Source organism: Harpia harpyja, chromosome 12, assembly GCF_026419915.1.
Source record: "Harpia harpyja isolate bHarHar1 chromosome 12, bHarHar1 primary haplotype, whole genome shotgun sequence".
NCBI lineage: Eukaryota > Metazoa > Chordata > Aves > Accipitriformes > Accipitridae > Harpia > Harpia harpyja.
Window position 1 is genome coordinate 22,697,427 of NC_068951.1, and position 144,179 is coordinate 22,841,605.

Here is a 144,179-nt window from a genome sequence, read left to right on the forward strand (position 1 = left end):
TTTGTGTAGCAGAATCAAGTTTAAACAGTTCTTAATCTGAATTTAACTTTGAAAATCGGCATTTGTATTTCAGTGGAGAAGAATAATTTTTGTGCCTGGAAGTGTCTCTTTTGAATTTCAATCAGCTGGTCTCGTAAAAGACATCATTTGTCCCTCTGGATTCCTTAATTATAGCAAGACCACAAAAACATATAGGTTCAGTAAGGAAACTCACTGAAGAAAAAAAGAGTATTTTTATATTTCTACAAGTATATTCCAAAACCAGAAAGCAACCTTTAAAGCCTTAATTAAAAAAAATAAAAGAAATTTTAAAAGGGCATGATCTAACGTGTCCTTCCTTTTTCCAAGTCAAGAAGTTCCCTGATCCAAAAGGCTGGTATTTCAAAATGATTAGGGGCATCTCCTTATGCCCAATGAGATGCACATTTAGAAGATAAATGTTTAGGGGATCTTTGTGGAAAGATAAAGTTTTTGGAAAAAAACCCACTCATTTCAGCTTTCAATGCAGAAGACACAACATCCTAGGAGAGCTTTCTATCACTGCTGTCCATTTATCACCCATTATTTCGCAACTAAAAATGTTTGCTCCCACTTCTGTAGGGGATGAGAACACCAAGTAGTCCAAGAAACCAGGCTCTCCAGATCTCTATTTTCCAGCCTAGATTCAGCAGGAAGCTGGAGGTCATGGATCTCAGAAAGAAGGAAGTTTCTGAATTACAACTACAGATTTATTTATTTTATTTTTATGTCAGAGTGATCATTGATAGTAAAGTTCTGTATAACATTCCTTAACGGGGGAGACTTAAAGATGTAAGGGGAACTAAAGTGTGGAGTTTTAAACCTCAACAATAAGCAGCTCTATTATTAAAATTCATATTTATTCCAATCTTCTGCAATGCTCTTGTGACAGGTCAAAGAACTTTGATCTAAAAAAAAATTCTTACTTGAAATACCGCTGATCCTTCTGGGAAGATAAAAAAAAGTTCACTGAAGGTTAAAGCACCCACAGTGGTTTTCCCAGAGTAAGGTCCCAGTAGAAGAGACAAGAGAAGTTGCATATAACAGGCAAACAAGATGCACCAGACGAAAGGTGTTAGCTGCAAACTGCAACCTAGCAATGATCTCATGTGTATTTGTGTCTATGTGCAGAATGAGGCCATCTAGGGGCACTGGACTTAACTGGACAGTTATTAAATTAAAAACAAATTAGGTCAGTTCAACAGAAAGCCACTAACATGACAAGTGTCTCAACATGCTTTTGAGTAGGCTCTTGGGGTCACAAACAGTTACGTTCAACTGTAAAGATACTTTCCCCAATGGTATATGGTGAGGAAAGGAATGAAATTACAAGGTAAAAAAATCAAATTAAACAAAAAGAAACACTTTCCTTCAGATGTGGCATGGCACACACTGCCACTAGAAAATATCAAACATTTTACGAGAAATTGTAGTTTCATGAAGCTTAGCTTGGGAAACACAGTCTAATTCCCAAATACCAGCAAGGTAAAAAATGCAGTAAGATTAAAAACAATGAATAAATTAATTTGATAGGGTTTTTTGTATCATGAAAACTTAGGGACAAATAAAAATTGGAAAAATTAGAAAGCCATGTTTCAGGGTTTACGCCAGTCTTTATTACAGACTAGGAGGCAGCTGGTGGATTAAATGGCATCTATCTACAAAAGAGATCTAACTCTTCTACCTAAAGGGTAACGTACTGGCTGTTACCAGAGTTCCTGTCACTAAACATGGTTATGGGCAACATTTGCTTCTTGCAGACAAAGCCACTTAGACTATGGTGCAAGTTTTCTGAAAGAGCCAAGTATGATGTCCATAGTTCAGTACTGTTACCCATGAGTTAGCCAAGACTAACGATGAGCCTGCTCCTACGTAACAATTGTTATGGGAAGAGATGTCCTTGTTCTGCTATGCCAGCCACAAATAAACCAACAAGTTTGTAGCTGTTTGGTACCAGTGATTATGCAACTGGAGATGTTATCTGCGTTACAGCAGCACTGCAGAAGTAATTAGAGTATTAGATATAAAACAAAAGTCCTGAAAAGGCATTAGAACCTACACAGACACTAGCTATTAAAGATGGAAGAAAAATGACTGCTGTTTTGGATGTACACAAGGAAATTATGGGGAAAAAAAAAAAATCACCAAATCATCAAGGTGATAGAGCTTCTGCCAGAATCTGGATTTCAACTTGGATCTTCTGGAGGCCAATTTAATACTCAGAACATCCTTTCCTTTTTTAGGGCGCTTTTTCCAATGGAGCAATTATGCAATTAGATGGTAGGGCCTGGGAAGCATTTTAATAGCAGCAGCACCTGATGCCAGGCTATGTTTACCCAGGTAGCTTAATTTGTGGGGAAGTTTGGTTTTGGTTTGTTCCATCTCTAGACAAGCCCTGATAGAATACTTAGCTCAGGAGTGTTGAAAATATTCTGATAAAGAAATTAAAATCCAATTATATATATATAAGAGTTTGGTTTGATTAAGAAGTAGAAAATTGTGAAGCATAGGTATGGGAGTGTTAAGTTTGAAATGTAGTCATAGGAACTTAGAAACTTTAGGAACTGTGTTATGTGTGACTATAGGAACCTTAGTATTGTTAAATTTGAAATAAGCAAACCATAGAAACCTCACCAGGAAGATACTGGTCTTTCTATGTTTTGTTTCAAAAACTAAGGAAACCGTCATGGACACGAGTTTGCTGCTTGGAAACCCCCTTACCCTTCCCATCTCGTAGAGTTAAGTGAAATTGACCAATGATTGTTTTAACATAAGAATATTAATAAGGTGGTATGATTAAAAGACCAATCATTGAAAAGGAATTAACATTTTGTTTGGAAATCTAGTGAATATGTATAACAGGTGTGTATTTAACTGTATAGTTAAACCAGACAGGTACACACGATAGGTGGAGCGATCCCCCGTGTGCCCAGCGCTGCAATAAAGGAGTGCCTGCTTCTTAACTTCTCATTGCTGTTAAGGAGTTTTATTCCGGATTTCGGCAACAGGAGGATCCATATCCTATTAATTCCCAAGAATGATATGCAGTTAACATTTATCTACAAATAAGGTAAAGCTCCAGGCTCTAAAATAATGCCACAGGCACCTTTACTGTGCTTGAGAAGTCACTTCTAAATGTGTATATTGAAATTCTGGCCCCATGCCTAGAGCTGTTCACATTTTGCTACACGAGAAGCAATGCACTTGCCAAACTGATTTTCTTAGGGAACAGAAAAAAGGCTGAAGGATTTTGCCATTAAAAACATGCGTTTCCCAGGTATGTGTTCAGCAGTTACTTGTGTCTCTATTAAGAAAGTGTAATATGAACATTTTGTTCATTAAAAGACTTCATTTTCAAGTGGAGCTTGCAATTTGAATACCCTTATTTAATAGCTTTTTCTTTTGAAAAAATAAATAAATATGAAGGAAACTGATCCAGGCACCACTGAACAGATGCTGACCTCAACCAAGTGCCTCTATAACGATGGCTTAAGACTGGTATTTGAAACTGTCAGTAGAACTTGCACATGAGGACTGTCAGAAACATCAGCTCATTTTTGTGTTTTGTTTGCTTTTCCTTACAAGTCTGAAGACACCTGCCTTTTATGCTGTAGCTTTCAAAAGCCAGAGAAACTATATTAAAATCCAAGAAGATAGCTGTCTCAACTGTAAGTAACCCCTAATATGTTGAAGTTATTAAAAACATGACCTCTACTCTTACATCTACCGTCGCCTGGAGAGATTAGAAGCTATATAACTTAAAATTTTTCATAGCTACACAAATGAAACTAGAAGTATCTGATCCTGACACCTATTTTCAACAGGATTTGCAAAGATGCCTCCAATCTGAAATGTAGACCCTTTTAATCTCAGCCATTTATTAATCACTTCAGATATGCTGACACTGCTGTCTCACTGCTGCTTGGCACAGTACACTACCCCATGCTGAGCTCTGTTCTGCCAATTACTAGGCTTCTATTTGGCTAGTATTTAAGCTAGTTTGGGTACCCCCATATGTTACTGCAGTCACAGCAATAATGACAGAGCAGCTGTGCTCTTTGCCTAGAAGTTAATTCATTAAGTTCCAATGGGACAATATGTGGAATAGGGTGCTACTTCATATGACTGCAGAGCCCAGAGTCCTTCAGGGGCTTTTGGAGCACATGCAGTCAGGGATAGAGCTTTAGGATGTTAAGGCTGTACAACAAGAATTCAGTGGGAAAAAAAGATGCTATTGCTTAAACTTTAAACATCAATGCTAAACACCTGGTGGTGGCAGAAGCATAAACAACTTTTCTTTTTTTCTTCTCCCCTAAATTTACTTGTATTCTATAGTGGGGCTAAAAAAAGAAAAGAAGGTAAACCCTTAGGAAAATGCTATTCTCTAGAGCTCTGGTCCTTTGTCCTCCACCCCCACCATAGTACATTCAAATTTGCTTCAATATACCTTCAGTAGGGTGTTCTGCTTTGTAGCAGATGCTTCAAAACATTTTTATTTTAGACCCTGCCTGCAGAACACCCCAAGTCCTTCTCTGAAGGAACAGCTGCAATCTCAAGGAAAAAAAAAAGGGGGGGGGGGCATTCAAGGCTGATGTGTGTATATTTCTCATGGCTCTACGTCTACAGAGAACATTTCCCAAGGAGGAAGGAGGTTTTTTGGTGTCTTTTTGAATCAAGCGAACAAAGCATTTCTACTTCATGATCACCAGACATCCTTTTGTGAGATAAACAGGAATGGATAAAGATCCTACGTTCCTTTAAGTATACAGAATAAAAACCACTGTGATATTTTAAAGGTTTATAAACTAAAAGGCTTTTGAAAAACATCATCGAGCCAAAAAGTCTAGCTTCCCCTTTGAGTATCACTCTCAGCCTCAACTAGACACATTTTTTCATTCAACTTTCTCGCAACGTTTACCTAACTACACTTGCCAGCATGTTTTGCCAAATTCAAAAAACTGCTGCAGAAACCATCTGCTTGACACTGCTTACATATAATAAAGTATCGCTCAATACAATGTATTGGAAATGTTTGGAGATCTTTACATGGGAACCAAAAGCAGCAGTGCTGACTCAGGCAGATCTCCCACTGATGTCAGTGGAAATTGTACCTGAATGAGTACTGCTGGATCCGATACAAAGCTTGCTGTGTAGTGATTGCCGCTGACTGACGTGAGAACATATTGTTAAACTATAACCATACCAACTGTAATGGAGATAAGGAAATTTTACAGCATTTCTGGCTTGCTGCTCTTTTAAAACTAACAGAATCACTCAAATGATTCGTACATATCTGCTTCTGTAACAGTTTTTTTCCCAGTTTCAAGTGAACACTGAGAAACTTACGAAGTTAGAACCTACCTCAACAGGAACAGTTTGAGTCAATCTGTTGAGATAAAAGCTTGAACACCAGAAAGACTACGTGTGAAGTCTAAAATAAGGCTTCACAATTTCTCTACAGATCGTATTACATCACCTCTGGATAAGAATGCAGACATTTCAATACATTTCCCTTGGTCCAATCTGAAGCAGAAATAAAGCCTTCATAGCACTGACTGTCAGCCTAGTAGTAGGGACATGTGTGTGACAGCTGCTATACCAAATGACAATGGCTTCTCAAATTTGACCCCAAACTTAGGTCTTAGAAAATTACAGCTTTAGTAAGTCTAAAAGCTAAGAGTGTCACTGAGGTTATAGCACTTGCGAATTGTGATGACAAAAGCAGCACCTCTGGGTGGATAAATCAAGGTCTCTCCCTCACAAGAGTTGCAGAAGGATGAAGAATGGCAGTACTGAGAAAATAATGAAGAGAAGCTATGATGCATGTATCCACAGGTCTTCACTGCAGTGTTAACAGTAGGATTCTGCACCTTCAGTACTTCCTAGGAAGGGGCCATATTAGAGATCCAAATCCCAAACAGTAGGTTAAATACTTCCTATTGCAACCCAGTAATTAGCATACACCCATCACCAAAGTTGCAATTTGGTTTCAGCTCCCAGCCATGCGCCCTTTTCATTTAAATACTACAATAAAGACTCATGTCTTGCTTTAAAGAGTTTTTATTAGCCTTAGTTTACCTGCCATGGGAACACTTCCAGATCATGTCTAGAAAAGCTATACTCCTTTTGCTCAGACACAGGGACACAAAAGCTGAAAACCATCACATCTATTGTCTATGTTTGTTTGATGAAAGCCAAAAGTGGCTGGAAATTAAAAATACAGATGCAAGAGAGATCCTACTGCAAATCTCGAAGTAGTACCCTTTGTAATAAGCAATCATCCTCTCTGTTAGATATGCCTGAGAGTGGGCTTCTGGGTAGGTATCGTGCTGCATTGATGCTTCGAGGATAGAGACTGAGAAGTTTAAACTGCATTGGTTGAGGAATGGTCATAACAGCGTTCGACCTCTGTTTTGGGCAAAAGCCAGTGCATCGCCACCTTATATATTATTGCTCAATTCACTCCTGAAGCAGACAGTAAACAATGCTTGCATGCCGATAAAGCAAGCTTTGAGAATCAACGTGAGGAACATACCACCCGGCCTGGAGTCCAGCAAGAGAGGAGACTTTTTTTGGTACATTTTGTGAGTAGGTACTCTGACTGCTTGCTTAGCTTCAATGCTTGACTCATTCTTAACAATACAGATGGGCACTCTGGTTTCCCTATAAGCCCTCATGGAAGATAATCTATTTGCAAAGGGATGGTTAGCAGAAACACTGAAGTATTGTTAATATTCTCCACGGCACATCCTCCTTACAAGGCTTCTGTGAACCAAGAAAACTGTGTGGTAAAGACTTACACCCCCCCAAAACAGGGCCCTAATCCCCCATGAAGGGGTGTATCTACCATCCACAGCATCACAACACACAATTAGGGAACAGTAAAAGAATAAAACTACCATTCCTGTAAAACTAGCACTCCTGGAAGACAGCTAAGTGTTGGAAAGAAAAAAATGTTTGAAAGTTAAAATAAGGACATTTGGTTTAGAGGAATCACCATAGAAGGGGCACCAACTGAAATTCCAATCCAACTGTAAAATAATTAGGTTAATTAACATACAGAGGCACCATCAATTTGTCTCACTATATCACTTCCCACTTTACCGTCACATTAAAAAGCTGTCAGCCTGGGTCAAGTGAAAGAACAGAGAAGATAACACTTAACAGTTGTGTCACTGCAGTTATTCAAAGGAACATGAAGTCTAGTTACCACAGTAAAACACTAATTTTAGGAAGTGCTTACCTAAAATGGACTTCAGTGGTGGAGAAATAAGGTCTACCAAGATTACTGTGCCATTCCTGAACAGCTGCTTACCTTGCTTATGAAAGATCACTTGACACAGCTGTATTTTTCCTTTTGAGTGAGTTATTACACTATATATCCTCCTTCCTATGTACCTACTGAGACAAAAGGTTTAAATGAAACAAAGAGGGAAAAGTAAGAAATACAGATCACAGCTGTAATTTCTTCCCTTCTGCAAGACTAAGGTAAGGAATATAGTATGTACCTCTTGCCTTAAGTGAAAGCAAGTCCAAAATTAAGTGGGTGCTGAAACAAGCATCAACTTACATAGTTAAGCCCAGAGATGCAAATACTTGTTACTTAATTTTTGACACTCCTGTGTTACCTTGCCCTTGTTGCTTCCACTCTTGCTCGTGTTGTTGTATCTTGTTTATCTCATGTTTCTCTTTTCTGACTGAAACTGTAATTCTGTTCCTTGAGGTGACTGAGAGAAGGGCAATCATCTGTGGTTCAGTAGTTTTGCCTGTATCATCAGTGCACAGTGGTCAAACTTCAACCTACCTCAAAAGCACAGAGTCTCCAAGTGCAACTTCGCACAAAACAGGTTTTGTTTAGAGGAATCTGGCCAGAACTGTGTTAAAAGCAAGAGTACAGCTATATTCAGAGTGGGATAAATCAGGAACAGGACATGACATTGCCTGCGATGTCTCTCGCACATGAGCCCAAAGCAGCAATTCCAAAGAAGTGCTGAACAGAAACATATGCAAAGCTGCAGGAAGAACTGAACTTCAACTCTGTATGTAGTGCTATGTTATTTACCATTTCATTAAAGGAGACATGAGTTTTATTTTGGACAGTAGACTTTATTAGAAATTTTCTCCTCATTCATCAGTAAATTCACATTAAAATATGCTGAAGGCAGCTCAGTCTAAACATTTGACATCCTGCCATAACAACAACTTCCAGTTTAAAAACTAGATAACTGATCAGGCAGATAACGTGAAACATGTAAGAAATGCAAATAGAAAGCAGCATCTTAAAAAATGGGATGAGCCTGAAAAATTAATACATTTCAGGTAGAGATGGGGAAAAAACCAAAATCGGTCACCCCAAAATGGGAAACAGTTAAATGACAACTCCACAGACTCTAAACAGATAAATAAACATTATAACCACACATACATTAAAAAGAGAACCAAGTACTTAGAGTTCATACCACATAAAAATTATAAATTTGTTCAAATAAAAAAGTGACAAGCTTTCTAAAATAGGAGTATCCTAAATTCTTGGGATAATGAATGCTTTGTTATAAACTGCAGAACTTTGGAGGGACTAGATTTGGTTTTGAAAACAATGGACTGCATCTTTCTGTTACCATGTCCAAAAATTATCTGACACACATACCAGTTTTCTTCCTCTCCTGTTTTTAAATCACATACTCCTCTTCTAGACAATAATCTGCTTTTTAAAGTGTTAGAACTTTTAGATATTATAGGCCTGATTATGTTGAGTGCTGAACACTCAAAGCTTTCAACAACTCTGGATACCAAAGGCAAGGTTTAAATATTTTTCGAAAGTTACTGTCAAGATTTTTCCTTTGCTAATTCACCTTTATCTATTGGGGTAAGGTTTAAGAGAAAGAAAGAAAAAAAAAAATCAAGTTATTGAAGAATGCTCTGTCCTGTATGACAGTGGATCTTGCAGGTCAGATCTTCTATTGGCATTTACCAGAGGCAACAAAGATAAACCAACATATGAGAGATGAGAATAATGGCCTTCGGGACTGTAAACACAACAGGCAACAGATAATAGACAAATCTCGATCAAATCAATGTTTTCACATTCTTTAGTAGTCCCCTGCAGTGATCTGCTTTCACTGGTTCAGAAAAAAATATATATTAAAAATTAAATAACACTTAAGTGTCCATCGCAAAGATTTACATTTTGCTGTAAACAATTTTCTGCCATTTGCATTGATGTAGTCCAATGTGAGGCCAGAGGGTTCTAGACGTCTTATTGGTACTGTAAATAATTTTTCAGAGACAGAGGCAAAGGTAGAATTTCTATGTCATGCAGGCGGTCTCTGCCAAGGGCAAAACGAATTGATCTTCGGCACAAGTCCATTAAAGGCAGGGGTTCCGCTGAAAAAAATAGAAGAAAGGAAATAAAGAGTTAATTTTTCAGCATCTCCATTTACAGGCAATGTTTTATTTATGAACATAGATTCTGTATTGTATTAAGCGGTCATAAAGATAGTAATGGTATTGTGAAAAACCTGACAACCATGAGGCAATTAAGATACTCAATAGAAGCAAAGACAGAATTCTATGCATTCCACCCCTAAGAAGTGACTGCAAAGTTTCAGACTGAGCTTCCTTATCTGTAAGGCTTAAAATACTAATCCAAAACCACTCTTCAGGCTTACCAAGTTGCAGCATAAGAAGTTATTACATTTCCAGATTTCTAACAAGACAAAGAGCTTCTACTCTGTTTATAACACAACATTTGTCATGTTGTGTTAACGTGAACTACACTAGTGACTTCTAACTTCTGACCTTTACATACCAGTTCCTTCTGCGTCTTAGGAACTGGAAATGGTACTTAAGGGTAACCAAAGTTTTCAGCAAACACTGCTTTTCCTGCAACACACATTTAGCCTTTCTTTCTAGGAAGTTCATTGGAAGCAAAAAACTAAACAAAACACCCTCAAAAATCTAGAGGAAATTTAACCTTTTCCACCATGAATGAATTAGGGGAAGAGGATTCAGCTGACTAGAAGGCAGGGTGTCTGTTCTCATAATGTATATACACAAACACTCCCAAAATATACAAACAACATTTGTAGATGCTGTTAGTTTAATTTAACAGAAATTAATTAAATATCTGTCAGAAATGCCTGGCTGATAGCACTTAAGATTGAAGACCCAAACACAGTGATCTGCAGCATCTCAAACCATCCCACACCTATATCCCATCCTGGCCTGCAAGACTCACACAGAATTGCAGGAACATCGTAGAATTTCCATCCAATAGTAACATGAATGACCTCTGTGATTGCAGAGTTTGCAATGGAAAGCTTTTTGCAGCAGGAACTGGAACAAAGCCGTAAAGTCTTTAACCAGTTACAGCTATCTTCAAGAATAACTTTAACCAGATGGATTTGGTTGCACATGTTGGTTTAAAAGGGTAAGAGCTTAAAAGACTACAGGAAACCCCTCCTCTTTACGTGATGAAACAGCAGTAGCCTTTAAAACCTTACTATACTTTCAAATGGAGAGGAAAAAAAAAAAGTGTCATGTGCCTGTATTATAGTGATAACCTTTTAAAAACTTGACAGATTACTTACAAGTGCTCAACACACTGTACAGCACTCAGTGGTTTTATCAAGAGTTTTTTTATGTGTCATGTAGATTTGCAGAGACTATGTTAATCTACCAAAACTTTAGCTGATATTTTAAAACCTACTTGAAAAAAATCATTACAAAGCCCAAAACATCCTATTTAAGGATTAGTTTTATATGCTATAATTGTCTGCTCTGGTGACACACCACTGACTTAATGGATTTTCCATCAGTTATCCCAGCATCACATTTGATTTGTATAGTCCACAGTTCACTATGGTGTTTCCCAAAAGTGACTAGGGAAAAAGCTTATAAAGCATTCTGTTGTACACTGAAAGACTAAAAAGCTTATTTAACTCTTTACAACCACTTCAGTGACTTGGATATGGAGTCTACTTCTCCTTAAAAATCCCCTTCATCTATAATTTTGCTATTAGAAGATTAAAAAAAACAGAGTCCTCACATTCCAGTAATAAAGTAACATTTTCTATACATTGATAGTCTTAGGTTTTATTTTTACATACCAGAATTATGAATGTTAAAATCTTAAGGGATGAAGCTGTAAAATTCATAAACTAAGATTAATAAGTAGGAACAAAAATAGCTTATAAGTTCCAGGACATGGAATACAACACATCTTGCAAGTCTTACACCATAAACAATTTTCTGAGTATCTTCCCAGAATCTCTCAGGTCCCATGAAGAATATGTAAAATAAAGACTGAGAGTGTTTAAAGTGATTATTTAAAGTCATTAACTGATGATGTGGTCTTTTTTTTTTTCCTAGATGAAGGAATATGTAAAATGTAGCCATCTGTGCAGCCAGGCACAAAGTTAATCCTAAACTTCAAAACACAACTTAAGAAAAGGTTAAAATATTTTTCAAGCTTGAAATGCTAAATGAATGTCTCCCGTCTCACTTCTACAAGGAATTTTCAAATGCTAAAGAAAATGCCCCCAAGTGTTTGCAACAGCTGCTAAATTACACATACTGAATGTGGTTTTGCAACTTGAAAATTTAACTATAGTCTTTTTATTCTCCTTTCTATCCAACAGCAGTTCAAACCTACAACAACATTAGAGAACAGGTTTGTCCTACATTACTAAATAACACTTACATTTTCTGGGGTGCTGGCTGTAAGAACTTCAGAAAAAATTGTAATAATAGCATTTGAAGTAAAACCTTTTTGCAGCTGTGAATAGTCCTAAATGATCAAAACCTAAATTCAGAAAAGAAACCACTTTAGGCTTCAAAATAGTTTATGGGATAAATGTAATACTCTTTAAAATTAAACACCAACAATTTTCAGACAGCCTAACTCAACAGAACTATTATTAAACTTTTGGTACCTTAATACAAGCACTCTCCCATTCATCACATCTCACGTTTTTACTACATGTTTTACAAAGGGGGATAATTTGGAAAAAAGTTTGGGTTTTAAGAAGCACAAGCTAGGTTCTGAAAACCGGGCGAGTTCCGGGGGATGCATTTGTATTAATGTGTGGAAGAGGCAGAAGAAAGCTTGTATCAAGATGGTGCAGACCTTTGATCCGGTGCTCTACAGCAGCTGGGAGTGCTTCTCAACTCTGGCATCTGGATGCATCCCTCAGCAGCACCCTGCCCCGAAGCCGAGAAGACAGACGCAGGCATGCACCCTCCTCCAGCGCACCCGCCCTGGGCTAGACAGGTGCCACCACCATGTGCCCCAGCAGGTCCCCTGCCTTGGGAACTGGCAGAACAAAGGCACACCAGAGTGCCGCTGCCCTGCAGTCTAGACATAAGCAAGTGGTAATTTCAGAGATGCTTTAACATTCACCAGGTGCCAGTACCTGGCATTCACACCAGGTGCCAAGCCCAGGCTCTGCCGTGCCCCCACTGCAGCTCCGATCATTCAGCAGCGGTGAGGCATTTCCTGCGCTGGAGCTTGGGGAGAGGGAATTGGGATGATGTTACTAGCACAGCACAGCATGCCGGCAAGGAAATGGACCGCTGCAAAGATGTTGCTCATCATCTGCTGTAACAGCTCAACCGACTCTTTCACACACATGTGAACACCGAAAGTGCTTCAGGTTTTCAGGGAAATTCAGTCAGAAATAAGTAACTTGGTCCTTTTGGAAAGGAAAAGTTCAACAACCCTGAGTATATATTGCTATGCATCCTGCCTAAAACACACACACTTGATATATCCAAAACACTCAACAGCACATTCAAATGTTCAAAACACTACTTCCAAAATGCTATTTTCATTTGAGATCAGACAAATAATGCCAAGAAGAGAATATTCTAATAATGCAGGAGATGGGAAGAAGAATATTCTGAAGCCACACGGTTAGCTGTAAGTTTGGCTGCTGAAAAAGTCTTTCTTTCACAACATTAAATATTTACCCTTGAAAAACTTTTAAATTCAGAGATACTAACTGATTGTCAGAACATTTTATCACTTAGTATACCTAATATGCATTATAAGTGGTGTACTTTTCAGAATAACCCACAACAGAATGGAACTGGAGAATTCAAGCCCCCCAGAAGAACATGAACCAGCCATTTTGCTGAAGTTTTGTGAAATCCAGTAATGTTTTTGCCATTAGAAAAAGGAGGAATGAATTACTGAGCTGGAATGCAAAATTGTAAAGAAAACATGATTCACAAGAATGGCTCTTTGTATTAAATTCCCACCCAGGCTAAGAAATTCAAAGCAAGACACTCCAGGGCAAGGGAGCAAGCTTTGCACAGGAAACCCAGTACTTCCTCTCAGGCTCCAGCAGAACTCGGAGAGAAAAAGTGCAGCTACAGTTTGTTGGGTGACACACGCACTGAGCCTCAGGCCAACTCCCATCACCTTCCTGAATGTGCTTTAAAGAATCATCTTCTCATTTAAAGTTTACCACTTCACCCAAAGGTAGCTCCTCATAACTGTCACAGTATAGAAAACTATTTTTCAAGAGAAAAAAAACACAGTCAAAAAATAATACTGCTTAATTTATGTGTCAGAGTTTAATTCCCATGTCTCCCAATTTTGTACCACTAGGTTACAAGAAGGGCCCTTAAAAAAAAAAAAGCTAAGAAACACTTCTGAGGAGTGGAAAAAAAGGTCTGTATCTGCAACAGGCCCACCACAGGTCACAGTACAGGGTACTCCGTCACAAACCTTCCTTTCCCTATGCTACAGTTACATGCACGCCAACACCTGAATACCTGGGAGCTGGGGGTAAGGCACAACAACAGCCACTCTTCTCACGCAGAGCTGCATTTCATCAAGTGGTGTACAAAATAGCTTAAATAGCTATTTAACATAATAGCTAATAGCTTAAAAATAGCTTAAATAGCTATTCAATAAATTAATCAAATTAATGAAATAAAAATAGCTATTTAGTAGCTATTTAGCTATTAATAACACAAAATAGTTGTGGTTATATATCCAGATATACTTGCTCTAATGGTGTCACTGATGGTTTAAGGACAAAGGCGAAGAAACATTTGTAACTAGAAACAACTATGTGCTTGTGAGCATTTCTCCAATAAATATGCATCTGCGATAGCAATTTGCACATCTGTCCTGGTTTCAGCTGGGATAGAGTTAACTGTCTTCCTAGTAGCTGGTACAGTGCTATGTTTTGAGTTCAGAGCGAAGAATGTTGATAACACTGATGTTTTCAGTTGTTGCTCAGTAGTGTTTAGACTAATGTCAAGGATTTTTCAGCTTCTCATGCCCAGCCAGTGAGAAAGCTGGAGGGGCACAAGAAGTTGGCACAGGACACAGCCAGGGCACCTGACCCAAACTGGCCAACGGTGTATTCCATACCATGTGACGTCCCATCCAGTACAGAAACGGGGAAGTGGGGGGGCAGGGATTCGCCGCTCGGGGGACTGGCTGGGTGTCGGTCGGCGGGTGGTGAGCAATTGCACTGCGTATCATTTGTACATTCCAATCCTTTCATTATTGCTGTTGTCATTTTATTAGTGTTATCATTATCATTATTAGTTTCTTCTTTTCTGTTCTATTAAACCGTTCTTATCTCAACCCACGGGTTTTGCTTCTTCTCCCGATTTTCTCCCCCATCCCACTGGGTGGGGGGGAGTGAGTGAGCGGCTGCGTGGTGTTTAGTTGCTGGCTGGGGTTAAACCACGACAGTCCTTTTTGGCGCCCAACGTGGGGCACGAAGGGTTGAGATAACGACAAACCTGACCAGAGCTTGTTAAAACAAATTTGTTATAAGCATTCATTATATCGGTCTAATAGTTGCTGGTCATTATGTTGATTTATGTGTTCTTAGAGTTGTTGCTCTGGTTTTTAAAGTTCTGTTATGTATCACCTCGCTTGCTGTATGTAGTCCCTCTTCTGCTGCTTATCATCCGTGGGAGGTGGATTAAGGTTTTCGCTTTGATGTATTGTATAACACTGGTTTATGGTATGATAAAGTCGTCGGCTGTGGGATTAATCCGGTACTTGCACCCAGCATTGTCACCTTTATACTGTGGAAGCCATCTGTGGGAAACTATTAATAATTATACCATTTACCTTTCCTCCTTGGAAAACCAGTCTATGGGTGGGATACCTTTCTTCCCCTCTCCTTTCTCCTTCAGTCCAGTTACAATGGTGTTTGAGAATTTTGAAAAATTTGAATACTCTTGGGATGTTGGGACCAGCACGGTCCTAGCCCTACTGCTAGGAATTAGCATGCTTCTGAATGTGGTTCAGCTCTCATTTAAGGTTAAACAACTATTTAAGAAAATCACCCAGAGATCTGCCCCAAGGCTGGATAATTATGAGTGGCAGGGTGTGTGGGGTAGTATGGGCAAGTACCTAGAAAAGTGGGCACCTCCAGTGTTTTGGAAATTCACCCCTGAACAAGTGCAGAATCCAGAAGAACTAGTAAAATATTTGGAAAAGGTATGCTGTCACCCCGGCAGCTCCAGAGAGATACAAATTACTGCAACGTGCTGGGGCCTGGCCCATGCCTATCGAGCCCTGTTCGACACCACTCAGTACCCTCAAGGGGAAGAGAAGGTCTCTGGACCTAACAACAAAACGATGAGCACTGTGGCTATCCAAACCTCAGCGACAGGCACTGCAGCCCCTCCAGCCTCGGCAATGAGCACGGCAGCTACCCAAACCTCGGCAACGGGCACTGAGGTCCCTCCAGCCCCAGCAACGAGCACAGCAGCTACCCAAACCTTGGCAACAGACACTGCGGTTATCCAAGACCCGGCGAGCGGTACTGCAACTGAACCAGTGGACCAACCTGCACCAGTATCAGTTGCCCCCGTACAGAAAAAGAAATATACAAAAAAATCAGTTCGCTTAGCGAAGGATGAAGGCGAACCAGGGTCATCACGGGAACAGGAGGAAGAGGCAGAACCAGAGGTAATAACCCGGTCCCTATCCTTGAGTGAGCTGCGGGATATGCGAAAAGATTTTGGCCGCCGTATAGGTGAGCATATTATCACCTGGCTCCTCCGATGCTGGGACAATGGGGCTAATAGCTTGGAATTAGAAGGTAGGGAAGCCAAGCAGCTGGGATCGCTTGCCAGGGAAGGTGGCATTGACAAGGCAATTGGAAAAGGGACACAAGCCATCAGCCTCTGGAGGCGACTCCTGTCAAGTGTGAAGGAAAGGTACCCCTTTAAGGAAGATGTTATATGTCAATCAAGCAAGTGGACAACCATGGAAAAAGGTATCCAATATCTGAGGGAATTAGCTGTGCTAGAGACAATTCATCATGATCCGGACAACCCACAATTACCCAAAGATCCAGACGAAGTCCAATGCACACGACCCATGTGGCGGAAGTTTGTACGGAGCGCACCATCGTCCTATGCCAACTCACTGGCAATAATGACCTGGAAAGACGAAGAGGCACCGACAGTGGATGAAGTGGCTCGCCAACTCCGTCAATACGAAGAGAATCTCTCCTCCTCCCTGCAAGCCTGCATTTCGGCTGTGGAGAAGCTGTCCGAGGATTTCCAGCAATTCAAAGAGGAGATGTCCTGTTGCCCACCTGTAAGGACCAATGTCTCAGCTATTAGGAGTGAGCGCTCCTCTGCCCAAGAGAAAGAATATAGAAGGTACACACCGCGAGGTGCCCTGTGGTTTTACTTATGTGATCATGGAGAGGACATGAGGAAATGGGATGGAAAACCTACCTCGGTCCTAAATGCACGGGTACGTGAGCTGCAAGGAAAAAACACCACAAAAGGGGATTCTACCAGGAAAAATGCCGCTCCGGTTTCCAAACAGAGTAGAAGGGCTGATCTTATTTCTGATCCTCTTGAAGGGACTTCTGAGCCAATTTTACGAGAAGTGAATACTGGATACTCTGACCAGAATTAGAGGGGCCCTGCCTCCAGCCAGGTGGAGGAAAGGGATAACCGGGTCTATTGGACTGTGTGGATTCGATGGCCTGGCACGTTAGACCCACAGGAGTATAAGGCTCTAGTAGACACCGGCGCACAGTGTACTTTAATGCCATCAAGTTATGAAGGGGCAGAACCCATTTCTATTTCTGGTGTGACAGGGGGATCCCAAGAGTTAACTGTATTGGAAGCTGAAGTAAGCCTAACTGGGAATGAATGGCAGAAACACCCCATTGTGACTGGTCCAGAGGCTCCGTGCATCCTTGGCATAGACTATCTCAGGAGAGGGTATTTTAAGGACCCAAAGGGGTATCGATGGGCTTTTGGTATAGCTGCCTTGGAGACGGAGGGCACGGAACAGCTGTCTACCCTGCCTGGTCTCTCTCAAGACCCTTCGATTGTGGGGTTGCTGAGGGTTGAAGAACAACAAGTACCAATTGCTACCACGACGGTGCACCGGCGGCAATATCGCACCAACCGAGACTCTCTGATTCCCATCCACAAGTTGATTCGCCAACTGGAGAGCCAAGGAGTGATCAGCAAAACTCGCTCACCTTTTAATAGTCCCATATGGCCCGTGCGAAAGTCTAATGGGGAGTGGAGACTAACAGTTGACTATCGCGGCCTGAATGAAGTTACGCCACCGCTGAGTGCTGCCGTTCCAGATATGCTAGAACTTCAATACGAACTAGAGTCAAAGGCAGCCAAGTGGTATGCTACAATTGACATTGCTAATGCGTTTTTCTCAATCCCTCTGGCAGCAGAGTGTCGTCCACAATTTGCCTTTACTTGGAGGGGTGTCCAGTACACTTGGAATCGACTGCCCCAGGGGTGGAAACACAGCCCCACCATTTGCCATGGACTAATCCAGACTGCACTGGAAAAAGGTGAAGCTCCGGAACACCTGCAATACATTGATGACATCATCGTATGGGGCAACACGGCAGAAGAAGTCTTTGAGAAAGGGAAGAAAATAATCCAAATCCTTCTGAAAGCCGGTTTTGCCATAAAAGAAGGTAAGGTCAAGGGACCTGCACGGGAGATCCAGTTTTTAGGAATAAAATGGCAAGATGGGCGTCGTCAGATCCCAATGGATGTGATTAACAAAATAGCAGCTATGTCTCCACCAACTAATAAAAAGGAAACACAGGCCTTCTTAGGTGTCGTGGGGTTTTGGAGAATGCATATTCCAAATTACAGTCTGATTGTAAGCCCTCTCTATCAAGTGACCCGAAAGAAGAATGATTTTCAATGGGGCCCTGAGCAACAACAAGCCTTTGAACAAATTAAACGGGAGATTGTTCACGCAGTAGCCCTTGGACCAGTCCGGACAGGACAAGATGTTAAAAATGTGCTCTATACTGCAGCTGGGGAGAATGGCCCTACCTGGAGCCTCTGGCAGAAAGCACCTGGGGAGACCCGAGGCCGACCCCTGGGGTTTTGGAGTCGGGGATACAGAGGATCCGAGGCTCGCTATACTCCAACTGAAAAGGAGATATTGGCAGCATATGAAGGAGTTCAAGCTGCCTCAGAAGTGGTTGGTACTGAAACACAGCTCCTCTTAGCACCCCGACTGCCAGTGCTGGGCTGGATGTTCAAAGGGAGGGTCTCCTCTACACATCACGCGACTGATGCCACGTGGAGTAAGTGGATTGCACTGATCACACAACGGGCTCGCATAGGAAACCCCAGTCGCCCAGGAATTTTGGAAGTGATCACGGACTGGCCAGAAGGCAAAGATTTTGGAATGTCGCCAGAGGAGGAGGTGGCACGTGCTGAAGAGGCCCCGCTGTATAATAAACTGCCAGAAAATGAGAGGCAATATGCCCTGTTCACTGACGGATCCTGTCGCATCGTGGGAAAGCATCGGAGGTGGAAAGCTGCCGTATGGAGTCCTACACGACAAGTTGCAGAAACTGCTGAAGGAGAAGGTGAATCGAGTCAGTTTGCAGAGGTGAAAGCCATCCAGCTAGCATTAGATATTGCTGAAAGAGAAAAGTGGCCAGTGCTCTATCTCTATACTGACTCATGGATGGTGGCAAATGCCCTGTGGGGCTGGCTACAGCAATGGAAGCAGAGCAACTGGCAGCGCAGAGGTAAACCCATCTGGGCTGCCGCACTGTGGCAAGATATTGCATCCCGGCTAGAGAATCTGGTTGTAAAAGTACGTCACGTAGATGCTCACATACCCAAGAGTCGGGCCACTGAAGAACATCAAAACAACCAACAGGTGGATCAGGCTGCCAAGATTGAAGTGGCTCAGGTGGACCTGGACTGGCAACATAAGGGTGAGCTATTTATGGCTCGGTGGGCCCATGATGCTTCAGGCCATCAGGGAAGAGATGCAACATATAGATGGGCTCGTGACCGAGGGGTGGACTTGACCATGGACACTATTGCACAGGTTATCCATGAATGTGAAACATGTGCTGCAATTAAGCAAGCCAAGCGGTTAAAGCCCCTGTGGTATGGAGGGCGATGGCTGAAATATAAATATGGAGAAGCCTGGCAGATTGACTATATCACACTCCCACAAACTCGCCAAGGCAAGCGCTATGTGCTCACGATGGTGGAAGCAACCACTGGATGGCTGGAAACATATTCTGTGCCCCATGCCACCGCCCGGAACACTATCCTGGGCCTAGAAAAGCAAGTCTTGTGGCGACATGGCACCCCAGAACGAATTGAGTCAGACAACGGGACTCATTTCCGAAACAACCTCATAGACACCTGGGCCAAAGAGCATGGCATTGAGTGGGTGTATCATATCCCCTATCATGCACCAGCCTCTGGGAAAATTGAGCGATACAATGGACTGTTAAAGACTACATTGAGAGCAATGGGGGGTGGAACTTTCAAACATTGGGATACACATTTAGCAAAAGCCACCTGGTTAGTCAACACCAGAGGATCTGCCAATCGGGGTGGCCCTGCCCAGTCGGAATTTTTACATACTGTAGAAGGGGATAAAGTCCCTGTAGTGCACATAAAAAATATGTTAGGGAAGACAGTCTGGGTTACTCCTGCCTCAGGCAAAGGTAAACCCATTCGTGGGATTGCTTTTGCTCAAGGGCCTGGGTGCACTTGGTGGGTGATGCGAAAAGATGGGGAAGTCCGATGTGTGCCTCAAGGGGATTTAATTTTAGGTGAGAACAGCCAGAATTAAACTGTATATTAGTTGCTATATAACCCTGCTACTGTATATTATCCTTACTATAATTATGTGCTATATCCATAGTACTATAGTAAGAATCACTTAGATCAAGCAAGAAAAGAACTGTGATAAAACTGAGCAAAGCGCAGTAGTGATGGAACCAGAACTGACTCCAGCATGCAACAATCCAACGGTGCACACCATCCTCCTGCTGCGCCAAATGTCACCTGCTTGTCACACTGCACTGAAGCCCAATTCTGCTCTACCGACTGAGAGGACTTTGCACCATCCCTCCTGCCCAGAAAGACTGGTATGACAGATGGAGCCCAGAGTCGGAAACTAAATGAACTCAATGAACATTTTATGAACATGACCCATGAACTAAAGGAATGATATCTCTCTGTGTGTATACATATATATATATATCATTGCTCATATGTCTTAAAGGGATGGAAAAGTGATGATTGATCAGGATGTAACTAAAGGTATGGGAACTGTGCATGACGTCAATGGTATAGAATAAGGGGTGGATACTGTCCTGGTTTCAGCTGGGATAGAGTTAACTGTCTTCCTAGTAGCTGGTACAGTGCTATGTTTTGAGTTCAGAGCGAAGAATGTTGATAACACTGATGTTTTCAGTTGTTGCTCAGTAGTGTTTAGACTAATGTCAAGGATTTTTCAGCTTCTCATGCCCAGCCAGTGAGAAAGCTGGAGGGGCACAAGAAGTTGGCACAGGACACAGCCAGGGCACCTGACCCAAACTGGCCAACGGTGTATTCCATACCATGTGACGTCCCATCCAGTACAGAAACGGGGAAGTGGGGGGCAGGGATTCGCCGCTCGGGGGACTGGCTGGGTGTCGGTCGGCGGGTGGTGAGCAATTGCACTGCGTATCATTTGTACATTCCAATCCTTTCATTATTGCTGTTGTCATTTTATTAGTGTTATCATTATCATTATTAGTTTCTTCTTTTCTGTTCTATTAAACCGTTCTTATCTCAACCCACGGGTTTTGCTTCTTCTCCCGATTTTCTCCCCCATCCCACTGGGTGGGGGGGAGTGAGTGAGCGGCTGCGTGGTGTTTAGTTGCTGGCTGGGGTTAAACCACGACAACATCATTACCAGCTGAAAAGTTCGTTTAGTTTTGGCAACCTGTAGTAATTTAACAATCTGGCACTCCAACAAGACTGCCTCATCTTTGTAAACAGCCTTTTATAGTTGAGATACTAAAGTCATTTAGCATCCAATAACACTAAATGGTATTAACTGCAATGTTACATAAGGCTTATACAAAAGAGCAGCTTTTAGCACACATTTGCCAGATGACAATAGTTATTTTTTTAAAGAAATTTCTAAAGCTGTAACAGCACATAATGTTCATGGCTTCCATTAATCTATGAAGAACATATTTTTATCTCATTTTATAAAATCAGAGTTGTCTGGGGAAAAAAAACCCAACACAATCAAAGCAAAATTAAAGTTGGTTGAAAAACAAAGGAAGTTTTCATGAGAATAATTGTCACCAAAAATTAAGACTTTTTAAAAAATTATTTTATAGGTCTAAGACACCAGATTATCTTATATTTTGATATTTTTTGCCTTTTACTTATTAAAAAGCACTTACATTCAGTGATTCATGTTACTGTTTTCAACTGCTGTAAGGCAGCTTTAAAGTCAGACTTAAAAGAAAAAGAAAAAATAGTGTTACGAGAAAGAGATGCACTCACACATCATTAAATAAGTGGATGACCTCTCCCCAGTCCTAACTTTTGCTGTGCTGACAACAGTGCCACGAGGGAAGAGCCAGCTCATTAATGAGGCAATGGTGGCATAACCATTCTCACCCCAGAATGCCCATCATCTGGCAGGGGGACAAGGTGAAGCAGCACCACCTGAAGAATGGGAAGAAAGTAACCTCTTGCAAAAATAACACACACCTGGTGCACAGACAGGAGTCTTGGAAACTAGGAAAATGCAGGATGCCTCCATTCATATCCTAATTGGGCATTAGGTTTTCGATACATGTTGCATACTTGGTGGCTATTGCCTGGTGCCCCTTCCTGCCCACTCCTCTTTGCCACCAGTAAATCAGCATCACTCAGGTTCCCGCCCTGCACTTCTTTTCACGGCCCAATTTTAATGTCATACTTTCCCATGATCAACGATCATCATCGTCTTTAGAGGGATGATGTCCCCAAAAGATTAACCCTTTGTCATGGAAAGGGGATCCAATACCGACATGAGATGACATTCTTAGACTGTCCCTGTTCTGGTGGGCATCCCATAAACGAGGTGGGAAGGGAAAGCTCTCTCCACAGCTTGTCACCACTCTGCTACCTGACACCTACCTGTTCCAATGGACAATCCTCTGTGCCTCATCAGGGCACCCGAGTGCCCGCCATGCTCCAGACTGCAGCATGCTTTTTTTAATCCTTTTTCTTGAATTTTCCCCCTTCTTCCAGATATTAAAATACCCGCTAAGGGGAATGTGGTCTAAGTGTTTCCATTAGGGTGATTTAGGGTATACAGAAATTTGTAACTACCATTTAATTACCACGTATAATAAACATACAAATATATTTAAGCCAGGAATTTTCCTTCCAACCTTTCTGCCAAAGCTTAATTATTGCTTTAATTTTACGCAGTACAGGCCAAATTCTTTCCCCCACATAATACGGTACATAAATACACCCCCTGTGACATATTTATGGCTTCCCTGATGCAACTGATGGAAAAATTGAGTTGTGTTCCTTAAATGGCACAATCTAGAGAAAGGAAATTGCAAATAATATATTAAAGCACACAAGCCATGACCAGTCATAAAAAATGCTAATAAATCTCCTAACAGCAATGAAAATTCAGTCAAAGGATAACAGGATAAAAGAAATCACATATCTGTTTTTCCCACAGATGTCTTTAAGCTCTGAGCCTAACCCAGCAAACCGTACAAACGAAGCACCTTAGAACATCACATTCTAATTACAGCTCAGGCAATCTAGAAGAATCACCACTCTCAAGAATTCTGCAATTTGAAAGGGAACACCACAGTTTTTTGAAAGAGCACTGTCATTTTTCTCTAACTCTCATGTTTATCTATCCAAGAGCCCCAGGCTCTGGCAGACTACTACCAAACTTATGTTGGCTTTGCAAAAGTCGCATGCTACGAAGCCCCAAGCTCCCCTGTAGCAGCTGATGCTGTCACTGCAGGCAGAGTACACGCACACTCTCCTTCAGCCCCTCCGACATCACCCCCCCCCCCCCACACAGCTTGTTCCTGTACAGCTGGAAGCTATCACACTCACTTCTTCAAAAGCCTAACGGGTGGCAGATGGTGAGATTTTTTGTTATCAGTCAAGGCTGATAAACAGCCGCCGTCTCCAGCAGTTGTCTACTAGGACAAATAAACCTTTATGTTGTACACATCAGCACCTTGCTTTCAGCAGACAGGGTGGGGAAGTAAAAATACAAAAATAACAAACACCCCCTGTATCTGAGCTGACTCACATCCCACAGAAATTTGGTGCTTGAAATTAAATACGTTAAAGGGAGAAAGGAAGGCAAGAAAGCTTGAATAGAGGGAAGGACTCAGGGGTAAACCTCCCTCCTCCTCCTCTGCATGTCTTGTGCTGGGCAGGGGGGATTGCTTTACAGATACCTTTGGCTTTTAAGTGTTAAATGCAGTTAAGTACAGTTTAAAACTTTGATCAGGCATCATTTAGCAGAATTAAGCTGAAAAAGCAGCAATGAACAAGCAGATATTCTGCAGCATCATTTGTTTTCAGTTAATGCTCTCCAGCTGTGCTTTCTTGAGAGGAAAAGAGTTGAGAAGTAGAACAGAATGAAAACAAACCAAAACCAATCCCAAAAGCCAGTGGCCTCGTTAGTGGTTCGATAAGAATCTGTCATTTGAGCACAAGTATGTATCTCCTTGCAGTTTCTTTTTTTGCATTTCAGTGTTTGCAATCTCCTATGAAGAAGACAACAAGACTTAGACAACTGGTCCTGACTCATAAGCACCAGAGCACATGCCTAAATCCAATGAATACAACGCAGGCTTAAATATATTCTTAAAGATTTCAATTTAGTAGACTTAAGCATATGCCTGAACACTTTTTTTGAATCATATTGGTTATAGGAATGTTCTTCCTAGAAAAGTACTCTGTGTACATTTGTAGGAAGGCTGTACATATAAAGTCATATACATATATACCTGTAGAAACCCTCTTCCGAGAGGCTCAATGTGCTCTACAGTTCTTACCCTCGAGGTGGGTTTATGATCCACATAAAGAGGGGTCTAGATCAAGCACACTGAATATGTAGAACAGGAGCAATATAAAGTCTGGCCCACGCCAAATCTACAAGCAAACTTCATTGTGGAAACTTCCCTGAAAACTTTCATTTTTTGAATTACAACAGCTAACTTAAATGTACGTATGCATTGTAATAATTCAATTTCCGGTAACAACAACAAAAAAATCACATGTACGAGTCATATTTGAAAACATTTTAACACGCTATTTCTCCAGTCTACAGATTACTAAATTGTACTGCTCTGCGTAATTCAGAAGCTGGAAAACAGAGCCAGATAATAATGAATTTTACCAGTGAACAACTGGCTTTTTTAAAAAGGAGCAAAGCCTGTAATAAGCTGGTTTTGTTACAGCTCGATAGACTTGTATGCTGCCAGAGAGTGCAAGCGAGAATGATGGCCACTGCCCTTCTGAAAGAGGAAGCGCATGTATGATTTCATTCCCTGTGTGCATCGGGAAAATGCAAATAGGAAGGATGAGCTGGAAAGATTTGCTTTCTGGCCTTCATTTGTTTGTTGTTCTCCTCCCCTCAAATACTTCCACAAAACAACTCTTCACTTTGTTCTCGAACACAGTACAAAGGTAAATTGAGACAATTACTTCAGGGATGATCTAAATGTTCTGTAGTAGAAAAGACACCTAAAATAAACACACGCTCTTTAAAACCAACAAACAAACAAAAAAAATTAAGTGCTTGACATTAGAGATAAGCCTAAGCTACAACCCTTGGCTCCTTGGCTCCTCCCAGCTCAAACTTCCCCAAGTTTAACATGCCGGGAATGAGGATTTGGCTTAGATTAATCTCTAATGTATACTTCATAGCTTTTACTCTTGGAAGCACATTTATCACCATTAAATTCGGGTTGTGTGCCAGGCCACGAAGAGGTAAGTTAAAATACATCAAGGTGAGAGAAGATTAAAGCTCGGATGAGAATTTCACTAAGTAGATGCATTGGAGTTCAAAGACAATGTTGTTCAGGGGTTACAGACAGATTTATAGGCAAAGTAATAACCAAGAAAGTTGAAGGCAAGTTCAGGTTTCAAGGATTAACCACTGCAGACAACTATTGCAACAGGAATTCACACACTGCAAACAATATGCAACACAATGACTGAAATGTGATGAAAAAATTTCTTGCATTTATCTCTTCATGAAATGTGCTTCAGAAATGGGCAAATAAAACACCCATGCACAAGTACATACCTATAACAACCTTTATGACTGTGAACAAGTCTCTATTGGGGGGGGGGGGGGGATCAGAAAAAGATTTTAGGTGAATATTTTCCTATCCGTCAATTTATTGGCACATTTCTGCCTTAATAGCATTACAGCAGATGATGAGATTTCTTGGTGGGAAACCTAAGCATACTGATTAAAATATTTTAAAATTCAAAATTTTAAGTTTTCACAGCTGTTCTTAAGCACATTTGGGATTAAGGGGGAGTGAGGGGGGAGGCAGAAAGACAAAATGTTGGAACTCCATGCTGAACCAGGTGGGTACCTGGTTGCCTGACTGCCCCATCTGCACTTCTCCCACTAGCCTATTTTATCTACCTGTTGCATTTTGTATGACATATTAATTGTGCAGGACAAATAATACACCGTTATCTTTTCTCATACTGTCTCATACTGTGCCCAGCGTGCTGGAGCCTCACAAGAAATTCTAAATACCACCATACTGCAGTAACACATGCTCATTCAAGATGTGCATTGCTTACAACTCATTCTCAGCTGGAACCTATCACAGTAGTTTTCTGTACGGGTGTTTAGTATTACACTAAATAATAAAGTTATTTACTCCAGTTAGCAATTAAATTGATTCAAAGCATCTTCTGCATCACACTACAGCTTTCTTCAAAGTTTCACCACATTGACAGGGCAACAGAACTGATGACTTCTACTTTAATACAAATTGTGCTGAGCTGTTTAAGACAATAAATATTTGACTACTCTCCTCATAATTGTTACATGACATTTCCTCAACTGCTTCAATTTAAATTACCCGGAGGCTCCAAGATATGCAGATTTCCTCAAACCAAGCAAAAAAATGGCAGCAGCGTGTCATTTAAATTTTAATGCAATTGTATACAAGCTAATGCTCTCTAGGGGAGATCCGCAAACAATGGACCAGACTCATCACTTTGTTACTCAAGTTTTGATATTAACAGAATTACATTGGAATAAATCTGGAGCAATGAAGTTGCAATTAGGCTCAATATAATTAATTTGATCCCATTAGTTTAGTACCATTTGTATTTTAGATTTGTTGAAAGTGATTTTTTTCTTAAGTACCATAATCTTTATCAGCAGAAAATGGGTACTGGAGACGATCTGAATTATTTTCATGCTGAATTTAGGAGTTATCATCGTTCCTGGTATGCAAACACAGCTGATGCTCTCTGAAGACACTTCTAAAGCATTCTTCTTGAACACAAATGCACTCTCATATCACAGGTAGAGCACACAGGGCTGCCTTTACTCACCATTGCTCAGCCCTTCTCATCACAAGCTCCTGTTACCACCTTTCAACCTTGGCAAAGCTCTGACTGAAATTTCACACTGCTGTGCCACTGCCTACAACCAGCACTGCTGGCATGTTGTCTTACGAATGGTCTGGTCATTTTGTGGGAAATAGAGTGTGGAAAGATGATTTCCATATTATGCATTCCTACAGCCACTGTATGTGATGTGTTATCATACCCCGAGCCCCTGAAGCACCAGCCTAAAACCCACTGATGGGAAGGCAGAGGTGGGGGGGTAGGTGGGCTAAGGAGAGAACTCTGCCACTAAAGTGATTTTTCCTGTTTTGGGCATGTGGAATGGATCCAACGTGACGACAAACATTAAACTCACAAATAAAAAAATCTGGAATTTCACATGCAATTACTAGAATCTGATAGCTAACTTGAGTTGGGCTCACACTGAATTTCTTCACCTCCAGGTCAGAATCACTGGGCAAAACCTTCCCATGCGTGGTCCTCCTGGAGACATGGACAGCAGAGGGCCTCTCTCAGCTGTCTTCTCTGGCCTGTACAGCTGAAAGGGGAGGTGGTAGTTGTGGTGGAACCTGCTGCCATTCTCCATTCATCCATCATCCTACTCCTCACAATGCTGCTTAATATATTTGGAGAACTAGGCCTGCAGCAGCATACCACTCATGTCTTCCACCCTGTCCTCCTCCAGCTCACCAGATCCAGCTAACACTTTCTCTGGACGCGATGATTCTTCCCCCGATGCTGCTTGCTTGCTGTTCCGATGAATTCAGACACAAAGGGGAGGACAGCAAGAAGCAACCAGGGGGGCTTTTACCCCCAGCCCTCTCCTCCTCACACGCCTCTCACGCTTCACACTTGGTCCTTCTGTCCTTGGGCTTTGTGTTATCCACTTGCAGTTTTATGACCACCATCTGCACAGGACATCACTGATGTCAAGCAGGATGAGGAGAAAACCAAGCGCAGCTGAACCACTGAGTAGTGTGGCTGCGCTCTGGAAGGAACTATAAAACACCACAAAGGATCTGGGTTTGTTGCTTCTTACTGATTCATTATCAAATACACTTTGTCCACCAACAGCCTTTTCCAGCTCGCTCTGCCCCCAGCTGCCAGCTGGCTAATGCAGTTGCACAGGTGTAAATGAAACCATCATTTGGCCTGCAGAAAAGCTATTATGAACAAAGATTTATCTAGGTTTTCAGATCACAAAGTCAATCTGTAAGGCTGGCGATTAAAAAATTGCATCGGGGAACAACAAAGCAAAGCTAAGGAATCCACTCACCTCTTTAATGTACCTGCATGCCTAATTTCTGTAGGAAAGGGATTCCCCATCAACCCACTAATACAGCTGATTTCAAATAAAAAACTAGAATGAAAGAAATTGATACGTACTGAAATCCTTATAACTATTTCTACATGTTTGTGTTTTCGGATTCCTGAAGAGGTTCAAGTAGTAGTAGCTTGAGGCACTCAGCTCAGTACTATATATGCATATGTACATACAAATATATATATATATATATAACACATACATACACATACATGCAGAAGAACATAAAAAGGTATGAATACAAGGGAAACATCTGAACCACGCTCTCCTTCCTACATACATACATATTTATTTTAGTGGCAGTAATACACCATAGAGTTTAGTGACACAAAATAGCTATTACTATTTGATTTTAGATTTAAACAAAGGGAAATAGACAGAAGAGAGAAAGCTATGACCTAGAATTAATGTTATTCTACTTATATTAAGAACAATGCTATAATTAACAGCACAGAAAAAATACTTCTAGAATCCTACAATTTGGGCAGATATACAATAATTTCTTAGTACAAAATATAAACTAATTTCAACATGGTTTTAGCTACAAGAGGATACATTTTCCTATCTGGGCATTAGTAAATATGCAGGTTGAGGTTTTAAAGAAGTAGTGAGTTTATGCAAGCCCATACTTAAGATACCACTATAAATGACTTGATTCATTACAGTGTCAAGCAGGCAGCAGAGCTTAGTGAAGACAATAAGGCCATTTCCAGCCCCCAAAAAGGAATGGCATTTTTTGTCAACTTTTTCTTTGATATTTTATTTACAGTTTGGGATATGACAATTTCAGAATTACATATTATGTTTTTTAATGGGAAGAATTGTAGAGTGTTTTGGTTTGGTTTTTGGTTTGGGTTTGGTTTTTTTTTTTTATTAGTGAAATATCAGCTTGATGCTAAATTTCCATTATGTTTTAATAGATTCTGGACAGACTGCTTTACTATCAGCCTCATATTTTGAACATTAATTTTTATGTTTTTCTTCATGTGATTACAATAAGAAAAAGAAAAAAGTGAGACAAATATCAATCCTATTTTGTGCTCATGTGGCATATATATATATATAAAAAAATGTTTATAAGTAAAAATAATATATAACTCCACCATGACTGTTTTCTTTTCAACCAAAACTTCTGACCTATTAAACCATTTAAATATGTCTTATTTTCTCTTATCAGCCATCTCCTTCCCTTTCTTCTATGCTCCTACTCTCAAGGCAAACAGTGCCACTCAGTGAACTGGGTTTTAAAAATGAAAAGCCCTTCTACCTGTGGGTCTGTAAACATCATGCACAGTATATTTTGCTTTTTTTAATCTAAAATCTAGGTGACATTGGTGCAACAGATGAAATGCTAAATTATCAAAACAAATTCTTTAACTCAGTACTTAATCCAAAGTACAAACCCCCAAAATTTTAAAAGCACATTCAGAATTACACACAGCACAAAAGAATGCTTCCCACAGAATTCCTTCTGCTCCCTGTTGACTCAGCCTATTCCACTCCACCAGCATTGTCAGCAAAGCCAAAGGGAATTTTGCCAGGGTAAATACTGCTAAATGGGGTCCCCAATCCATAGATATTTCGCTTTTCCCCTGTTGCCAAGTCATTTCTGATATCAATCTGCCTGTAAAATCAAATGGATTATTTTTTTTCCAAGTACTCACAATTTTGAGATAAACACTGACCCCTTGGGCATAAGAACATGCCCATGCCACTTTGATGTCCTGGATATTTCTTAACTAATTAAGTTAATCACTTAAACAATAGCTGAGTAAAAAGCCCCATACAGCTTTCCCAAATCATCCTTCATAAGGGTGGGAACAGCCGCCCAGACCAGACTTCCTGGGGAGCGTTCAATTTAATCCATCCTCTAAACCCATCACATTAGTTAGTTGTTTACTTTGGTTATGCTTTTACTTTTGGTTATGCTCCTGTCCAGGAGGAGAGATCAAGACCTTTGTGCTTGTTTTAAATTTTATTCAGCCATACATAGAATCAAAACCGCAATCCCAAAGAAGTCTGTAGTCGAGCACTAGGGGCAAGAAAACTTCAGAGTTTAGGGTAACCTGACCCAGTCGTGTATCCCATTTCCCAAAGTGCTGATACTTGTTTTGCAACTCCTTCTTGTCCTTTCAAAAAAATCAGAAAAACTGCTTCAAAAACCAGAGTTAATAAATCAAGGAAAATGCTTTCCTTCAGAGTTGTGAGACAGAAGCACTCAAACAATACCAAAGCAGAGACACAAAGACCAGGGGCATCGCAGCAACGAGAAACGGACTGACTTTATCCTTCCAAGCATCTCCCAGCTCAAGAGACAATGAGGGGAGAGGGGTAGTGACCATCCTGAGTACCTCCCCGGGAACTCAAAAGTGCAGCTGTTGTGCGCGCTGCTTGCTCTGTACATCCATGCTGCTAGCAATGGAGGGGAGACCTGGAGCCCTCCATTACCTGCACCCCCTGCAGATGTTGCCAAGACAAAAGCAACCTAGGAGTGGCAAGCACTACACCACTATCCGTGGGAAAATGTTAATGAACAAAGGAAAAAGAAAAATAAAGGCTTCTTTCCCTTTTCTGTATTATGGTTTAGTGTACTGTTTTCAATACAAACCCTATACTTTACATCATCTCTGCTATTAATGACATATTTGTATGTTCATGTCATGCCATTTCACATTCCGAATGAAATCTTTTTATAATGTATAATTTAATTTTATTTACTGGTGCAAAATCAAAATTCTGGGGTTTGTATATTCAGGATCCTGGTACCAACTGAAATATACATTTCACTCTCTGAGGTAACTTTCCAGCTTCGTGAAGAAGGGCAATGTTTTCATATTATTTGCTTTATTGATATACCTTCCAAAGACAAAACAGGACTGTCTGTTATTCATCACTGCCTTTCCCTTATTAGGTAACATCAAGTAAGACTGACCTTCTAGGACATTCTCCCCTTTAAAACATCAAAGCCAGATGACAATTGTTCAAAACTTCTGGACCTCTCTCCCATACAGCTTTGAACAAGAACTTATATGCTTGAGCAAAAGCAAACTTCACAGAGAGCAACTTGTATCATTGCTTGAAGATCTCACAGAAGAGCAAAAGTCACCCTGCGGCAAAAGCAGATGGCAGCCCTTGTGTTCGAATTGCCAGTATGGGCTAGGACTCAGCACACCACGTTTGCAACCTTCCAGCACAATGCGAAGACATTCCCAATAAAAATGTTTTATCTACTTGTTTCTTAGATGCATCACACTTTTTAGAAGCCAGTTGTGCATAATACTTCTCATTTCATCAAATTCATGCTTGGGATGATCCACATGGATTTAGCAATTACCATTGACAGAAAAGGTCACAAAATTTTGCCTGTTCCAAAACTGTCTGTTCCTCTTCTGTGCTCACTAGTCACAGCAGGACTGAATCCTTGCTCTCAAATACGTAAAGCTCAATTTTATCTGCATTTTTCTTTATGGGCTTTGGCCAACTTCGATGAAAGATTCAGCTTGGTCCGTTCAAACATGGGTGTTTCACAAAAACTAATCTCCTTTGAGGCTATCTAGAATATCTGAATGAAATCTCTCTTACTTTTGGGAAGCACTTTATAGAGACATCCTGGTTACAAAATTTTGTTAATGGAAAACCATTTTCAAGGAGTTCTGAAACAAAAACATGTTCCCAAATAATAGCGCATAGACTAAAAAAAACCCCACAAATATAGAAAGTTCAAAAGGTTGAGTTACCTGTTAATCACGAAACGAGAACATAGAACAGAACAAAATGCTCTTCATATACAACTGCAACTACCATATCTCTTTTAAAGGCCTGCTCTGAAAATTTGTCTCTGCAAATTGTGTTCCTAAAAGCTATTCACCTAACTTAAAAAAAATTTTTTTTTTGCTTCATAATAGCAAGGTATTTCTAATTGTTCACACTAAGATACTAATCTGCAGAGATTTGTGCCTCGTTTCAGGTTACCCCTGCTCTTGGCAGCAGTGATGCAGTTCTTCCGCAACCTACTGGAGTTAAGCCACACCACTTCCCACCAGAATTCGGACCAAGCCCGGGACCTGCAGTTCCTCTTAGGACAAATGCACCAGAGGGGGCAGCAAGAGGGACAAGTAGGGGATTTATCACTAGTAACAAAACATTTAGAGAGAAAGGACTTTAGAGAGCAAGCCTACATGCATTGCTATCTTCCGTAAGTTCTCAACACTTAGTGACCCTCAGGTGTTGACAGCTCTCAACAGACTTCTGTATTTCAGTGCTGTTCTTCTGAATAGATACTGCTTGTCTCATTCCTGAAAACCCACTTCAGAGTCAAAGTTCTGGTTTTTGGCATTTCTTTTCCATTGCCTACCCAGGCCAAAGCTGAGCTTCAGAGAAAATGAAGGCAAACATCATCACATAGAAAGTCCTTAGAGGGCAATGCCAAATTTGGTTTTGGTTGAAAGGTAGCCACGCTAACACCTACCATGCTTTGGCTTTCCGATTTTTCCAAAACACGCCTCCTGGGCATTAGACATACAGTAATTACAACAAGGGCCACAAGTATGCTGCTACTATACAGCTAAACCCATTGCCATACAGATGAAACACAACCACAATAAATTTTCAATCCATCACTGTAACTTTAGTATTGATGTCCAAACTAATTATATTTGTATGCACAAAGTGATCTAGAGCCCATGAAGCAGAGAAGTTGAAGGAATGACACAGAATACAAAAAGTAAACAAACCAGCAGCTCTGAAGCCTCTGAGTCTTTTGAGGATCCCTGAAAACTGCCTCTTGCTCTGTGCAAGTTGCACTCTGCAGACATAACGCAGTGTATGATCTTTAATCCTGTAGAGCCTCAGTAAAGCTCTACCTACCACAGCATTAAACCAGGTCTTTGGGAAGCTCTGTTCAAAAGAACGTAAAACTAAGAGCTGTTACCAGAAATTCCGATAATATTGATTCCCCCAAGTGCCATAAACATTTCATGATGCTGGAAATTCAGTATTTTTTTGAAATGTAACAACTATGATGCCCCTCTGCATCTACCATTTGTGAGAATTTAAAATACCACTTCAGAAACCTGAAGTTCATCTGGTAAGAGCAAAATAGCACTGTTCATGCAATGCCAGAATACTTTAAATCTTATGCAAGTTTTTAACCTTGGCTTTCAGAAACAAGAATGTAAGTTTCTAGTTGCACCTATGTGACTCCGTTCTCTCAACAGAAAAAAGGCTATTTATTACCGCTAACTACAAGCTTTCTGCAGTGCAGGGAGCCCCAGTCGGGCAGTAGTGCCAGCCACCCTCGTCAGACAGCTGTGGCTCTGTTCCCAAAAGCACCAGCTAACCTCAGCAGGTTAAGAGTGCACACTACATTTTTCACAGGGATGCGGTCTGCGATATAAATGAGGTCGCTCTCTAAGCTTGCCTTCAGAAAGCACTCTCAGGAACCCAGATCAGCCATTTCCTCCTTGAAATCTTTCATTCCCAGAAGGAAAGAGAAAAAAATACTAAGCCTCCCTAGCAGTAAGCATCTGCCAAGAAATTTTAAGTGTTCCCATCCAAACTCTCCTCCCTTTTCTTAAGCTTTCCATTTCTTGCTGTATTATAAATCACTCTGGGGAAATACCACGGACTCCGAACATTTACGTTATGTTCCTAAGTGGTAAACCATCCAGTTTTACTAGACCCTTTAAAATAAAATTGTGTGATCTATCTGCAGAAGCAAATTATATATTGCTTTTTCTATATTAATTATATGTTACACAGATTAACGGCCATAGTAACAGGAAGTTAAACTAGCCATTATTATGGAAAACTGCTATATCTGAAACAGAACAAATATCGCAAGGGTTGAACAAAGCTTTGGGGAATGCATCAAAATGCTATGCAAAGATTAGTTCACTTGGCTCCAAAATAGCTTGTCATATAACAGCAAAATATTTTTTTTTAATTTGAATATAAGAGCATCTGACCTGTGGTCAGACAACAGGCAGTACCCTTCAAAATGCTGGAGCTGTGGTACAAGACAGCAGGTATGCTTTCTCCCCCACAAGAGCTTCTCCTACACATACATCCTCCAATTTTGGCCTGTGAGTATTTGTTCCTTTATCAAGAATCTCCTAATCAAATCTTTTGTTCCAGGAAGGTCACTGTAGGTTGAGAAAAATGCATTAAAATGCTTTCCAAGTATTTACAGAAAGATGTTGTAGAAAGGAAGGAATAGCTTAAGTACAACTGAGACTGTGCATCACTAATGGAAGTTTCCGCAGAAGTTAAGCATTTTGACAGGACATCAGCTGGGGAGCAGAGTTCCTAAACCAGCAGAGACACAAACAAACAGAAGTACTGGCCAGCAGTAAATGCTTTCAGCTGGCATCCACTGATGGACTGGTTTTCTTTACCACTAAAGGACCATTTACACATCTGAGGGGCATTTTAGTTTCCTGTAAGTGGTGACAGAAATTAGGAAAATAACATGAAAGGCAAAGGACAGAGCGTGTCACATTCACTTAGGTCCAGTGATCGTTTTATTTGCACTTCAGCAAATTTTCAGGTGTCTAACTTAGGATATTAGATGTATAATGAAATAGCCCTAAGAAGTTATTGCTCACATCTGTAGAGAGAACAAAATACAGTGTCATCAACTTAAAACTATACATCTAACTAATAAAAACCAACATCAGAGAAAGAAATTATCATCTTGCATCACTGTAAGATTGTGGGCATCTGGTGTAAATGCACATCAGGGTTGGTTCGTGAGGGTCTACAAAACACTACAAAAATCATTATTTCAACACCGTAAAAAGAACCACAGTGGGTTCTGGGAAGCTGGAGGCTTTGTGAATACCAAACCACCACACATGTGAAAACACAGCAGTCACAGAGGACTTATTCCTAGCTCTGACACATCTCCTACACAATGCTGGCCAAACCACTTAGGTTACTGTAACCAAGTTAGCTCTACTGCATGTACATATGGAGAGGAACTGGTGCTCATCCCGGTGCACAGCAACATTGAGCCATTTCTGAACTGACATATTTGTGTTGCACTTAGACCTGACATGTCCCGGGGGGGGGTGTCACATCCCAATTTCTCAGGACGATGACTCAGCTTTGCTGATTCCCAGGTCACGATTAAGGTGAAAAGACACCAGGGATCCTTTAACTCACAAAACTCAATTTTTATTTGCTCACAACAAGAATTGGCATGTTCACCACCAAAACTGGTACGCTCACAACAAAAACTGGCGTGAAACAATGTCAGTAAACTGTGTAACATGTGCTCTCATATATCAGCAAGCATGTACTAAAGGCCTTGCTTATTTGGGAATCAGTTCAGGGAAGACAATAAGGAGAGCCCTCCTGTTGAGTCACAAGGTTCAGAGCAGACCCCCTTGCTTTCTAGACTCCTTCTCAGTGATGAGCCTAGGGGTGGCCGGATCCACTCTTAGTCCCAGACTTGGTCAACGGTTTATGTCTAAAGGGATGAGGTGCAGGGATTACAGAAAAGGAAAAGGGAAAGAGAGAGAGAGAAGAGAAAGATTTCACTAGTCCTGGGTCCAGCATTGGTTCGGTCAGCCGAGGGGTCCGGTTCCGGCGGGCTTGCGCACATGGGGCTTCAGTCTGTGTCCTTTTATCATCCTTGCCCCTCCTTCGGGCGGGCACTCGAACTCATTAGGCTAATTAGGTAGCCTTTGGGCCATGGGCTTGGGGGTCGTTTGGGGAGTAGCTTCCCCTTGCCTGCAGACATGATCTTTCGCCATACGTGGTGAGCTGCCCCACTCAGCACATCAGAACAGCACACCAGAACAGGGAGCTGTGCACCCTCCAGTACGCCCTCCCCCTCCTGTTGCTGATGGGGCTCATGGGCTTCTTTTCACCTGGGGTTCCTTGCTAGGCAGAGTTCGTTGTTACGCAGAGTTAGTCGTTAAGCAGAACTTCCCCACCACAATGTCGCTTTGCTGTGTCTTAAAAGCGTTTTGTAAGAGAACGTTTAGATGAAGGCTTCTGTCTGTGCCCTCTGTTTCAACTGCTGAAGCAGCAAAGATCCAGCTCAAGAGGCTGAGCTAGGTGCAATGTTTGTCTTGCCACCGTTCATGTTCAGAATGTGCTGGACTTGAGATGTGGTAAAAACTGGCAGACAACCCTGCCAAATATTGCATGTGCATAATACAGGCCTGAATAGCTGAGGAATCCCCCTCTGGGAATGAAAGGCCACCAAGTACATATAACCACAATAAACTCAACTGACATGAAACAGGTGCAGAGTCTCGTCCAGAAGCAAACACCCTCACGGAACCACGCAATGAGTTTGGCAGATCTTTCGCCCGACATGCACCAGAGAAGCCACTCCTGCTCAGCCTCCCAGGGGCTCTGCGTGGCTCCTTCTGCTGAGAAAGTGTAACAGCAAAGAGAGGGTCAGGTGACAACATGAGAGGTGTACTAATCTTTACACCCCCGATTTTGTTTTTAACACAATTTTTACTTCAAAGCCACATTTTAATGAATGAAATCTTGTACTTTCAATTTTAGAGGCTTCCCCCCCCCAGAAAATTCACACTGTGGTACAGCAATGGGGTATAACAGATTCTGGCAGGAACTGAGCACAGCTCGGAGTGACCCTGCGTCCTATTAGCAACATTTGACAATGCATCGGCTTTATCTCCCTTCCTCACTGGAAAACAAACCCCTTTCCTTTCCAAAGCACATATGTTAAAGATCAATATCCAAAGACTTTTAGGTTCTCCTATTGCTGTTACTGAGAAAGGAAAGTAAAAAGCAAGTCATTAAAAGGAGGTGACCTTTCTGCCAGACTGGCTTCCATCACAGCAACTTTCACACAATGAGGAAAATCTCTAAATATATTAACAGAATGAGCACTTGCGGTGCCTCCTCCATGAAATGAAGTCTGCTCAGTTAAAAACAATACCAAGGAAAGAAGGTCTGAAAAGAAACCAGCTGCTCCACTCGGGAGAAACAGGGAGAGAGGCACTTAATGCATTACATCAGATGCTTGTTTCTTTCTTTTCACCAGTAAAAATGAGTGATTGAGACCCAAATACTTCTTTATTTTTCAAGAATACATATTTCTGTCCTGCTGCAGAGCGATGAGGGACAGCTGGGAACCGCAACTACGAACCACCACAGCTTGACCCACTGCAAGTCTCTCTAATCTAAAATAAAGCTTCACCTTCACTTACACTTAATCACTGCTCATAAAAGGTAAAATATGAAGACAGTATTCAACAAGCCAGTGGCAACCATGGTCTACATTATTTACCAGCAGTTCCTGCAAATAAGCCCAGAGACGAGGTTACTCACTTGCCGGCACCAAGAACTAGCCTGAGTACTGCCGGCAAAATTTTTAGTGCTAACTTAGTAGCAAAAATGCCTGTCAAATTAACTTTTTGTATGATGAATACTCTCTTCTTAGTTTGGTTTACCATGACAAGCTAGAAAAAATCATAGCGGCTATTCATGTGGGCAGGAACAACATCGGAGCGCTCCGATTGGGCTGTGCCCAGCCTAATTCCATTATTAAACCATTCAGTCTCGAGGAGCGAAGCTAGACGTCACTGATTCCACTTAGTCAGACTTAAGTGCCTGAAAAAAATCTGTTCCTTCAGCAGCTTTCAGCATATTTGAACAGAAGTGACTGGGAAATATACTGAAAGCATAACAGATGGCCTGCCCTGAAAAAGGGCAGGAAAACACGTCAAGGGGATGAACACAGAAAATGTCTTTCAGCAGTGAATTATGGAGTGCGAGTCAAAGGCAAAGCTCAGCCATACCCCTAGGTCCTTCCAGTTTGTAACAAGAAGAAAAAACAGCCTTCAATTTCTCAGATTTGGTGTAAAATGAAATCCCTAATCCATCTTCCCAGTGCAGAACCATTAAATTGTAGTATATGGCACATGAATGGATTACATTAGTACACTTCTAATATTCTGACATTTGTATGCAGCAATTCAACATCTAAGACTGATTTAAGATTGACTAAATTGGCAAGAGATTACAAGAACTCACACCACAGAACTAGTTAAAATGAAAGCATAATGAAGAGATGATAGGACAGACAAAAATTAAATGTCACAGCTCCCAGCATGAAAAGCAACTGCTTAGGAAATCATACAACTTTGGAAACAAAAGTGGTCTAAGACAAGTATCAGAAATGAGCTGCAGAATAACCTCCTGAGCCAGAGTATGGGAGTTTCATCATCTGATACTTGTAGAATATGGGGGGGGGGGGAGATACTAAAACCATTCAGCTCAAAACAACTAAGTCTTCTGGCAGATGAAGAGAAGACATTTAAAAAAAAAAAAAAAGCAAGCAGCCGAAAAACCTGGGTCATTGAGTTTACTATCTTGCTACTGTAAATAAAGCAATATAGACTATTTAATTAACTGATTGAACCTTATCTTAGAGCAGCCTGAGTTTCTTTCCCTTGTAATAAGTCTTAGAAAGAATAGCAAAGGGTCAGCCCTAACATCTATGATTAGATTGGGTAAACTGGAAAAGGGATAAGCAAAAATTTTTATTTTCTATGCTCTTATTACTCAAACAGGCACCAGAAAATGAAACAGCAAATATACAGCTATAATCTAAAGAGAAATATTGTCTGGCCTACAGAAAAGTTACTCTGCATTTCTGCAGTAAACTTCTGGTTGGCTTCTGTTCAAAGTCCATTTAAATTAAACTGCTTTTGAAAAGATCACTGATGAACAGTGGTACCTAACAAAACACACCTTTTCAATTTTTTTTTTTTCTTTTAAATTTACTCCTGCTGTAAAACATACCCGCTATTACCACGGACCAATACAAAATGTGCCTTTCAAACAGGTCTTATGTTGTGTTTGTGTTGGTTTGCAGCACCCAAGCACACTGACCAGAGCCCAGGTCAGAGTGCTGCGGTGAGGGCAGAGCAGGGTGGCTGATGCAGGGCTGCCCGGAGAGGCGGCTCCTCTTCCCGGCCAGATCTGACTCCCGCTCCTAGAAGTCAGCTCCATGACCCCTTCCCCTGGCTCTTAAGCTTATGCATGAATGACTACCTCCCAAATTAAAGCTTGCCACTACCCTGTTCCAGAAATAAAGGTCGTTCAAAGAAGGCAGGTCTCAAAGTATGAACTGTTTTTCTTCAGAACATTTAAATCCCTTCAGAAACTGCCTGGTCAGTTAAACAAAGCTGTGGCTTTCAGTTTAAATGTTGTACATATTACCTGTCTTCAGACCAGTTCTCAAACTACCGTTTTTCCTTTGGAACACCAGGCTGCAGGAGTGTGGGGCTGCGCTGCATGATGGCACATCCCTGCGAAGCACCATCAGCGGTGCGTGAGGGCCTGCAGCTACAAACTGCGGCTGGCACAGTGAGAAAATAGCACTGCACTGCCCAAGTGCAGGAAGGCCACTATTAGGAGACTTTGGTTCTCCTGGAAGCCTTTTATGCAGCAAAAGAGAATGAGGAAAAAGCCCCTGTCCTCTATATGCCCACAGCAGCACACGTGTGCACGCTCAGAGTCATCTCAGTGGCTGAAGTAACTGGTAATAACAATGTCTCAGACATGTCTTGATTTCAAGTTGATCGTATGTTTAGAACTATTGGCTTCTTCCGTTACCAGATGGCCTGTATAATGTGAAAAATAAATTACAAAACACTTCCCAGGGCTGCTTAAATGACTGATTTGTAGCTGCAGGCATCTAGCAAGTTGTGAATGATTATTGATGTAAAAGAGCAACTCTACTGGGGATGACAGTAATTAGTCTTTACAAAATTCAGTGGAACATCATCAGGAAGAACAAGAAACCTAAGTAATTTATATGCCACAATTAAACAATTGTTAGAACTTGCAAAAATTTAAACCAGACAAGTATGGCATATAACATGCAGCACCTGTAGATTTATAATCTTAACTAACAATACCACTTATCTTCTATAATAAAATATCAATTAAATTAAGCATAGTATATAACACACAATTTTTTGTCAGCCTAAATCACCGCTTCTACCACCACCAAATGTCTTTCTCCAATGTTTCTCCTGTGCTATAAAATAATGTAAGTGGCTTCCCTTTCTCATTTTATGTATAGCAATGCTTAATAAAGTGAGCCAGATATCCATGGAATAAACCAGCTACGAGCTATTAAGCTAGCTGGTACCATACTTTCTTGCTGTTTACATGCTTTTAGCATGATAGTGATGAGTATTACGAAGTGACTGAATTATATACCACATTTAGAAACTTATTTTGATAACTATTATTGAATATATATACATACATGCATGTACGTATATGTATATATAGAAAAACACACAAATGTCTGGATGATTCTCAGCTTCTGAGAGAGAAACAGATAATCAATATTTTTGAAGCTCAACATGAAATGAGTCTGGAAGAAGCATGACTGTTTCTAACCTTAAAAGCAATGAACTAAGGAATTCAACAGAGTAGGCCCATTTCAGCTGGTTATCGTACCTGCTTTCTGCAGGGCTTTCTGCCTGCACAGACCCCTGGCACCACACAGGTAAGGACAGTTCAGGCAACGCAGCACCCTCAACACCAAGTCATCCCATCCAGCACTCTTAATAAAAACCTGTGTGCACTCCTGATGTTATGTGGCCTTTCTGCATGGAGCAATGTCTATAAATACTTCTCAGCTTGAGAGCAAACAGTGGAAATGAGCGGTTTGATCTTGGAGGTAATGGAAGCGCAGCAATGGAAGGGAAGGCAGCAGCAATGCACGTAGAACAATTTCCTAGCAAGAAAACTACTCAAACCAATTGGATGCAACAGAAAGAGTCTGACTACATGGCACAAACTCAGGTAGTTTTACTACCTAAGCATTTGTTGTAGCAATGTGATCAAGCCAAAGCTGGGCTGTTGCATACCAGCAGAGAATCCAGCCCTCCACCTCTGGCCTGTCAATAACAGTAATAATGATAAATTGATGCAATATAGTATATAATGAATAAAAACTAAGATCCAGCATTGAGCTGCTAGCATGCTACACCAATAAATCTCACCTATTCTCTACTGTTTTAGGACTGTATGTAAATGTCACTAGATACTACAGAAGTATTCTAATGTTCCAGTCCAGCTACAGCTTTTCATGAATCAAAAATCATTTTGTTAGGGTTCAGTTATTCTGTACGCAGGTCAGCAAATCAAGTGAACTAGCTGAAAAATTTTTGAATATAGCATCTTGAGAAAAAGCACAACATGTCACAACCTGGTTCTACCTCCTGCTACCCAGATAGGCTTAGGCTTACTTAGCTGTCAACACACACTTTACAGCCTGCCAACCAAAGTATTTCCTTTTAAAATAAACATTTGAATTACAGATTATAAAAAGCAGTCTGTTTTAGCAGGTGCACTGTCAATCCCTGCCATTCTCAAGTTTTGCCTTACCTACTCAACGTCGAGAGAATATGTTGCCAGAATTAACAGAGCATGCCAAAAATCTCTCCACAGCTGTGCTGCTTAAAGGAGGGAAGAACAGATTTAAGCTTTAAGACATTCAAAAGGATATTCCATCCGGATAAACAAAGACAGAAAAGCAAGTCTCTATTCCCTAGCCATCCTAAGAAGGGTGCATCAGTGTTTCAACACAGTCTTCTGACCTTCAGAAATGGTATCAAACATACAAAATGGAAATACAAAAAGGACTGCAAACAGCAGCCCTGCCCGTACCTCTGTGCCATGCCAACTGGCAGGGTCAGGCCTGAATGGGAGCACACATGGAACCAGCTGCAGATGTTTCCCAACATGTCACCTGCCCCAAAGTGTGCATCTTCCAGGCTCTGCCCGGCCTACTGCGCTGGGTGCTCCCCTCCCTCGTACAGTAATGCCCAGAGGGTTTCACCAAGATCTAATAAAGCTCTACAGACAAAGTTATCTGAATATTGGTATACCAACTGTGTCCATGGCACAAGAGAGACATTTAGTATGTCTAGAGAGACATCTCTGCTGAAGAATTCGAACACTGGAGCTGCTTTATCCATGTAATGTAATTGTCTCCTAAATTCACTAGCATTTGTAGACTGGATCCAGTTAATTCATTCCCTTCAAACAGGATTGCAGCTAAGTAATAACAGGGGAAGAAAAAACCCTTAAAGGCCAAGAGAATTAACTGTATCTTACTAAAGCTAGCAAGGTCATGCATTATTCATGCACGGAGGACAGGAGTACACTCATCAGCTTAGAGGGCTATAGGGAACTCTGAATCTGAAGCTCTCATAATTTGTAGCCATTAAAAAGGCTAGCTGCGTTATTTCATCTGAAAGCAAATGATAGTTAACTGCTGAATGTCTTACAGAGCCACATGTAGGCAAAGGGACTGCTTCCAGTTCTCACAGACACTGCTGGAGCTCCTGTTGCAGAGCTAACATGAGAACTTGACTGTTCTCCCCTGGATACAGCAAGGGAACACAGAGGAATATTTAAGCCAACTGATACTCCTAAATGCAAAGAATTCTTGTGTTACTAGAAGATGTGAGAGCATGTGGCTATTATACAGCATGCTTTCATGGGCCCTAATGAGACCATCAGCATTTAATGCCAGCCAATACACAATCTTTTAAATAAATAAAACCACTGAAAATAGCTACTTTGTACTAAAAGTAGCCCTTTTCACTTAAACTATTTACATCCACTATGAAGCGCCAGTCCGAACTAATATTGCATGTTTGCAACCTTCTTTCTAAAAATACACCTTTATAGTACAGGAGCTATTATTTCTCTACAGTATAATCATGGAAACTGCATGACTGCATTACTTCTAGCCCATGTGTGTTAAATAAGTGAGCTCATTTTGTAGAAAATTTCACACCCATGTCTGAAATCTGTCTGTTATAACACAGTATTTACTTTTCACCTCTGCTGTAAACTATTAAAACCACAACGCCAAATCTTGCAGACAAAACTCACATTCACTGAAATCCTAATTGAAAACTGCAGAATTTTGAGCAATGCTGTTCATGGCGAAGACAGCGCTGGTGAAGGAGGGCTGAAGAACCTCAAAAAATCATTTCGTATTTGTCGACAAGCTCTCTTTAATGGGGTGCCTTCCCCTAAACTAGGCTTTGCAAGCTGACTACCCTTAACTTCTACTTCTATATTCTTTTACAAATACTGATATGAGCTGTTGCATGATGTGCACTAGCTAAAACATGGAACGTGAACAATTACTCCACTAAAATATTCTTGTGTTAACCAACCACATCTCATAAGCCAAGTCTCCAGATCTGATGAACTATTGATCCTTTCTCTCCTTCTTCTACTCTACAAATCTAATGAACTATTGATTCTTTCCTCCTTCCCTGCTCTGGCTATGCATGCCCCTCCTCCACTAAATCTCCTTTTCTGTACAGCCTTAGGCAGGGCACAAGCTCATCCTTCTCCATTTCAGTCATGCCCTTCTGTATCTGAATAGCTGCTGGTCTGTACCGCGGTGGGTATCTGACAGCAAAACTCTCAAGTCAGAAATACAGGATTGTGAGCTGTGCCGCCCAGCAATGGAAGAGCATTGCAAACGAGCTGGTTCTCCACCCCACTGCCCGCTGTCCTACTGCACGCTGGAGCTGCCGCAAGACGTACCTCTACCTCCTGCCCTCCATGAGGCCTGATCCTGCAGCCACTGCAGCCAAGGAAACCACCGGACCACACTGGGGGCAATGCTGCCAGCGAAGCGAGGTGGGAGAGCTACCCCTGCTCACTCCATCCTCCTCACCCCTTCCACACAGTTCAACACAAGAGGACCCTCCCTGCTTTCTGAAGGGGTTGGCACAAGCCAGCGCCCCAGAGAAAGCCCAGCTGCCATGGAAAATTTCATCCCAGTTCTCGCTTGTTTTGTAAGTCAATGGTAGTATTTATATTTACTGTGCTCTGCAAATAAACTCCAAGTGATTTCTCTGATTCCTTAAAAAGCAAAACCTATGAGTCCAATCCCTTCCCATGAGGAAAACATTCAGTACTCACTGAGACTGTCCAAACCTCTTTGCTTGTTCATCTTTCTATCCGTAACAGCTCCCTTCTCCTTCTGCTGCAAAGGCTGCCAGGGTGCTACGAGTTCCCCACAGCTCCGGTCCCACACACCATCCTGCACAGCACAGCCACCCCAAGGCGTAACACAGCCAGCCACCAGCCCCAGCTCCTGCCTTCCAGGCTGGGCTATGGCTTTTAACCTCCAGAACCTCACGACAGATATTTGTAGTTTTGTTGTTTACAAGAGATTTAGCTGAACTTTCCCCCATTGAATCCTTTCCTTTTCTGTTGAGAGCTTCTCTGCAGGCAGGGCAAGTGAGGAGAGAGTCCTCCTAGTCCCACACAGCACAGAGATGGGGACGGAGAAGAGCCACGTACTTGGCTGTTCCACACAGATCTGCCATAATGAAAGTTTAACTAAGACTATAAAAGTTAAGAGTTAGCTTTCAAGTAAAATTTTTCTATTATTCTCTAAATGTATGGAAAAGCTGCACTTATTGTACATCAAACATGATTTCAGCCAAGTTTCCCCACCACCACCCTTCTCTTTGCTGGCCTCCAGGCTGATGAATTACTACTTCATTACAGCACCACCACAGACCTTTTCATTGCTCTATGCAGCCTACTTTCCTTTCACAAATCCCTACCCTCCTCTCTGGAGGATACAGACATTAAATCTCATGACAAAGCTCTGCTTTGAACTCATTAGCAAGTGTGACCTCAGTCAAATACCTTACTTGCAGTATCTTCTGTAATACTCACCACAAACCAGCTGAAGCCAACTGCTTCATCACATGAACACACCAGTTCTGCAGATATCAAATATTTGGAGTAAATGCTTTATCTTTGGCTTGTTATTCTACTTACGGAAATAATAGGGTTTAACTATGAAACAAGAAGTTGCTAAGGTTGGTGACACTTACAAAAGCATTATTTTTCCAATTGCATTCTAGTTTTAAAAAAATTACTCGTTCCTTACTACTTGAAGACTTAGGATCATTAAGGAAAGAATATGTTCCATATAGACTCTGAGTAATACCTAATGCCCAAATATTGGCAACCAAGCCTGAAAAAACCCCTCTACTTTTGGAGGAATGAAAATACTAACCGATTCCTCGCTAAAAGCTTTTCTCTCAAAAATAACTACTGTCATAAGAACAGAAGTATAAACACCAGTCATTCCTAAGTTTTGTTTGTTGCTTATTGTGAAATATTTTTAAAGCCTTTTTTCTTTTGTTTTTATTTAAGCTCTGCTTTTATCACATAAATTCTATGTGCTAGCATGGTCCAACAGAAATGGTAATGGAGCCAAACTGTAAAACGGACTAAAATTAACTATGGGTACATTGCTGTCGTCTTTACCTCTGGATAAAAATTAATGGCCACACATTGTATAGCTTAGCAGGCAGTATACCCTCACCCTTTCTGTAAGAGCTACAGAAATATAACCACCCCCTCGTCTCTTCCTGCTTATATCTCAAGTTTTTCTCTTGGATGCCTGTTCTAGTCTCAACTGATGCAATGTTAAAAGGAGTGGAAAGGCAGTATAGCATATTCTAAACTGAATGGTAATACCCACTATTAGCCCACATGGAGAGTTTATCTTCCACTACTATGTAAAGAAAAAAAAAAAAAAAAAAAGGAAAAGAAGTCTTCATTTTATCTCAGGAAAAGGCACTTGCACTACCAAAATACTGGGTTGTGTGAGAACGCAGTAAAATATGCAGCGTGTGAAAGAGAAAAGTCTTATAAAAAAACAGAACAGGAGGACAAATTATAGTCCCAAGGTAACTCCCACAGAGCTTAACAGTATGAGGACTTCAGCCAGGCACTTTTCAGATAGAATCCAGAAGTTCCCCACCCACTAGGAACATTAACTTCAAAACTAAATGGACAAAACCCTTGGACAGGTACACTAGAATAGATATGGTCACCCACAGAAAAAGATGTGCAAGCCTGCAAATATTTTGGGGAAAATCTTCCCAAACCCTTACCCTAAAGTAAGCATCCCAGAAGTACCACAGAAAAACCTCATTCTCAAAGCCTTGTTTCACCAGAGCAAGATAATGTTAAATAAAGAAATTTGGCTTCCATAGGTAAAACAGTTTGGGTTAAAAGGTTTGCAAAGAAACCTCCTGCCATGGTCTGGCAGTGGAGGTCCTTTCTTCCCAGCCTGCCTTTTGCTAATCAACTCGGCAGTTTTCTGCGTTGGAACAAATCCCCCCTAGCAAATCCACAGAGAAGCTATTTCTTCCAGTACCTCGGACACACAGACCTTGGCCATGCAGCAGCCTCCTGCTCTGCCTGGCAGCCACCCGAGTCCTGCGGAGCTCAAGCTCACCTCTGGGCTTGTGTCTCCCGCCGCCTTCCACCCCCTTGGCTGAGCAGACGGGGCTGCTTTCTAGGAAGGAACCGTCACTCCTTTCCTCCCCGGGGTCCCGCATGACAGCGGGGTGCAACCCCAGGATCAAAGAAAACAGTGCTCATGCTGGCTGCCCAATCACTCCCTTTTTAAAAAAAACAAACCATAACAACTGTTAACATTCAGTAAATAGGGAATAAATACATTAATAAGCAGTTTCACCACCCATCGTACCTTCTCAGCTTTTGGTAGAATTTACTCAGCCTTCACCATAAAAATCAGTATTTGTCTGTTCTGACTTCGTTAAAACATTTAAATGTAGAAATCTCACTGACTGCTTAAAAGCTGAATTAGACTAAGTTTTGACAGGCATGAAGAAAGAAATCTCCAACTAAGCACTGCACTAGAAGGAGATCAGGTGGGCACAGACTGCGCCCACTCCCGTATCACGTGCAGGGACACTGAGGGAGGATAGGGGACAGCAGCATGACCAGCAGAAAGGCCCTCTGGCAATCCAGCAAAAGGAGTCCCCACTCTCAGTCATCAGACACTTCCACTATACGATCTGGAAAAAACAACAACAACAAACACCACCTAACCCGCACCCCAAACAGGTACCAACCCAGCTTTGGGCTATCTCTGTAATAAGGAACGGGCTGAGAGCAAACACAAGCACAGACTTTTAATGGTTTGCTTTTGTGCGCTGCTTTTTGATACCTACGGGTACTAAACAGTTTTGCTTAACTCGAAAAAAAGAACTTGGCAGCATAGCACGGTTATGGGATACATTACTATCACTAATATATAAATATTAACTTCAACAAGCAATAAACTTGACATTTAGAGTTTGGGTTTCCAAACTACCTCCCCTCCCCCAATTCTGAGAAAGTTTTAAGAGCTCATGTTATTATGAATCATCTACTCAACGTATTATTTCCCACCTGGAATACGATTTGACTTCTTTATTATTCTTGCAAATTTATATGCGAGTGCTTCAGACCTATTACTACTAAATAATTTAATCAGCATGCGTCTCCAAACCTGGCTGCAGTAGGAGACCAAATGAGACAACTGAATGCAAAAAACCCATAGCTGAATCGTAAACTACCACAGATGAGAGGCAGGAAGAGCTCTACTTCATCAGGCCTATTTCTATAGTTTGCCCAAATCTCATTAAGGAGACCACAAACAGCTCCAGAGAATTGTTTCCTCTACACCATTTAATTTCCTTTGTGAAAAAACTGCTCACGTTTTCCTTACCAGGCAACATATCACTGCATCAGCAACATCAACCACAGGGTGACAGGAAACACGCTAACAGTGATGAGCTACTACCCAAAACTAACTTTCACACAGCCTCCTCCTCTCCCAAAATACTCGATACAACAAAAGCCTCATTGTTGTGGCTCCAACCCAAAGCACGCAGATGCTCACCAGATGCTGCCAGACTGGGAAGCGAGGTAGAAAACGGAGCTTCAGCTGTTACGAACAGGACAGGGCTTGATCTGCTGCTACTGAAGTCAGCAGAACACCACTGCATTTCTGACAGCAGATGCTTACTGACAAAGGCTTATCATCTGCAGGCAAACATCCAGAATGCCCTAAAACAAGCTCTCTAGAAAGTGGCCTCACCTTTCGATCACTTCTGAGGCTCAGGAGATGCATCCACCAGCTTACTTTGCTCTGGCCAACAAGAGACATCCTCTCTGTCAAGGCCAGGTGTTCTCATCCTGGGCAGTACAAGACAGACAGCTCACTCCCGAAAGACTGCGTACTATGTAATGGGTACTCCATTTTCTGAACTATGAATCTGATTTTATTTTCTGCTGATATAACCTGAGCATCGCTTACAATTATTCATCTATGTACATTCCAAAGTGTATTGTTTCAATCACTGGGGCTAATGATACTGTGATAAATACTTTGTCTTGAAAAACTAACAAATCTGTTATAGCCCAAGTTACAGAAACACTGGGGTTCTCCAGAACTTCTGAAAGGAGGAGTGATGGAAAACCTCCACATGAGGATTTCCATCTAACTTAGACTGAAGAAACAGTGTATTTATTTCTAACAGTTCTTAAATACCTTCTGCTTATGCTTCAGAGTAATAACTGACCTTGGACGAAAGAAAACTCCCATGGAAAATGCTCTTCACCTCAAGACCCATCAGTGGTAGAGACTATTCCAGAGTCCGTGGCATTTAGCTCTGCTAGGACACAACCCGTCCTTTGGGATAGACCTGGGCAGGCAACAGCTTTAAGCTCACGTTTTACAAAAGGAGGAGCCTTCTGAGTCAACATCAGTGACCAACCAACCAACCTTCCCCACCCCTCAAAAATTTTAAATAGATCTTCGTTACGCAGACACACACCAAAACAGACAAAAAAGAGAAGTAGAGACAGGGGGGAGAGAAGGAGGAGGGGAAAGGGGATTTTTAATCTCTTCTCTTACATGACTATGACGTCCTTTGTGATCTTTAGATGACCGAGAAAGCCACAGCACTCTTACTAGTAAGAACTGCTTCCTTGTGAGCTACACCAGGGCTGGGAAGACTCTTCCGAGAATGAAGTGTCTCTTCTGGAGGCGCTGGGGAGTATCTCTGCTGGTCCTGTGCCTCAACTGAAGTTTTATGATATCGATACTGAGAGGGTGTGCACATGCATATATACACACACATATTCTCTGTATTTGCATATATACATATGTATATGGAATTTTCTTCAAAATGCACATTAAAAAAAAGCAGTGGTCAGTTAGGAAGTAGTATCCTCTGATTTTCTGCTTATAAATACATGTGTCTGCTTATCTAAGCCACACAATTTTAGACCTCTACACAGGTACAGGAATGGAAGAGAGACAGACTGTGTTACTATGGTTATAAGAACAGCATCTCATAAGTACAGCTTCCCACAAGTGGCCAAGTATCAGCTCCTGGGAAACCCATGCAAACTGTGGCAGCAGAGACATTTATGACCTGCTGCCTCTTTCCCCCATAGCATTTTGCTAAGGAGCAGTGGACCACAAGAAGCTGACTAGGGTTGATCCTGGCTGGTGGATCTGACCTGGGACTTATCAGTCCAATTTTTTCAAATAAAATAACCCAAAGATAGCAGCCATGTGAGTTTATACAAATGACATTAACAAGAAGTTGCACAACCCTTGTAAGGATACTTGCATCTTCAGAATGTCATCTTCAGGCACTTTAAGGGGAGGAAAAAAGGATACAGGAAAAAACGTAACTCGTTTCAGAAGCATGCTCCCCATGATTACACAGAAATAACTCTGTGGTTTTATTAGATTTTATAAAAGCTTAAAGTGTTGTGGGTTTGGTTTTTTCCTCATTTTATGCAATCAATCTGCAAGCAAAACAGCCACTGGGCTGGCATAAAGAGAAAGATGGGAAAAGGCTGACCACAAAAGACTACAGTGTCGGTCTTTCCTCAGTATTTCTAGCCTAAAAATAGGTTTTAAAGGGCTTATCAGTGCCACCAGCCTTCCAAGTCCCTGTTAAATCAGGACCTCCTGAAGTCCTGTCTTCCTGCCAGTGCCAGTTCAGCCCACAAGAGCAGCAGCACAACCTGCAACATGAAGTCTTTCACATTTGACAATTTTCTATGCTGTGACATTTTTTAAATCAGATTCAAGAAACAGAAATATATAGATTTATTCGCTTTAAAACACTGTGGGGCTTTTTGTCCTCTAGAGAGGCTGGAAGGGAAAGACAGAAGTAGGCCTGTGTTTATCATAAAGCAGATCGGTGAGTTCATCCATGGGGTCTTAAACACATTGTGCTAACAGTGGGGCCCGAGAGCTGATACTACTAGTCCTAACCAGCAGCTGCTCCAGGATTATTGCTTCCATGTAAAGCAACAGGTGCTCGTTCATAAAAACCAGATTTATTCTCTGAGACTGTCTTCCTGGTCTGTATACAAATACACATGACCTGTATTGGATTCCTTCTCACACTCTCATTCCCAGAATTTTAAGAAAAAAATCTGATGGTCTACAACCATACACCACTGAGCTTTCACCATCTTGGATCACAAATAGAGAGGGATGGACCCAGTCTCCAAGAACACCACTCTCCCTGGAAACCAGCACATCATCTTTGCACAGACTACACCTGCTTCTTCATCTGTGGCACTTCACTGACTTCATTTCTTTCCTCAAACTTGCTGCACAAGTATCCTGAATCATCATCAGACTATATTGATACAATGTTAAGGGCTGCATTTTAATAGAATAAAAGAACAACACAAATTTTGCAAAACCTCTATCACTGTATCACATATCTATACAAAAGCATTTTGTAGGGCATAGCTCTACTGTTGAAGCAAAAGTTGTTTGCAATACTAAAAATCCAATTCCAATACTAAAGATATACCACCAACATTGCATGCACACAATTGCAACCCTAACATCAAATTAAACACTAGACATTTTAATGCAAGCTGTCTAATCATAAATTTCAAAACTTACAACAATTAAATGCAGCTATCAATAAAAAAAAAATCTTACGGTGATAAATTGTTTTTTAATAAAGGAGAAAAAGCAGACACAAACACCCTTCAAAAAACATATTGTAAATCCCAATCTGATAATTTCTCTTTTTTAAGATGCAGGGTGATACAATTTCAAGTTCCTGAACTTGTTTCCTTGGTTATCAGAAGGATGAAAGTTACCCACAGTTATAGCAACACACCTGGAGTGTTAGAATATAACCACTACTCCAAATACACAGAGCTACAAGACATCAGCTGAAAGTAAAAGGTTGAAGGGTTGGAAACACTAAGAAAAAGGGCAACGTGCCCTCAAGGAAGAGGAGATGCCAGGCCCAGAGCTGGTGAAATAACTAACGGAAGTAGCTTTCAAACAAGTCTCCAGCACTTACTGCAAATCCTACTGACATATCAATGAGAGCAGGATTACCTCCCGCATTACACCACTAGGAATCAAAACAACACAAATTTTGCTGTGCTTTTGACTGCAACTCATACCCAGGTTTTTAAAACAATAAGTAGACCACAGTACAGTAGAACAGTCATCTCAGCCAAGAAAAAGAAATAAGAATAAAAAATAATTGAATGTTTCAAATTTCATACAGTTGTTTACAATAACTCTGCATGTTTTCCATTATATTAAATAAACTTAATAGCATTCAAGTCAAAGCTTTTTCCAAAAATAAAACGAGACATGGATACAAGGGTACTGATTCTGTCAACAGCCATAAGAAGCACATGCCACGACACCACTTCTACTGACAGCTCAAGCTAATGTATGAATTACTGGAAAGTACACAGAAATACTAAGCTCTTGATCTCCACCCAATTATGACCTTTCTTAGCAGTAACACTCACCACACTCTTCACTGAAATATCCTAATTACAAGTATATGAAATATACTTCTATTTTGTTTGTTTGATTTGACATGGCAAGAGAGACTGCTGCTCTCTAAAAATTATTCTGCACTGGCTTCACAGACTCTACCCCATAAACATTGCATTAATTCATTCAGGCCAGTCACCAAAGACACAGATATCTCTGCAGCAGAGAGTGAGAACACTATCAGCTTGTTCTGAATCAGCAGAGAAGCTGGCAGCCTTTCAAGTCATCCAAAAAAAAAAAAAAAAAAGGTAGCTGCACAAAGAATAAACTTCAAAGTGCTCGTCCAGAATTCCCTTTGGGAAAGAGCATGTATTTCACATGCTAATTCCAATAATTAACCAGCAGGTGCTGCTTATTTATAAACTTCTAAATGAATTTTTAAAAGTAACAAAAATTGATGTTAAATACTAAGCTCTTAGAGAAAGATACCATATTTATGCTATACCGCACAGAAAAGGTATGTTCACTTCAGCTACATTAAAGTTCAAAGGATGCCCAAGAGGATGATTCAGCAGTTAACGCACATCTTTCAATATTGAAACTGGTGAATCTCTTTCCTCAGACCACACACGATCACACCCTCCTCTTATTTTTAAATTTTTAACGCATGAAAAACACTCAAGTCACGAGTCAGAAGAGGAAATGTTTCATTATTTGTACTTTATGTATGAGGGAGGACTGATGCTCTGGCCGGTTCAAGTCCTGTTCTTTATTAACAGCATTGTGCTGGCTGCAGTCACCTGTACTTTGCCCCCAGCAACAGAGTGTATGGCAGAGCTGCTTCAGACCTGCTCCTGCTTCAAGGAGGAATGCAAACACTAAAATACCTAAAATTACATTTTATAATATTAGGTTCCAAAAACTTGGAGGAAAACAAGGAGAAACACACACCACCACCACCACCCCCCCATAGTAGGGCTGATTAACTCATATATGCTCCCATAGAGACACTAATTAGTTCCAGGACATAAGCATCTTAAAACCCCAGTCTAGGACCTCAGTTTCCTGCTTGTCTTGAACCACACACAATAGTTGGGGCCCAGGACTGCCAGTACCGGTACACTGAATTCAGGGGCTCATGAAGGCATGGAAGCCTTGGGAGCCACAAGCCAGGCAGGATTTTCAGGCTACCTACTTCCAGATCCATGTATGTGGATCCTACTGCATGTACGTTTGTTGTGAATATTTTAAACATTTGTTTAGCAGAACTATAGACTTTATGTTAATTTGAGAAGATTATGACAGAAGCAACAACTCTTTGAAGATGGACTACATACAGCTAGGTTGAAAGGAAAAAAGAGGATTTGGTGGTTTTGTTATTTTAGTATCTTACACTTCATTCCTGCCTCCTGGAGCAGCACTAGCAAGACTATCAGAGACCCATATAAAAGCAACATCTTTGTTTTGCAACCAATTTCCATTTCAAAGCAGCAAATCTAGACATGACTGAATGATTTCTTAAATCTCATTTCCATATGCCAGGCAGAGACGTAACCTGCTTTTTCTGTTCTGTACTGTGAAAGCTTCCAACCTACAGATCCATTTGATAAAGCCATGAAAACAAAGTATACATATGCTCCCTGGGGCTTTTTGCTAGAGTTGGTTTGCATGAGACATTACAAATTAGCCTTTTTCAAATGAATGCAAAATCCCTAATTTACTCTGTGCACTTACTTAACAGATTAAGAAATTCTTAATATTGGATAAAAGAAGATATATCAATTGTAACTCCTGTTTCGGACAGGGTTACTATGGAGTGATCCTAACCACACCAGTAGCTTCAGAAAGGAAAAGGGGCTTTAATAAACACTCGTACTGCTAAAATACTGTTCCTGAAGGAAAGCTGCAGCTGGCCATAGGTACATTGAGAGAGTGCAATCTCTTCCTCATTCAGTCTACCCTGGATATTTGTTGTCCGTATGGCTGTTGTGCAGCCAGAGAAAATAATGTCAAACCTTCATGCTATTCCTCACTTTTGGCCATGTTTCTAATCTGCCTTTGGAAGCAGCTATATTGCTTTAACACCTTGGTAGATTTGAGTACTCCAAATAAACAAACACAAGGTACGCAGGGGAAACTGGTTCACTTCACACACTTCCACTTATTTCAAAGTTCAAATGGAGACATGTAATTCTTTAACCACAGAAATACAAAAGCCTTGCTCATAAAAATTAAATACACATCCTATTTCGGCCACATCCTTCTCAAATATTTCTGCAAGCTAAATTCAAGATTTCAACCCAAGTTGTCTACAATTAGGAAATGTACTGTGAGAAACCCATTCCCCATGCCACAAGTTTAGCCCCAGGCACAGCAACTGCCGTACCCTCATGTTTAGATTTTTATTATTTTTTTTTTTTTAAAAGAAAGCTGCGTTAAGCTACTAGCCCAGAGCAAAAGTCTACAAGTTAATTGTTTCCATGTAGTTTGTGAAGGCAACAAACACCACAGGAACACACACACACGGTCTACACAAGAAGGAATATTACCCTTTGCTATTTCAGCACCATTAATCCCTTCCCGCTTCCCCCCCCACACAGCTTTTTTCCAGCGAGACAGGCTCAGAGTTACCCTGTGTTGTGATGTCAAAAGTTATTTTGTGCTGATTACTGGAATCAAATCTCCAGACAGGATATATTTACAGCTGTCTACACTGTCTTACAATAAGCTGATGGATGACTCATCCTTTTCCCCCTTCAGCTGAAATCATTAAAACTAAGATAGAGGCAGAGTGACAGCCAGCAGGCAGTGAGGATCCCTTCCCACCTGCCCCTGCTCCCCTCTCCTGCCACAGGAGACTCCTGCATGAGGAGAGGTGAGCTGCAAAGATCTTACTCTGTGTTTAAAATACATTAGAACAGAAGCCTTTTCCCACGTATACAATGACAAAAAAAAAAAATCCTAGAAAATTTATCATTTTTAACTTTTCAGTATATGTTAACCCACCAATAAACAGGCGTTTATTTCAAAGTTCCCGTACCTGTGTGCTTGCAAAGGCTAATATCCCACTGCCATGAGTACACGTCCCCTTGTCATGCACATTAAACAGAAAACAAGAAATTAAAAAACAGTGATCATAAACGTACATATATCACAGGAAGATGAAGTGCCAGCAGAAACAAAAACTGGACTTTTCCCATCAACTACCTAGATGGTGCAGATTTGCCAGCAGAATAAAAATATGACCAGATGATGGGTTGATAGCACAGACCAAGTAACAGAGACTGTCAGCTCAGCAAGTCTGGAGGCAAAAAGCACGTCTGCTCTTTGTGTCAATGGGGAAGGATGTGAGTTTTCATTATCACAGACAAATTTAAAAGAGGGTAAGTGTATTCATAGCATGCCTGCCTCTCATTTATTTCTGTCAGCTTCAGCAAAATAGTATTTGATGAAAGACTGAAAAGAGTTTGTGGGTTTGTTTTTTTTTAAACTGGCTACGTCAGTTTATAATCACAGCTGATTATCTTAATGTATGGTGTACCAACAGAAGAGCAAGTCTTCTGTGAGCTCTGTCAGTACTAATAAATCAGCTGGCTCAATAAGACATGCATGTAACCAACTTTTGCCATGGGTAGGTTGGTCTCTTTCTACAGATTTGGGCCAGGCACTGGGAAGTCCTTGAGTACAGTTAAGCATGTGCTTACATGCCATTGACTTCAAATGAATTTTAGGCACACATTTGAAGAATTTGCTAAATAGAGTTGATGCCCTGAACTTGGATTAGTGATCAGTACACAGTCATGGCATTAGCATTTTCAGCTCTTCTCATTATCCAAACAGGCCTTTGCTGAACTAAACACAAGGACACTGAAGTTTGACTTCTGTACTATACTGGTGCCCATAAGCATTGGGTGAATAGCTTCTGGGTAAACATACAAATAGTTTCTGTATAAACTTCTTCAGCAAAACAAGGAAGCCCTGGAGCTGTTTGTGGCATAACATGGAACTAGAATCTTTAATACTGAATAAAATACAATATTGTGTGCTATGTAAAAGGCATCCAACACTTCATATTGATTGCATGGTTCTTCAGTTATAAAGTTTGCTTTTTTATGCTTTAAGCCCTTGTCTGAAGTCAAGATGGAGCTGCTAAGCTGCTTGTGCTAAGACACAAGATTTAGCCTACCAAAAAGCCCACCTTCTCTGTAAATGAATTATATATGTGGGGGGATTTTCAGCACCAAAATGTCTTTCCTCATTTCTTAGCACCCCATTTGCCAGTTCAAGAAATTACTCAGAAACCACTAGAAAACAACATGGAAGAGAAATCTCACTTATCTTTATCACCTTGCCATATAAACCAAAGAAAGCAGCAAGGTATAATCTGGAAATGCTACTGGAAGCATACCTTCAATCAACTAAATGGGAGTTTAAACACATATTTAGCCATCTCACATTCTTTCATACACTCCACAATGACCTGCTGGATAGAACAACATGCTCAACCTTTTTCCCAACTAATTACCCACTTGGCCCTGTGTTTTGCCGGATAAAGCTACCCTCCTATTTCATCAGTTGTAGGAATCCTACTATGTGACAGGTGCAGATTTGATAAATGAACACTGCCTCAGTCAGCCTAGAAGCCTAAAATAAAAGATTTCATAAATGCGTGACTTCATCGTGTAAGGAACTGAAGTGGCAAGGAAAAAAGGGTTAATCTTGAGTCTAAGGAAAAAAAAAGTTCATAAAAATTAATAAATTGAAGTGAACAAGTGTCCAAAGGGCTTCTCTTTAGCAGTTTTAGGTGAAGACCACGTTTATAAATCCTTATCCTCTATGTACACATCACTATCCAATTTATGTTAAAAATGTCAACATCCAAATTAATCTGTATTAGAACTATGGATTAACAGTAATGGCAGTAGCACTTGTGAAGTATTTGCTACATAGGAATGCTACGTCTCGAACAGAAAACTTCCAGTCCAAAGAGATGAGCAAAAGTTTCATCTGAAATCTCTCTCTCAAAAAAAAAAAAAGGCAATTATGCATTAAAAACTCCAGTTCTTGCACATCTCCCCAAATCATGTTTGCTACAAATGTTTTAATATATATTTAAGGTGTGCAAAAGAAAAAAATATCAAATTATAGAAACACATCAATACTATTTTTTCAATACCCCAGGTAAACAAAACTAGGCAGGTGTATGTTAACTCATGCATACAAAATCCAGACTTCTGAAATTTTAAATACTGAATTAAATGCTTACTGTCAGCCTCCAGGGGAAGTTTTGTCAACCAAAACTGCAGGTTATAAAGTCCACTCCTTGCTTATCTACAAGTGGCAAACATTCCCAACACTTTCTACAGCACCATGGAATTGCCATCTCCTTTTGAATATGCTCCTGACTTGGATCATTTCTGCTAAGTCACGGCATTTCCTTGCACAGGCAAGGCAAAGTTATTCCTGCTTTCTGAAGGCAGCTTAGAGGACTCCCCTGATCCTCTCAAAGGACACAGCAAAAACTTCGCACCAGCAAACAAAAGTGGTGATCTTCTCTGACTCAGGGAGAACAGGCATGGAAATAGCACATAGAAGAATTAACAATTCTTCTCACAGGCTGCCCCATGGAGGAGGGGGGCAACACCAACACAACCTAGTTTCCAGACACAGTAAAATACTGATATTACAACCTATTTAGCATAGCAATACAACCAGTATAGTCATAAGCACTAACCTGTCTTTGCGGTACAACTTGCTTTGCTTCGGGGGATATTGATTTTATTGCATGGCTGTAATTTAGGGAGTCATCCAAAGTAATTATAGAACTTTACTAATTAGCCTCCTTGCTTCTACATGTAACTTCAAGGTCACAACTAGAATCTACATCAAACTGGAATTACTAAAAGAAATCTCTTACTGCCAAGAGTTAAGTTATCTTTCCACTTCCCCCCCCCCAAATCAATTCTTTATGTGGCCCATATTGCATTATTGATATAGAGATGACATAAAATGTCCATAATTCCATTAGCTGCTGTCTAAAAGAAACGTTAGTAAGTACACGATATTTAATGACAAAGACAAGTATCCTGTGGTGCCACTCTTGGGGGTGAGCCCACTCACAACAGCCAACCCCTATTCCTGACAAGGAGTCTATTAAACCAGCTGTCGGTCAGCCAGCCATGCATTATTCAAGAGCCTCATAGGCTTTGCAGACCAAAAAATTTGTCACATCTTTTCTGCCTTATCCAGCCAACCATGTAAATCACCCAGTATTAAAAGGTTATTTTGCAACATATGTTCCCAAAAACCTTTAACTTCCAGATCTCATGTGGAGGGAAAGACTAGCGGCTGCCTCACTGTGCCCAAGAGCTGAAGGAACATCAGCCTATGCCGATTTTCCGTTTCTAAAATGGAGAATGCAATGGCCACATTATGTTACTTGTCACAGTTATAAACCTGTTCTGAGTAGCAACAGGCAAGTAACCTTGGCTGCCATAGCTACAAACTACGCAAGTGACTACTGGTGGCATTTTCAGAGGCACTCAATTGTACTCCCACAGAAAAAAATCGGGAGCAGAGCTGCCCTGGCTGTGGCAGAACAAAGCCAAATCAGCATTTGCTTCTACTGAAACTGAATGAATCTCAGCAGCTCCTGTTCAGCAAGAAGAATCAAAATAACCCAACTTTAACCCTGCATAGTAACAGCCACAATCTCACCCTGCAACCTCCCATCAGATCCAATAAATGGAATAGTTTTATCAAGGTGGCTGAACTTAAATTTTAAAAAAAACAAAACAAAACAAAAAAACCCCAACCAAACCCGCAACTAGGGGAATTTACTGCATATCCCCTGATAAAGTATTCCAAAGGATAATAAATGACCCTCACTATTAAAAAATGCAACTTACTTCCAGTTCATATTTTCCTTCTAACCAGCAGATCCTTCTGGGCTCAGCACATGTTAACTTAAAGAGCTCTTTCTCATCATTCTTCTCCTTGAATACAAACTCTTAAACCATGATGCGGCTTCTGGCTGAAGGAGCATTCAGCAAGGAGAAGTGAACCTTGCAGGGAAGGGAGCAAGGCAGCTGAGAACGGCAGTACAGAGGGCAACTTCATCTCTGATGGACAAAGACAGAACACGGTTCTTCCAAACTTAAGAACATTGGTTTTTTTATTTATATCTATATAGATATGTAGATGTATGGAGAAGAGAAAAATCAGATATAGGACTTGATGTGGAGTTTTCTGAATAACAAATATTTCTGAACTTTTCTAAACAAAAACACCAAGCAAGGCCCGAGTGTGATTTTAAGAAAAATACATATTTCAATAACTTCAATAAGTTTTAATGAGGATTTATGGTTTGCTGGTTGGTTTACACATACTTTTAAAATCTAACATTGAAGGCACAGATTTAAACTGTAATGGGAAAACATGTGGATTCACCCACACATTTTTCAACATTTCCTGTCATGGAAAAAGGTAATCACTCAGCTACAGGAACTGTTTGTCAAGGGAGATGCAGTAAAATTTCTCTTTAAAAAAGTCAAAGAATAGAAATTTTATTTCTCTCCAGATGCACTCCATATATTTGTTCTATACGATAATGGGATCCATAGCACCTGCAGGCAGACCCTGAGCAATGATACGAATCCCAAGGAACCCCAACAGATGAAGAGAGAGATGCAAATCACAAACTCAGAGAGGTACTGGTGTTTAGTTTGGCCTCATCCCAACACAAGCTTTTTAGCTAAAGTGCCAAGCTTTTTTCCTTGCCTTATGAACTTGCTAGGAGCACATGGCCACGCTAACTCTACAGTAATCATAGCTACCTAAAGCAAGACAGACAGAACCGTTTTCTCCACAAAAAGTTTCTTTGTAATAAAGCAACGTCAAGCAGGAAGTGAAATAATAGAGTCTGTGTTTCTAATACAGTAGTACTCTAGTCAAAAGATTTTTGCAGTAAAGTTTAATAGCAAATAAAAATTTGCACTAAGAGCTTACGCAACAAACAAATACTTCGAAAATTAAAAAGTACATGAATGCACGCCAACAATATTAAGCATCTGATAAAACTGATTCTTATACAAAAGCCTCTTATGTCCACTTTCCGTGTTTCTTACGGGACTTATTTTTCAAATATGCTGATGTGCATTTGAATGGGAGTCAATCCCAATATGAAGCTCAAATAATTTTTGTAATGAAATCACATTTAATAAGCCTATCCCCAAAATCATCCTATACCCCAAAATGACTGTACTATCAAGTTACCCTCCTCTCTTTTCAGTCCAGAATTGATTATAGTTTCAATAAAATATTATACGTTACACTACCTAGACACTTCACAACAAGAGCTTCATAAGTAAGGCAAAGAATTATGCTGTGAGATTTTACATGTTCTTCTTCCCCCTTGAAGCTTAACTCAGTACGCTCAACACAGCACGCTCAACGCAGCATCAGTAACTGAACTTAGCTCCTATGCCCCGTGAGCAATCTAGTCAAGTATTACACGTCATTGGACAATACTGACCCAGTAAGTCTCTTATCTTGCGACAGCAGTCAAAGTTTGCTAACTTTCAGTATTTCCATTTTCCCAAGGGAAAGCAAATTCTATGCTTTTGAAGGATGAAAACACAAACTATGGCTAGAACACCAAAACTGACCGCAAAGTACATGTAGCACAAATGGGGCGACGTGGGGAAGAGCTGGGGAAAAAGAGGAAGATCACCGTTTTCTTCAAATGCACCGCTCTTGGGCTTATCAACCAATACTACTAAAGATGATTACTAAGACAACTGATGATAAACCGAAAACATCAACATTAAAAGGAAAGCAATGTTTTCCATGGCCAAGTCCTTTGTGTGATGTGCACAACGTGTTATCAATTCCCTTCCTTGGTATTTTTGGCACTTTAATGGGACCTTAATATCAGGAAAGAACATAAAGTGTTTCAAAGCCCTACCATCATCACAGCACTCTTAATTTACAATTTTTGAAGAGGTCAGTTTCTCTCAATATAACAGCAGCAGGGAACATACAGGGAGGATTGTGCAGACCATACTGTCAAGTTACACTCCATGTTTAAAATAACACTTGGAAGAAAAAAGCACTTAAGAGACACAAAAAATAATAAAATAGAGAAGGTATGGAGTTCAGGTAACTCCTTTAGAAGAACACACACTTAGCTCCAAAATAATGCTGAAATTGTAAGTTTAGCTGAAGAGTGGAAAAGCCAGAAGGGTGAACCAGATACCGAGTAGAATTTGTCTTGACATACTGGCCCATGTAACACTCTGCAAACCTCAGCAAATAGAGAAACTACTCAGAGAGGACAGATAGCTGCTCAAATTCTCACCTAACACATAGACTGGACCAGCGCACTGGCTGCATCGGCACTGCACTGATTTACAGCAACTGGGGGTGGCCCACTGCATCTCTATCTCAAGCAGAAAACCTCTTAAGTGAAAGTGAACACAGCACTGAATTTAAAAAAAATAAAATAAAATAAAAATACCAAGCTTCTGGTATGGTTTTAAACCATTGTGCAGAAGCTACTACAAGTTTTCCTGCTCAATGAATTAAAAGCCAGTTTGATTTTTTTTTTTTAAAAAGAACTTATCACTAGGTGCCAACAACAAAACAGCCCTGCTTCACTCACTCTCACACAAAACGAAACATTAAAAACGCATTAAAACCACTTTCACATGTCACTTAAGACATTTAATTTCCCTCTGAAATCAATTACTTTTTTTTTTTTTTTAATAGGTCAACTGCTGACCTCCCCAACACCCTCCAGTGCAACTGTCCGACAATAAACAGGCCCAGGAGGTTTGCTGAAAATGTAAGCTTGTTGGACATCTGGTGCTATTGAAGGATAAGACATGGAAGAAACAAGGCAGAGGGTGGTGAGGATTGTCATTGTGGGCTGGGAGAAGACTTGGTTACCTAATGTAAGACCTTGCCAAAGTTGGGCAGTTTGGGATCTTAAGCTCCAATTCAGGGGATAATGAGAAAGTGACCTTTAATGGACTGGATCAATGCATGTCAAATAGATTAAGCTTGCTGGCAGATAAGTCAACCTGCAAATGAACTACTCCAAGGTTATTCAATGATTCAAGGTATCCATAACTGATTTTTCTTAAAACTCGGCATCTTTTTTACTGAACTTCTCAGGGTTAAAAAAGAGAGAAGTTAAAAAATGAGTGGTTTTTTCGTTTTATAATCCATCTTTTTGGATAGTAAAGTGCTGCTAATAGACAGCTTGACTAACTATTAAGGGTTACTAAACACACAGACATCTGGCTAAGTCAGTCACTGGAATCCAGATGATTAGAGGCTAAGGGATCACCCAGATGAAATAAGCTTCACAGGAATCAGGGAAAGAATAGGGATTACCCTACAAGCTTACCCAGTTCCCATACTCTCCCTTAGCCAGCTATTAATTGTCAGTATTGAAGACTGAATGCCAAGCTAGGTGGACCATCAGTCAGATCCAGGTTTATGTATTCTTTCCTAGTGCAGAAGCCATACTTTCCTTCTTATCCAGCCTATTAAGTTTTACTGTTTATTTAGTTTAGTATTTCTTTACTTATTTTTACAGCCAGGGAAAAGGGGTAGCAGAGGACAGGTATGGACAAGAAGAGCACACAGCACTCAAGATACAAGCTGGCCAGAGTAACATAACCAGGTTTCCTGTTCTGTTCCAATTCACAACATCATATTCACCCTTTGGATCACTCATTACTGATATTTTCATAATATTACGCACAAAGCCTCCAGGATCTCTTTCCAGGTGGTAAGAGTTCATTGTGCACAGGAACTCTTCACACGCTACGTACAGGCAGATTTGCTCCCCTCACCCCTATCCTCCACTACGCATTACTGGGCACATAACATCGCTGAATTTCACCTACCTCTTTGTTATCCAGTTGTTAAGTACTGCAGGAGTCTTCTACAACACTTCCTGGAGTCCAGTTTAGATTTATCCACCTTGAAAAATTTTGTGTAAATTATTACTTCACCTTATTTTCCAGTGCATCATTAAGGTACTGTGAAGAGTAGATCCCAGCACAGATCCTACTGATAAACTCCTTCCAACTTAAAATCTGACCATTTGCTTCTATCTTTTGTTGCCTGTCTTTCAAAAAAGTTCCCTAATGAACTGTCCAACTTTAACAATGCGTAAGTTTCTTAGAAGGAATACTTTGTCGAGTTCTCTGAAGTATCTGGAATTTCAAAACCTAGTGGATTGCCCTTACTCCCACACGTGTTACCACCTTCAGAGAACTCTGGAAAGCATTACAGTAACTCCCTTCCATGAAAAGATCACAATTATCAGCAATTATCACTTGCCTAATCATTCCATTCTTTATTACAGTTTCTAATAGCAGAAGCCCAGATCTTTATCTGAACACTAGATCTCCAGCCTGGATCAATGAGAAGCAAAAACTGTATGAATTTCCCTCTGTAATGGCATCTACTGTACATAATGTTGACTAGGTCATTGAAAATATACTTGTTTTCTCAACTGCAACGGCTGAAAAGACACCCAAATCCCTCTATATGAAGTCTAAACAAGCATTCATCAAGACCACCACTGCTGCCAGTTATTTTGTTCAAAACTATCATTTGAGTACAAATTTTAGCAGCTAACGGGTAATAAAAATGAATCCCCAGTCCCTCAATAGCCAAAGTGAGGTCAATTTAACAGTGCTTTCAGGACCAACAGCGCACAACTGCCAATAGTGCCTCACAGTGCAGAGCCTGTTAGAGCCCCACGTTACACCCCCACACACACCCCCCGCTTTTCTGTAGCCGCACGGAATTCAGAGGCTCGGCTGACTGCGTCTCAACAGCGAGGAGGAGCGGAGGCCAAGAGCGACCCGGCCGCTGACGCGCCGGGAGGTTCGGCAGGCAGAGCGACAGCGGCAGCCGGCAGTGCAGACCACCCGCCGCCGCGGCCTGGTGCGAGGCGGAGGACCGAGGCAGAGGAGGGGCACGCACCCCCTCGCCGCCTGCTGCGCGGCAAACCCCTGGGCGCAGGCAACCGGAAGGGACGCCCAGGAAATGCCTCTGGGGACGCTACACGGAATGACGACACCTTCTAATGCACTTCAGGGCACACATCTTTGTCAGGCTAATTAAAACCAGATACCGTTTACTGTTTGCTGGTGTTCCTGTGAGGCAGGAAACAACCGGAGACTGACGGCAGGAGAAGTGCCCCAGAGGACGCTGAACTCCCTACTACAATTACCTAGCAAAAAAGGTAGTAACATCTTCGGAGACTGCTGTCTGCACTGCACAATTATGTGTTTAATGAAGCCGTTGGTTTCACTTTTTCAAAAAAAGCTGAATGTGTTTTCTGAGAATTTCAAGATAGGCCCTAAAACGGATAAGAATGAATATATGTATTAATTCATCTTGGATGGCCCATACGGGGCATGGATACTTTGGCTCTGTCTGCGGAAGCTTGTTTGTAAAATTATAATGCAGCCAAATGTGGAAGTCATTACCTAAAAAACAGATAAAGATCTGGGAAAATTACAGGTCTAATCCTGCTTAATCCAGAACATTTAATTCTTTGAAAGTGTCATGTAATACCCTTATGTGGAAATACCCTTATCAGCCCTTATGTGAAAAAGGCTCCATTTGCTTACCAATTTATTGCACTCTGGGTAAAACAGAAAAGCAAGCTGCCAAACCAAGTCAAAGAGCCCTCAAGAAACCCTGTGACTGAGACCAACCTTGACATAGAAACAGAAGCAAAACAGGCCCTTCCCTGCATCAGCAGTAAGGTGGCCCAGAAGGGCCTTTAGACAGGGCCTCCCCCACCCACCAGCTGAAAACCCATCTCTTTGGCAGCTTCTTATTCTGCAAGGTTAAGGTTAAAGGAGTGCTCTACAACCAAGTAAGTTTTATCGTGATTTTTGACATTAAACAAAACTAACGACTTCCTGGCAGTCAAAGAACATTGTTCTTTTTTAAAAAAATCAAAAATTTTAGAGTTTATTCAGGGGATGAATTCAAATCTAGATGTGTTCAGGACACATCTAGACAGCTTTGCACAACTGCATTTTTATGACTCACTCACTTGGCTTACCCCAGTCTCTTCAAAGGTAATTTCTCACTTTTTACCTCAAAAGACTATTTTTAAATACTGCTTCTGCAAACCAACTGGCAGAATCAGCTGAACAGAGCCCATTTTTCAAATATGTAGGAATAGAGACAGTATCATTTGCAGAATAAAGAAAAGAACGAGTAAAAGATGGCTTACAGCCATCCACTCGGAAAAGGACAACATAGCACTCTTCTTCCCTGCCTCCTGAAAAAACAGTATTTTATAATACTCACTGCAGAGAAAGTCGAGAAACAGCATTACCCATACCTGCTCACTAGCAGGAGGCACTCCTCTATCACCAGCTGAGTCAACAGAGAAGACTTTTTGCACAAGGAGATACTGTTTACTAGCAGCATGTGGACTTCAGACAAGCACACAGCTCCACAGAGGATCACAACTTTATTGTCAGATTAGCATTGGGAAATGGATTTACCATCTGCCTTTTTACCTCAAACCTTAATCCTAAAAGCTTGAAAAACAAGGGTGTTTGGTTTTTTTTGTTGTTGTGGGGTTTGGTTTTTCTACACTTAATGTGTGTTCTCATATTGGTTATATAAATGTGGTTTTCTTCCTTTCTTAGTACTGAGCAACTTCCTAAGTAGAGAGAACATTTGATTACCACTTTCACCTGCTCTAAGAGCAGATCAGTTCCTATTAAACACCTACTTTCATGTATTACTTTAAATACTAACCATGTAGAGTTAGCCAAAAGCTCTAGTTCAAAAGCCTAACCTCCTTTTTAAAAATTAACACTGCAAAGGCAGTTGTGCACTGAGGACAGAACATACCCAGAAGACGTTAAAATTAATGGGGTTTGGATCTACAGCTTATCCTGTTTATAAGGGTGACTAAACATACAACAGGGGGGAAATGGCAAATAATGACATGTTATTGCAAGTAATTGGCAACGATGGAAACACACACAATTGAACACAATTGTACAAAATGTTAATTCAACTCCCTCCTGCCTAATGATTATTAGCATGCTTTTTCTGTTTTCATATAGCAGTCTTCCTCCGCCTGCAAAGGACTTCACCTTCATGACACTACCAAAAATCCTTAAAATCAGAATGTTACTGTCCTGGTTTCAGCTGGGGTAGAGTTAATTTTCTTTCTAGTAGCTGGTATAGTGTTACATGTTGGATTCAGTAAGAGAAGAATGTTGGTAACACACTGATGTTTTCAGTTGTTGCAAAGCAGTAGTTACAACAAGTCAAGGATTTTTCAGCTTCTCATGCCCAGCCAGCAAGAAGGCTGGAGGGGCACAAGAAGTTGGGAAGGGACACAGCCAGGGCAGCTGACCCAAACTGGCCAAAGGTGTATTCCATACCATGGGACGTCATGCCCAGTATATAAACTGGGGGGAGGTGGCCTGGGGGGGTCACTGCTTGGGAACTAACTGGGCATCGGTCAGCAAGTGGTAAGCAATTGCATTGTGCATCACTTGTTTTGTATATTCCAATTATATTATTATCAGCATTGTTATTTTCTTCCTTTCTGTCCTATTAAACTGTCTTTACCTCAGCCCACAAGTTTTACTCACACACACACCCGCCCCTGATTTTGTCCCCCATCCCACTGCGTGGGGGGAAGTGCGCGAGCAGCTGCATGGTGCTTAGTTGCTGGCTGGGGTTAAACCACAACAGCTATCTGTGGGTCAGTTAGGATCTGTGAATATAAAACTCATATATGTAAACACTACTTAATGGTAGAACTTGTGTGGAGTTTTGAATATTTACATTTGCAAGTAAGTTGTTCCCTTCAGAGTATATGAAGGAAAAACAACATCATTACCAGACACAGTATTTTGTTAATTTCTACCTAGGAAAGCAAACCTTTTCCGTATTTAATTTAACATGCCTACTTTAACAGTTTGTTAAGATATCTTATAGGTTAAACAGGTACACTTGAAGTGAAATTCTCTTAAACCAAAATGCCTATAATTCAGAATAATGGGGAATAAGTGATTTAGTATACTATGGTAAAAGTGACATTTAGATTTTATGCTCACTCATGTTTCATACACAAAATGTTTCTCGATACTTGCATTTTAAGGAAGTTTCTATCAACACAGAAATCTGGGGAACAGAAAGCAGATGGTGGTTCCAGCCAACTAGTCTGATGAGAAGTCACTTGGAGCGCCGGGATTTATTGACTGGCATGTTCAAGTGGGTTACTGAGAAACCCATCCGCCACAACAGCATAATGTTTTTTTTTTTTTTCCTCTGAAAGTAGCACTATGCACGAAATGATGGGCCACTTCCACAATACTGTATTCCCCAACAGCAAATCTCCAATAACAGCAAAACATTGCAGGGGAGGCCCCTGCAGCAGCATGGGGGTAAGCAGCAGCATGGGGGTAAGCAGCAGCATGGGGGTAAGCAGCAGCATGGGGGTAAGCAGCAGCAGTACAGAACTGTTGCCGCTCCACAGCCAGAGAAGCTGCTGAAGGCACAAACCCCTTTGGTACAAAATCCAAACCATCATTCTATTTTGTTCCATCTCCATTGCATTTTAAAGACAAACTTATTTTCATTAATATTTTAAGATTATAGCTTATATATGCATTATGTATTAAAGGTGTTTGAAAAAATGGGCCAGAGGAAGCCTGGAAGTTCCTCTGTGTAAGCGATTTAGGAAAAAAGTTGCATTCTCAGGAAGCTGCTGTTTGCATCCAGATGCTAGCATTGTTCATGCTGCCAATTTATCAGTTTCATTTCAGAAACGTTGCCCAGTATGATGATAAAAGGCTCTAACTCCAGTATTTCAAGTACATCAAGCTACATGCTGCATTTTGAAAACATTTGCATCCTAAACGATTTAGCTTCTGCTTTATTCTTGATCAATGAAATTATGAAATGCCTTAAACTTCTTACTGGTGATCAGTTATATCTGGAAGTCAATAAAATTCTTTTAGAGGATACAAGATCCGTTATGTAGAAATAACTGATTTAAAGTTTTAATAAGTCTTCAGAAAATTAAGAAAAAAAAGGAATTTAGAAACATAAAAGTCCATCAGAAATTAAGATTACTTCAGTCAGAAAAATCTGCAGGGTTAATTCAGCCTCTCAGATCCAGAAATTTTAACAGCTCACTTATTTCTAATCAAATTGAAAAGTTCAGTTGTAAAGTCACAAATGACAAAAGACCCTGTAAGATGCCAATAGCATCACAGTGATTCCTGTAAAGTTCATACTGAAAACAGAGCAAACATTTGTCAAGTTCTTTGACTTATACAGGCTCTCGGTTTGACTTACAAAAACAAGCAGTTACCAGTGGTCAGGAAAACCCAGCATGGCTGTGCTTAACACCAGGAGGAGCCAGGTGAATTTTCACTCCCTGCCGTACAGCTAGGGGTTGGAAGCTGAGCTCCTGTGCTCTGCCAGAAAAACTGCTGATGAAAGTAAAGTAAGTAAAATAGGGATGCTTGGTCATTCAGGAGCTTGACTAGTCCTGACCTTTCTTTGACGCATGCTACTTGGCCTAGTACATCAAGGCTTATTTCCTTCTGTCAAAATCTCAGCATCTCTCCTTTTTTAACCCTCTTACCATACTTCTCTGCCTTCTCTCTTCCTTTTAAGCACTAGTACCTTTGTCACATTTCCTCTTTCAAATATATCCTCCTAGATCTTGCTGGCACTTCTCGCTTTACCTCTTACTTTTCCTCCTCGACACACATGTCATTCTGTTGCCTGTAGGTAATCTGTCTCGTGATATTGTTCATTCTTTGTACACTGTAGCCCTTTTCCCAATGGCCTGTCCCCACAACTTCAACATTTAAATCTCAATCTAAATGAAAAGTAAAGCATGTGTTAGCATTACTTCCCTTCCCAAGACAAGAAAATACCACTGAAGCTGATTTCTTAACAGAAAGCCAATGCAATTATGTTCCCTGAAGTCTCCAAGCACCAGGTGAAGCTATCCTCCTTTCCCAAATGTGTCGCAAACAAATTATTTAGAAGTACAAAAGGACTGGCTGTACCCAAATGCTAACATACACTTAATGGACTGCAGATTTTGCAGGATGTTTAAAGTTTCCCCTCTGATCTCTCTGAACTTTGACCTTCATTTGTTTACACAGGCAGAGGGCAATAGGTCATACCACTAAAATCAGCAAATTGTTTACACATATGGCAAGCACGCATGGATCGGTAATGTAGTCATGGCTACAATCATACACAGCACATTAAAGCAATTGCTTTTGTTAAAATAATGAAGATACAGTAAGTCCACATACGTGATGAGGAGACCTTCCAGTGCAATGAAACTCAGTATGAGCCACGAAGTTAATTGGCATTTCTTCAGAAATCAGTGCATACGTTCCAGTCAAGTCTAACCAAAGTCACTCACTGTAACAGAGCTTGTTTCATAAAAAGTGGCAGCCTTTAATATAAACTGTGTCAAAATTTTACACATTTTTAAGTGCAAGTGCTAATTCAGCACTGTGGCAGTTAATATGGCAAAGAATATAAAAGTTTACGAAGCAAGGCTGGAAGAAAAGCCATCACTGAAAGTACACAAACTCCAAGCACGCTGCTGGGCTGTGTTTGCTTGAGTACCAGATTCCAATATGGTGCCTGTGGCTGGATGATGCATCTCACCAGAGGCAACTTACTGGAGAGAAGTTCTTTGTTCAGTGAAAATACATTATTTTCATAATACTTATGCTACCTTTAAAACTAAAATTTGCTATTTGAAAAAAAATCATTCATTAAGTGCTTTAAAAAACTAATTCCTAAGCCTTTAAAAAAATATTTTAACCTTTATGAAGATCTTTAAAAAAGCTTCTCCAAACAGCATATTTTACATAATACGAATTACTTGGAAATGAGAAATTTTCAGAAGCATAAAGCATTTCAATTTTGAAAGCGTGAACGGGTTACTAATATAACCCCACACTCTGTTTTTTGATGGACAGAGGAACATATTTTGGAAAGCAATTACAGGCTCTCTGCTTAAGAGAATGCCAAAAAATAAAAGGTAAACACTACAAGAAGTAAGAAAAAGCACCAGTATCTAAAAGAAAATAATCACTTTGTCTTGGTTAAATAAACTGTAGCCGTCAAGCTTGCTGAAACAACAGAGAAGCAGCAGCAGTTTTTTTTAGCTTCAAGATGCTGTATCAAGGCTTTGTAGCCTATTCAGTAGCACAGTGACTAGGCATACAGATATGTGGCATACACAAGAAGAATATTATTAAACATTTATAGTTACTTCTTACTGAAAAGCAGAAGCACATCTTTAAATTTCAGGTCCAAACAATACATGCAGACATGAATTCCCATTTGCAACAGAGATGCAGCATGCTGTAGAAATAAAAATGCCTGTTGTGAAAAAACGCAACTGTGAATCTCAAACAAAAAATTATACTTCTTTAATGTTACGTACTTCCTTGCTGAAAATACATTCTGGTTTCATAAAAGTCACTTTCTGGAATAATATAATTTGTTTGGCCAACCAGTGATAAGAAATTGGCAGAGGCAAAGCTAATAAGTAATCTTCTCCTTAAAAAAAAAAAAAAACAAACAAAAAAAACACACACCACACCAAACAAACAAACAACAAAAAAAAGCCAAAACACCAAACCAGCCCAAAGATATGCCACGTCTGGAAGTTCATTACTTTTTCTAAAAGTGTTCACATAAGGCAGGGAGATACTCTTATGTTGTTATTCATCACATGAGTTTGACACACCTACCAAATCTGGTTTTTCTTAGGCATGTCCATGGAAAATACAGGTATAGCTTTGACTAACTGATCTGAGGTAACACTGGACACCTGCCTCACTCAATGACTGCCTGCTAAGTCCACGCTGAACAAGCATTACCAGAAATATTTTATGCTCCTAGTGAATAATCTTCCCATTGCAACAGACACTCTTAGCACCAATGCTGAAGACTTGCAACTCCAAACCAGTCATGCAGAATCCTGGCCAGTGTGCAGAAGGTTATATGAAATGCTTAGTTTGTTTCAAATTACCAATAGATATCCTCTTTGGAGTGTCATCATTTTACCTTCTGTATTTCACCACCAACTAACATGTAAAAATAATGCTTAAACAACTGAAAGAATCCTCATAGTTCTTGCACATGAAGTTCAGTTGTCAGTAACTTCTAACAATATCTCCTCTGCCTCAACCCTGAGTTTCAGCACTAAAGATTGAAATGCCCCATCTCACACTTCTAGTGTTGGAGGGTTTTCAGCAAAAAACAGGTTTGATAACAGGCCTGAAGACAGATCTGATCATCAGTCCCACCCCAAAACAGTTTAAAGTAAAAGACTAAAGTTATTTAAATTCTTTGTATATGCACAAATCAAGCAAGACAAGGGGGAACTTTGATCCAGTCCTGTCCTCACTAGCAGGACTTTTCATTTGTTATCCTCAGAGAGCAACACAAAACTGAACCTCAGACCACAGGGACTGTCATGCTCCATCAGGTTTCCTCGCTGGCTATCCTGGGGAAACTACAAAATACACCAGCTCAGACACACAGGACTGGGGACAAAATACTCAAGGAAAAAAAGCTGGCAGAAAAGGAACACAGAAGGATGACTTGCAGCAGAACTTACCCCCTTTACAAGAGCGAAACACCTTCTGGGAGAAAGTGGGACACAGCACAGTTGAAGGCTGCCGAGCTCAGAATTACAGCTGCAAAAAGCAAATCCCGTTCTGCCACTTGCCAACTTCTGGGTGTTTGACTTCACAGCCTCAGCATTATTTTAACACAGTGTTAATGCTGGGGCAGCTTTCCTCCCGTTTACACAGAGAAGTAGACAGCACCGTCACTACTTTCAGTGGAAACATCTGCAGAACACAGCAGCATTTCTGGACATGCTCGTTTTCGGGCACATTGCCTGTAGATTTACCATGAAAGTATGGGTTTTGCTATAATCTGAAGACTGGTATATAAATTGCCACTCACCACAATATACTCCAAGAAGATCAGGGTCTTCTTATGTTTACCTTTTTGAAGTGGACTTTGCTCTGAGACCAAACTAGAAATTAGGTTGCCATCTGCCTCTCCTAATAGAGAAGCTACACTGACTTTAAGGGAAGAAAAAGAGGCCATCTGCAGAAAGAGCTTGTGATTAGAGAAGGGAAGAAACTTCCATGGCTACAGAGACAAATAAAGTAGTACCTTAAGGAGAAATATAACTTAGGAGGAAACTCGTATGAAATCATAGTCAAAGTGGACAAAGCACACAGAGTTTTGGCAATAAACGCATCACTGGATAATGTATTGCAGAAGCATCATTATTTGCACTGAAGCTTGGATTTATGCTGTACAATTCCCAACAGCAATACATACAGAGCAAATCCAAAAATAAATACCCTTTACAAATTTCCACTTCTAATACAAACTTGTAAGAATTAGTTCACATTGCTGAGCAATTCCAGCATCGTAGCTTGAGCAAATTCATAAAAGGATTATGCAAGGCTATCAAATTTCTAATTGCTATTTTAGAGTAATAAATACAATATTCAAAGCTTAACTTTAGGTTACAACATTCACTTCAATTTTGAGAACAGAGGTGTAATCATTGCTCTTCAAGGTTCTCATTTCTTAAAAACAGGATGAATAGGAAATCAGTGGAAACACGATCAGAACACACTAACATGCATTTTTTCCTTAAGACTGTCAGATTTGGCAGTTACCATGGGACCTTTATGAACCAGAGAAGGAAAAAAAAAAAAAAAGCACAGGTATGTCAGGATGCAAATAAACCATAACACAGCTGTGGACTACTGGAGCTTGTTCTTAGCCTTTCTTTCTTAGATGAAGAAATCTGGAAGTGCTACCAGCAGGCATTTTTAGAGATGGCCAGAAGGCCAGTGCTGATGCACAACTGCAGAAGTTTCTTCATGACACTAGTGAGAACATGCTGTGCTGACATATGCATGTGGGACAGTTCCCAAGACGAGCAGAACCCCACAAACCCTCCTGCCAGCACTCAGTATTTCATTTCAACCAACTCTACACTATCACACAAGGGTGGCGGGGGGGGGGGGGGGGGGGGGGGGCAGGGCAGAAATCTTTCTGCAGCCTCCTTCTGCTTTCTCCCCACCTAGGAAGATATTAAATTCTAAGTTTTGTACCTATGAGTTGCATTATCAAGTTTTATGTCTATGGATCACCTATTATTATTATTATATACAGAATACAGACCATCTGCTTTGCTCTTCCACACCGATTCAGAACAGGGCAGAGCCGGACCTGTAATGCATGCTTATAAAAAGTATTTTGACTTCTGGAAGTCAAAATACCAACTATTCCGTCAGGTACTTTTAAGGATCAAAATAAATCACTGTGTTCAACTCGCCTACTCAATGACCAAGTTTTCCACCATGGCACTGTTATATTGTTCTCCCACCACTTTATTTAAACACGGAGGTACTAATGTATCAGTCATGATCTGCAATGTACATTTATACAAAAGTGTTTCACTATTTCTCTGTTCCAGTCTATAGTCTTCAGGACTCCTCATCAGACAACAGATATAAATAGCCTAGCTTTTTTTAAACATGCACATACCCTGAGGAAAAGAGCATCTGAAAAATAACATATACTGCATTTGTGTTATTTGGGGTTTTTTTAATTATTGCAATAGGCAATGAGTCAGAAGTCTGATGTAAAATTCTGTAAAACTTAGGCACTGGGCAAACATCAGTGTGGTAAATACTGATAGCATCTGATCAAAGAAGTTTGTCCTGGGAAGAACTCGGTGTGCTTATAATGAGCACTCTCCGTACTGTCCCCCTGCCTTCCCTCCCAAGCCCTGACAAATATTTGCAACTCTGAGACCCTCAAATGTGAGTGAAAAACTGTCTTGTGAAAGTCAGAGCACATCATCATATGATGCTCAAAGTAGCTTCTGAAGCAGAATACTCTGGGTATCAGATGCAGCTGGAAGAACAACAACTGATTTTAACTACGGCATATTCAAGAAGCAATATCCAGAGTCCAGAGGGCACACAGGTTCTTGATCTTTGACCTGCAGCCTTAACCTTCTATGATTCTGCCATCTATCCAATAATTAACATACTTCAAAGTTTGCATCGTCTCTATACTGCTATGACATATGTTTAAGTTCATTGCAGCTGCAAAAGCCCATCATTTGATCCTTTCACTCTTCCATTCCTGCAAGCCTTTCACCCTTTGCCAGGCAACTGAAATACACAGGCCTTTAAAGTATTCAGAGGTCTTCTATTTAAACAGCAAGTGTTGAAAACACTAGAAATCCGTGCAGTCGAGGTCTCCATCTGCTCTGTAAGGCACCACATAAACAGCCATTGCAAGCTGTGGTACGCATTCTGAGCGGTAACAATCAATCACTAAATAGCAAGTTACAAGTCACTGACAGCACAGTTTCAAGAACAGCTAAGTTACTATTGCCAGATCTACTAAAAGCTGCAATCGGCAGTATGAGATACTTCCAGGGAAGGAGAAAAAAAAAAAAAAGAGAATTTGTAAGGTTAAAAAGCAAACAACAACAAAGAAAACCCCACATGTATGTACGTTCAAGTGTATTTAAATTTGTGAACGCAACGTGAGCATCTCCTTGTTCTTCAAGATCTACTCCGATCTTCAGAAAAACAAACAATTATAGAAACCTGTAATATCAAGTGCTATGAGAATGAACATGAAGAGTGTCACAACCAAACCTGCACTGCTACACAAGGGCTGGCTGGATAGAAACACTTTCAGCAGAGAAGAGAAGGTGTTTGCTTTAGAGCACCAGCTAAACAAGCTACTTTGGTTTCCTGAATGCTGTTTTTGTTGCAGGACAGTAACGGATCAGTGAACATGTGATAACAAATGATGTGATTCCAGGATGTCAAACTGCCCCACGGCAAAGTGGCTTTAAACTTCCTCTTCACATGATCAGATTAACACTCAGGCCTACATATAAGTTTACTTTACAAGTTTACTTTTAGCCATAGGTTCACACTTACACCCCCCCACCCCACCCCCCAAAAAAAAACCCCCAAACCCAAACATTGCTACTTTGACTTTCTCAGGGATAGTTTAGGAAGCTACCCTGCCTCTTCCAGCAAAATTATCCCACGAGAAACCGGATGGGAATTTTTCTCTCTGCCATCTCACAGACCACAGCTATCCTCCTCTACTTAGCCCCTTTTAATTTAAAATTTCTACCAAACTCATTCACATTCTCCTCCCGTGTTTTCATCTTTCTAGAGCTCCCTTGAGCAGCCCTGTGAAGGCTACAAACAGAATGCAGAATGATTCCTTGTGTGGACGTGGTGGACCAAGCTGAGCTGTACTTTGCTTAGTTTGGCAGATACCAGTTTATAAAAACTGCTTTCGCACACAAATATTCAGTTTGCAAAAATATCTCTCCCCCACCAGCCTACACCCAAAAAAAAAAGCTGTCAGCACACCACTCTTTGCAGTGTCTTGAGTAATTGCAAAATACTTACAATCGTCCGATACTCCCCTGTATGAAAGCACTCAGGAAGCTGCCATTTAGCATCTGGCTGTAATAACCTGCAGGGCTTCTGTGGTTAAAGATTCTCTTCCCCCAGTGCTTATTACAGACGTTTATGAAAAGGTAATCTTAAACAGAGTCAAATTATTTAATTATGTTTCTGGTTTGTATGTCAGATGTAAGGCTAATGAGCAGAGAATTAATTTTTGACAGAAAAAAAAATGAGACAACCCCATTCTAATTGAAAAGGAAATTCCTTTAGAAATTACTAATTGAAAGGCAGGTATTGTACACTTGCTATTATTATCTTTTTACAAGACCAAGTTCCATTCATAAAGCCCAAAACCCATGCAAATTTTGTTCAGTCATCTGTTTTTGTTAAATCTATTTATATTCATGGTTCTTCCTATGGCTCAGAAAATACAGTCTTAAACAAGAACAAAGTTCTACTTACTACCTCATTCAGCCTTCCATTCCCCAATTCACAGCAGCTGATAAGCTGACTGTAGATAACTGGGCATGACCAAACATACACTGTACTGTGTATGGACCTGGCAGAGCATACATCTTCCTGAGCAGTGAGAAGAACTGGACAAGGCCCAGTTCTGCAGCTCATCTTCTGGTGGGCTACTGCTTCAAGGTCACAGCAGCAACATGCTCCTCCTTACTATGTAATGATTTGATATTACCCCTTTAGATCAAAAATAGCTAATGCTTATCCAAAATCCCATATTTCTGGAGAAGAAAATACCCTGAGAGAGCACCTTCTGAAATGAACTAAGGAACAGAACTCTTTCAGGAAAACTGCTGAAAGCAGTATTTGACCTGAGCTCCCAGATTCTTGGGGATCCACAGCTGCTTCTGAGGGTCCTGGAAAGGCAACTATGGAAAGAAAGCCTACTGGCCTGAATTCAAGTATGTTTATGCACACCATGTAAAGTTCCCACTACTACAGGAAATTTTTTACAGGATCCACAAATCCCATTTGAAAACCACAGATCTAAAACATATCCTCCAGTAAACAAAGAGTTTTACTGTTAAATATACCCGGGAAGTTTCTCGATATCTTTTTTCTCAACTTGTTCACTTTCTTTAGATACAGATTGCTTGCCAAAAGGGAAGATGTTTTGCTACAATCCACACCGTCACTACAAGACACAACTGATAGAGATCAGTTGTGGGCAGTAACTATGGAATGCAATCTATTTACAGTGGACAGTCCACTCCCACCCAGCACAACAAAAGCATAAAGAAAAAATCCTACATGAGAAAAGCTGAAAGACAGTGTAATGAAGAAAACGATAACACTTACGGTCAAGTCCGTTGATGTATCTCATTGTAATTTCACAGTGCCCCCAAACTGCACTGACTATGGGGTACAGTTTTTTCCCTTTTAGTCCCCTGAAGGCCACTCCAAGATACTGTCCATCTACCATGAAGCTAAGCGTCCCTTCATCCATATCCAAAACCACCAGTAAGGAGTCTGGGAGTACAAAAGACTCATCTGGTTCCAAAAAGACAGGATACGTGACCCCAGGCTGGTTTTTACAATTGTGGTAGAGTTTGTTGCGTCCCAGATCCCAGCCCCATGATTCACTATTGCTACCAACCAATGATGTATACCCCACCGAGTGCAGCGGAGCTTCGGCCGTGGAGACGCCCACCACAGCATGAGTTCCCCGTTGCCTCGTGGGCCAGTGGATTTGCCAGACATGCAGGCCTCTCGTGTAGCCAACTTTGCCGCGGATGCAATCTGTGCTTTGGGCAACTGGGTGTCTATGAAAAGTCAGTTTATCATCTTCCTTTACAAATATATTTAAGGACCGATCTTCGTTGTTCCAAGCATGTTTATACTGGACCTCCAGCTTGGCAGGGGGCATATCCAACAGCATGTCCAGTCGTGCCGGCTTGCAAAAATCCGGGCCTCTCAGCTCTCGTTTAACAGGTCTATAAGGGGGCTCCCTCACATCCACAGACTTTATGCTCCCTGAGATTTTCTGGCCCATTGCTTGGCTGCAGATTTACAAAAGAGAAAGAAAAGTTGACTTTGGCCCAACGTTACCTCATGAAAGCACTTTTACATTGAGCCAGTGACCTGACAAGCTGACTGGATTTACTTCTCCAGTTTGGAACTTTTTAGCAGCAATGTTTTCGGAGAAAAAAAATGCTCCTGAAAGAAAGCAGAAAGTTTCCAGTTAGTTCAAGAAAGCCAACAGAAAACCTGTAACATTTTTAAAGAAATTCTCATCCCTAGTAGTTATTTTAAACACCAAAGCTGACAGTTCACCACTTTTTCTTCAGTATCCTACAGCGCTAACCAGCCTACCAGCAGGATACTGAGGCCACCAGTGTACAGAGTGCAGACAGTCATTTCCTCCAATTCATAATAGGATGCAGACATTCCCCACCTTCTGCCCTTCCACCTATTTTGTCTGGCCAAGTTCACAGCAGTCCTGAAGAAGGCGTACGCTATTCCCCAGCAACAGTGATAAACTTTATGTTCAGCAATAGCTTCACTTTCACTTACACTTTTGTTTCATAGTCTTAGAACTACACACTATGTCATAATCTCCTTCTATTTCTAGCTGTTCTCTTCCCTGGGCCCCAGCGACAGAGGACTTCAGTTTCTATGCTGTTATTAAAACAGATGCAGCCAACAGCAAATGGCTGCAAAATCTAAATGTTTCCTTTAACATACTCTGTCCTTAAATAAAAGAAAACAACCAAAAATTCATCATTCAAAAAAAAAAAAAAAAAGAGGGAACGAGGAAAGAGGAGCCATGGACAAATGAAGAATGGCAGTTTCCGTTCTTTGGCAGACTTTTCTAATGGGCAGCTACAGCAATTGGGTATGTTCTTCATGCTACTGGACAGCAGGCTAATCCACATTTCCTATATTTCAGTATTAGGCTGATGAGAAGGACTGGAACACAGTAAGACACGTTAAGGGGAATACATGATTTTGAAATGTATTATTTCTGTGCTTCCATAGACAAACATGGTAATTTAGCTGTAAGCTGTCAAAAGCACCCAGGAAATATTCTTTGCAGCCTGGATAAGTTAGATTCATTCATGTTTTAGAGCTCAGGTAGAGTGCAAAGGGAAGCCAAGAACCTCTAAAAGTACTAAAGGAATAAAAATGAAGACAAAGTCCTATAAACACAAGTAGATGACTGACATGGGATCAAATAAAGCATCTGCACCAGCAGACATACTTCTGTCTTCTAGCAAAATAAGTGCTAAGTCCAGGAATGCTCAAATATAGCTGAATAGAACCATTCTGTTTATTTAATGACAGGGTGATGAAGTGTTTCAAGAAGAAGCAAAATCACCAGACTCTCAACAGCGTGAAGAGCCTAGGTGACAGCTGGTTTTCATAAAGAACCAAACAGCAGATAGGGGCATAAATGCCTTGCAAAAAATGTCTTGCAAGACTTTACTTGGTAAGTCACAATTCCATGTTCTTCCTTTTAAAGAACTTCTACACCAGATAAACTGTCCCATTGCAAAGACTATTTCTGAAAGAAGATGAGTAAGAAACACGTAATCACAATGGAAATAAATAAAAAAAGAAGTCTAGCAAGAGAACACCTGCAAAATTTACCATCCAACCATGTTTTAGAAGTGAATGAAGTCCTTATATTATTTACAATGGCCAATACCATGTAAAGTGTTCTCTGCACGTATTAAATACAGAAATGAAACAACACCGTGTCATGCGAAAGTTTTCTTTCCAAAAAAAGTAAAAAGTTGATTTTCAAATCCATGTGACAGTTAAGTTACTGTATAAAACTATTATTTTCTGGTGGCTGGTCCCATGCCTGAGCAGGAAACAACCACCTCTTTACACCTAATTTTAATCATTAAAAATCAAAACTAAGCATAAGCCCCCAAGCCCCTCATATCACACTTGCAGGAGGATTCAGAATGATTCAAAGGAGCTCCCCACGCAAGATCAGCTTGAACGATCCCCCTTCCTTCTTTCCAAACCACGTAAAAGGAATCTGAAAGCTTAAACAGTAATTACGTTTAAGTTGACACTTGCCATTTCCACTATTGCAGAAGCACTCATAGGTTGTTTCAAAGGTATGGTGGCAAATTTGGCCCACCGAAGCAAGTATGATACTTTATTCCACACTAATAATCCTGGGGGAAATGAAATAACGATGCTAATATAGACACAGAGAAACAACAGGGAGTAAATGTCATCAGGTAAGCAAGCTTTCTTAGGAGGACACATGCTCAGGGATTGGGTAGTTCCTTTTAAAAAGGTGCTCGATTATTTGAGACTGAAAGAAGGACATGAAAAGGGAAAATGTCAGCATTTCAAAGGGAACCTCAGTGACTTCTGTATGAGATTTAGCTCTACACACCTTCGAAAATTTCCTCTTTGAAGCACAAGACAATTGCCACATCCCTGGCAGAGCACTGAGGGGAGAGGGCGGACGAAGTCCTCAGTGCATCCTCCTGTATCACTTCCTGATCACATGAGAAACTGAACTTGGCACAGATGCTTACCTGGCAAATCACCAAGACATTATAAACACTAAAGTGACTCACTTGGCAAGCCACAGACATTCTTCCTAATTTGCCCCAAACTGTAACATAAATAGGCAGCTAATAGATAGATCAGTAATTTAGAGGAGTAAAGTGCATCGTTTTAAGTACCTTGATACAGGCACAACTGTGTCTTTACTCTGGGATGTGCTCAGTCAGTACTTCAGTGTGGAACTGTATCTTACAATATCAGGTCTATCTTCATACATGGCCATTACCACATAATTTAATTATATAATGTAACATTTTGCCAAATAGCTTTATATGGACATAGGAATGAATAACAGTGTAAAAATCTTACAGTTACTGATGCATTCAAGATACGGCAGTTCCTAAGCAGAGGTACAGCTCAAAAGCTACCTTTCATCAAATACTTTCTCCCACCCACCATATTACACTCTCTTGCATCCTAGTTCTGTGTAGCTGGTAGCTGTTCTCAGCTTCTGCTAGAAAGCCAACTATAGCCATATTAATCTCATTCAAGTATCAATGGACTTGAACAAGTAAAGGCAAAAAAAAAGTCAACATTTAATCATTTGTACCAGTACAGCAATAAAGGTGTAACCTCGTGCTGGCTGTGATCTAACAGCTCTGATTGCTGGTGCTTAGTAGTAGCTGACATGAAAACTTTACATGAGGAGGCAGCGAGGGGTTGCAACGCATGCCTCCTGCTCACAACCCATGCAACATTAACATGAGCTCCACAGGGAACGACTCATGCAGAAAGTCCTCCTGGCAGCTCACAACAGTCCTGTTGGTTGCTTGCAGGAGCAACCTGTCTCAAAGCCAAGATCATCAATTCCCTTTTCTTGTCTGCATCCTGTCCATTTACACCAAGCAAATGGCAGAGACCCACGCTGACATGAGGAACGGCAGCAGAGGCATCACCTTGTCCTTCACCCCATCAGAAGCTGTTGTTGGAGGAGCACAGCTTACCAGGCCCAGGCTGTCTCCACTGACAAACATCCCCTCTCTACTTCCACAGGTAACATCATACTTCCAACGCAGAAGCCTCAGAAATGTCACACTCACACCATTAGTGTCAGGATCTTCAGGCAGCTTCTCCCCACGGAGCTGCACAGTTACTGCACAGCAGAGGCTGTTGGGAAAGCAGAGCACAATGCTCCCAAGGGGAAGCAGAGTGAGGATCAATTCGTCTGGCAAAAGTACCCCAAACTGGCTTCCTGTCTGCAGGACTGGATGCATTAGTAAAAGCTGTGGGTCGACCTGAAAGGACGGAAGATTATTCCTTTCAGATTATGTGCTACTCAATCCATTTACAGAAATGTTTGTTTGTAAAACCTTCTTACCATCTCCTGAATTAATAAAAACTTGCCAAAGCACAGCATGGTCATTCAACTACTGTGACTTTTTGTAATCTTATACTACTTAGAGAAGCTTAGACTTCCTTGCCTGTATCTTCTCACTAGACAGCTATTTATTCTGAAATTAAAAGAACATGCATTTTCACTGTGTAGTTTTGCTTTGAAGGTTTTTCCCAAAGCTTTGCTCTTCTGGTAATTTCAAACCACTACAGGAGTTAGGAAGTAAGAAAATATTTCAATCTGGCTTAATATATGACCTCTCCATTATACTTGTTTAGTGACTGCAGCTGAAACACTAAATTTCATCAGTTATCCCTGTGAAAAACTCCATATTTATGTGGAAAATAAAGTAGTATTTTCATAGGAAGAGAAGAACCACCACATTAGTACACCCCTTCAGCAACTCAAAATCTCTATTTGGGAAGACGGTTAGTTTTTGTAACCTAAGTTATTTCTGTCTCACAGTTTCACATTCATGCCACGCTTTGTCACGATACGATGATTAGATTAAACATACTGTACAAGAACAAGCCAACTCCAAACAGGCAAAGTGTGACAACGTCGCTTAGCAGTGTCCTCGTGCAGACTGCCAAAATATTTAGAGAAATTACAATAAAAACACAAATTAGACTTACCAGAGAAAGGCTTGCTAGGACCTCACTTTGCTGTAATTAAATAGAGTGCGTTTTTTAACAATTAGGTACGTTGGCATTGGTAGAACATAACTGCTGATAAAAGAAACATGCTTTCTGCAAAGTCAGCTTTCAGCATTCATAGTTGTATTTCCCTCTGGGTTATGAGCTAGACGTGCAGAAAGCGTGAAAAACATGCATGAGAAATGACACCACATAAACGCAATTCAAAACTACAGTATGAATGTGCTACAGCTTAGGTGAATTCTGCTAAATTGACACCAAAAAAGTGTGAAGAAGCTAGGTGAGTCCCAACTAATGATACTGATGGATTAAACTGTCTATCACAAAAAGCAGGGAAGGCTGATGCTTCTATCTACCAGCATTTCAAACTTCTACACAGCCGTTCCCACTCTTTTTGCTACTGACCCTCGTGGGGTTTTTTCCTTCCTGCAGCCAAACCTCACTGCCACCTCCCCTGCCAATGTGGGCTTTGGTCACCCAGCAAGCAAGGACTCCTGAACACTAAGAGAGTCGCAACAGGAGTCTCTGAACCAAGGCATCTTCTCTATGGGCACCAAAATTGTTCATTCCCCAGATGCCTGAACAGAACCAATACCCTAAGTCTTTGAGTACTCTTAATCTAACCCTGGTCCTAACTTCTCTACAGGAGGAACAGGAAGAAGAAGAACACCAGCTCTGCTGTGCTGGGCAAGTTGATGAAGAACGGTTTATAAGTTCAAGAAGAAGGACCTTTACCTCCACCCAGACAACGTAACGGCATAAGGCCCAGTGTCTATCAACTACGCTCCCACTGTGCAAACAGCTACATAACCATGACAACACTGTTTTGGGGGTGACAATGAACTAAGCACATTTTTGGCACCCTAAAAAGATCAGCCAGCTTGGATTCAACTACAGATCCTAGTATCCAACATCGTTGATTTATTGCCCACTTTGAACAATGTTGGCTTCCTTTGTCAAACTGGGAATACACAGTAACAATGCAACCAGCCAAAAGTGTTTGGATACTCTAAACTATCCTGTGCTACAGGTAAAATTCTATGCTGCATGCATACTTAGCAAATGACATTTAACATGCGGGATGAACAATGCAGCAGTAAGTCATGACTGCTTCAATTTCTGAAAGGAATGCAAATCCTGAAAGTCCCAAGGACATTCCTCCATAAAGAGAAACTTGTTTTGTCATGTTACAAAAATGTAATTGTTTCAAAATTCAATATAATATTGTTATTAAAATAGACTGCATTTAGCTGCTTGGAATTAGAATAATCTGAAATACCACACCATCTGTACCACCAGAGCTATAAGCAGTTTAGTCGTATGATGAAGAATTCAAAAAGAATCTTGAGTAGCTATGAATACAGTGGAATGTATATTTTTCAATACTTCCATCTACTGTACTTTGGAACTGAGCTGATTTGAGGTTTTAGGTTGGTTTTATGCCATCCATCTCTCTGCATGCATTTCTGGAATTTCCTTCTCTGGTACTGAAAGTTGGTTTTAGATGCAAATATTTATATTCTGAAGAAACATGAAAGATGACAAAAAGCCACTTCAATTCTGTAAACAGGTTTTTTGCATAATGACTTCTCAGAATACAGCAATGTAATTTGAACAAATATAGTAACATAATACAGTAAAAATTACTTTTTTTACCATGCAAGTACTTTTTAAAACAGCAACATTCCAGTTCTAAAGTTACTGAAAGGAACATTTACTTTCTTTTCAGGATATTTAACAGGTATACCCATGTGATTCCACAAGTACCATAAGCTTACAGATGTTTAAGCTGTACATCCCTTCTACCAGCCCTTCTTATTCATTCTTCCCTTTTGTCTTGCAGCCACCTGCATTCAAATGGCCTTGAGATGGGTCTGGCTCAAAACTGCAGTGGGCAAAATCTAGTATTTTATTTTGCCAGGTTATTTTCAGGTGGATGAGCCCTCTGATCTGGCACATCACACAGTCATGTAAACACTTGCTCTGGTGTAAGGAAAGAGAGAGAAAAAAAAAAAAGCTGAAAGGTAGAACCATCTATTTAGGCAACAGCCCAAACCATGGAGCAAACTTCCACAGTCACTTCAAGTGTCCCTAAGGGGCACAGCTGAACTTCATGTCTAAATTCAGTACAGTCATGAGCTTCTGCTTACACCTTCCTCACCCTTCTGGCGCAAAATCATGCATCTTTCATCCATCAGCCACCCTTCTGTTACAGTGAATACCCTCCTGTCTTTCCTGAATGGCTGATGTAGCCATTTTGAATATTCAAGTGTCAGGGTTACATTAAAAGAGAAAATTAACACATGAAAAAGGCTTAACACTAAATTAAGAATTATGTTTTCAGCTGCACTTTGCATTTTACAGGATCATTTGCTATTTTACACTTCTACTCAGCCATGCTTCACCAAGTAAGTACTACCAACAGGTGTCAGAGCACGTGAGATTTAAAGCCCAAGGAATAATTACTGTTTTAATGTTGCAACTTCTCTCCAGTCATTACTACTTTTCACCAGCCTAACACTTTTTTTTAGACAATTTCTTTTACATTTTACCTCTACAGCTTTGTAGAGGATCAATACTGCTACAGCTTCAATTTCAAAAACAGAACATTCATTAAATGATGACCTCGGACGTGACTGAATACCTTCCCACTACCTTCCTTTTGCTGCAATTCCTTTCGCTGTAATGTACAGTGGAGCCAGTTGGCCTTTAAAATGAAAGAAAAGTTAGAAAGCCATAGATGAGAAAAAGACTCCTGGAAAGCACCATTTCTCAGTCTAGCGCACAGCAAATCCCAGGGGACGCGCCAGAGACGATTCCTTAGAGGACTGAGGGAAGTTCCAAAGATGGCAGAGAGTGACAACCAGACAGACAAGAGCCCTCTAGCTTGACACAGTTGTTCACTGCAAGAACCTTATTGCAACTGCAGAAACTAGTAACATGCTCTAGTGAAAATTTGGCCCCTTAGCTCAAGCTTCAGTCCTAGTATATCATGCATGTCAATGTTTTCCAAGCCTGGTGAGTATTTGTAAATCATGATGGGGCCTACATCTACAACTGTATTTCTAGGGGCAGTATCATGATGACAATGGCGGTAAGGAGGAACACCCACTAATAGCAGCTCTGTAGGCATCTACGGCATCGCAAGGCTGTTGTAGACTTACCAGGCTCTACAAGAGATGGCTCCACTCTCACAGTGCCTGTCTATACGTTTTGCAGTGGATGATTTTAGTGCTCAGCCTCTGTACCGTTTATAAAAAGACATTCACTAATGGCTTAAAGTTTGCAACAGTCCTGAACAGCCAGGATACTTTTGTCATCTTCTTTTGCTTCTAAGCCTTACTTTGTTTAATTCTCATTTGAATTGAAGCGGCAGCATACAGACAATACCCGTCAGATGCTCTCACTGTTGGTGAGCCAGAAGCAAACCCATCGGATGCTCCAGATGAAGCATCCCTTTAGAGGCAGTTCCTGATCCGACTTGGATGACTTCAATACTTCCAACGGTGCTGCCAAACTCCAGTGACAAAAACATACTGTGCCTCTGGCCAAACACAACAGACAAGAGTTGGAGATATTCTTGCCCCTACAGTGAGTTGAACAGACTGATGCAGAAGAGATGCCCAAAAAGGGTCTCTCGGACAAACTGTGGGTGATCTGTTTTAGGGAAGCCACAAACACATGTGGGGCTCAGGCCCATTCCCTCCACTCAGGATTGCACTAGGAGAGGGGGAGGGCAGGGCTGGAAGGAACCCAGCCATTGTACTTGCACAAACATGTAGGAGATGAATACACGAGAACAAGTCCGATCCTGAACAAAAAAGCATATTATTTTGTTTAATAGGAAAATAGGCTTACACAATCACACCATCTGCATCCCTCCTAACCCTTCCCCCTTAACTATTTCAGTTAATAGCCACCATCAGCCAAATCTGACAGAACAGCAGCGGGCTCAAAGATAACTACGTTCCTACAGGAGAGGCAGCTGGGGAGAGGACAGACATCTTGGAAGCTACCACATGGAAGACCAGGCTGGGCTGTGAGTTCACATCTTGCCAAGGAACCCAGAAGAGAACGAGCGCACTTCAAAGCTGCAACTGCAGGCAAAGTATCCTAAAGATTTCACATCAAGATTTCAGACAAGACACAAGTCCAGGAAGCAATGCTTCATCAGTCTTGGCAGTTTCTAAAGTGACTTCTTTTAAAGAACAGAAATTAAATAAACATACTTCACATACATTAAGGAAGCATCATCACAAATTCAGATTGTGCAGATTTTTTATTTCTCAGGTGAGGTGACAAAGTTACATACAGCTTCTGAATGCTAACAAAAAGACAAACCAGCTTCCAGTTAAGTAAATAAATAAATGTTTTCTCAAAAAAACTCAACACATTTTTTAAGCAACAGCATTGAATTTCATGTCTTAAACACACGCCTCTGCTAAAGCCCATCTGTCAGTAGAGAACAATTGCCCAGACAAATGGGGATGATGGAGATAGTAGTATCGTAGAAACAAACTGCCTGAGCTCTAAGCAACAAAATTGATTTTCCTTATGCACATAAAAGCTTTCCCATTTTACAGAGTAGTATTTTCATTTGTGTTTGCTATTAATTTAGGAAATAGGGTACTTGGTAATGCAGGAGAGGCTGGGAAAGGCCACAGGACTTTAAGGAGTTAAAGATTTACAACCAGTTATGTCCCCATGTCAAGAGTCTGTGACTCCTCCTGAAGATACAAGGGATGCCTTGATGAGAACCCAGGATGGGTCTTGCAGTGGTGAAGCCTACATGGAATGTTATTTTCCTGCTGGATCTTTCACTGTCCTAGAGCCAGGTTAACCTGAAAGGCTGCCTTTTCAAACACTGTTTTACAGAGAAAAAGTATCCCAGACTGTTTCCAGTGTTAAAATCAGAGAGGGCCTCCAACTAGGAAAAGCCATGGTAAAAGAAGTTGCTACCCTGAGTAGCATTTACATCTCTTTACTACTGACGTAACAGCGTACATCCTAGAAGAATTTCATGTTACAAGTGCCAACAATTCCAGGTGTTTTTGACCACAGGAAAGTACTTCAAAAAACCCACACTAGACTTCCTAATAGAGGTATGGATAAAAATAAATCAGCTTTCTGCCTAACTACAGGAGTCTCAACACAGACTATCATCTATAAGCTCAAACACAAGGTCTGTATTTCTCAAAATAACTTCACACTTTAGTTCCCACTGCTAAGCAGTCTTCACAGAGAATTTTCTTTCAAGTAGCATTTTATTTGTAATAATTACTAAATATATTTCATTCTTTAATGCACGGGGGGGGGAAAAAAACATTGAAAATTATTTGGAAGAAAATTGTACCAGGATGCAAGTTTTGATGGGAATAAAAAGATATTACTACTCAATCTCTAGGTGTACTGTCACTGAAATAAAATAACTAGCATCACATGCTGGAAGTCTTGTGAAAGCTATATAAAAATGAGTGTGTTCCAATTAATCTTTGCACAAAACCTCCGTATTTTATATTATTGCAAAGAATCTTCAAGACATCATCTAAATTTGCCAGACACCAATTCTCCAATAACTCAGGCAGGCCCCTGCTTTGCCCTGGACAAAAATACGCTCAGTCTAAATTTTAATCAACAGCACTATAAACAAAGAGAAAGCACATCAGTAAATAAAAGCTGAGCTCCATCAATAAGTGTAATACATATTAAAAAAAATTGTTCAGAGTTTTTAATTTTGAAAAAACAAGTGAAACCCTAGATTGCATTGGGATATACAGACCACCTGGACTTCCAGCATAATAAAGAATAAAAGTTACATTTAGAAATATCTTTAAAAGGGACTACCTCCAGGGAAAAAAAAAAAAGTCATTCTCCAATTGAGTTATAAAACCATAACACACTCAATATGGCCTGCATTCCCAAACAAATACTGGGAAAATGATTCTTTTTTCAACTTTATCAGAGCTAGACTTGTTTCTGTTTACCACATCCTCAAGAACAGCACAGGCAGGATAGACTTGCATTGATACAAACATCTTTCCAGAATCACTTGCTGTCTAACCAAGGTATTCACATGAGCATAAATGGAAATTTGCATTTATCAAGCAAACTATGGTTTACTGTTGCAAAAGATCTTGGAAGTCACATACAAACCACACCACTCTGTTGAGTGTAAAACCACATCATATACTGCATAAACACTACCAATTGTTTCAGCAGAGGAAAGGAAGCCCTTTGGCCAACAGGTTAAGAAAAAAAGAGTATCTAAAGGTACTAGAAGTCTGAGGGGTTTTAAGTTCAAACCATTCTTTCAAAAGACAAACTGACATACGCTTTTCCCAGAAGCATTGTGTAGACACGGAAATTGCTACTAGAATCATGGGATCAAGAGCAGTTGTGCATTTTTATATTCATCGTTAACTTTGTTACAATTTACAGTAAAGACAGATCAAAAATAGAGCCAAGTTTGAAGAAAGTAATTTATGCAGTATGGAAGTTAAATGGAGTATTAAAATCCAAAAGTTTATTAACACTTCTAACTACCTGAAAAATCTCTCTCATGAACAGAGATCTTCCTCGACAGTGAGGGAAGGAATGAAAACAGATATTTTAAATTCCCCTGCATATCATCTTCATCACAGATTTATGGCAAAGGGCTTTCTGTTACAATGCCAGTCTTTCCAGTCTCCTCTCCTTTCTACCCCTTCCCCTCCTCTCTTCCCTGTATCACACTGTCAGCTTCTTTAATTCTGGGAAGCCACACGTGGCTTGCTTAATCATGCAGCCTTCCTGATGGACTTAAATCTGCTCTCATATTAGGACTCAACTATTCACAAAAAGCTGAAACATCCCCAAAATAATTACAATTAGGCAAGACTGGTTTGTAAAAGCTAACTGGCTTTCATTAGTCATTGAGACACAAGATTCTACACCAAATTCATCTCATTGCGTAACAGAAGGAAGACCTTACCTGTGTGTCCCTATTGGGTTTTCCCTTCTTAAGAATTAAGGCTTTGACTCTCCCCCACCTTCAGAGCTCTTTTCCATGTGAGTCTTCTTGACCTCATTCCAGAGGCCTCATCGTCACAACTAATCACCAGAGGATGCTGCTCCTATTTTCTCCACAGGCACTGGCCCACTTCAATTCTTAAAAGACCACTTGTTTCCAAATTATAAAAGTCAGCTGCAAATATTAACCAGACCCCACAGGTGGGATTTGTCTGACTAAATTATAGATTCTATGAGGCAGATAAGCTCATCACCGGGATAAAATTAAGGCCAGTAAATGCCTATTTTTGCAATGGACATAAAAGTGAATCCTGTCTAAAATTAGAAGAGAAAGAAGAGGAAGGAATTAATCTCATACATTTCCAGAACCAACACACTAACTCATTTAATGTTCCCCTCATAATCAACACAGAAAAAGGAAAGAAACTGATAGACATACAAAGACCACCAAAAACACTCTAATATTTTTCCCATTTTTTAGTATCCTTTCAAGACATTTACCTCCAACTCCACAGCACAGGCTCTTAATGCTAGTGCAGCCCACCTAGCACTGCTGGAAAGAGAAAGATAATGGAAGCACACTCAGCTACCACCTTTCACTAGGCAGCAGACACCTGACTCAATCCCAATCTAGATTTACCAGTAATTATCAATACATGTCATCACTTTTGATTAATACAGTATAATCAAGGGGAGGAGAAGCGGTAGAAGTAGTGTCAGAGTCCTCTGAAATTCTTGTGAGGAAGAAAAAACCACTTACAAACACAGATCCCAATTTCTGAAGCTACTGCATGGATTTAATGACAACCTATGTGACACACTGCAACTTCTAATACTGCAGAAATGCTTGTATTTATTCAGAAAACTGTTCAAAATAACCTGTGGCCATGTACCAGTGGAACTGAGGCCATATTCCTGCTTGGAGGACAAGCCAGAACCAGACTGAAAGACCTGCAATTCGGAAATCAACAATTCTTTGGGCCAGCAGCTGAAGACAGAAGATGAGCCACACAGAGCTCCAGGCCACTCCGCTCCCCAGAAGTCAATCCTTTTTGCGCTGCAGTAGTTACTAATGGGGGGGTTTCCTAGTGCCATCAGCGTCCGTAGGATACACAGAAATTGGTACCATCTGAGGCCACTTTTCTGTGCTCTGAAAAATATAGGATACTATAACATAACCACCATCCTTACTGGAAAGGAAGACGACATCCTCAAGGAAAGCAGAGAGAGATGGACAGGAACCCTGTACCACCACCTAACTTCCCTACCTAACATGCCTATCCCTATTCACTATCTAATGACACACACTGTGAAGATAGAGCCTTTGGGTAGGAAAGAGGATGCACCTGGTTACCTGGTAAGGACATTGGTAGCACAATTAGGAAATTTAATTATATTCCAAAGTGGTCCCTGAGAGCAATTCCCTTGCTTGGGAACCACTGCCTTAAAATGGTGGTCAGAAGAATACAAGAGCAGCCACTTGACTACCAAGTATAGGACAAAAAAAAATATCTGGTGAACCATGACACAGCTACAGCCAACACAGACACCCAAGAGCAATGACAAAACACACCTTAAAGCGCTATAACTGGAACACACCACACAGCATTCTTGAACAAAGAATCCCATGTATAAAATATTATCAGTCACTGCTTCGCCCAGGCTCTACCATAGATACACCAGCTACCTAGCTCAGTTATCAGAGGATGGCATTCGGAGCTAACCTTACGCTACAAAACACAGCTCCAAAGCAGAGTAAAAGGCAAAGGGAAAAGAGGGCATGCTCTTCTCTGTTGACAAAGGATTCATAGTGATCTAAGCAGGGGGAACTTTCAATACTAATAAAAAATAAGGTAGTCAGTCTCCATTCAATTGCACTGTGCAGAAATCACTATGATTTATGACTTCTGCCTAGATCCAATTGCAGAGAGGAAAAAAAACACCCCATGTGTGCCTCATACTAAGTATACACCATCTCATGTCAGTGCAAGACACAGGAGCAACCAATACTGCCTGCTTTACACAGACAAAATATTAAAGGAATTAATTCCTAAGGCAATTGGAAAATACTACATGGGAGAACTTTCCAGTCACAAATTCTGCTTATTTAAGCTAAGCTGCTTAATCAAGTTAATTGAAAGAATTAAGCAAGCATCTGGGGAAGAACACATTCACCAACCAGTCTCTAGCCATTCCTGATCTTGCATTACTTTTTCTGGGCAAAAATTCCCCTGCTGGCACAGTACAATCTATCATCAGCCATTACGCTGATCACTATCCATTAGTTTTGCTAAGTACAGGCATGAAATTTAAACCTACTTTTGTTATTTATGTACAAGCTATTCACATACTGGTTGTGAAGCAACTATATAATGCTTCATGTTAACAAGAGAAGTGTAGCTGAATATTAAGAGTTACGTGTTAAAAACAACCAAGAGAAGTAATAATTCTCTTCACAAAAAATTGTTTACTGATTTTTTTGTTTGGTAAGACGAGCAGGACAGAAGCTTACACTCTTTAAAAATACAACCGATTAATACACAGTGTGGTAAGAACCCACGAGAATGACAAGTTTTAAGTATCAGTCCCATAAGTATAAAATTCAATTAAAATGTCATTCTAGAAAACACTGAGAACAGAGTTGGAACTCTTACAAACTGATGATTTTTCTTCCCTACTATTAAGGCAGACTGATTAAAATGAAAGATAATCCCCTTTATTTCAAAAGCTAATTATTACATGTAATAAGAATTTTGCACCATGAGAGACCTAAATGCAAGAACTGAATTCTACCAAGACCATCAACCCACATATCTTTGCTGTAATACAGTAACTGCTTGAATTTTCCCTTACAATTATATTTATAAAATAGACTATCAGGCTCAGCTTTGATTTCAGCATACCACATTTCTTACCACTTAGGAAACAAAATGCAGAACAGCTGTGGAAGTAAAACCCACTATATGCAAATATTCAGAAAAAAAAAAAGTACAAGCAGAAAATCCCTTGTGAAGACCACTTCAGTGGGAAACTCTGTGATAAAAGTTATATTAAAATGCCAGTTATGCCTTGGTGTAAAGATATCCAGAGGAAGCATCCCACACACATTTTTCCCAATGGGTGTGAAGAGATGCCTGCTTTGCACAGTTTAGATGCCTGCATGAGTTACATGCCCAAGTTGTCTATACTGCCAGCAGTGCTCCAGAGAAACTGAGCTGCTTGCTACACTCACTACTATGTTTCCTGCACTGCTAATTCAGACATCTAAACATAGATGTCAGATTTAGGCAGTGGTTTTCCCACTCTTTCCAACACCCAAAATAAAAACAAAACCAATTCTGCATTAATTCACTACCTTCATCCATATGCAGAAGCAAACAGGATGCCAGGCCTCCACACACTGGAATTACGTTACACCAACAATCAACCCATCTATCGCAGCAACCTCTCGCTACAGGGAAACAGAAATAGACTCCTCTCATCTCCTGAATAATTGCACACCAGGCAGCATTCACTACTAAGTCATATTTCCGCCCAACCTTGGGCATAGCTCCCCCAAGTTCCAAACTATTTTACCACAGGGAAAATATAAAATCTAAAAATAAAGGGACTAGAGGGAGAGGGTTGGCTTCTGTATTCATTAAGATTTCCTGCTCCAACATCCTCTATTAGCAGGATGTGGATGGAGTACAGCAGTAAAAGCTAGCTCATCAGTCACTCTCATGTCCCTGGAGTGTTGATACATTTCAGCTTGAATTTCCCTTTGGTGTCTTCTTCCAGCAGTCAAACTGTGATGGCCTGGCACATACACATTTTTTCTTCTCTTGCACTATGATTCAACAGTGCCAGAAAGACGTGTATATGAGTAAAAATAAACTGTTGATTCTTGTTACATGGTCTAAGAGTAGGAAATGCAAGCCAATTAACAATGTTGTAAGTGGCTCACTGAAAAAAAAAAAAAATTGTAAACAGAAAGAGCACTGTATCCCTAGACACAAATTCAAGGCAGCAGCCTCATGCACTTTCTCCCATCCCACTGCAGCTTACTGAGGTGAGGGAAAGTATGTTACCACGTCAGCGCTAACTCCTCACCCAAGTCTGAGCATCACAGAAGTATCTTGCAGCAACTCTGACAGTTTCATTTGTGCACCCTGCCTGTGAAGTCTATTTTCACTCCCCATTTCATTTTTAAATCCTGACAAATACTTAGGCTTAGTCCCTTTGACAAACTAATCACCTTCTCTCCAGGTGCACCTCCAAGAACTTGTGCTGTTGAATGTTCCTCTCCTTCCCTCCTCCCGCTACATCCATGCTTCAGTACACGGCTACCATAAGAGTTATTGCATAGGCGAGCCTCTCTTCCTTCTCTCTACCCACACATTTTGCTTCAAATACCATTAATATGAACGTTGAGAAACTTAAGAACAACCAGTACATATTCCAAGTCTCACGCTCATGCTTGTTTAATATATCTTGTTATATTTAAACTTCAAAGGATAAGATACGATACATGTTGTAACAAATCCTTCCTGAGCGCATTCTCACGTCTTTGGTAGATGATCATTGCATTTACAACACCACATCTTAGTCTAAACAAGCCATCAATGAACTACATGTAAGATTTTCTAGACTACTGGAAACAGTTACGTCAGCACTGACCAAAGTACAAAGGCACTTCTTTATTTTATGTTTTAATCATTTTAAATAATCAGCAGCCTCAACACCTTATTTGCCTTTGAATACAAAAGATGATAGAAAACACAGCCTTTTTATCTTGCAACATCAAAACCAAAGGACTATATAAATATTTAGTGAATGATCAGTACACTTTGAATTAGAAGTGAGAATATCACAGTAAGTATTACCCAGACATTAACAGCATCAGAGACTGACAACACTGAAATGCAGGGACACAGTCAATTGCTGGCACAAACCAGGTGTAATACTAGCATGGAGCAACGCAGTCAAAATGAAGTCAGGATGGCAATGTTTGCAGTCTGTTACACACTTTGATGTGTCATCTTCCATTCAAAGAACTTCTGTCATCTCTGACATGCTTGACAACAGTTTTCAACAACAACGGGGAAAATAGTAATTTGGCTTCTTTACGCTGCATCATAATTTATGAAAGCAAGATGACATAATGCACCTAAACTTCCTTGCGGAGTCACACCCCCAAAATAACCACCTAGCTGCTGTGCTCCACAGACAGGGACTTCACTAAAGCATGGGATGAAACCATCAAAGCTCAAAATTTAATTTATCAAGCGTCTCATGTTTAACACATGCCCGAAGGGTGTACTGCTGCTGCTTCTTTCCTATGCAAAGGCTAAAATAACGGCCCTGCCCAAGTGAACTAGCTGGAGCTCCAAAATATTCCCAGGGCCTTGAAAAAGTTCAGCATCTGCTAGTATCACACACTGAGATCCTCAGTTTAAGTCCAAGTAGACTAGTGATAAACCACAGGCAACAGATACTCAATTCCCCATGCAAATATGTTACACAAATCTGAAAAAATATCTACAAGTACATCTTTTTACAGGTTAAATAAGGATAAACTTTTAAGATAACTGAACAAATGGAGTAGTTAAATTTTAATTTTAATGGGCTTTATTAACCTCAACTAAGTGTCTCAGCCAGAAAAGTAAATAATACAACACAAACAATGCCATAAAGACCAGGTTTCAATTTTAACTCTTAAACCCCCAGATTGGCTACACTGAATTTTGGGATCATTTTTAACTTGAGCCAACAATTCACATAAATGAAGCCAATTACAGGATACACTACAAAATTATACATAAAGACATCACTGAGCAAGGTATACTAGTACGAACAAATCCATTTTTTAACTTAATTTTAAAGCGACCATTCACTTCAAAACACTACAATGCTTCTGCTGCCAAAAGCACATGACAAGAACATAGTAGAGCTTATTCTGGAAATGGAGTCTAAAATATTTAACTTGGAAAACAAAGTTTCAAAAGTATCAGTACTGGCCCTCACATTATTCTGTATGTCCAAGCTACCCTTAAAGTAATTCTCAAAAAAAGAAACCTTTTATAATTTAGCTAGTAACTTAAAAAATAGTTAAAGCTCCAAATTCAAAATTCCCATTACCCAACAATTAATCTAACTATTTCCTTGGCTATACATAGGTTTGACTGTCACAGCATTTTCTCAGCTGTGAAGTAATACAGTCCTCGTTGAAAACATTGTGCATTTATTATTTAACTTTGTGTGGCTTCTATCATAAAATAGTTTCTTTAATTAGGAAGTAAGCTCAATATTTTGGGGAATTAGTTCAGTGTTCAAAGACAACAACAGCCAACTTTTTCCAAGTGATTTTCGTCCTTCCCTAATAAAACTATTTTTCAGAATATTCTTAAAGAAAAACAAAAAAGCAAACATATAGATCATGACTATGCCTACAATCACCACTTAGGGATTTCTGTGGACGGCACATTCTCAGTATGTAATGTACCACTGACGTAAACACTTTGTGCAACAAGGCTTTCTTTTAAAATGATGACCTCCAATATCCAATGAAAAAAATGTATCCTTCCACTGGAGGCAATTTGTTTTTACATTCATTGAAGAAGAGATGGAGGAGAAGCAGTTAAAAGTAAATGACAATTGAGCACCTAAACCTTTCAGCAGTTTTGAAAAATCCCACCTTTTTCCACACCTAAAGCTATACAAGTGCTCTCGCATGATTAACGGTCCCTTGAAAGGGCAATTCTGAACATGCTGATTTTTAAATATTCAAGAAACACCATTTTTAACAAAGGCTACTAAATTTAAAAAAACAAAAACCAAATGGAAACAGCATTGCTTAGACTACTGAACATAGCAGTCTAATCACAAGAAAAACTGGAAGTCACACGAGGTAGCTGCTGCTGCTAGGTGTAGAAGGAGCTTGAATGGCCTCTAGGTACCAGCCTCGCTTTCCCCCCCCTCACGTAGAGCTTTGCTATATTCAGGTACCAAGCAGAAAAACTACCGAAGAAATACAATAGGAAAGTGCAAGTCAGCAGTCCTTACCGCAGCCTGGAGAGAGAGGAGTTCCAGGCTGTCTAGCCCACCCGCAGGAAGCTCAAGAGCTACCCACCAAGGGGAGGTTTTGGGAGACAGAGCTACTGCAGTTTGGACCCTGGTTAGGTCCCAGGGCACCTACCTCTTTTTGCAGGAAGGAAGTCCTCATTCTTCTGACAAGACAGGGTAAACATGGGTAATCTTTTCCCTCTCTCTAAATCCCGTTGCAAGATCTTCTTTGGGAAACGTTAACATAGAAAGGGACAATCCAGTCTAATAGAAGACAAGTGCACACCAGACTTTGGCAATAGGGTAAAATGAGAAAGGCAGTATTAGCATGAGCTTTTGGAGATCCGCATATTTAAATCAAGAAAGCAAACCCAACTAAAGAGTCTGCTGTATGGCTGTGAAAGAATTAGTTTGCAATCAGCTCAAAGATGGATTTCATACACTGCTGCGCTTCGTGCTGCACAACAAAGCTTACTTGTCACTTCAGCCTCTGACAAATCCTTAAAGATAAAGTTGCTAAGTCACTCATGCTCTGCAGTGCAACACAATAAAACTTGTCATCTGACACCAGTCATGAGCAGGATTACACCATGATGTTCAACCCAAAGATACACAAAATAAGCAGAAAAGCAAAAAAACTACACAAAATACTGCTCAGCATTGGTCCGAGTTCAAGTGACTTCAGTATGAACAGATTTAGGTCACAGCTGGGCACCCATGTTTAGCCTAGGCACCTCACCTCTTACTAAGTAAGAAAATAGATACAAACGCTCCCTCAAGTGTTTCTTTGCTGTGGCCGAAACACAGCAAATTGTGTTAAATTTCTGCATTTCAATTGCTACACAAGTTAGCAGCTGCACTGCATTGGCCTCTGAGGCAAAGACGACATCCATTTAAAAAAAGACACCCCCCCCAAAAAAATAAATATACACACACACAAAAATTTAAATAGGCTAGTACCTGTCACTACTCCATTTTTGGTGGAAAAGGAGCCAAAGGAAGGAAAGTAATGAGCACTACCCAGCGCTCCTGATGGACAGGCCTAATCTTGAATAGAGCAGAGGTAGCCAAAACATAGCCATCAGGCTTTAATCAAATATTGCCAGTCAAATTGCAACTGCAGTTCTTAGCTCGAAGTTGTGGCATCCCGCGAGCACTGCTCTCTCTTACACAGCACTGCTCCCAAAACATTAGCCACGTTTTCTTGCTCTCCTCTTTGATGCATTTTTCCATGCTGCCACCAAGGCTACTGGGGCTCTGTTTTCTTTAAGCTTTGCTTTAAAATGAAATCTCTTCAGGGCAAGGATCTTTCCTTGATAGGTCAGCTTCTGTCAGCTTTCTAAACACACACACACAAAAAAAACCCCAATCCAATTCTATCACTATACAATCTAAAGGACTGTGAGCTGTAAAGCAGTACAAGCAGCTGAGGCAAAGCAAAGGCACTTCCTGACATCATACCGGACATCACCTTAAAGCGGGATTCAGACTGCACCCACCCATACTTTTGCCCTGGAGAGGGCACAGGTCAAGTACACAGATGTCTTCAAGCAACACTAGCTTGGACAGTGTAACAAAATAACTTTCTCAAAGGACAACAATTGTTTGTTATCAGTAAACTCTGGATTCAGCCCTTTTGGAGTGGCACACTCTAGTATACTTGTAGGATATGGCCTACCAACCACGTTAGTGATCCACACGGACCTTTTCAAAGCAAAAAGCAAATAAGCAAAATGCCCCAACCAACCAACCCCTGCAAATGACCTGAGCATAAGTTGAGCAAAGTTAAAGAAGTCTAAAGACAAACTACTCTTCCAGGAAGCGCATGATGCATTAACATCTTGTCCTACAGCACAACCATACATCAGCTAGCAGAGTTTCCAGCTGTCTGAATTGCACGTTACAAAGACAGCTTAAAGCCATCCCTGAAGGATGTGTGTGCTGCAGGGAGTGACGCAGATTCACTACCATGTACACAATCCCATGAAAAATACATGTGGGCGAGGTGGCTATCTGGTCTGACAAGTTTCAATCCACAGCACATGTTTATTTTCAAACATTAAGTCCAACAACACTAACTTCCAGAATTATTAGCAAATATTTATCTACATATAGCAACCCTACACTGAGTTTTGACTTTAAAAAATTGGTTAACTGTTCAATGGGCAGCCTTAAGCATTGCTTTCATCACAGAAAATGGATCTATACTGGCTTACTAAATACTTTAAGTCCCCAGGACAACATGGGTGGCCTACATCTCCACTAGCCCCAAGCTGCATACTGTATTAACCTTGCTCAGCGAGACCACACTAAGTTAGCTGCATCCATTTAAACAGTTTTGCCAGCATGGAGCTCTTCACCACTCAAGCCACGAGCCCAGGTTTGCTTCCTGGATGGTGTCAGGAAGGTAGGCACCCCCCACGATACCAGCCTCCACTCCTCTCTACCATCAGTCTTGCCTTGGCCTTAGGCCAGGATTATGAAGTCCAGCAACACTTACATCAAACCTCTATCTTGGGAAACCTGCTAAAAAAAATATGTCTAGATTTCCTTTACACAGATATTGTATTAAAAAGAGGAGTGCATTTATCCTCACTAACTAAGGGAGGAAATGGAAATGAGTATCAGGACCACTCTGCGTTACCATTATTCAAGCTGGGATTTACCACGCCTGGAAGCACTCTGAAAGCCTCAAATTTGCACTGAAGTGATGTTGCCCAGCACAAAAACAATCGAGTAAAGGATGTCAGTGCAGCAGTAGTGAGCAGCCAAGCAGGCTAAAGACAGAGGACAGCCAAAATGCAGCACGGCTTACAGAACTTGAATCTGGTAAAGGCATCCCTCTTTCTACCCTCCTCTTCTTGGCCAAGAATTATGAGGATAGGACAGCTGAGTATCTAACATGATGTTGCTAATGACTTCAACCAAGTATTTTTAACAATTAACATCTCAGAAAACCGTGCTCTGCTTTCCTTCTCGATCGCGGTCACTACGCCCGAAATGCGTAGGCAAAACAAATCCTCAAAGGAAAAGTCTCCAGCTGTCCGAACTAAAAAAGCCAACTCAAAGTAACCATCACACGGAGTCCTGCAACATGGCATCGAGTTCCACTGTGAAAATTATTTTCCTTCCCACAAAAAGGGGACGGTGACCTATACATAGAAGGGGGGCAAACAGTGATTGTGAAGGAAAATGAGACAAAAATAGCTTGCTCGATTTTTCTTGGTACATGGAAAAGCCATTACAGAAGTTTACACAGCAACAATGAAGCCTGACAAGTTAATGAGCTGCTGCTTGTTAAGTCACAGGAGAGATGGCCCATCGTTCAGAAATTCCTATGCTGCACAAACGTGAGTTGTAAAGATGACTAAATTGGTCAAACCAAAGATCAGAAGTTCTGTTCTTTCAAGAAGCAAGATATTTGATTATTTCACTAGGGGGTTTTTATGCTTCCATGAAAAACTCCCAAAATCTCACAACTCTGAAAAGCTCCTTGCAAAAAGGCGGCACTGATTTATTACTCCGAAGCCCCAAAGCCTGTTGAACAGGTAACCTGGTGTTTCAAAGCTGGCTGAAGTAACATTTGCAAAGACAAACAGAATTCTGGAGAGCACGTTGGTAGGATGGTATCAGTGCGAACACAGGGCTCTCCAAGCCTAACTGTGCCAGTAAGTACCTCCAGAGCAACACCCACACGAGGGCCTCAGCAAGGCACAGAGCTGTGAAGTTTTACCATCCTTGTGACGCAGGGAAGTACCAGGGAAGTACCGGGCCTCCCTTCAGCGCTGGCAGGGACACTGAGGCACAGGATGGTCATCCAAGGACATCCAGAGTCTGCAGCAAGACACTGAGGCATATCAGCTACCAAGAAAACCAGACTTCCGTTACCAAGGCCAGTTATAAAACTTCCGCTTGCTGTTAAGAGAACGTACTGTATCTGGCATTACTCTGTCAGCAGCACCAAATAATCAAACGGTAATTTGATATTCACATCTCTGAGGAGCTGCATTAGTTACAGAAAGAACATTAAAAATGTAGGATCCTTTGAGATATGCTGCACAAGCCAGGCCCGTTTCAGCCACAAGCATCAAGAGTAACTCTTTGGGCTGTTTTTTCCCTGGAGGATACGCTCTTTCGCAATGTGGAGATATCTTATCAGGGATTGCTTCTATCACCGAGGGCAAACAGAGAGCACTGTGAAAATACCAGGTAGGACTTAACCACCAAAGGGCTGTAGCCAACATCAAACCAGCAACTGAAGTAGTAGCTGGCCACCTCTCTATATAGGACGCTTTCCCCGCTGTAGCAGTCTACACTCTAAGCCTTAGACACAAAGAAATGAAAATTATTTGCTGCCAGCATGGACGCTGCCACATCAACTTCCTTTGCTGCCCTTACTCCGGAGCCCTCTCTTCAGGGATGAATGGGACTGCGAGGGCAGCGTCCAGCTCCCCAGCCCTTGGTCCCTCTGCAAGAAATAGCTACCTACCAGCGAAGGCAAACTCAACCGCCCGGCTGGGAGTTTTTAGAAGTAACGTGAGGGCAAATTCAGTCAATACCTTTCTTTGTTGAAACCCAAGGCTCTTGTACAAATTCAGGCTTGACTTGACAAAGGCTTCAGCTTGCCTCTTATCCTTGCTGCGAAGATAGTTTAGTATTTCAGATCTGTCTGAACAGTTGAACTGAGGTCTGGCTTTTACTGCCTGAAAAGCACCAAGTAACCACTGTAAAATATTAGCTTGTGACAATCATCAGGCGAGAGGTTTTGCTTTCACCAGCGCAAAGTCAAATAAACTCAGTTTATAAGAAATGTAAATCTCTAACATCTAGAAATAATTCTCTTTTATAGCTCAGGAAACTAATTTCTACTGTAAACCGTTTCATTATAAAACAGAAAACGGTTCAGAAGTGTATTTCTTTAAACACCAGCTTGAAAAACAGCACCGTGTAAAAAACCAAAACCAAAAACCCCTCTTCTCCATACGCTGTGCAGCAAAACGCAGAATTCCCACGAACAGAAGAACCCATCCGTGGCAAACTTACCCTAAAAACCCATCAAAGCACCTCTATCGATCCGTTATGCCAGCAGAAAGAGAATCCAGAGGAAGAGACGCCAATCACGAGTAAACAAACTCAAACCCCCCCAGTCGCCGTGACTTGCGGCAGTATCGCCTTCACACGGTGCTCGCCCCGGGAGAGAGACTGATCCCTGCCGCCGACTTCCAGCAACTGCCGCCGCGCCGGGGCGAGCCGCTGCCGCGGGGAGGCGGCGGGAAGGGGCCGGGGTCGGGGGAGCCGGGAGGCGCCGCGGCCCGGCACCGAGGAGGGCGCCGAGCCCGGGGGGCTGCGGGCGGCTCCGGGGCTCGGGGCGGCGCAGCCCCGCTCTGCCCTGCTCGACTCGGCTCGGCTCCGTTCCGTTCGGCTGGGCCGGGCCGCCCGGGAGCCCCGCCCGGCGTTCGGGGGCGGCGGTGAGGCGGGAGGCGGCCTGCGGCGACTACCGGGCTTTGTGCGCGCTGCCCTCCCCCCGGGCCGCCCGCCGCCGCCGCCTCATGCGAGAGCCAGCGCAGCTGGGGAGCGCGGCGAGCGCCGTGCCCCCTCGCGAAAGCCGATCCCGCTGATCTCATCACCGCGGGTTACTAATCCAATGATCGGGGAATTAACAACAGATGGCGACGCCCCTTCCCCCCCCGCCCCGCCCCGGCCCGGCCCCCGCGGACGCGGAGCGGGGCCCCCCCGCCAGCCCCCCGCCAGCCCCCCGCCAGCCCCCCGCCAGCCCCCCGCCGCTCACGCGCGAAACTCGCCCTCGGGCACCTACAAACTTTTTTTAAAAGGCAGCACGCGCCGCCGCAGCCCTTCGGGCGGGCGGGAGCGAGCTCCGGGCGCGGTGCTGCGCGGCCCGGGAGGCTGCTCGGCCCCACCGGCGCCACCGCCAGCCTTCCAGCTTGACTCTCGCAAGGGGAAGCAACAGGAAAGCGCAAAAAATCCTGCTAGCGGGTTCCTGCTGGCACCTCGTGGTCTGCAAGGGAGAGCCCGAGCTAGGGACGGGGCAGAGATGGCACAGGGGCTTAGTACTGCGCACTGGGCACTGCCGTAAAAACTAAGCGTGTATAGTCTTGGGGGTTGCGGGGTGGGGGATTGCATTATGTGATCTCTCTAGGCCAGATACGTGCAGGAGAAGCTCTAATTACGCTTTTGGATGCCAAAACCAAACCCATGCTTCCAAGGAAGCTTCCAGTCTTCTACAAGGCTACAGGCAAGGCAAGTCCTGTCAAACCCGTGCAGGTTACAAAACAGTCAAAAGGCGAGTGCTTCCATCGCTACACATTAATAGCAGTAAATACCAACCTGAAAATCAGTGTGTTCAAATCCTGATAACCTCTGGCTCTAAATCTCCCCCGCCCAGGAACACCAGCATAGGTTTACACAGACGTTGCATTTTCCCTCTCATACACGCAGCGCTTGCGGCAGCGCTCGGGACAAGCGATGTCAGATGCTGCATCTCCTCACACTGGCTATGCCCTTCTCACCCCAAAACTAGATTAAACTCTCTCAGAGACTTTAGAGCAGTCGGTAAGGGTGACATAAAATAACTGTCTCTTGCAGGACAAGACAATAAAAACTTACAGAGGTGAAGAACTTACATAAGTAAGTATTTTTCCTCAAATTCTGCTGTTGTACCTATGCTTTATATGTCTGAGAATGGAGAAGGCAAGATTTTCCCTCCCTACTCTTTCATGGCAATGTTTATTTTTACATTATTTTTATTTCTTTTACTAAAGTCTTCAGACAGGCTTTTAGCAAAGAACTGAGCCAGACAAGAGAAATACCCACGCTTAGACCATAAAAAAATGGAGAGGAAATTCTGCAAATTCTTTGAGAGTCTTCAGTCAAGAAATCCTTAGTACAAATTGCTCTAAAACTGGCCGTATGTTTCACACATGCCACCTGGGCAAAAAAAGCATAAGACTATGGCAGCACCCCTTCCGTGGGGACCTAGAGGTGGCTCCAGGGGTCAGACACTCCAGAACCCTACTGAAATATTTTAGAAAGCAGCACTAAACTCAAGTTCCTCTCCAGGCCCTGCACACACTCCCATGCCCCCCAGCCTTTGGGATAACCGGTAGAAGTACAGTAGATAGAAAACAAAGGATGAATGGGAGTTTTCTATATGCTCCACAGTTCTTTAAGCCTGGAAAAGGCTTTCTACTGCTTCCGACTCCCTCAGGCGGTCTTTGTCTGGTTTATATATACACGTGGAAGTCTTGAAATGAGTAGTCGTCTGTGCTCTTTACTAGCAGACAAGTTACTGAATTTAAATCCTTCTCTTGGATGTGAGCACCAGCTAATATCTGTTCCACGGCACTCATGGCACTCATTTGGGAGATGAGCCCTAGAATGGGCAATGTTTGAACAGAGTAAGATGGGCAAGGCTGTGCCTTGTAGGATGGTTTGCTTTCTTTTCCTGATTTTTTAACAGACTTATTTCTCGTACACGCTTTCCCCATGCAGCAGTGTCTCCTAACACGTCTTTTGGCAGTAAGTGGTATGTTTTTCAGCGTACGATGGGATGTGGTCCTTCGTGCCTGTGCCAAGCTTGATGCAAAAACCAAACTTGGAAAGATTTTCTACATGGTTTGTAATGCTAATTCTACAAAAGAAGATTAAAGAAATCACATTAGAAGTCAACTTTTGTATCTTTTCAGCCAGCTTTAGACACCTAGGTCTGAAAATGGAACAATGCAGAGATCAATCAGGCAGCACAGAGTTTTGGGAACATGCTTCATGTGCAAATGTGAAAACACTTAGAGTATAGAAAGTGTCATTTTGATTAATGAGGGCTAGAACATGCTATTTGTCTATACATTAGAATGTGTACACCTCTCCACAGGGCTTGTTAAAAGAACAGGAAACAATCATGTTTTAAAATATTAACACGATCTTAAAACAGACTTTGAACACAGTATAGATACCGCCAGTTCTTTCGAGCTGATCTCGTACAATACCTGGGGAGGTGAGAAAGAGGTGCACATTTGTATAACTACAAGATAAAATCAGCGACACAAACAATCAGCAAAATTAACCATTTCGTATAGTTCCTGGAGCTGCGCACGTGAAGGGCTGACCACAGACTGTATAGTAAGCATTGTATATCACTCAGATTCCCCGAGTCTTCCACTGGTTTTATTAACCTCACAAAATAAAAAAATCACAGTCAGAAAGGAAAGCTTAAGAATAATACATGTTTCTGTATGTGACTGGGAAACGCCACTGTTAGGTGGTGAGGGGCAGGTGAGAAATCTTCTGCCTATCCTATCTGCTTGGAATTGCTGGGCAGACAGTTGAGAGTAAAAGCTGCTCATGAAAGAGTAAGTGCAGTGAAGAAAAAAGAGATGAGGAAAACCAAAGTTGCTTTAGATGAGAGAAGGCAATAATTTGCTTTCTACTTGTATCACACATGAGAAGCATAGTTTGAAAAGGTATCTTGGCATCTGAGCTTGGCAAACAGACAAAAAGAGTGAACTGCCCAACTTCGTTCCTCCTGTACAGCGTCATCTTCAAGGTAAGTTCCATGCTTACCACACGGTGAACCTTCATCCACTCTCAACTCCACGCCAAAGTACTTAGGAAACATTTCCTACACACACAAAGTACTGAGCCCTGATCCTACGATCCAGCTAAATAACAAATCAATTCACTGATATCTTACCCACTTGGTTTCTGGGCATTGCTATACTCGGGGTGGCAATGTCTGCTGGTTTTTTGTCCCAGGCTGAGCTGCTCTGCTGACATCCAGGCTGCCTGCCCTGCAGCTGCCTGGCTTTCCTGTCAGAGCTGCCTCACAGCACAGGCAGGAGCAGCTCACAGCAAAAGACGATTTAGGCACTGCTTCTATAGCCTGTGTATCTACATCCCCAGAATTCTTCCTGTTTGGATGCAGGCCTGAATGCAGGTCTGAGTTTTGGGCAAGCTCTAGAGAAGGGCAGAGGGGAGAGTTGAGCGAGGCTGCAAACACGGTTATCAGCAGAGTGGGCAGTATGGACAAAGCCCATCTTGAAGTCCACAAGACAGCACAAATACACAATTGATATTTATGGACTGTAAGAACTATGTTTCTCGCATCGCATTTTCCATTTAAAGTGCTTAAGCAACCCATATTATTTATAACAGCCCTCTTAGGTACAGCAATATCACAATCACCATTCTTATACAGGAGCCAAAGTTGAGAATTATGATGAAAGTCTTTATTTTCAGAAATTTTAGATATCCACATGAAAAGACAAGACCTTATCTATAATTGTCTAAAGTTCACAAAATTCCCATAAAAGATGTTTTCATCTTAAAAGTACTCCAGTCCCAAAGCTCTGCTTCCATGAGTGCTGAACATTTTTATCAGAGGACCCAAAGAAACACTGAAGCATATACCTTTCTCTAACCATTCAAAGCATTCTCTGGTGACAGAGCTTCTCTACACGAGTGTTTTCATTCTGACCTGGCCACGTAGTTGTAACAGTGAATTCAAACTTTACCACTGCTACCTGGAATCTACCAAAACTATTAACCAGGAAGCTAGGATACATGCATCTCTTAATGAATTGAGAAATTGCTGCTAAGACTCAGATCTGCTCTGACAGGCCACTGGGCAGGAAGTTAGAATTTACCTTCTTAGAGTACCTCCCCCTACAAACACAATGAGGAAAACCCACAGATATTAGGAAATTGGCACTTGCATAAATGTTTCATTAGTTCAAAGATTCTAAACAGAGGATAAAGATTCTGCATGCCCCATTTGAGAAATAAGGATGACATTCAGAAATACTTCACATTGCAAAAGTAGCTTATTTTAAAATGTCAAAAGTCCGCCTATCCAAAAGCTGAGCTACCCACACTCTCATATGCATTTCCAAAGCTTACTCTATACTTCATATCCTATAACATAGCCAAGTCTCTTCCTCAAACAGACCAGATAAGGAAAAAAAATACTTGGACTATACACACACAATACTTTCAGGTAAGAAAAAAGCAGCTCAGGTCCCCTTTTGTTTAGTTCGTGTATTACCTTTGTCAGAGCTCATGGTCTCAAGGACTGTCTGAAGTAACTGATTTCTCTGGGGAGTTGGCATTCAAGTCATTTCCTTCATGCAAAATTTAGTTGGACATAGACAACCATAAGTTTCCACCAACACAGAAACAAGACAGACCAAGGTTTTCAGGGAAGAGTTTTTTCTTAAACACTGTAATAACTACTTGGTCTATGCCAACAGTAAACGAGGTAGGGACACCTCAGAGGATGCAATAGAATCAACTGATAAACAATGGCAATAGTTATTATACTACTGAAAACAATCCAAAACTCATTCTACTTACTTATTTTGGGTTCTGCACAACCTAAAGGGCAAATTCCAGTGGTTAAATTCCAACACAGAAACCTCTGTCTGGGAATGATCTCTGAGGAGGTAGTTCCTGTTTGGGAAACCCAGAGAGCCCATACCTCCACTGCCTGCTGCAGTCCAGTACAAAGAGGCATTTTCTTAGAACTTGCTTTGAAATGATATTAGACCCTTTCAAGTCATTACAATGCCACAAACCCCATCAGAACCTGACTGGCAGCTAGTTCACAAGACTCTGGCATTGTGGTCTCCGCTCTGAAATCTAATAATGAATGCAATCATATTTTGCACTAGCTTTAATTTTCAAGTGGTATTACTACGTAGCACTTCCCGGAGTACGTTATAGTAATCAAATGCAACAATAGGAAGGTCTATTTCAGGAGAGAAATCAAACACAAAATTTTCAGTAGGAAGAGATGGATACAGAGTCTGGGACAATGGCTGTCACAGGAACACTGCAAACCAAGTCAGTATACAAGACTGCTGACGCTGCAGTACATAACATGCTTGTTTTGCAAAAGGACAGTGACACTGATGAGTTTGGGGTGCAAGTCGATCCTCATTAGCTCACTTAAGTCTCTTCAATGCATCAATATCACCTTAGCTTGATTTAGACCAAATTATGACTGATCCAACCCCCCTGGATCATTAGGTCACTGTGTATTCATTCTGTTACATCAGCTACTACGTATGTGAAGGAAACTCTGATTAGATATTATTGATGCTTTTGATAATACTGGTACTTGTCCATTGAGCCAGTCAAGTGAGAGAATAGGTCTTTATTCTCATAAATAGGTCATTATTCCCATATTTATGGGAAAAGTTTTGACTTTATAGTCAGCAAGAAGTCACTGTGATGATCCTTCTCTCCTATCTTTTTCTTTTAATGTGAATATGACATCCCAAAATAATTACTTGTGGAAAGCCACAAGATGCGTACTTTGGATTACAGGCAACTTGAGCATGCAAAACCATAGCACATTAGCTGTTCTTTCAAATCCTGTCATGAGGAGCTAATGTGGGTAGATCTGTCACCCAGATTTCCCCACGATGTATTTCTGGAAATATAAGTAATAATGTATCTCTCATTCACGGTGCCCAGAAATTTTTTAACTGAAACGGACTGGTTTTTATTTCAAAACTGCTTTCCTAAACTGCTTAGTGGATAATTTCCACAAGATTTTGAAATATAACTGTCAGACAAATGAAGAGGTAGGTCCAAAAAAGATCCTTCTCTTCAAAAAGGCAGAATTTACCCTGCATTCTGCCTTGCTTCTGGAAGAAAAGTCCTGCATTTTCCAAAACTTGTGGAATCTGTATCAAAGATGGATTTATTCACATCCTCCCTATAAAAATACACCACTGCTGTTAGCCAGCATATTCTAGACATTCACCTTTCTTTTATAGGGTTTTTTTAATAGATATATAAAAAATATTCCAGGAATATTAGATATATCTAAGAGTTTTACTGTTTCATAATCACACCTTTCTATGTTAAAAAGATTTTAAAAACTGTTTAGTTGTTAGAAAAACATGTTTTAGCAACATGCCTCAGAAAGCTAAAAAAAAAATTTACATTAATAAATTTTTCATCGTGTTCAAACAAACAAAACAAACAAAAACCACCACAACTTTGTTTTCCCAGCCCTGAATACTTTACTCAAAGATACCACGTAAGCCTGATTAATATCCATGTAGACTCTTTTTTGCTGAGACTGATTACGAACATCTGAAACTCCGGGAAACTACATCTGAAACTCTCAGGATGCGTCACATTTTTCTGTTCCCTGATTTAAAGGGCAGAGGGGAAGGACGAGACCCTCAGAGATTTTCAGTTATTGCCATTGCAGTTTTGGGGAATACTCTAAGAACTGTAAAGTCTTCTTCTTGAAAGCATTTTGTTTCAGTAAAATTAAATTGCTAAGTATTCCAAGTACCAAATATGGCCGGCCTGTGTGAATTCAGAACATACAAAAAAGTCCATGTTAGTTGCTTAGCTGCAATAATATAGGCAACAGGATTTAAGGGATATTCTACTAATTCTACCATATTTTCTGGGTTTTAGTCTTCAACTTGTGCAGTGCTTGTTTCCTCAGCAAACCAAAGAAGTAGTTGTAATTTATTCAGCTTGCCCCCCCCTTCAAGATTTACAATGATACATATCTTTGGCAATTTTCCCCAGGAGATCTTTTGTTTCTTCAACTTGAAACATCCATTCACATCAAAAGCAAAGTCAGTACAGTTTATTATCCATTAGACAATTTGAATATGATTCTTCTACTAACGGCTGTGACTGCAGGCAACCATCTGGGGTCTGGACACACAAAAGGCTGTTCGTAAGGGTGTACGCACAAAAGCGCCATGGGGATATGGAAGTGTGTAGTACCATACAAAGACACCCGATTGTCTTTGGTTTTCTGGAGTTTTTCTGAGGGTGCCATAAGCATCTAATCAGAGAATTAAGCATCAGGGAGGCAGCCCTCAGATGGCAGACGTCAGCTCCAGCAAGGACAGATGGTGAACAAAGGTGAAAGGCACAAAATACACGTGGGCCAGCTTATACAAGAAAGCAGTTCTGCTCTTCAATTAAAATGCGTTAGAACTCGTGACATCCTATGTTGTGAAGTGAAAATGTATCATTTTCTTTATGGAACCGTCACACCTACAGAGCCACTTCCCAGCAACTTACAGTATGTGCAGACTCTGTTAACGTTTTCTCTGAAGTCTTGCCTACCCTACCTGGGACAATGCACGGGGCTCACAAGAGAGATACAATCTCTGTGAAGGAAAACAAAGTTGACTGCAGTAGAGATACTGGTCAGGTATAACTCTTTGTCAAGGACAACACATCTCAGTGACTGTCTTTTAGACTAGAAACTCAAGGTCTGAGGAGACAAAGAAAACAATCTCATCATTTAACTCACCCCAAAAATATACCTGAAAACCATTATTCACTTATTTTTCAATCTCTTATGATTGATTTAAAAATAGGATTCATAAAGTAACAAGTTGCCCTCCAACAGAGCTTTTTCTTACAGTAATGTATATGCACTTTACATGATGTCAGATATACTATAGCATACATCCCCCTGCTAACTAAACTCTGAAAGACTAAGTGTAATTCTAGCCCATCTTGTACTCCAAAATTTCCAAAAACACAGGATAAATAGTTTTACATCATATTTAAACAGCATCTAGTGACTCTCCAGGCAACAAAGCCCAAATATTTAAATAAAGAGCAGGATGCCAGCAGGAGAACTGAAAAATATAAGAGATCATAGGTCAATACAAACAACCATCAGTCTTCTGATATGACACAATCCTTGCTGAATTTGTAAAATACTTAAACTACTGCAGTTGCTGTTGTCTAGGAGAGAATAAGTCCTTTCTTTTTACTTTTGTACTGCTTTCTCTCTTAAAAAATAGAATGAAATAAAAAAAATGCAGAAGGCACTTGCATAAGGGGGCAAAACAATCTCCTAATTTAAAAATAATTACCATGGTCTGTCTTTCTTCCTATTCCTATATAGAGAGAGGAATATATAAAAGTCTTGAAAGACTTTTCTTATTTTGTGGAACATTGCCCAGGTGTGGACATGTTCAGCATCTTTGGGAAGGTTGTCAGTTGTTCACATTAGACTCTCTGAAAATTGATCCATGAACAAATAGCGGCTCTTTGTGGATTAGCCCATCTGCCTTCCAGATGGGGGAAAAGGTAGTATCATAGTAACAGCTGCTCCGACAAGTATAGCAGGTCACAGAAGAATGAGGAGTAAAGCCAGGAGAGCTAATATTCAGGAAGCATGTGAATTTTGAATGAGATCAAGATGAGCAAATATAGAAATGTGTCACTGCCATATCAGCACAGAGAAGACAGAATGGAAGTTGAAAGATGTAAAAAAGAAATCGAACAAGACTATGTAAATTTATTTAGGAGAAGAAGGAAAAACTATTCAGGACTCATATAGAGTCCCCTTTGTTATCTGCAATTTTGGTGTTAAAGCCCCTAAACCTTGAAACTCAGGATTTCTTTTGTATCTATCACAGCAGAGCTCCAACCCTCAAAAATGAAAATGAAGTGTGTATCTGCAGTTAAGACAGATGCTTTGTTTGTCCACCTTTGGAGTTATACATGAAGTCTTAAGTTAGATGATCCTGTTCATATTGATATAGCTAAGAGCTAGGCAGAACTTCCATTGTATCAACCTATTTTTCTTATGCGTTAACACTACTGTATATTTCATCTCTAAGATGAGTCTGCTTCCCAAATTTTAGCCTGCATTTAGCTTGAGACAAACTCCAACATGCTACAAACACCATCCTACAAGCTAGTTAACAGCTTGAGTTTCCTTGAATTCGCTGGGAGGAAGGGACATTTAATGGAAACTGTAGAAAGCAAGAGAGGAAAAATGAACATTTTTCTATGCTGGAAGTTAAACAAGGACTTCATAAACTCTAATTCCCCTCCCCCCCCCAGTTAATTGGATCAACACATTGTCTGCAACACAGCATTCCTGCCTATAAGCTAATCACCTCTGATTTCTTCCTGGATGCCATGATTGAAACATTTTAACAGGAGAACTGCTTGTTTGGAAGAAGAGCTGTCATGCACACCGCTCCGTGACACGAGAAGTGCAGCCAGTATGTGAAATTGGATATACCAAGAACTCCTTTCCTTCGAAAGATTAACTGGTTTGTATCTAAAATAATAATTGCATAGTATTACGCATTTCATAATGCTGAATTGCATGCATTTCAGCTGTTTTCACTTTTTTTAGAGAAAACTACTTTTTTTTCTTTCTTTTAATCAGAAACTTATCAAAAGACATCTTTAATGGAAACAAATCAGTCATTGTTTAGCTCTATTAATAAACTGTATCTTCAGGGTATACTCCAAAATATATTATAAAATACCTTATGCATTCTATATACATGTTATGAAATGGAACATTTAGTATTTACATTTGCAGATTGTTCTGTCAAGAAGAATGGATATGTTTGAACAGTAACTTCTTCCCAATTCTGTCATATGACAGAAAAACAATTTGGCCAAGAAAGAAAAAGCAAATTTAACAGGAATCTTGTGTTGTTCAGTGCCTGAGTTCAGAAAGTTAACTGATAATAATAGCATATGACTATGCTAAGCAGTCAGACATGTCGGTAGTTTGCCAGAACAATAAAACCTGTCTTGAATACATGCAGAAACTCATCAGAATTGCCTTCCAAAAAAGCAAACTCACTTACTCTGCAATATATTTGGGGATAATTGATACTACTTACAGGCTCCCTTTCTGTTTTATTAGAAGCCTATGAAGTACCATTTAGAAAAAAAACTCAGCACCAAAAATACACTCCCAAACATTTGTTTGCTGAGTTTTGATCTAAACAAAGCACGTTACAGTTCAGTGCCACAGAAGGCTCTGCCCTGTCCTGCCATTGTCCAACATAGCCCTCTGAGCCAGCAAGACCACGTTCATCTCATGCATTAGCTACCCACCATATCGTACACTTGCAAAACAAAACAGCAGACCTTTCAAAGCATACATATACATCACTGATGATACCTAAATACATACCTACAGACATATAAAACCGCACTTTCCTGTTTCAAGCCCAATTTCTAGCACATTTTTGCCAAAGAAAGACATTTTCTTACCCCTTCTGTACAGTCAGTTGCGTTCCTTACAAATGAAAGATGCAGTCTATTTCAGATGTACAAAAAAAGCAGAACTGAACATTTGATGAGAAAAGACACGGGACCTAAAATGTTCAGTATGAAACACACATGGAAAAACTATCCTCTTTGTTCAGAAAAAGTGAAGGAAAGATTGTAATCTTGTCACCTCTCCTTGTTTTCACACAGTACATAGAACACCATCAGCACGAGCCAAATCAAAATGATATATCCCTTATGTTACTGGAGATCATATGCTTAACTACTTTTGCCATGGATTTTTCACATAAAGAAAGCATTAGAGACAACTATTTCAATCATGCGTTAGGAAACTTAAAGTTTAGCATTAAACCTTCTGGAAGGAGGGTTCAAATGAATTTTGTTCCCTCTCATATCCTGCAGCCATCAGTCCAATCCCAAAACACATAATAAGAGAATTTCTGTGACTTCTAAATTTCAGATGATGCTCAGAGGTCTACTACATAGGTACTTTATGACAAAATCAGCTCGTGTTTCAATATGACTTGAAATAATCACATTCAGCAGCATAACATTAGACATCAGCAACCATTTGAGGGATTGTCCTAGCAGCACATCCTCAGTATTTTTGGTACTGGCTGGGCGAGAGCTCCCTGGAACATCCAGGTGCCTCCAGCAGGAGAAGGCAAAACAGAACACTTGATTCCGATGAGACGCTAACCTCCAGTGGGCTTTAGCAAGTCAGTGCAGCTACTCTGTTCTACCAGCCCAGAGAAAGTGAAGCTGGAAGGAAAACCAACCCTGTCATCCTCACTAGAAGTACCTCGTTGGGTGGCTGGTTGTGCTGGGTTAACCCTGGCTGGATGCCAGGTGCCCACCAGAGCCATTCTATCACTCCCCCTCCTTCTCAGCTGGACAGGGGAGAGAAAAATATAACAAAGAGCTTGTGGGTCGAGATAAGGATAGGAGAGATCACTCACCAATTACCGTCACGGGCAAAACAGACTCAGTTTGGGGAAAATTAACTCGATTTATTACCAATCAACCGGAGTAGGGTAATGAGAAATAAAACCAAATCTCAGAACACCTTCCCTCCACCCCTCCCTTCTTCCCGGGCACAGCTTCACTCCCGGATTCTCTACCAACCCCCCAGCAGCACAGGGGGACGGGGATGGGGTTTACGGTCAGTTCATCACATGTTATTTTCTGCCGCTTCATCCTCCTCAGGGGGAGGACTCATCACACTCTTCCCCTGCTCCAGCGTGGGGTCCCACCCACGGGAGACAGTCCTCCACGAACTTCTCCAACGTGGGTCCTTCCCACGGGCTGCAGTTCTTCACGAACTGCTCCAGCATGGGTCCTTTCCACGGTGTGCAGTCCTTCAGGCACAGACTGCTCCAGCGTGGGCCCCCCACGGGGTCACAAGTCCTGCCAGAAAACCTGCTCCGTGGGCTCCTCTCTCCACAGATCTGCAGGTCCTGCCAGGAGCCTGCTCCAGAGTGGGGTTCCCACGGGGTCACAGCCTCCTTCGGGAACCCACCTGCTCCGGCGTGGGGTCCTCCACGGGCTGCAGGTGGATATCTGCTCCACCGTGGAGCTCCATGGACTGCAGGGGGACAGCCTGCCTCACCATGGTCTTCACCACGGGCTGCAGGGGAATCTCTGCTCCGGCGCCTGGAGCATCTCCTCCCCCCTCCTTCTTCACTGACCTTGGTGTCCACAGGGTTGTTTCTCTTACATGTTCTCACTCCTTTCTCCGGCTGCCGAATACCGCCGTCCCAACTGTTTTCCTTCTTAAAAATGTTATCACAGAGGCGTTACCACTATCGCTGATTGGCTCGGCCTTGGCCGGCGGCGGGTCCGTCTTAGGGCCGGCTGGTATGGGCTCTCTCGAACACAGGGGAAGCTTCCAGCAGCTTCTTACAGAAGCCACCCCTGTAACCCCCCCCCGCTACCAAAACCTTGCCACACAAAGCCAATACACTGGTACTCAAGACAGCCCACTGAGGCAGGTCAGAAGAGCATGAAACCACGTTCACCACCCACCTATTCCTAGACAGGGAATGATCTCACATGGATACTCTTTCTGAGAGCTATGCAGGAGGAAAGCAAAACAAAGCTTGAGCACATGGTCACAGGAGGCAATGGTGGAGGGTGTGGAAGAAGATTTCACTGTTGCCTGTTTTAGAAGTTCAGTGTTCCCCATTAAACCTGATTCAATAGAGTAGGGGTGGGATATTCAATCCTCTCTCCAGAAATAATTCAGGAACACAGGCCTCTCTCCCCCAAATATTTTGCTGTGGGATGCTGAAGTGAACCATGACCACAGAGTGTCAGCCATTTCTGGGGCAGTCATCCATGGAAGTCTCTAACAGTGGAGCTGGGGCTGAGAACAGGCTGCTCAAGAAGCTTTGCAATTGCATGCCAGTTAAATTGTAAGGCAGCAGCTCTATCATTAAACTGTAATAATATTACTACGGTACAGAAAGCTTGATTCAGAGATGGAGTTAAATAGTATGTTGCCAAACCGTGTTCACATTGGCAAATAAATGAATTCTCGTTCAAATAAAACTTCCTTTAATCATACCACAATATTACCACATGGTTAATTAGAGGATTTTTTAAATTAGAAGTTATTTAATGGACAAGATAGCAGGCTTTTAGATGTTATATATATGCAGCTAGCTATTTAATTATATAGCTCTGATCTCCCATCCATAGAAAACACTGCTGCAGTTGCTACACACTTCAAAAAGCTTTTAACTTGAGTTCTTTAGATCAACACAAAGAAATCAACTTTGACAAGATCCTTTACAATTTTCTTTGGTTAAAGAAAAAGTCCCACATACAAGATGCATAAAGCTTTTTTTCTTTCTTTTTTTTTTTTTTTAAATAAATCACACTTTGTCAAAAATGTATTCAAAATCTAGAAGATGAAAGGAGGAGGATGCTACAGGAAAACTGAAAACAACAAAAAACATGTTCAGTAAAAGAGGCACTCAAAGAACATTTATTTAAAGCGAACGCTATAAACTTGACTATATTGTTCAACTGGTGAGCTTGGAATCATCTTTCACGTCAGCAAACTCCTAAGGCAGTAACTCATTTTCTTCCAAAGATTATGCTTCTGGATTTGGGTTTTTGCAGGAGGGGGTGGATTTTCTTTGCTTTTGGCTTTTAAGGAGTAGGTGTTTGTTCTATTATTTAAATAATTGCTTGTTTGCTTTTGAAACATTTGAAATCTTGCTGTTGAGACATGGTTCCATGTGAATGTGTTTCTCTCTCTGGACTGCTAGATAGTTACACTCGACTTTGAATATGGAACTTTTGAGAACATTCTCAGTTTTTTTTCCTTAAAGTGGATCCAGATAATTGAAAAAATTAAATACAATTCAACCAACATTTAAAAATGTTAGCTCAACTAGATATATTTACAGACTTTCACTACAGAAAAAAGTTTCTTCACTACACAAAAAAAAGGGTTGATATTTCTCCTCATACAAGAAAATTATCCTAAGAAAAAAAGACACCTCAAAAATTCCAGCTAAGAAAAAGTCTCATTCAAATCTACAGACTTTTACCAACAAAATAACAGAAACATTTCTGATTCCTCAGTAAAAGATAATCTCCTTATGAGATTACTAAAATGGAGATGCTAAACATATCTATTAAAAACTGAATTAAATAATTTTAAGATCCCATTTATTATTAAGGACTGATTTAATTATGTAACATTGAGACCATGAGACATGTAGCTTAAAATGTTGATGGGAAATAATTAAAAAACATTAAACGTAGGACCCATTATAACCAATTTGAGCCAGAAGAAATAGAAAAATATCCAAACCATGTACATAACAAAATCTCAACCATCATTTAGCCAAATAAGGCATCAACTTTATTTTCATTAAAACATAGCAAAATGCAGGCTCTAGAAAACTACTATGTGGAGGAAGGAAGATTTATTGATAACATTAATTCATGCCGCTGACAACTGAACTTGTAATTTGAAGTAGTGTTGCTTTGAGAATATGGAAATCTAAAAAAAAAAAAAAACCTAAAAAAAAAAAAATCAATATTTGGTACAGGTACCTGAAGTATGTTAAGAAGCTGACTATAACTCAAATGTATTTTTAGGGCTCCTTAAGCCATTTCAAATTAAATGGTGGACTTTTTAAACCTAGTAGAGCTGCAGATAGCAATATTTAGTACTATCTTGCCATAAAGGTATAGCTCAGGAAAGATGCTTGCGAAAAACAAGCTGATATAGGAATTCTATTATTGTTCATTTCTTAAAAAGCGTAGGGATTAATACCTGTTAATTGTACTAGTAAGCAGCACTAAAACAATGACAAGATTAACTAATCTTCAAGACAATGTACCAAAGTCTTAATTAATGTAAAACTCCAGCAGAATTATGGTTGGCAAATACTGAAGAGCAGCTTTAACGGCTGTGCAGTTCAGGCTTGGATCTCTCCCTCTTCCATTCCTGTGTGTCAGCCAGCACCACTGCAGCTCTGGCTCCAGCCAAATATCTCCACAAGGTCAGCAAGGGAGGGGACAGAGCAGGAAGAAATCTTCAGGGAGCGTAAGTAACATATGCAGTCTCCCATCCTACAAACTATGAATCTAATGAAAAGTAATCAAGCTAAGGCTGAATGTTGCTCCTCCACACTTTTAAGGACAAAACCCTTTCTAAGGGCTAGTTCCAAGGGCAACAGACAACAGACATTTCCAGAAGTGTGTTCTTATTACTGCTGTGCTTCAGGCGAGCCAGGAAAAGTCACTGCTGACCTTGCGCCAATAGAGAGGAGAAAGTCTTGTAAGGGAAAAACCACCTTAACAAAACAACCTGGAGGAAGCTCTCCCCGTTTCCTTTGCAGTCTGTCCCTCCAGGCCTCTTCTGCAAAAGCAAAGTTCTGCTCTACATAAGGAAATTGTCCTGAAATTGGTTAAATGCACAATTAGGTTCTCTCTAGAAGAAAGTAATTCTCAATGTGAGTTAACTACAATTCCTTAAGCAACTCACCATGTAGATTTTCTTATAGCAGAGCAAAAAGGATCAATTTACTAAAACTATTCAGTGTTCTACTAGTGAACCTACTCTGTCTACTAGTAAACCTACTCTGAAGTAGATTAATTTCAGAAATATGCAAGAAAACCTTCTTCTTAGATTAGGATCTATTAAGTTTTATTTCTTATTTTTTAAAAATTAGATTAACATGCTTTTTCACACATCTATCACACAACCATCCAGATTAAATGCTCTACTGATGCCCTACTAAGTTTTCCCTGTAAAATTTTCAAGTTTTGGTGAAAGTTTACAAAACTATTATGAACTGTCAGGACAGGCATTTTTAAAACTATTTCCTTAATTACACCTAGACTTGTTTTATAAGTAGGCTCACTTTGAAATGAGTGGCAGATTTGCCATGAATACGAGGACTATTTCTTTGCACAGGTATTGTTCTTCAAACATTATTTCATGAAAATTCTACTATGCAGAAAACAGAAGTTAATCATAACTTGCTACACATGGGGCAACCGACAGCCATTGAATAAACTAAATCTACATTAAAGCACGCCATTGAGATGAAAATCTTGTATGGAGCAAGCTTTCCACATCAACAGGTTCTCAGATTGTCGTGATTCAGAGGCATTAACAAGTATGTTTATAAAATGAGATCATCAAGAGCTCTGAAAGCCTGAAGAAGCGTAACTGCTAAGGTGTGGTTGAAAGTCCAGAGCCCACAATGTTTGAGCATGTTCAACACCAGGAGAGTCAGCGCTCCCTCCCTTTTACTGAGCACTTGCCCGTGGAAGACAGCACATAATAGGCAACGGTCTGAATTTACAGTTCCCAACTTGATTTGTATGCCCCTGTATAGTCATACCCACTAGACACAAAAGGGGATAGTCATAGTACTTACTTCAGATGTTTAACTTTTTGTACCTAAGTTAGGAGTCTCCTCTCCTCACAACCCCATACCAAGACACATGTATGGTGTCTCCTATATGGATATGGGTGTACTCCTCTAGAGAGCAATTAGAGTTATGTTATAATTATAGTTGTTATAAATCACCTGCTAGGGGTACCTATGTCTTACTTTTAGCTATACAGGAATCCTCTGAGCCTCAATTAGGAGTCTAAAGATAGAAGCTCTGTACAACAGCATGAATACACTGTAATTTCACCCTCAACCTATGGAACACTCATTTCCCCAAATAAATCAGAAAACGACCCAAAATGCACTGCCAGCTTTGCAGATACTAAGGAACAGAAATCCATAACCCAGAGAGCTTTTTGCTTTTGTAATCCTTAATGCTTTTCACAGGCACTGATTAAACTCAAATACTCAAAAATAGAACTATTTCCTGAGAGGCTGAAAAGACTGAAGTCACTGCACGAAAGCTTTCAAGTACTCACATAGTCTCCCAAAATATGGTAAAATCATCCAGCTACTGTATTACAACATGACATTGCAGAACTGAGAAAAACATGCCAAATGGCTGTAATCCACGCTTAACAATTTGGGAAGTTCTTGGCCGAATTCCTGCCAATTTTAGATTATTTACACATGATCAGGAATTTGGTTTGCTTTTTACTCCTTCCTGGTTAAAAAAAAAAAAAAAGGCTGCATTTCTTATTTTCAAACCATCACTACAGCAGCCACAAAGCTGTCACCTTATATTTTTTTAGTTAACCACTAATAAGAACAGAAACTTGTGAATCAAAAGGTCATTATGATAATGGTTCATGAAATACCTTGAAATTTCAAAAAAGAAAGCAAAAAGAAAACAAGCTACATAAGTACAGTGCTCTTTAGGTAATAATTTTTTATTTTATTCATATAAAAATATCCAAATATAAAGATACAAACCAGCCAAGAAAGATATATTGGTCTCTAGCATAACTTGGTGATAAATGGACATCTACAGTAAATACTCTTGTTTATAAACATGCTTTCCCAGTTTTTCTGCATTTGTTTCACCTCATTTGAACTACTAGAACAATGCCAAACAAATACCTTATTTGCATCAAAGTAAATGACACAACTCTGTCCCGGTCCTTGTTACTTCACACCGATTATGTTCCTTATCACCTCTTATCACTTCACCATTAATACTTAAAACTGCAAATCAGACTGCAACACTCATTGTACTGTCAAGATAACAAATTGCAACGTCTGCTCTTAGCTTCATGCAAAGGATTAGTGGAAGGACTAGACATCTGCACAGATCTTGAAACAATACAGTATTAGGAGATACATTATTCTTTACCATACCAAGTTCAACATTAAAAAATTTCGATCTCATTTTTGAAAAGTTCCAAACTGCATCTTACTGTATGTCAAGGATTATTTCAGTAGCAAAAAGTATTTCAATTATGCAGTAACACGTAACCTGCAAATTCAGTTTAAGGACTGATCTGAACATTTTACTGATAAAAAGGTTTTCCTGATCAAAGAAATGCTCTCTGACATTGTGGTGAAAACCTCAAGACCCAGCAAGCACGACTCTGCATTTACCCCAGTCCACGCCAATCATTCCACTGGTATGAGGCAGTAACAGTGAGAAGCAGCAGGCTCATCTCTTGGAGCAATTCAAATGTGTCCTACTATCCAACCCTGAGCATGTGTGGTCAGCAGACACTAGACTCTGCTTATCCACATAATCCACCATACATTTCTCAAATGCAAGATAACAAAAACTCTTTAGCTATGCTGGCAGCACACTAGATTCAAGCTGTATATGATCAAAACATGAGCGTTTTACCCACACCACCTCATTAGACCGAATTCTGCAGCTGAGTGGAATCAAAACTCTCCATCACAATGAAAAAAAACAACCAAAAGCCTCAAAGTCTCTGCTTTCCGCCTGCCACCAATGCCTTCTCTTTCCACCACCACTGATGCCTTCTGTACCTGGAGAAAAGCCAAAGCTTATAGAAAGTATGTTTTAAACGATTTCCCTCCTGCCCCACCCCCCTTTTTTTTTAAAGTTGTATTACTGCCAAAAATACGACAAAAAGGTTTTGCTTATCCACTACCACTCGTGGAGGGCGGGGGGAAGCCTGTCCTACAGTTTCGCAGAGTTTCAAAAAATTATGCCCTGGGAGGTTTCAAATTCCTCCAAGATCTTTCAGAAAATCAGATTAATACAATCTGGGAACATGTATTTGAATGCCTTACTCATAAGTGTATAGTTATGGCATGTCACCTCTGCAGAAGAGCTGGAGATTTGTTGGGCATCTCATTTGTGTTTTACCATACCACTTAGGACAGTGGGACATCCTTTTAAATTCCTTTAACTCTGTGTTCACTACACTTAGAAAAGCAGATTGCTAATGTTAATGATAACACTCTACCGCATGAACTGCTGAAACATATGCTCTACTATGGTTTCATTTGGGAGACGGGGGGGGGTAAAAATTCTGAAACAAGCTTAGGAATTTACATCTACAATCTGCTTGATTTAACACAGCATCTCAAATTTGGGTTTCTTTTTTACTACAAAAATAGTTCTCATATTTATTTATTTTAAGAGGAACACTCAATTTACTTAGAACAAAGACATCTGTGTTGCTGTGCTTCTAAAACAAAGCTTAACTTATAAAATGGCATTAAAATTTCTAAGTGCGAAGAACTACCTTTTGACTTCAAACTTTTTCATGCTTTTCTTTTTTAAGATAGTCTGACACAAAGACTAGATTGTTATAACGTTTTCTTTTGAAACCCTGTTATGTGTAAACCACCATGGAGATCTTTTTTCAGAGAGATGACTAGAAGTGAAATCAAAATGATTGGGTTTGGAGGTTTGGGGGTTTTTTTCTGGGTTTTGTTTTTTGTTTTGGTATCAACTAAGTGTAAATGGAAGTCAGTCTCAGCAAGTCTACAGTTTTATCTCGAATCCACTTCAACTGTACTAATCACACAGATATGAACATTAGACCAATTTAAGACCATGCACAGTTATTTGGGGTTAAACCATTATCAAGCTTCATACGCATAGTGAGAGCCAAATCCCAAATACTCTGAGCATCAGCATGTACTAACAAGCACACAAACAGGATTATCATCTCAGAAAAATTAAAAAAAAACATAATTCTGAAGTGGCCTCCAAATATTCCGGATTGTAATTGCCTGGAAATGATACTGTTCTGCCACAGTATTTGTAGTGCAACACTGAAGAAATTCAGTTATCAGGCTTGGGTTTGGCTTTTCCCCTACCCCCCACTCCTCTCCTTTCTGTCTTTGCATGTGAAAGACTTTGTATGCTTGAGAAAGCTTCAATGCCTGAATGTAGATAGTTACGGTACAGGTCAAAATAAGACCGTGTTCATAGCTATCCTTTTTAACTAATGAGATCACAGAAGCAATTATTAATTCTCACTTTTAGGCTTTTGCTTTCACTGGAAGACAAGACTGAGGAAAATCAATATAATTTAAAAATAGAAAATTAAGTTTGCTATGTATTGCTCAGGCTAGTCCTGTTCTACAGTGATCGTTTCTACTTTTATACTTTAGTATATTCCATCTATACACATTTCCCACCTCATATCCACACAATGCCAGATAATGTTTACTACCTTCTCCACTCATTGTTGGAAATCAGTTTTTGTATCAGTAAATTGCTGTAATCGAAGATCCCTCTATACATCCCAGGAATGCTATATAACTGGAACACAGCCCCCCCAACCCACTAAACTTTTAGCATACTGTTGTCCCTTCTCCTCCATCTTCTCACTTACCCCAATCCTACTCTCTTGATGGCTCTGTAAATCGACCAGTCTCCAACACCGTCTTTGCAGAAAGCGTCTGAGATGTGCGAAGCTGCTAAGTTTTTATCCGTCCCACACACTATGAAATACATCCATGAAAAACTATAATAGTGGGGGGTTTAACTCATATGCTCTAGACAGAATTGACCTTGGAAAAATGTCAAGTCAGCTGTGCTCAACATTCTCTGTTCTCCCTCTTCCCATACTAAAACTAAAATAAACATACCAACGTATTCCTACCAAAACCACCTTACATGTTAGAGTAGCCCAATATCGAGTACCTTACTGCTGTTCTTTTCAAGCCTGGATTTTCATCTGCAAAAATAATCTAAGAATGGGAAAATTCTCCCATGAACTTATCTCAGATCAGCAAGACCCATTTCTCCCCTTCCCCTTCTTCTGAGTGAGGTGGTTCAATACAAGCCCCACCCTGGCAGCCAGACAATAAAGCTGCAAATAACTTATTCTGATCAAAGCCCCATCTGCTTGGCAGCAGCAATTCAACTGCACTTGTGGTTTTTGTATGGCTGCAGCTTCTGAATTGAATGATCCTTTCATTTAGATGGAAGTTTAAACAAAATATGGTAATTAGCATCAACCACTGTGGCATTCACGGCTACTGTCTACAAAGACATCTCTAATAAAAGGACTTTCCTGCTTTCCCATCTAATTACACAACATTGCTGAACAATACAATTTAAATTTAAATCAGGCAGCTCTATTTCTTTAAGTCAGTTAACAGACTTCCCGCCTTACACTACCTATCGGATTGTAGAGACTGATTAAAAAGAAGAATTCCACGCAAAACCCTCTCACTGAATTTTGTCTCATCTTCCCCTGAGGAATATGGCTGAGGTTGGTGACATTTAGCACTAATCTTGCTAGTATAAAACTACCTTTTGAAAGGAAAGCAGGATTTAGCTTTATACCACGGTAGGGTGAAAAAATCAGACATTATGTAGCATTGCAGTTTTATGACATAATAAAAGATGCCAATGTGCAATGATGTATGTTTTTAATGAGACATCCACAATGCTGTAGTCAATAAAATCTTTATAGGCACAATCCTCAGCGATATAAACAACATGAAAATTAGTTTATTTTAACCACTATCAGTTTTTGTTTTGGTACTATAATCCCTCATTACAATAAAAATCAATAGTGGAAAATTCAATCTTACAAAAAAAGAGTATTTTTGGCAAATGGTATTTTACAGACACACAATTGCATACTGGGCTGGATGTACCTGACCTTACAGGGAAGCCAATGTGGCCCTGACTAGTACTTGGGTTGAAAGGGAAACCCCTGGGGTGTAACAGCAGGTGCTGTAGAAAAAAGCCAGTGGCTCAGTGTCAGACACTTAGTAAACATTTGCCCACAAAACCTGATTGAATGGAAAGACTTAATCTGGCCCCATCGTTGCTGATGAGCTGATAGGCAAGAATAAAACACTGGTTTAAAGCCTCTGGCTGGGGCAGGGATTTGGACACCTGAATTCCCTTAGGCTGCTCTGACAACTCCAATCTAAAGATTTATCCTAAAGACTTTTCTTGCCACCTTCTATCTGCCAAGTGAAACAAAAAGGGCAGACAGATGAAATATATCTGAGGGAGCCACGTATCTTAGTAGTATGAGTTACAGTTTGAGGGAACAGTTTTACTGTGTATATAACAAGTCTGACATGTTTGTGAAATTCATTTTTAGAACTATAATTGGAAGAGAAAGCTTCAGACCGGTAAGCGGCATCTGCCATTAGTTCCAAACAACAAGAGCAACACGAGGCACCAAAAGAGGAAAACTTTCTATTCAAGTAACATCGTCTACTGTACGTTCCCCAAACAGCTAAATCCCGAACAGATTGGGAACTGGAATACAGACAGACAGCATTCCTCACTTACATCCTGTTATAGAGCTGAACAGTAAAACAGAGCAAGTTAAAATAGAAACTGTGTTAAATCCAACTCGACAGTCCCAGCTTTTAATAACCATTCCAAGGAAGTGGTCTCCCACCCAAACACCTTGGGCAGACCAACTTGGAAGCCCCTCTTGTTCCACTCTGTAGTACAGCTACTCTCATCAAGGAATTATTTTCTTCTCTTCTGGGCCTGAGCTATTAGTCCCCTCCATCCCATCCCAAGAGCAGGAGGCTCCTTCTCCAGGTTTGCTGCCCAGGAAGATGGTGCATGGACTTTTCTCACCTGACACATAATAAGCAGCTCATCTACCAATCCACCTAACCCAGCAATGAAACACAAGCACCCTCCTGCTTTCCATTGCGGGGGGGGGGGAACAAAAAAAAACCCAAAACCAAAACGTTGACAGTTTTGGAAAGAAGTGGCAAAAAGAATGGAAACTGAAAATGCTACTCATCAGGAAACTGCTTGAGAGACATTCAGCTGTCCCCTAAGCAAGGAGAGCTTACAGCAATCTTAAAACCTGCAGCAGACAAAAATAGGAATTCTTGCCATAAATTACTGCCACCTTCAGAATTATTTTGCCTGTGTCTTCTTGATAATATATGAAGGTACATTTAGAAATAGTCAATACAAGATGCATGAATGATTAATAAGCTTTCATATTATGTGATACTGATAGTTACCTCCACATTAGGGGAAAACATTTTACACAAGACAAAATATGACATCCGATACCCAAAAGGCTCTGAAACAGCAGAGAGTTTTCAATTCCCCTTTAAACATCTGTGAGAATTCTGTAATTTCTTTCTATCTATTTCCCTCATGTAACAGAACCTCTTGCATGGCACCTTTGTGTTTGACAGGGAGAACCTAGAAGTTTGTGTCTGGGTATAGTTTCCAAAGGTATGTTATAAAATTATCATTTTGTTTAACTTGTGATCCAAATACATCTTTGAATTTAGAAAAAAAAAATCATTAAAAAGCAATCTTCCAAGGTTGTATTTCTTAGTAGGAATGCTGCCAAATATTGTGCCTTTAATTGTTGCAAGGAGAAAACTGCATTAACTTGAAAATTGTGTGTTATGTGCACATTACCGAAAAATGACCTTCTGCACAGAAGAAAGTATTTGCCAGTTGCGCAGCTACTGTTATACCAGGATAAACCACAGGGGATTTCATGATGATACAGCAATTTTGTTTGGAATTTAACTTGAACCTTTCAGCAAAGAGTATTGCTAAACTGAAAATATTACTTCTAAGCAAAACTGAAATATCCCCAAAAAAGGAAAAACGCCCACAGTGCCATGACTACAGCCACCCAGGCTCAGAGCTCCAGCACACACGTGCTATGTAACACCTTCCACACGTGCAGGGAGACTGATGCACCTCAAGGGAGAGATTCCCAGGGTGGGACTGGTACCACTGGTCCTGCTTCAGCACAACTGACTCAGCCTGTGCCGGTGCAGTGGGCACTGCCCACACATTTCAGCTACTGCTGTGGGTCACAGCGGCTCTTGTTCTGACTGGACTGGGAAGTTTGGGAAACCAAGAACCACTTTTTCCTAGAGAGCTCTAGCATTATCGGAGATACGTATTAAATTTAATACGAATTTGCTAGTCATATTGCTGTGTAACCTCTTTTTTAGTTTCTCTTTTTCTCTATATCAGAACAAAATGTCAAGCAAGGAAAATATTCAGCTTCTTGGAACTTAGCGGGCTGCTTCAACAAGCCCTGACAATAACTCTGCAGGTATCTTTGTAGAAAATGGCAGTGATGCAACATGGAAGGGGGTAGCCAGTCTTCATCATACTAAAGGCACTACAGTTAGACACTTTTGGTTCCAGCAGTGACAACCTTAATAAATGGTGTTTGATATTCCTACCATTATCAATGCAGATGAATACACTAAAAAGGCATCAGATGTGGATTGAATGGCACCATGTTAAAAAGGAATATCTTCTTTCCATAAAAAAAAAAAAAGCCTTTTTGTACTTTAAAAGGCACTAAAAAAAATAAATAGGAAAATGAAGGTATGGAATGCAGGTTTTTTTACGGAAAGTGACCCACAAAAACCAAGATGCATATTGAGCTCACATTAGCAGGTCTGGGACTAAACAAGTCCTGAAGACCTACAGATAATAATTTTGTAGCATTCATCCTCTTGAAAAAGACTTCTGGAACCAAGTGAGCATGCCAGCTGCTTAGCAACATCTCAGTTATCAGGTCTCGGGTTTTCCATCATCAGGAAAAAGAGGTTTTGATCCTTAGGAAAGGAGAATCTCATGAAATCAAGTTTCTGCTGACAAGCAGCCAGGACAGATTTGTACCCACCATAGGCGTATGTACATATTCAAGATTCTTTCAAACAGAGGAAGCTTTACTTTACAGTTACTATTTTTGAAATGTGTTCCCCCCACCTCAGATGAAGGTAACATCCTATCTAGTCCCAATCTCCTACTAACAGACCAACTACTACCAGCCATTAATACACTCCCCTCTACATCAGTCTATGAAGTGACTCAATAGAAATTACAGGCAACAGCTCTCAAGGGAAAGGGTGAAAATACACACGCTGTAATAAAACTGCACAGAAGATAGGGTCTAGGATACCATGTTTACATGAAATATAGTTGTAATTATGCAAAGCCATTATTATGATTATTTTTTCCCAATAAATATCATTACTTGACAGAACTGTATATCTCATTCCAGTACATACAGGTGGTATCTTGCTTTTAAAACCAAGCACAGAAACCTTTCAATAGAACGTAAATTTAATTTTATAAAATGGTAAATAGTTTTTTTACAGTGGAAAGCAGAAACAGGCCTACCTTTCCCTCCCCTTCTTCATCAGTGCACCTACCAATCAAGCTGTCCCTCAAAGGACTTGTCAAAACTCACCATTACTTGTTAATACACGGACAACTGCATCCACGGGCCATAGGCAGTGACTGGACCTATTCAGACCTGGATGTGAATCGCACACTTTTTGTATTTATATTGATTATTCCATTCCTGTGTCCTGTTTGTCTCGTTATATTTCATCTTAGGAAGCTAGACCAGATGACCTGCAGAAGTTCCTTCCAACATAAATCATTCTATGATTCCATGAACTTTTGTACTGCAGGTTCTCTGAGGAAAAAGCACTTTGTACAGAGACCAAACCAAAAAACTATTTTTTATTTCATACTATAAAAACAGTAATTCTGGGTATGGCTATGAATATGTAGAATTATTAGTGGAAATGTTAACAGTTTTCTGAATATGTAGATACACACATGAAAAGCCAGCTGCCGCTTTCTATGCAGAAAAGCACTCTCAGACTCAGTTTGCCTTTGTTTGCATTAACATATACATGGTTACAGTCCACCAGGTCTCCCGTGCTTGTTCTAACAATTGTATTAAGATTGGCAGGACAAAATGGATTAGTGCAGGTAGCAGGAATAGGCAGCGTTTCAATTTGATCAAGGGATAATACATTTGTTTCTTGTAAAATGTCATTAAAACATCTTACAGGAATATCTATTATCTATCCTGAAACATAAACATCACATTCAAAGCTATACCCAACTCTAGCCAATGCCAGTGTCACATTATCATCTGCAACACTCATCTGAAGGTGCATTACTGTGTGGTCTTCGCGCCTTCAAAATGTCTGCTTAATATTGGCAGAAAGATATTCCAGCAGTGAATTTAGAGGATTACTACAGTTTTTCTGCAACTGAAGTCACTTGCCTTTAGCCTGATGCCTTACAACACAGCATAGGCATACAACAATCGTTCGGAAAAGCACTGTCTGTCATGTCTTATTATTTAAATATTGAAAGGCAGATCCCACTTAAAAGAGACAGGGCTTAATCTGTAAACACTTCAAAGGGATCTCTAATAACTTGGCTTTAACTCATCTTGCTTCATTTTAACTGCAGCTTTGATGTTCTCCCTAATCTTCATCTATCCCTCTGCTCAAGAACACACATAATCACACAAGCGTTTTTGAGACTATAACGTACAACTAACATATCAAATAAGAGTCACAAGTAGGTTAGACCTGGCAATCTAGTTTACTTGAGAAGTAAATGAGGCCTCTGTGTGCCACACTTACTGCTGACAGATACTCCTCACACATGGGACTGATACCATACCAACACCAAAAGAGGAGAAAACAAAGAAGTTCCACAGTATTTGGCCACACCTGGTGATGGTAACATAACCTGCAGGTGAGGGAAGCATTTGCAGATGCTATTGACAAATGTTTCACCATCGTGACTTTGTGAACTTGTCACAGGCAGGTATTTGTGTTGCCTCAAGAATCTATCCATGTTATTCTACTGAGAGATTTTAAATCAACAGCATATGCAAATAATGGGCATTTCTAGCAGACTAAAGGGGTTGGGTTTTTTAATGCAAAGCAAGCCCCAAGTAAGCTAATTTCCATAATATCAAGACAGAGATAGAAAGAGGATTACTTTTACTCCAAAGGTATTTCTTATAACCTGATGCTACTGCAGTTCTATGTGGAATGGAAAATTAGGGACTCTTTGCTACTTTCCAGAGACGCTGCTTGCCAGTGTAAATATATTTAATAAATGTTATTTCTGGATCATGTATTAAATATCCACACTACAAAAACAGCACACATATACTAAGACCGTAAGACTAAATACTAATAAGTAGTAGTACTAACTGTTAACTACTGCCCACTAAGAATCTATATAACAGATAATATTCTAAAACATTACCATGGTGTTTCATCTTAAGGAAATAAATTTCATATTTGTAAGCAAGTGTGAGTATCAGAGACGAAGGATTCAATGGCTGCTCCGTCTGAGCAGATGAGTCTAAAGGGCAGAGCAAAAGACTAGCTGAACAACTGAGTTTCTGCTTTACCTCCAATAATGATCTTCCAGTGAATCATACATGTTATTTAACATGTGTGCGAGTGCTGACAATCCAGATTTCTCAAATGTTTAGAAAGCGTAGGACTCTTTGCAAAGGCATTAAGCAGTTTCTTTTTCTGTCACTTAGTCTTAAGCAGTTTTTTCAGTCCTCAGAAATGTAAACATTTTCATAGTTTGCATGCAAGCTCCACTACCAGTTCCACCCCAGATAAGAGTGTGAAACCTAGAGCAGCTACGCAAAAGAAGATACCAAGCAAAGGATACCTTACTGCTGGTTAGTTCAGAAGTGCAAACATGGGATTTAGCACTATGCCAGCTCTGCAGAGCATAATCAGAATACAATTAAAAGCAAGTTACACAGCCACCTACACACTGAAAACATGCTGTCAGTAAAATGCTCTACATCGGCCAATCTCTGCAGTGAGACATCCAAATCAGTGCAAGACCCATGTAATCCTTTTTTTCATTTGTTTCATGTATAACCACTAAGCCCTATGTCAAGTCCCACTGCAGCGTAACACTGATGTTTTCCTACCATCTCCAGCGGGTGAATTATAATGCCTCCACTAATTTAAGAGACATTAAGCACTGAAGAGAGGTCACTTTTTTATTCCCCAGGAATTCAGATGGCTTTCGAAGGTGGTGGCAATAAATTGGCAAAAACCTTAAACAAAAAAAAGCAAGCTACGTCTTAATTACATCTCCTGCAAAGAAGGAAAAAAACAACATAGTATTTAAATCATATTTTTCTATCTAAAAAGTGAACAAAAGAAACTCCTCTGCTTCATGCAAGCAGAATGCAAATCAAAACATAAAATACAAATCCCTGAGAGAGGTAAAGACCATTGATCACCTGCCCCATCTGCTATAGAAAAAAGAAATCTATTGATTATGAGTGTAGTACAAAACATAGATTGCAATGCTTATTAAGGCTCCATCAAGCTGTATGAACTCTTTCCTTCCTCCTCCAAGTCCCCAAATATGCAGCAGTAACTATGAAATAAGGAGCATTATGTTACAACACCTGTAGTACCAACTTCCTCACTCTCTGCTGACATGCTGGGTAAAATCTGTGCCACAGCAATGCAAAAGTTTCCCTTGCTATTTCTAAATAGAAAATTATCAGAAAAAAAGTTGTGTGACAAGATTTCTTGTCTTGCATTTTCACTTGTATAATTTATTTCTGCAGTTTAAAAGTAACCTATGATTCCAAAGCAGTTCAGACTATAAGTGAATGAAAATAATATATAGGAAAATTTATCGCATCATTTCCTTTGCTCTAACAATTTCTGTCTCTGATTTTGTACAGGCTACATGAACTACAGTTCTTTCAAGAACTATATATAGGTATATAAGATCCCATAACATAACATTAAAATATACCTCGATTCTGACAGTTTTGAGATGTTAATTTCTGTTTCTACTCTGCCTTCACTACAGGGCTCTTCCTAAATTTTCATGTAAGAGCATCAAACTAAAGAAGACCTTATACATACGAAACATATTGTGGAACAGAATCCCAAACCATCATAAAATGAACAGCAAATCTTCACAGCAAAGGGCTTAAATGATTTGCCAACCAGCAATGATTTGCTGAAATAACCTGTGAATAACAAACAAAAACCAAAATAAACAAAAAGTTCTCCACAATCTGCTTGAGAACAATGGGTAAAAAGAAAGATTAAAAAGCCACAATTCATTCACTTCACAACTACTAATTTATTCACTGAGTTACAATGGCATTTTAGTCTGAAAAGCAAATACTAGAAATCTATTACATAGATTTCAAATATAGTATTCCAAGCAGATGGCTGTAAGAGTTTGGAACATTTTCTTGTTTACTTCCTCCACTTGCTTGTTGTTTTCAAATTTGGACCAGTTCCTACCCAAGCACAAAAGTACAACTAGATAAGGGATTTTCAGTTGTGTATTTGCAGTCTGTGCTAATAACACTGCATATATTTATGTCATGTAGTAATGGGCATAAACCTCAAAATAAACATTAGAAGTTAGGGTTTTTTTAAGTCATGTATACTCTACATTATGCCATACCTGGCATCTCTGTGAATTGCAAGTTCCTGTAAAATCTGACAGATAAAAAAAATAGAAAAAAAAAATTAAAAAAAATCTTGAGAATGAGTTATTGCCTTGAAGGGCAGTTAATAAGACGGTCTAAGCACACAGCTAAACTGGTGGCATAACCTTCCTATATGAGACAAAGTTCTCAAATAGGGCAGCAGAGTTGGTTACCTACAGCAGCAGTGATGGCAGCAGTTCCCATTTCCATGCTGGGCTGGAAGGATGCGTTGGAGGAGCAGCACCTCCAGCCAGCTCCCACAGGCCAACGTGAGCCCGGCCAGGTCCAGCTCTGCACCATGCTCCTCCAGGGCTGGAAGCGATAGTCAGCAAGTCCAGGAACATGTCCTGCTTCCCCATCTCTTTGGAGGGGCCACTCTAAGCTAGAGTCAGGAGATGCTGCTGACACCATGTCGATGGCACAGAAATGGCCTGACAGACATAAGCCATTTTGATGGGTGAAACACCTGCCCAAACAGTATCTTTAACAGTGCAGGACTCACGGAAATAAAGAACATGCAGCTACATGGGAATGCTAAAAATAACTCTTCTCACTTTTGACATATTAAGAAATCCAAATGAGGACTTCTCAGGAACAGTATCTCTAACTGCTCCCAAGCCAAGAAAAAGTTTGAACATTTGCTTACTTCCTTGCTTATTGTTTAAACACAAGAAAATCCATGGGATTATTCAAATCAGGAGGGTGGTAAGTAACATGAATTGCAAGGTCCTGCTATAAAATTAGGAACTAGTTTAAGGTAGTTATTTTAGACAAAAGAGAAGGAGGGAGCCAGGGGAAAATTGGGTTCAACTGAGACTAAGCAAAATGTGATTGGATTTTTTTTATATTCATTTTGTATCTTAATAATAAAAGAAGAGATCCTACATTGTGGACTCAGAACCATGGCACAGACCGACCTTTGGATTGCAAACCTCAAACATGTAGATATTAAGTTCTCTGACTACCTATGAATATCTACAAACTTTGGGTCAAAAAAACATTTCTTTTTAATTATAACTTAAGACTCTGCTTGGAGATTTTTAATTCATCCATTTTACATATCACTGAATGTGACTGTGGATATCAGAGTCACCTTGTGCAAGTTCTGAAAGTGAAAAAGCCACAAAGGGAAGAAAAACAGTTCTGTCAGCATCAGGGTACAATCAATAGCATCCCAGATTAGACAATCAGTGCCACAGTATATCATTCCCAATTTTTTAAAGAAACATTTTAAATTGAATTCTTACATAATTTAAAGATATCTACTTCACATAAAAAAAGAGGCCATTAAGGAAGTGCTTTACAAGAGACCCACAATTTTCATCACCTTCAACTGAACTGAGCTGAACTGAGCCTAAACTTTCAACATTTGTATAAACAAATTTAAAAGCCCATTGCATAAAACCAAAGATTTACAAGATTCCTTTAAAAATATATTTAAATAAATAAATGATGTCATGTAACTACATACCCACAATTTTTAAGTTCACCATGCACTGTTAAAAAAAAAAGGAGCACGCTGTTGGCACAATTGCTGACTGGAGCTAATTTGTTTTCCCCTTCTATTGAATTTTTCATACACTAACATTACCTGAGTAATTCTATACAAATGAATTTCTAGTGGGAGTCAAGTGCATACATATTTACAGAATCCTTCCTTTCTGTTAATATTAGTTAAAATTAAGGCTGAAGCCACATGCTCTTGTACTGCTACTTTCACTAAAAGGCAAGATAGACATTAGATACTAAACTGAATTCAAAAGACAAGCAGACCATCAGTCACACACAGTTAATGTTGCATTTTCTTAATTTTTTAGTAGAAAACCCCAGAGGGTTGTATGCTATCAAAACCTAATAAAAAATAGTATAATAAAAATAGAGTAGTTTTTATGCATTACTTCAAAACTGTCCTATAGAATGTAATAGGATTCTGTTGCATTAATGCATTTTCTTCAGAAAAGTTTAAAATTTCTAGGAGAGAACAACACTTATTCTAAATTCATAAGACATTCCTAGTAAATGTCAACATCATTATAATGATTTCATTCAAAACAAACCAATTTCTGTAGGACTTCTCTGAAAGAAACCTGGGTAAGAACTACTTTTCCATGGCATAACTCATGATCTGACACACAATTAATCAACCCATGAAGATAAAGGAATTAAGAAGGAAACTGAGAACATGTGTACCACCGAAGTACAAACACTAGGAGTATAAAAATTTGTATTGAAGGACATACACCTTAGTAGTTTTAATATTTCAAACATTATTGAATTTTGTGGTATATCCTGTTAACAATTACTGGAAAAATTTGTAGTAACATCATACGTTTACCATAAAATTTATCCTCAAGTCCTCTCAGAAAGCAAAAAACCCAGTGGTCGCACTAACTGTTCATAATTATACACCTCTTTTACATGCATAAAGAGGTGCATGGGGCCATTACTGTTTTTAGAGTCCCTTTAAATGCACTGTCAATCAGTTGCAGATTGCACAGCCAACTGCAATTATGCATTTACAGCAATTAGATTTCCCAAGTAATTTAACATGAAGATTTAAAGTTCTTTCAGGGAGAATTTGTATTTATTCTTGATGTCTGCAAAACTATTATTGAAAACAGTCTTAAACTTAGATTTGTCCCTAGCATTTATTTCCGATTAATATGTGGTTCCTAAGCATAAAAGGCTATTAAGACAGGTGTTAGAAAAAGAAAAAAAAGCACTGCTTCCTTTGAGTTCCTTCTGCATGTAAAATTCTGCAAGCAGTCCAATGCTGAGTAAACCAGAGGGTGCAGCTGGAACCAATCCATGCTCTGCTTTAGTAACAGAAAACTTACTGAAGTGTTGGCCCTTTTTTCAGATAAACAGCTGGACAAACTAGCCAGTGAGATTAATTTGGAAGTCATTACTCACCACTACAGACACTACTTTGCTTGATCGAGAAAAGCATTATAAACCAGCAACAAGCTACGTGGCATGTCCTATCTGATCACTAGGCTGGTGTTAATAACCACCAAACCATCCACCTGGCCAGTCCAGGGAAAGCATCTGAACATACACAACTACTTACAGCTCAGTTTTTCACCTGGCCAGTAAAATTTCAGCTGCAAGGCTGCACTGCGTTTCATTACTTACTAACATCCTGAGCATCTCAATTCCTGCAGCATAACATGTCACTGATGAGCTTCTTGTAAAACTGCTTGTCACAAAAATGACTAGCAATTAAACAAAATAAAGAGTTTGTACACAAAAAAAGACAATTTTTCCCTTACTTTAAGAATTCCTACCTTCCCCTATTTCTTTATTTTCTTCCCTTGGTTTATATATGTCATGACTTGAACTGCAACTAAAACTTTCTGCGAAGTAACTGTTGCAAACCCTGTGAGGGATTCAAAATCTCCTTTCATATTATTAAGACAAAATTCTGTAACTCTGAAAACTTTCCATTAAACATACATATTTTCCTGTGACACATGAGCAGTCCATGATAGGATTCCTTCAGTGACCAGCATGCAGCCAAACATAACAGCATATGGACAGCCAATTTGCTAACTAATCATACTGCAGCCACCACTAGCAGCAATCTGCAGGTGTATCATGCTGAAAAGGGGATGAGTAATTAAGATTATTTGCTGTAATGCAGATGGTTACATTTTTGCTACTTTACTTTATCACCTTGCAATATTAGAACCATTGAATAAAAGTAATAAAGAAATACCAACTAACAAGCTCTGCTTCAGTACACCCAAAACACCTTATTCTGCTCCACAGGTCATAATCTAAATAAGCCTAGCCATAGCTTCTTAAATTTCCTCCAACTTGCCCAGTCTAGGTCTGCAGGTTGTCTCAGTGTTTTCTTGGCTTGGGTGTCTCAGCCACCTTTGAAGCCTGTCAACAAGAGCGTGGGAGGATTTTGTGGTTTAACCCTGGCAGGAGGCTGAGACCTCTCTCTGTCTCTCCACTATCTGGATCAGACTAACAGGGAGGTGTGAATGCCTACAGCTTGTGTGTGGCCTGGTTAAAGCTCATTTCTTAACCCCTTCCTCCTCTGCTTCCTTTGCCAGTTCAGAGAACAGAACCTACACTCTGCTAAATATATAGATAAAAATAAATATATAGGTAAAATGAAGCCACAGGGGCCACTGCTGCAGCTGGTGAGGAGCATCACCACCGTTGTTTCCAGCCACAGGACAAAACGACTTCTCACAGAAGGTGAAGATATACATGGACATAACTGTCTGTAGGATAAAACTGTAAATCCTTAGGGGCTCTCAAACTAGAGCAATCAATAAGAATTAATCTGTAGTTTACAGGAATTTAATTGTTTCTCCTGATTGTATCTGAGTCCAGTGGAAGTTCACACAAAGGGCAGCTGGTGTGTTTAACCTATAGTAAACTCCACATCAAAATATTTAGGGTAGAAATCTGGGGGGGGGGAAAAGTGCCTATTTGATCTCCTTTTAAAAAAAGCTTTAAAAAAAGTGAAAGAATGCCAGAAGTTGTATGGGAAAAACTATACCTGAAAAAGAACAGCACATGAAAAAACATTTAATAACTTTTTTTTTACCTGCTCCATGTGTTTGCATGAATTTAAATTTTCAAAATACTTGCTATCAGTAAAATTTCTACTGCTAACACATTGCCTTCTAGGAAGGAGAGCTCATCCTTTATTAAACTCTTTACTAATGTGAATATTGCTGGAGGATTTCCATGGAGTGGCAATACACACTCTGATACTAAATGCTGTAAAGAGAGCAAGAACACTGCTGATAACCTAAAACTGCTTACATTGGTTTTAGCCTTTTTTTGGATCAATGTCTATTAGAAAGAGAGAACAGCACTATTTTTGCCAAGACCGACTATGCTCTCAAAAGTTTCCTGACCACTTTCTCTACCACTACAAAAGTAAATTTTAAAATTTAAACACGGAGTACAAATTAAATGAACAGTTTATGGGGTTTTGTTTCTTTGTTTTTCTTAACTGTCATATTTTGATTCACTGACAAGTTCTGGATGATGCAGTACTACCAGATCCAAGTGTTCAAAGATGATGAATCAGGCCACAAATTCCATGAGATCTTACAGAGAAACAGCAAAGCTGGACTTCTTACTTTACTTTTATTTCCTATCATCTGTTTTTTAATTAACGTTAAAGCCCACAAACTCTTATTAGCCTGGAGCTTTTTTTTGTTTTCCAGAAAAGTATGTAAATTCTTGAGGCTTGCAAGCAAACAAATGAAATATGAATTGCCAATACTGAGTTAAGGGGGAATAACTGAAGTGAAGAAACTGTCAAGGTTGTGCAATATAAGAAATAAAGATATTATGAGCATAGAAAAAAGTAAAACTTCGTCTATTTTAAACGAGTCTTGAAATCTCACTCATCAGTTAAAAAAAATTAAATAAATAAAAAATCAGGTTTAATATTTTACATCTCACTCAAACACATTGAGAGCTAGGATTTGCACAGTGCTCTCTATAGGTTTCCCTACCTTACTCTGGTTAGCTTACCTCCTAGAATGTAATGGCAACTAGCAAAATCACTGGGAATTGTCTTTGATTTCAAGTTTGAAGATTTGCTTTTGGTGTATACTTAAAAAATTGAAGTGCTACTATCATCCCAGTTTTTAGACAGATTAAAAATAAAATGAACAAAACCAAACAAAAAACCCCTACCACAATCCACCTTTCCCACCTTTTGTAGGCTTACAAAATATCTTGAAACTATATTAATTTGTTTGTTGGGATTTGGTGGTGTTTTGTTGTTGTGGGTTGGTTTAGGGGTTTTTGGTTTGCTTTTTTTGTGGGGGACTGCACGCATTTTAAAGAATATCCAAATGTATTGCTCATAAGTAATGACTTCTGTGAAAAAAATAAAAATATAAAACAATACCCATCATCCATGGATATTTTCTTAAAACCCAGGGGACCACATTAATTACTGCTGCAACACATAATCCTTGTCTGTCCACTGCAAAACCTGTTCTCTCAGAGGGAGTTGTGTATAGGATCAGAATCTAAGTTACTTCAAATGAACCTACTAATATTACTGCCAATACCAGTCTATACCAAGCTGACAATGTGTCTCTTGCAGGAACCACACTATGCTTACCTGGATTTGTCAGAATGAGATGCCACACCTAGCATAGTTACAAAATAGTCTCTTTTGAAGGGGATTGAAATCAATCAATTCACCACTGAGCTTTTAGGGGACCCACCGATCTGCCCTGTACTCATTAGCAATGGAAGTGGTAAAGCGAACCATTTACTAATGTACCTTACGATGCCTGTTTAAAAGGGATGCAAGAAGAGAAGACACAAGAACCTAGCTAAATTCAGCTTGAGAGAAAAGATTCAGCACTATGAGTAACAGGAAGAGTTTCTGTAACGTATTGACTAGGCTGGCAAGCTCTGATACAATTAGAATGAGGAATAACTGCAGCAAACTGCTGGCATATGCTGAGTTTACTGGTGTCCATATTGCTTAATGGGCCATCACCAACACTGGTGGGGTTTTCTGTTTGTTTTTAAGACAGACAACAATGCTGGAAAATGAAAGACCTCTAAAGGATGACCATTACATAAATATGAAATAGAAGAAGAGCTCCTCCATTAGGGTACGCTGATTTAGGAAGAGAGAATAAAGAACTACACAGGCAGATTTCTAGATGGTGACACTAAGCTGACCATCTGGCAGAACCCATAACAGCTGATTAAGAAGAAAAGGGAAAAATGTGATTAAGCCATATGATACGTAACAGTTTCATGCTGTACTGTCATCCCTGAAACTGTCTAAAAGGAGCTTTTTATAGGGTCTGACATAGCACATACGTAAACACACTTTAACAACAAGAAGCTAAAACAAGTGAACACAGGAGAAATAAAATGTATTCATTAAAAGTAACTTGAATTAGCACAGAAGAGCCTCAGATTCAGGTCAAACTGAGCAGACTTCAATAAAAAGAGTCAAAGGTACCTAGTAGTTTAAGTACCCTGGTTCAATATTGTTCTAGTCCCTTTGCTGAAAAAGCAACATAAAGAAGCTAAACCAGGCTAGTTTGTGCAGAGAATTCAAACCAAAACAAACCACCCGAAATTCAAACACAGCTCTTCACATTTATCCTTAGAAATGCAGATGACATTGTCCCTGTTAACAGGTGCTAACTAGCAAGGCACCATGCTGGGCTCAGATGTGTTACAGATGAGCAGATGCCTTTATGTATTTCTGATGATAGCCTTAGGAAGTGTCACACATTGAAAAAGCAAAGAGCAAATGCTCTTGAGGAGCTAACTGGGAGATTTTCAAAATGTAAAACCAGTGATGGGGTTGAGAAGTAACTAGCCATCAGTGAAACAGGACACTGCCATTGTGCATGATTTGTATTACTATGCCTGTGATTTAACCGTGTGAGAGTTTGTGTGCATGTTGCAAATATTCTGGTAAAGAAATCAAAATTTGACAAAGATTTGTTGATTTGTAGTGTTTTGTTTTAGGAAACTAAGGAAACCATTATGGACACCAGTTTGCTGCTTGGAAACCCCTTACCCTTCCCACCTCAATCTAATTATCGAGGATTCTAATCAGTAGAGTTAAGTGAGATTAACCAATGATTGTTTTAACATAGGAATATTAATAAGATGGTGTGACTGAAGGACCAATTATTAGAAAGGTTACATTTAAGAATAGACATAGTATGCATTTTTATGTAAACTAATATAGATGATGGTGAGAATCGTACTGCGCAGAATCACCTAAGAGAGGTCAAGAAGCGGACAAGTGAGGAAGACTATGGAAGACCACCAGAGGGCTTCTGAAGACCACCAGAGACCTTCACTGCACCTGCGTGAAGAGACATTTACATATGCTAATGATTTATCAGAAAGTTGATGATTATGTATAACATTTTCCAGAAATTTAGTGAATATGTATAACAGGTGTGTATTTAACCTGCACAGTTAGACTAGACAGGTGCACACGATAGGTGGAGCGATCCCCCGTGTGCCCAGCGCTGCAATAAAGGAGTGCCTGCTTCTTAACTTCTCATTGCTGTTAAGGAGTTTTATTCTGGATTTCGGCAACATACATACACAACTTTAATTTTCAAGACTCTCCTTTCAGCCATGCTAGATTCACCTGTTATTTTCAACTAAGACTTGATTATTCTATCATGTTGATATAAATTGGGAATAACTTCGTAGAAGCAAAGGGACAAATGACCCAAGAGACTTCTTACACTAGTATAGATTTTCTGAACTTTCACCTGCTGTGGGTATTTTACACTCCCTGTCAGCATGTACCTCACAATCACCACAGTGAGACAGGAGAAAGCTATTTTTGTTTCACAGACAGGACACCTATTGTGATAAAACACAAAAATCCAGCAGAACAGGGACAAACGCTCTGGTAAATGTATACATTCAGGTAGGCAGAGACATATATAACACATGTAGGTATCTGTGGGCTGTAAGTACCAACAAGACAAACAAGTAATTGTGCATGTAGGTGCCTGTATCTGTGAGTTGACCTAAGATCCTTTATAAACCTTGTCCTACTGCATTTCCCAATAGTGCACAGAGCATACCCGCGTCATGTAATAAAGAACAGTAAAAAGACATGTGAGCTACGAGCAACATGTAAAACAAAGCAGCACAGTCACATCAGCAGAGCTTAGTAAGTCACATACATTGCCACTGAGGCTATGTTGTCTTTCAAAGAATGAAAGCACTAGTACCTTCATATGGCTTTGTTGATCTGTGCGAACTTAAGAGGTGCTCATGGCTAGCTCAGTCCTTTTTATAATGCTGCGTGCAGTACAATAGAGAAAGAATGACCAAAAGTATTTGATGGATCACAGAACTAGGTTTGCAGGTATCAAATCCCAGACTAGTACTCTGAGCAGAGGTTCCTCCATTCCTTCAGGCTATATTCACCAGCTAGTTCAGTAATCTGGGCAAACTGAAATTCTGCCTGGCAGTGTAAATGAACATTTTATATACCATTTTGTTTGAAACTCCACAAGATTAAATTAATCCTGCCCTGGAGCAGGGAAGTAGGTTAGATGACCTCACAAATCCTGTACAGCCCTGTTTCCCATGATTCTCCTATTGCTCAGGATTGCAGCCTACTCTGTTCCCAACCTGCCCCAGTGGCATTCAGATGACATCCTCATCTTTGTGCATTAACAACCTTAAAATATTTTAAGCTGTTCAATTTTTTTTTTTTTTTCAAAAACAGTTACCAATATGGAGTATACCAGTCATTGACATGATGACAAAATAACCATGTTTACGTAAAAAATGTTTTAACTTAATTTCATCCACACTATCTCTTGCAAAATCTTCTGGGAAGGAAACAAACATAAGTGGAATCCCTGTCCTAGTTTAGTCTGCAACCTTTCCCCATCTCAGCTTAGTTAAGAGGGCCCAGCTCACAAAATCTGCTTGCATGACTGTAGACAACCTCAACTGGATGGTGCTTGGCAGAGGAACAGATGCTTTAAAAGGATACTGAAATAGAAGCCCAAGCCAGACATATCTGACTCAGATTTGAGAGACCGGGCCGTACAGCAGATCTTTCTCATTTGTTTTGCTCTTTCCTGTATCAGCCATTGGAAAGTATTGAGTCATTTTCTGCTCTGGAAATGCATTATCCGCAACTTGGTTCTAACAGGACTCAGATAATTCATCTCTTGACAGTGAAACAGACATTGCAAGGGAAGGAAAGATACCCCACGGTCAACTATTGCTTGGTGTTCGTGATTCACACAGCTCCATACGATACTGCTGCTTTCAGCTTTCCTTGGTTAGATGCAAGAGAGATGACTAAGTCAAGGGAAAAATTTTCAGATTAATGGGACAACAATATAGCTTTTAAATGATCTGAGAACTGTGCAGTTGGGGAATTGACATTTTAAAAGGTTATTGATTGTATAATTAACATAGATAATCAATAAAATTTAGTTAACATTTGTGAAGACATTAAATCAAGTATGAAATCTGACTGTGAACATCTGACAAAAATTTCCACTAGGAGTCTAATGACACATTTGAAGAGATGCTTTCCTACAATCCTAAAATGTGTAATAAATTTGAAGAAAAACCTCTGCTAGACCCATTTAGTAAACTGATCTTTCTGCAAACTGTTTTTACCCACTAATAAATTCCTCAGACACCACCCAAAGCAAGTACCAAGTCAGCAACACAGCATGGATTTGTCATTAATCATGTTCATAAGTGACTGCCTTTTCTCTAGAAAGGCCAATTCCCATATTGCTCAGAGCACACTATTTCACTCCTCAGCAGTGTAGCAAAACCAGCAAAAAAAGTACTGAGCAAGTGCTAGTTATAGGTATTAGGGATTTTCCAAAAAATGTCTTTTAGTCAGAATATGTTCATTTGAGGGGTGGGGGGAGGAGAAAGGGGAAAAAGAACCTTTTTCTTGAAACATACCCATCTCAAAAAGGTTTTGTGAGAAGAATTTGTCATGACTGGGCTCTATTTTCCCACCTGAGTAGCCAACAGGCAAGTGGTTGGAGATTGCAGACATGAATTGAGCAGAAAATCTAACCAATGGTTACTGACTATTTTGGACTATGTCATTTCTTTTCTGGCAAGTTTGTTTTCAAGCGCTTGAAAGGTCTGTTTCACTTCTGTGGCAGAAAAGAAAACTTCACATTTTGCAGAAAAGAGTCTGGATTTCAAATTAGGCTGTAATTGCATTCTTTCCTTTCCTACCTCACCCAGGCTCTAGGTGGGCTGTTTCACAGACCACCCAACTGTGGAACCTCGCAGACTCAGAGTCCTTCCACCACCTCCCCAGAGGCTTTCTGTGAAATAGCTGAGTTAATGCTCAAAGTATCAAAGTGCTCATACCCTCAGCTTCCTCTCGTTTTAAAGAAAGGTAAATGTATTCAGCTCTCCCCTGTAATGAATGAGCTGAAGCGCAAGCTCAAAGGCAGAAAATGAGTTTGGGTAAACAGCAACAGGCAACTCACACATTCTGAGCGCACTAAGGAATCACATGCTAATCAGAAAAAGATTAATTTTTGTATATGTTATCTGTAGATCTAATTAAGCTAAGCAATAGTGGAAACTAAGTAGCACGAGTGGCAACAGGGAAGTTACTTTGTAACTTTTCATTCAGTATAACCCCAAAATTTCCCCCAAACAAGTTAAACCCTGCAAACTTATTCTGTGTTTTTTATAAATCATTCATTCGAATAAGGCAATCTCAGCAGAACCAAAACAGCCACACGAAGAGCAGGGACAATTCTCAGTGAGAAGTAGATGGATAGAGTACATGCACTGCCAAGATATCAGAAGAAGGGAGCGTATTTATATTTTCTTCAGAGGGACACATTATTTCTTGAATAGAACCAAAGCTTTAAAGACACAAAACCTATTTGATCCATAACAAGCAAATAGGTAAATGTATACATACACAGAAGTAAAACACAAAGAAAGCACTAACCTTCAGGTAATTACTTCGCCACAACATGTCTAGACTGCCCAAAATTACTTTAAACAACTGTCATAAAAACTACAGATTTTTTTTTACAAATAAAAATTTTCCACATGAATTCTCCATATAAATGTTACATTTTTCCTTTGGGCAAAGCAGTTTGTGAAGGGTTTACTGCTATCATGGTCATGAACTATCCAAGCACAATGATTCTGAAGAACAAATTAAATCTCCTGTTTAAAAAGCTCTCATCCACACAGTAAAAAATGAACTGAGATAAATGAAGGCAGGAAGATGAAAAAGAACTTGTCAGCAGTGAAGTGATTTTTCACAGTTACTAATGCTCCTTCGCCCTTCTAGCATTTCTACCATTGGCAGCTTACTGCTAAAGGGGCAAATAGACCCCTGAGACTACAAGGCAGCAGTTGCTCAACTCATTACAACAGAGTTTGAAAAAAACTTTCTCCAAAGCTACCGATACTAATAATGAATAAAATTTTGCTAACGGGTACTAACAACACGGATCATGCCCAAAAAGGTAAATGCTTTCTTAAGCTAACACTCCAACTAAATCACTCTTAATCAATAATTTGCCTGCTTCCAGGCATCAATGAGCAACAAACATTAACATAAAGATCTGCAACAGAGACATTAAGATTGGTCTGAATGAAGCATGAATGGAAACATCTGTATGTAAAAGCACCAGAAGAATCAACAGAAGACAAGTCAGAACAGTGACATGTGCTGATGACCTGACTCACAGCAATCAAACTGGTAACCACCAGAGCATGCTGTTCCCATCAAGATCAGGCAGACTATGTAATTTCTATTCCTCTTACCCCAACAGAAGGTCATACTGCAGCCATAAAGTTACCACAAACCAGAGAAACAAAGAAAATGGGCAGTTTTAAGATGCATGCAGGATAAAGTAAGCAAGACAGAGGCAAGTCTCATGCCACAAATGCTGACACCTAAAGGACATAAAAGACCTGTCCAAAACTCAGCTCATCACCACAATCCAAGTGAAACCCAAAAGATATAGTGAGGATTCAACATCCAGCACCCTTGTCCTGTGGGCTGCACACAAGGATCCTGGCCAGACCCCTTGGGCACATATGGTTTGGTGCTAGTGTTCTCTCAATATCCTAAGAGGCTGAAAAAAGACCACTTTTCCCACGCATCATGAGAAATATTATGTAGTTATTTCCAGAGCTCATGAACTAGCTTTTCTCTGGGTATATGTCATCACAGGAGTTGAACTTTGCCTCCACCCCCCTCAGAAAGTCCCTCTAAAAGTACCAGCAGATCATCACAAAAAAGTATTTGCTTCCTGAAGCATGTTTACCTTCTTCTGGTTGATTCCCAGCACACAACAGTGAGTTATATGAAGGAAGTGGATGCTGCTTAGTTTTTCTGTAGCTGTACTTCTGCATGCTTTCCGACAGATAGGAATAGGAACAAAGAGCTTTTCATCTCCTAGCAATCCAGATCACAAATACAAATTAATGTCAGCCAAATAAAACAAAACAAAAAACCCTTCCCTATAGAGGAAGAAAATGAAGAAAAATACAAGAATTAACAGTCACACCATAAAATAAAAATGCACCTTAACACTCAGTTAATAGTTCTGTACACTTCCGACTCATTCAGTCATAGTTACTGGGTCACCATTCTCACTAAAGAGAGCCAATAATGTAAGTTATGATCCAATGCAAGTAGAAGACGACACATCATTCACTTACCTAGAGCCAAAGCAAAAATGTTTCTCTCATCTCTGTTAACACTACTTTTTATACTATACCAATTAAAGATAGTTTTGGGACATTTTCTCTAGTTATTGACCAGAAGTGGTCCTTTATTTCAGCCAGGATTATCCAGAGAATAATACACTTTTATCCCTTTCCTCAAAACACACTTGTGCCCCAGGAAATTTAACTGCCTCT

The 144,179-nt window shown here is 40.4% G+C and overlaps 1 protein-coding gene across 1 annotated transcript; it reads right to left on the reverse strand.

The window, feature by feature from the left end:
* Window positions 1–8,115: 8,115 nt before the first annotated feature.
* Window positions 8,116–101,671, reverse strand: SPSB4 (splA/ryanodine receptor domain and SOCS box containing 4). Its single transcript, XM_052804754.1, has 3 exons — window positions 101,105–101,671; window positions 76,784–77,641; window positions 8,116–9,402 (listed from the first exon to the last, which is right to left on the reverse strand). Exons 2-3 carry the CDS (start codon window positions 77,475–77,477, stop codon window positions 9,275–9,277), a joined length of 822 nt encoding a protein of 273 aa, XP_052660714.1. The 5' UTR covers window positions 77,478–77,641; window positions 101,105–101,671; the 3' UTR covers window positions 8,116–9,274.
* Between the last annotated feature and the right edge of the window lie 42,508 nt (window positions 101,672–144,179).

Coding starts and splice junctions, on each gene's coding strand:
- SPSB4 (XM_052804754.1), bottom strand. CDS start 77,477: ATGGGCCAGAAAATCTCAGGGAGCATAAAGTCTGTGGATGTGAGGGAG. Junction 9,403..76,783: donor ATACATCAACGGACTTGACC/GTAAGTGTTATC, acceptor TATTTTTTTCAG/CGGAACCCCTGCCTTTAATG.